The 144,179-nt window shown below is 43.7% G+C and overlaps 1 protein-coding gene across 2 annotated transcripts; it reads right to left on the reverse strand.

Annotated features, from left to right (window-relative positions):
* Positions 1-31,454: 31,454 nt before the first annotated feature.
* Positions 31,455-97,328, reverse strand: epha5 (EPH receptor A5). 2 transcript variants are annotated; one of them, XM_018754739.2, is made up of 17 exons: positions 96,852-97,328; positions 91,366-91,430; positions 80,899-81,562; positions 56,940-57,095; positions 56,350-56,685; positions 49,627-49,751; positions 48,130-48,289; positions 46,561-46,663; positions 43,132-43,199; positions 42,722-42,847; positions 39,972-40,157; positions 37,881-37,942; positions 36,948-37,157; positions 36,002-36,151; positions 33,775-33,968; positions 32,927-33,082; positions 31,455-32,007 (listed from the first exon to the last, which is right to left on the reverse strand). In XM_018754739.2, exons 1-17 carry the CDS (start codon positions 96,976-96,978, stop codon positions 31,902-31,904), a joined length of 2,994 nt encoding a protein of 997 aa, XP_018610255.2. In that variant the 5' UTR covers positions 96,979-97,328; the 3' UTR covers positions 31,455-31,901. The 2 variants fall into 2 exon arrangements, 1 of the variants encoding a protein (XP_018610255.2); XR_003797761.1 differs by lacking the exons at positions 31,455-32,007; positions 32,927-33,082; positions 33,775-33,968; ... (3 more) ...; positions 46,561-46,663; positions 48,130-48,289 and having other exon boundaries at positions 39,993-40,157.
* Positions 97,329-144,179: the final 46,851 nt, after the last annotated feature.

The following is a 144,179-nucleotide window of genomic DNA, read 5'->3' on the forward strand; positions in this document are numbered from 1 at the left end:
CATACAGATTACACACTCTTTGCATGGCCACCGCTTCACTTCCCCAATTCTCATTGCGGTGAGAGCTTCTTCATCTGTATCAAAGGGCATTCTTCAAATACATTTGATAAACAGTCTCTGTTTTCCCTCCAAAGCCATGTAATTACTCTCCGCCGTTCAAATGCATCATTTTCGTTTGATCGAATTCCACGCTTATCTTTAGCGGCACAGATCTCGGCTACAGAAAAGACGCAGATTGACCGAGCATTCGTGAAAGAGACCCACACAATATACCCTATTAAGATCTGCTACAAGTCATTTATTTTTGTAATTCTATTATTGGACGGGAAAAATTGACTCGGTCACATCGGATGGCTGCAGGTAGCTCGGTGGTTGAGGTCGCGTCCCAGCTGCTGTAGGGTTGCGCTGCGGAGCGATACCATCTTCTACCACGGCAAATCTGACTAATGAGATTCATCGTTCTCCATCGTGGCGTTGCGTTTGACTTATGAAATTAACTCGCAGTTTTGTCTAGAAAGGGAAGCCTGACTTCAAATGCGATTCAAATTGAGGTTTGCACGTGGTGGAAGCTACATGCCCTCCCGAGGCCCGTGTGTAAGTCCAGGAGATTCCATGTGCGGTTGTCATTTCTGAGACCAAGGCAGCAAAAAAAAAAAAAAATATGAACATCTTTCTTCGAGATTTATTCCACGTTTTTGCCACCTCGTAATTCCGAATTGCGATGGATGAAAGTAAACAACAAATGAGATGTCGTCCTTTGCAGTTTGTTACATTAGGTATTAAATGAGATTTCAGTGGCTGTCAAATATCCACTTAGTGAATAATGTAAATCCAGTACTTGCCAAATTATTGTGTCAAGTAGGGAAGGAAAAACAAACAGAATTTAGTCATGTCATTGCTTAACTTTTTTTTAGTGGAATTTGTTACTTTATACAAATATTGCACTGGGGGCAGCTGTCTTGACTTCTTTTGCCCAAACTCATTTTTAAATCTTCCTTTCACGCCCTTTCTCATGTGCACGGACAGCACGTTTCCCAAAGGGGCATCTGCAGGAAGGGTTCATAGCTGATGGTGTTGTTAACCCATGTGAAAAATGTGATGCGACCGAGATGTTCAGATGGTTCTGACACAACGAAGTGTTAATATGTAGCTTCTATGCGGGACCTAATAGGTGTAGTCAGTTTTGTAGAGCACCCTCTACTGGTGGGCAGCTCCACTGCACCATTAAAGGGTCACACCAGTATTTACATTTATTGAGCAGATGCTTTTCTCCAAAGAGACTTCCAATGAACCCTATGTAGTGTTATGAGCCCACACACCTTATTCACCGTGGTGACTTACACTGCTAGATACACTACTTCCACTGGGTCACTCATCCATACATCAGTAGAACACACTGTCTCTGTCACTCACACACTATGGGTGAACCTGAGCAGCATGTCAAGGTACTACAGACCGAGCTGGGATTTAAACCTGCAACCGTTGGATCCAAAGGTAGCAGCTCTAACCATTACGCTACCAGCTGTGGATTCAGTCTTAATTCTCCACTGCAAAGCATTTCAAGAGCAATTCATTTGTTTTGCTAATGAAAACCTACAGACAATTAGAAAGCCGATAAGAAAGAGCTGTAAACTTCGTTAATTTAACTGACATCCCATTTATATTCATGCAGTCAGGAGGTTGCCTTGGTTAATGCTTATATAAGAAGAAAATGAACTTATTAACAAAGTCAAAACCATTACCAGTGAAGCGTGTTTCTCCCACCCCCACCCACCCTACGAGTGACATGTATTTGAGCAATCTTTAATGTGGCAGTTGACATGTGAAATTAAAAGCAAAAGTGTTCAGTTGAGCGCGGTTCTCCTGACACGGGGCCCAAATGAAATGGCAAAACGGTTGCCGCCAATTCAGGCTCAGCAAAAGTGACCCCAATAATTCTTTTCTATCTGTCCCTTATTAGTTCTTCCGCTGTCTTCTCAAGTTATAATTATACCCTTAGTCCAAATTAATAATGTCAGCATCCTAATTGCTAAATATGAGCCTTTTTTGCTAATTTTGTATTCATGAGGCAGTATTAGAGATGCAAATGAGGGTGCCGACGCTAAAGGTGGATTAGGATTTCACACCTCCCATCACTTTCACTTGCTGTAGGACACCGTCTTTATTACCTTATTACCACACTTCCGACTGCAAGCTAAATCATCCTTGGATGGCAATGGGAAGAGACTGGACCGCTCAAGTCGGGTGAAGGCATGAAATGAAGGAGCAAGAGGGCACGTTGCGGAGACTGAGGATGCTTGGGGGGGGGCGCTCCGGTTCGTTGGGACAAAGTTACACGTTCATGGTCCCAAAGTTCATCATTCCTCAAGCTTTCTTCGACGGAAGTTCTACCATGGCCTGCATTGCCTTAGATTACTACAATTCCAGGGTGACATGCTGGTTCAGCAAGTAGCGCTGCCCCTTCGCAGCACTTGGGTGGTGAATGAGAACATGGGTTCCATCCCTGCTCAGTCTGTGTGGAGTTTATATGTCCTCATGTATGTCAGTTTTCTCCTACAGTGCAAAGGCATGTAGTTCAAGCGGATTGGTGACACTAAATTACGCTTCGTGTGTGAATGGATAAGTGTGCGTGTGGCTACCCTGCAATGGACTGGTGTCCCGCCTGGAGTGTACACCCTTCAGACCCGCACCCAGTTCTTCCAGGATAGGCTCTGGATCACTGCGACCCTGCTGAGGACAAGCGTTTATTGAAATTGGATGGATGCTCCAAAAAGTTAATCGACACCCCTCTGCATCCACATGAAAATCTGCCTCCTTCATACGTCTACATGAGTTTCCACCACAACTGGAGCCCCTTAGTCTCTGAAATCAGCTGAAATAATTTCCATAAATCACCACGTTCTGGATGTTAACTGAGCGAACATGACACATTATTACGCACACTATTCCGATTGCATGATTTATGATTATATTCAACGGGGATGGAAGTGGTCAGATCAAATACAGCTGGTGGTCAAAGATCTTTGCTGCACTAAAATAAAAGAAAACTGCGCGCTGTTAGTGTTTGGTTCACCAGTCCCTTTGGAAACGTACTACTTAAAGTCTCGATGCGATTCAAGGCTATTCTGCCTAATTAATTTCACCGTGAATGTAAAACTTACGAAGCTGGGGGAAGTACAAAGGAACTATTTGTCTTGCCACTGCAAGCTGTATGCCTCATATTATTTATAGATTCGATGGAGCTTCCAGCTGGCAGTCAAAACAAGTTCACTTCAATCTCGACAGAAGTCACATCAGCATCGTCTCTAGAGAGCGAGTTATGAACAAAACCGATTTTTTTTTCGAGTGCCGCACCGTATTTAGGGAATCTTGTCATAGTGATTGTTGAATGTCTTAATTCAAAGTCCTCAAATATCAGGATGTTGAATCGGTAGAAGCTGAAAGAAGTAACCACCACACATGGGGTTTTTTTCCCCTTAGTTGCTCTCTGCCATTTTCGGCAAAACAAATGAGCCGAAAGCTACCTTCCTTTAGTTGGTGTGGGCAGGACTGATGGCGTCAAGTGTTAGGGGTGCCAACGTGGTGCGAGAAAACACGAGTTTGATCCCTCATCAGCCTGTGTAAAGCTTGCATGTTCTCCCAATGTCAGTGTGGTTTTCCACTGGGTGCTCTGGTTTCCTCCCGCTGTCCAAAGACATTGTTTCAAGCAAGACCTGAGGAGCAGTCTTATACTTTTTATACTACCATTTTCTAAGATGTTCCACCCATCTGCATCGCCTGGTGGTACTGCTAAAGAATCATGCTTAACACCAGTTAAACACTCACATTTCCAGGAATGTAATGTTGGTTAATTGCAGGGGGTGCAGTGGCGCAGTGGGTTGGGCCACAGTCCTGCTCTCTGGTGGGTCTGGGGTTCGAGTCCCGCTTGGGGTGCCTTGCGACGGACTGGCGTCCCGTCCTGGGTGTGTCCCCTCCCCCTCCAGCCTTACGCCCTGTGTTGCCGGGTTGGGCGCCGGTTCCCCGTGACCCTGTATGGGACAAGCGGTTCTGAAAGTGTGTGTGTGTGTGTGTAATGTTGGTTGATAGAAGTTCACAGCCCTCACTTTTAATGGCCTGCTCCATTCACTCAGGTGGTTTTGCCATAGGGAAAATTTGGAAAGCTGTAACTGCTTAAACGGCATAGTTCTGTTATGATATGAGCATCATCACTCCCTGCTGCTGTGTTCATCATCATTACGTAACTTTCCTTGGCACATTAATAGTTAAAGTTGCATTGAGACATTGTGCTGCTTGCATAAACAGAACAGAAATCACACCCCTCCTGCAAACTCCCAAATCACTACGCTTAGCCTGTCTAAGAAGCGAGCATCCCTCAAAAGAAAAGAAAAGGAAAAGAAAAAAAAAAAAACTCCTCACATTCGCACTTTTCTGGCTGCCTTTGAAATTCAGAAGCTGATCGGTATCCACGGTGACACGGCGTAATGAAAAATTAATCGCCTCCATCTTCTCATTGTTGAGAGTGAAACAACTCATTTGCGGCCGTTCACCTCCCCACCTGCTCATCGCACAGCGCCAGCTGAGCCGCCACTAGACGCCCCCCCCCACTCCCCCACGCATGGCAATGAAGGGTCGGTGAAGACCCCCCCTCCCCCCCCTCGGAAAACTGAGATCTTCCATATCAGATCACGGAAACACAGCTTTAAACAAAAAACATTTCTGCAAAAAACAGATACCTGTAGACACACACACACACACACACACACACACACACACACGTTAATGAACACATACAACGTGTCAATACGCTCATTTCTTCTCATAGACTGAGATGAAGGCAAAAAAATGAAATGCATTTTCAGCACTACCTTCTAATGTCAACTGCAACAGACTGTCAGTGTTCAGTTTAATAAATTCACAGGTTTGTTCCACGGGTTCAATTTTTAATTGATACAAAAAGTTCATTAGAGCTCATGTCACCCCTACAAAATAAAAATGCAACTCTTCATCAAATTTAATCCATTTGTTTAACTCCAGGGGTCATCACGTTTCAGTGACAGGCACATACAGACGGTGCTCGAGAAACAGAAGCAACTTAGGACGGCCCGTACTTACGACCGCTCTTCCATCAACCCCATCATTTGAGTCCTGACATTTGGTCATAACGTCTAACCTGGACTGCTTGCTCCATCTGCCGTCTGCCACCGTGGGCTGGCGGCGCTGCCCCAACACAGCCGTATTTCTCATCACCCGACTCGGACTGCGACTGCATTTTACTTACAGAATGTTTTGGTTGCGATTACGATGGAGGAAAAGTGAAAACATGAGCACTCACCGTGGTGAAAGAAAAAGTGAAAGAAAAGATTTAGAAGCTAAAGTGACCATAGTACACACACAGTCTGAAACCGCTCATTCCGGGCAGGGGTCGCGGCAAATCGGAGCCTAATCCGACAACACAGGGCACAAGGCTGGAGGGGGAGGGGACACACCCAGGATGGGACGCCAGTCCATTACAAGGCAATCCAAGCAGAACTCAAACCCCAGACCCACCAGAGAGCGGGCACAGGCCAAACCCGTCGTGCCACCGTGCCCCCCAGTGACCATAATAGTGCAGTATAAAAATATAATATTGCATTTATTCATTTACCAGACACTTTTCTCCAAAGCAACTTAATGTTACAATTATTTACCCATTTTTTTCAGCTGGGTAAATTTACTGGAGCAATTTAGGGTAAGTAGCTTGCTCAAGTGTACCACAGCCAGAGGTGCAGATCGAACCTACAGCCTTTAGATCCGAAGGCAGCAACTCTAACTGCTATACTACCAGCTGTCCCAACTGGTTATATTGTTCCATTTTTAGATTATTCCCTGTCAATATTGTTTCAACAATGTGTAAAATTAGTGAAAAAATAACAAAAATACTACAATACAACCTGACACTCATATTAGTTGTTTCTATATCCCTACCTTTATAATACAGCACACAGGGTTTGTGACTTACAACAGGGTCATTGGAGCCAAATCCCATTGTAAGTTAAGCACTAGCTGCTCTTTGTGCATTTATTAATTTAGCTGATGCTTTTCTCCAAAGCAACTTACAATGTTAAGGATACAATTATTACAGTCACAAACTTGGAATTATTTACCCATTTATACCCCTGGGTCATTTTACTGGAGCAATTTAGTGTAAGTACCTTGCTCAAGGGTACTACAGGCAGACGTGGGATTTGTACCTGTGACCTTGGGGTCCAAAAGCAGTAACTCTAGCTGCTACACTACCAGCTGATTTATACTACTGTAAAGCCTTAGCTCTTTATTATTATGAAAATAAGCATTAAGTAGGAATATGCTATATCTGTACTGAGCCTCAGATGTATCTTCAAGCATTAGCACCAAAGAAAAAAAAAAAAAAAAGGCCGAAGCCCTCGTATTTGCGGGAGAAAAACACCGGTAAGAGCGGTCACTTGCTGCTTGGTTGTTGAACCACCACTCATCAACGTGCAGCGGTGGGGTGATCAAGGTGAACAATCCGGATGTGTTCTGAAGATCCCCAGAGACACCAAGTTAATTCGTTAACGACAGCAGAAACAAATGTGGATTTGCACACTAACTGTGTGCGGGGACCCTAACGTGGCAGGAAGAGAGGCGATGGAGCTCATGCTAATGAGGGGGCATGGAGTCCAGCACAGGCTCTTCAGACACCTCCAGTTCCTCCTAGATGGGTGAAATAAACAGTATTGCTCTTATTAAATTTTAGCCTTGCATTAAAAAAAGCGATAAACCTAATGTAGTGGGGCAGCTGGTAGGATAGTGGTTAGAGCTGCTCTCTTTAGACCCAAAGGTCACAGGTTTGAATCCCTTTCAGGTGTAACACCTTTGAGCAAGGTACTTACCCTAAATTACATCAGTTAAATTACCCTGCTGTGTAAAGAGGTAAATAACCATAACATTGTAAGTTGCTTTGTAGAAAAGTGTTAGTTGACTGAATAAATGCAAAAGATCCTGAGCAAATGCCCTAACTGTTCTGTCTAATATCCCTTTCCTGCTTTTTCTGCAGAGCAGTTATATATCAAGAGGCCAATGTGGAAAAAAAATGTGTTCGGGAAGGGAATTTTTCCACATCAATGAGTTATTTTTTGAAGGGGGGGTGGGGAGGGGGGGAAAGAAAAAAAAAAGATGTTGCTTTCTTCTGCGTAATGTTTATTGAACGCTACACTAATCTACTCCACCTCACAGTGCAATATGCGAGTGTCATGTTTCATTTACAGGTGTGTATTTTCCACCCTCTAATGCAGATGTGCCTTAAAAGCCCAGGAATCCAGTCTTATTGTTGCAGCAAGACTCCGCCTGTTCTGTTTTACCTTTGCGCTCTTCAAAATTTGCAATATAATCAGCTCGCCTGCCCGTCTTACATCACTCGAGAAAACAAATGTTGAAAATCAAAACTATTATTTGCCTTATCTCAAGCAGGAAGTGTAATCAGTTTTACATGGTTATGCAAATGAGCCATCTGCTTCCAACGGTACTTAAAATTAAACGTGATTACTTTGAGATCGTCAACTGTCAGTTCAGCCTTGTACTTGTCGCCTCGCCTTCAGCGCGGATGGATTTCTCAGAGTCGCGGTCCTCCTGGGCCCGTCCCCCCGTCACATCTCCATATCGCCATAGTCAGCTGAAATTAATAGTTCAACTGGAGACACCTCTGTTCCCCGTCCACCCAGTGAGATGGAGACAGTTTTTCCACTCATTCTTTTCTTCTAGGAAACTCACAATCTATTTATACAGTTGCATAATTTACTCGAGTAATTACCTTGCTCGAGCTGAGAATCAAACCAACAACCTTTGGATCCAAGGAAAGCAGCTCTAGCCATTACGGTACCAGCTGTCCCCTAACGGACATGCTTGCCGGCACGTGCTGTGTCGTTTGGTCCGAGTGGGAAAGTCATCGCGCGGCATCTCCGTACACAGCTGTCCACGATGAGGGAACGAGCAGCAGGAACGGACGCGACGTTGACCGAAACCCCAGGGACGGCGTCCCCCTCCTCTCCCCACATCAGTGTCTCGGAGTCTACTTTTGCGGATGAGCAGGATGTGCTGCCAGATGGCTGCCGCACTGCTGAGGTCTGCGTGCCAACTCAGTCGTCGCTGTCCGCGACTCGCATCCATATGTCATGGTGGGAAACGCAGGCGGCCTTACTTCAGGGGTACGAGACGGAGAACCGTACGAGTCCTGCCTGCTGTTCAATGCTCGACACAGACCAAAAAAAAAAGAAAGAAATAAATAAAATCACCTGCACTCAGTAGCCTCTCTAAACCACAGGTACTCATCCTCCTTTTGGGTGACCTGATGTTCCAGATTAATCTGGATGCACGTACCCGGGGGGGCAGGGTGTGGGAGCGCATGTCAATGAGCTATTCATATATTATATTACGTCATGTCACGGCACGGCAGCACAACGACTAGTGCTACCTTTTCACAGGGCCTGGTAATGCGAGAGGACATGGGTTTGATCCTCGCTCACTCTGTGTAAAGTTTAGTTTCCCCCACGTTAGCGCGGTTTTCGTTGAGGTACCCTGGTTTCCTCCCATTGACCACAAACACGATTTCAAGCAAACTGGTGAATAATTTGCCCATTCTGTGTGTGTATGAATGACTCAATGTCTAGCAGTCTAAGTCACCTTGGGTGAATAAGGTGTGGACTGATACCCCTGCTTAGTGTTCACTGGAAGTCGCTTTGAGGAAAAGAATCTGCTAAATGAAAAAATGCAAATGTCCTGAAATCAAACGCAGCAGGTCTGCTTTAACACGTCAAATACATTCAAACCGGAAGACGTTTGAAACCGTGCGAACGGTTCCAACGTCGCAGGTCTGCGCCAGTACACTAGGGGAGCTTTGCAATGTGGGAAAGCGAAATAGCCGCAAGTGTGCTGGTACCAAGGACTCGACATCACACACCCCTGGGAAGCTATTTATTAGCCAGACCTACACGCTTACTCCTTTCAATTCAAACGAATTCAGACGACCAAAAACCGACTTGAAACCATCCACTCGGGCGAGACTAGACCGGCAGAGCCGTGTCTGTCGAACGAAGCCGGTCGTTTTAATCATGCCACCGCTAGGTAAATGATTCCAAGAGAATAAAACGCTCAGCGGGAGTTGACAGGACATACAAAAACCTGGTTTGCATATCGCTTTGTAGCCCTTCTCCGCCATCACTTTGAAACTCAAAGCTCAGCAAGAAGAGCGGGAGCATTTTCAGCGCGCTCTAAATATTCATCGCCGTTCATTAGAGGGCCGCAGTCGCAGTTGGAGGAAGCTGAAGCAGAGGCGCTCCGACTCCTCTCCCGTGGCTAATTACGCGGCGCTGGATCCGCACGTACGGCGAGCAGTCCTCCGCGGGCGAGAGCGTCCCACGTTCGGCTCGACTCGAAGGCAAGCGCGAGCAGAACGAAGCCGTCCCCGCCTCCCGCCGACACTTCTTTCCACCTTCGAGACTTGATTCCGTGTCGGCGCACGGAGGTGTAAAAGTGCGTGGGGGTGGTCTTGGCGGGCCGGGATGGATCAATAATAGAGCTGTCAGGTGTTTGACAGGTAGTGCTGATTTCACTGTGAGGGCTCTAGCTCAGCCAGGCGACCGCCATGGGGCTCATCACGAGTGAGCAGGCGGTCAGGTGAGCTGACTGCGCCACCCCACCCACCCCCACCACCATCCCCATCCCCATCCCCGTCCCCCCCACCTACACCACCCCTCGCACAAATAGGCGAGTGCTGGCACTCTGCTGCTCTCAGCCAGGTCATTATCGCTCCAGCGGTCGGCATGATGGAGGGAGGCACGGAGAACGGAGTGAAAATGAGAGGAGTCAGGAAATGGTGTGTGTGTGTGTGTGTGTGTGTGTGTGTGTGGGGGGGGGGGGGGCTTTTGTATGGTGGATGGCAGCTGGATAATAGAAGGAGCACTTAACTGTTACCGACTGCGAGGGGATGGGGTAAGAGGTGGCAGTTAAAGCACCCCCGTCACACAAGTGGAGCTGGTAAGCATGTTTTCGGTGCTCGCACGCAACGTGTGCACGGCAAACACACAACATGAGGTCACTGTTGACTGACTTGATGGGGGAAGTCAAAAGTTCTTATTCACAGGTGAGACAGGCGACCAAAATAAAGGACAAGAACCCAGGGATTTTTGTTCCACATTGAGACGCAGCCCAACGTTCTGCACCAATAAGCACAACGAATCTGCGTGAGTCGTTAAGACATCATTCCCTCCATCGGTGAGAGCTGCTGCCTTTTTGGACCCAAAGGTTGCAGGCTTGAATCCCACCTCCAGCTGTAGTGCCCTTTTATTGAGGTACTTATCGTAAAATTGCTCCAGAAAAATCACACAGCTGTATAAATGAGTAAATTACTCTAAGTAGCTTAACATTGCAAGACGCTTTGGAGAAAAGTATCGGCTAATTTAACGAATGTAAATGTATCTGTTGCAACACCAGGTCACAGTGACACTAAACATGGAAACAGATTAAGAAATACATATACAATACAAAATACATATTAAAAACCACAACTAGAAAATACTACTTAGTTATCAGGAATAAATGGAAAAAAAAAAAGAAAAAAAAAAAAACTGGCACATGACTTTGAAAGATCTTAATAAAATTATGAATGGAATGATTTTTTTATTCATTTTATTTTGTATATTTCAGCATACTAAAGACCAACAACTCATACTTATTTTAACATACCAAATGTCAGTTTTAACTGGAAATTCATTTTTGCTTTACAAACCTCCTACCACAGAAAAATCATACTTATTCTTGTCATGGTTTCCAACCAATATTCCAAACTACTGCATCTTCCCAAATGAACACAAACACAAACAACCATATACAACCACTGACATATTTACATTTATTCATTTAGTTGACGCTTTTCTCCAAAGCAACTTACAGCATTAATCCACCTGCAGTTATTTACCCATTTCTGTAGCTGGGTAATTTTACTGGAGTAATTCAGAGTAATTACCTTGCTCAAGGGTACTACAGCTGGAGGTGAGATTGAAACCTGCAACCTTTGGATCCAAAGTGAGCAGTTCTAAGCACTACACTACCAGCTGCTCCCAACCTCATAGGAACAGAAAATGTTATATAATGAAGGTGTGAATGAGAACATAACACCAAAATACAACATGAAAGCTGGCTGCCAAACAAAGTGGAACATATTATGTAATCAAAGTTTCTGAGGAATCATCACCTGATCTCATTTATTCCCTCTTTGTAATTCTTCCCTGAAAATATATTTGCCTGTGGAGAAGCATCACATATGCAGCGTCTGCGCTGTTCACCTTTTGGAATGTATGACTTGTATAAATCAAAGGGAAGGGGAGCCTTTGGAGGCTGAACGCTCATCCATGTTTCATGAGATGCCAGAAGCAAGACTTGGATGACAAAACATAATATTGCTGACCTTTTACATTTCACTTTTAATGTCTCACACATTATGAAGGTCCCACGCAATCATACCTAGGGTCGCATTGCCGCTCATCAAAACAGTCTCCTGACAGACTTTGAGTCGCATCCTTAGTGATGAAGGTGAATTTATCTAATTTAATTTATAATGGCTTGAACAAAGAGAGGAATAATAAGAGAAATGAAGCTTGAGAGCTGCGCTGTCGGCGATTGCATTTGTATACAAAGCCTTTGCTCTTCATGGCCCGCGACTACTGAAAATAGGTATCGACTAGGTATGAAGAGTCATTATCGATCTGCACGGCGATCCATATCCATTTCAGTGGTATCGTTTAAACCGTGATGGAATGTGTTACAATAGACCCATCAAGAAAAAAACCATCAATAAAGCCTGAACTGTACAGTCAATCATTGCGTCTTTATTGCTTAGCTGAAAAAGGCCACCTGCTAACTTACAGCTTTATGGCTCGCAATTTTTTTCCCCCCCATTTATAGAACTGGATATTTACAGAAATCCAGCATTAGTTCACTGTCAAAGAATGGAACAACATTTTACTCTTACAGGACTTCATCTGTCGGGTCATAAATTCCAATCCCGTGACCAATATCCACCTGATTACCCCCTTTCCTTGCAATGTTTCAGCTCTTTCAAGAAACAAAGAGCTGATATTCAGAGGTGTGATGCAGTTTTTTTTTTTTTTTTTTTTTTAAATCATGGTATTTCTGGAGGAGACATTTAAGAGCTGTTAAGCAGCTGTAAGTTTGCCAGAACATCCACAAAGCAAGCACATGTATTGCTTTCCCCCCCTTAGTGGGCTTGGAGCAACACATCTGGGTGTTCACACATAGCTCTTCTGGGTTTATTTTAATGTCAAGGTGACCATGTCTTGCTGAACTACACAGACGTCTTGGTTTCCTTGCAGCGCAGAAGTGTGTCATACGTGTTTCAGAAATATTACATCATGTTAAAACACTGTGGCTTCTCATGGGTTTTGAACCAATGACCCTCTGATTATGTGTATAGTGGAACTGCTGACCCACCCACTGGTCTTCATCTATCAGCTGGTGGGATTGAAAGTTTCAAAATTTTTAAAAGGAGGATTTCTATTTGTTTTGTAGTATCAATATGCATTTACATAGCACACAGTGCTGCTTGAAAGTACGTGAACCCTATAGGGGTGGCCACTATTCCTGAATAAAATATAACAAACATAAAACCTACATCTTAAAATTAGGAAATGAATAAATGATGATCATTTACACACCCAGTTCTACTCACCTATTTGGTTTTACTTGTGTTTCTCTACTACACACATGATTTCCTCTAAAGCAACATATGGAATTGATCATTACACACCTATTATGTCACATGAGAAACACTGATTATTATTCAATAACCATTTCATGGTAAAACTAAGGGACATGGGGGGGGTCACATTCTTTCAAGCAGCACTGTATTTATCCAGTGTAACCTGCATAAGTCTTTTTTTTTTAAACACATATAATCTTTCTGGATAACTTTTTTAAAAAAAAAAAAAAGATTACACCCAAAGGTGCAGTTTGAGGGTCTTCTCCAGAGAAAAATGTACACCTTTCCCAGAAACACTATACAGTAGTTTCCCCTGTGTTGCCCATACTGGTGTTTTTCAGGAGGGCAGGTGGACTCAGCTGGTGAAAACACACATGAGGAACATGACCGAGGAGGTGTCTGGGATATGATCACCACATGGTCTCTGGTAGCGAGAAGAGGGGCGTTTAAGGAGTAAAGATTTTTAGTTTTTTTGAATATATAAAAGAAATGTGTTTATGCTCATTTTACGTTTCGTTTGTGCCAGTGGAGTAGGTGAAGAAGTTTCACTGCTACACTAACCTGTGACGGAGCAGCACACCCTGCAGGAAACCGACAGCGCAACGGAAGGGAACTTACGATTAAACGTCAGCTTAACTCTTGAGTCCGTTAGCTTAGTTCTCTGCTCTGCCGAGTGCGTTAACCTTGATTACGTGAGAAATGAGCAGAGCACGACACTCGCTGAGGCCGCGTTCATTAAACGCGCTCCCAAAATAACCCCAACCCCTCCAGCCTCAAGGAGCAGGGCTGTCAGAAGAACCGATGATGTGCCCAACCCCACGCCGTGCTCTGGCGGCTCCGGTTCCGGATCCTATCGGATCCCACCTCACCTCCTGCTCTCTCACAAAATTATCACCCCTTCAGGACCCCAAACCCGTTTCCCACTTCAACTCGTCATTAACGCGCCGCGTAATTACACCGTGGCACATTTTACATTTTCTGCTGAAATGAACAAATGACGGTCTGAGAGCTCGATTCCAAGTTTGCACATTGTTTCGCAGGCTGACGGTTACTTGGCTATTTTTAAAATTGCCGGAGGTCATTTGTTTCCTGGAGGAACAAAGAAGTGTTCATTTGCATTTTTGGAGGGTAATGAGTCTGGGGAAAATGATACCGCATGCGGTCGGTAATGGAAGAGAACGATCGCTGCGTATGAACCGTCTTGGAAACGTCGTCACTTCAATGCAAAGTCAGTAGAGCAAAGATGAAGCAGGTGGATGAAACACTATAAACGCCTCATAGGAAAACGGACTCGAACTTTTGAAGCAAGTCATATTAAGTTGAATATGAAATATCAATGTGAGAGATATTGCAGGTCTGATATGTACGTTAGACTTCTACAATGGAAGTCTCTAAAGCGATATATGACAACAGTGTTACAGAAAATAATAAACAGTTGGTGCCTGAATAACAGGTGCATTGCATCATGGAAACTGTAAAACTGATCGCAAGGGAGTGACCATCGAAAATCATACCATATGCCGAACGATGGAAAAACTAAGGAACAGCAGTAGTAGTATTAATAATAATAAACACACTTGGTAGGATAGTTGCTAGAGCTGCTGCTCATGGACCGGAAGGGCACAGGTTTGAACCCTACTTCCTGCTGTAGTACGCTTAAACAAGGTACTTACCTGAAATAACTCCATTAACATTACCTGGCTGTGTAAATGGGTAAATAATTGTAAGAAGCTTTGGAGAAAAGCATCAGGTAAATAAATACATGTAAGATGAAGAGTACAGAAAAGGAAAGAGGGACCCTTTAAGAGTAACTGACAGGACCTGAAAAAGAAAAGCAGTAACTTTTAGGAAAACAGCTGGTAGTGTAGTGTTTTGAGTTGCTGCCTTGGGACCCAAAGGTTGCAGGTTTGATTCCCACCTCCAGCTGTAGTATTCTTAAGCAAGGTACTTACCCTAAAATTGCTCCAGTAAAAAATAACCTGCTGTATAAAGGGGTAAATAATTGTAACCTTAACACTGTAAGTTGCTTTGGAAAAAAGCACCAGCTAATAAATGTAAAAATGACACCTTGCAGTAGGAACTGTACCTCGTGAGAAAGCTGGTGTTCTGGTATAGTTACCATTTGGGATTGCTGGTATTCAAGACCAATGTGCAAAAACAGGGACAGCTAGTAGCATGGTGATTAGAACTACCCCCTTTCGGGCAAAAGGTTGCAGGTTCAATCCCCACCTGTGGTGGTAGTACCCTTGAGCAAGGTACTTACCTTAGAATTGCTCCAGTAAAAATTACCCTGCTGTGTAAATGGGTGAATAATTGTAACCTTAACACTATAGGTTGCTTTGGAGAAAAGCATCAGTCACATGAATAAATGTAAAAAGACAAACTGGAATAGAGTGCACAAACCCTGGACCCATGAGTACTGATAAAAAGCTGGGGGGGTAGCTAGCACCATAATGGTAAGAACTATTGTCTTTGGACCTAAAGGTTGCAGGTTTCAATCTCACCTCCAGCTGTAGCACCCTTGAACAAGGTATTTACCCTAAATTGCTCCAGTAAAATGACCCAGGTCTATAAATAAGTAAATTAACACTATAAGTTGCTTTGGATAAAAATCTAAAGTAATGTAATAAAGCAAAGTAGTCACTTTCAGTGAGGAATTGGCAGTGGGAAAATCAAATTCCTTCACCTTGCTGTTACCAACTATGAGAAATAGTGGTGAATCTGTGGTGGTGTGTTGAGGTATCTCAGGAGTCACTGCACCTGATGATTGCTCTGGATTTTCATATGATGGCCATGGAATATGAAATCATTTTTTTGACAACCAGGTGCAGTCTGAAGTGTAAACACTATTTGCTCAGAGCATTCCCATAATCCAAGATGATAACTACACTACCTTCACCGCTAAATGGATTCAAGAGCAACGGAACACCTTTCATGACCTCCCCAATCATTGGATCCAAACACTGAATTTTTAAGGGAATGTCTAGAGTGCAGATTGCGATTTTGGGTTTCATCTTTAGTATGACAGAAAAGAGTGACTATACTGCCCATGTGAAGTGGGTAGCAATGGGTGACATTTACTCTTACTTATGAAATGTTCTGGAAAAACCGAACTTTTCAGAGTGTTTTTTTGGCAGCAGAACTTTTTACTTTTACTCGGGTATATTTGTCAGGAAAAATGTACTTTGTTGTATTTCTCACTTTCATTCATTTTCGTTTCGTTTTTTGTTAATGGGCAACACAACGAGTATGGCTGCTGTCTCACAGCGCCTGAGTGGTGCGAGAGGACAGGGGTTCGATCCCCGCTCAGTTTGTGTGGCGTTCCCAAGTTCTCTCCATGTCTGCGTGTGTTTCCTCTGGGTGCTCTGGTTTCCTCCCACAGCCCAAAGACATGCTGGTCCGGTTCACCCATAGTGAACGAGTGACAGAGAGAGTGTGCTCCGCTGATTTATGGATGAGTGACCCAGTGTAAGTAATGTATCTAGTAGTGTAAATCACCTTGGTGAATAAGGTGTGTGGGCTGGTAACACTACACAGGGTTCACTGAAAGTCGCTTTGGACAAAAGTGTCCACAAAATAAATAAATGTACATTTAGCATTTTTTTGTGTTTATTGCTTTAATCTCGGGGGCGCGGTGGCGCAGTGGGTTGGACCAGGTCCTCCTCTGGTGGGTCTGGGGTTCGGGTCCCGCTTGGGGTGCCTTGTGACAGACTGGTGTCCCGTCCTGGGTGTGTCCCCTCCCCCTCCGGCCTTACGCCCTGAGTTGCCGGGTTAGGCTCCGGTTCCCCGCGACCCCGTATGGGACAAGCGGTTCAGAAGATGTGTCTGTGATGTGTGCTTTAATCTCCTTATAATAAATCAATCTATTTTGACTGAACCATTAGTGACACTTTGAGGCTGTTAGCCGACCCCTTCAGTCAGTTTCATTGGCCGTTGTTAGCTCTCAGGCACTGCTTCCCCCTACGCTCAGAGCGCCTTGCTTCGGGATGGAAATCCATGGCCTCATATTCCATCTATGTTTATGAAGAAAATAATATTTGCCGTTCAGTTGGCATATAAACTGATGCCTTTATCCTTTACAACACTGTACATTCATATAGCAGGGGATTTATTCTGGAGCACTTCAGGGCAAACTCCTTATTCAAAGGCAATAAAGTACAAAACACTAAACTCTGGTTGGTCAACATTAAACTTACTGGTCTCATTGCTCATCGAAATATCAGCCCTTTATGGTATTAACACACTGTTCACACAGGACAATGTGAACACAATACTGTACACAACAGTCCAAAGGCAAGAACCATTGTCTTGCAATCAAAACGCGCAAGTTAGAAGGCTGTAGAACCCTTGATCAAGGTACTTATTCTCAATTACTACACAAAAAGTGACCTGAATGTACAAACAGGTGCAAAACTAAGTATGTAAACTTGACATTTAAGTCACCTCGGATAAAAGCATCAGATAGATAAACGAGAATATTAATAATAATACCTTGCAGACTGTGATTTGTCTTGTATTTAACTAGTCTCAAAGACAATATCTATTTCTACTGGCACATCAAATATAAATTATTAAAAATTAGATATTTTCCATGAGTTGAAACTTTATATTGAAGCTTTTAACATTGCTAGTGGTTCACAGAAACCCTAAAGTGGAAAAAAGTAACTTTAATTAATCTAGCCAAAAACTACTTTTTTTAAAAAAAGACTTTTACTCAAGTTTACTTTAGCAAAAGTACATTTGAGTTATTTTTAAAACTTTTTTTTTTTTTAAATAAAGTACTTATACTTGAGCATTTTTCACATTTCATTTTACCCAACTCTGCTGCTTATTATAATATTGTTTGTCATTTACAATAAGTCATCTACTGTATGTCTGAATGTTCCATTTCAAAAATCTTTCATGGCTGAATTTCACTCTAATTCAATATCCATACTGCACAACTCTTAGCATTTCCGTGTCAAGAAACTGAAGGAAACTGATCCGCACATCTTGAAAACATATTTCTGGCAGCTGTGCCCTCTTTTCACTCCACGAATCAAAAGGCTCGGTGTAGGAGGGATGCGGCCTAACAGGAACAATGCAACCTTCACTACTGACATCCAACAATTCGCAGGCACCTGACAGATCTATGGATAAATAATTCCCTCCTCAGCAAAAGAAAATAGTTTTTTGTAACTAGGGACACCCTATGGTGACAAAAAAAAAAGTAGTCCAAATTTGAAACTAGATCTAGTGACACCAAGCATCATAGCAGAGACTAAACAATTTCAGACTGAAATGTTTGAGAGGCTCAGATTTTTCTATTGAAAAAAAAAAAAAAACTATATATATATATATATATATATATATATATATATATACACACACACACACACACACACACACACACACACATACATACATACATACACATACATACACACACACTGTATGTGTATACACATACACATACATCATATAAATGTTGTTTTACACAAAGCTGTAGACTAAATTTGGGGGGGGGGGGGGGGGGGCTTATCCTCAAGCCTCAGCTTCATATCTGGTACAGGAATGATACCGATGATTGGTTTCTTACAAAACAGCCATAATATCCAGCAGCAAATCAAAATCATATACTCTTCCTCAGCAAGACATTATTACAAACAAAGAAAGAAAGAAAGAAAGAAACAAGCTACAACTTAATGAAAGATACAAAATGTGCTCCTTCAGCAGCCCAGTTAAATCTCTTTACACAGAAGTACAAAAATCATATCACTAGCAAGTAGAACATAAAGAAGAAAGCAATAATAATACTAACAAAAACACTACTAAAAGTAAACTATAAAAGAGGGTCACTCACCAAATCCTTGGCTTTAGCTGGGGATGGGGTTTCACCGACCAGAGGACAAACCCTTTTTCAGTCCTTATTAAGAAACAGTGCTTCTTTGAACTTAATCACCTGAATAAAAATGTTTCAGAAATAAGCTCAAAATTGTTTTGCTACACTTCATTCTCAACCACATAACAAAAATTTGGTAGGACACCATTCCACCAAACATTTGAATTTTCTCTTTTCCTGACCTCACTTCCTGTCTGCATCCTAATTGGGCATCTGGTTTCCTCCCACAATCCCAAGCTGTGTGGTGCACACGGATTGGTGACTGAAGTGTCTGGAATGTGTTAATGTGTGTGTGATTGTGTGTGGTTATCCTGCGATGGACTAGCATCCTGTCTGGGTTCTCCTCTCCTTTCTGGATAGGCTCCAGACCATAGTGACCCTACTTAGGATGTGTGGTTGGATGGATGGATGGATGATTGGTGAAACTTGTCCCAGAAATGAATGGCTTAAAGCAGTAATAATTATTTATGCCTTTAATCATAACAATAATCTTAACTCCACCTGTAAACTGAAATAACATTAGCAATGTGAAAGAGACATTTCCTTTTATTCTGCCAGGCATGATTTTTAACCTCTATCATGACCCCATGACCCCTCTATCATGCCCTTCAGCGAAATAATGCGCTACGCTCTGGGCGTCATGGAACTATTTACCTAGTAGACTGCGGTGGACCCTTTTTCATGTTGACTTTCATACAGATATGCTGCGAACAGCAAATTGGCAGCTCCAAAATTAAATATATGCAGGCGTCTGAAAAACAGTAGCACTTCTTCCCCTTTACCACTCCAAGAGCGAGGTTACTTGCAGAGTCTTTTATAGGAGTCTTGTTTTAGTCCCGGTTCTGGCAAACCGGCATCGATCGCCTCCCTGACTAATGCTGCTGTGTGGATTCGTGAAGCCGGATTCACCAACAGACCCTTGATGGGTCAAGCGGTCCCAGAACTTCACCTCAACGGCACCAGCACGTCGTGCTCCGTTACACCGCCCCGGGCTGGATGAGCACTTGGTTAAAGCGGCAGGGGATTAGCGACTGAACACGCAAGCGCTTGGTTTCTTCCACTTCAGTCACGGTGAGGTAAGTGTACCCCAAACCTGCTGATATTTCTCCTACTTTCTCTGCTCTAAACCTTTTTTTGCGAGTCATATGTCTTGGTCTGTTTTTAAGCCTAGTGGGGCTCATTAAGAGGCCATTACAGACCCGGTTTGGGGATTTTCCAGTAGGAAAGAGACTCAATTAATATATATGTTTTTTATGAGGTGTGAAAATGTGTCCCCTCACCCTGTTGATAGATTGCAGTCATTACGGGCACCTCTGTAGAACAGCGAGTACACAAGGAGCGATGAAAGGTTACCTTTCCAGTACAGGGCTACAGGGCCGAGCCACATTCTTCACTGTCAGGCCGTTCAAGGTGAGCTGGGGAGATGCTCGTGGCTAACGGATGTGCCCTACAATCCCACCGCCCCCCTGCCCCCAACCACTGGCGCACACACACACACGCACGCACACACCAACCATCTATACACTGCCTCCAAATGTCACATGCAGACACTTTTTTTTTTTTTTTAAATGCGGGCACTCATCTTTTACAGCACTATACGCACACATGGAGCTTATACCTCATTTTAACGTTAATTACCACTGAAAATAATCTGAAAAGTGGCTCTTTCACGGGGATAATGGAGCAGCGGTGGAACCTTGAGAGCGGAGCACCAGCGCGACCTTCAAGAGACCTTGAGTCTCGTATGGGCTGCAAGTTTCAGCATCTGTGTGTTGTGCACAGTGTGTACTATATATTTAACACACATTAAATACCATGCACTACACTAGTATTTCCTTGCTTGAAAACTGCTGTAAAATATTGTGAATTAAACATTAGGCAGTATTGTTATGGGGGCACGGTGGTGCAGTGGGTTTGACCAGGTCCTTTTCTCTGGGGGGTCTGGGGTTCGAGTCCTGCTCGGGGTGCTCTGCTACGGACTGGCATCCCGTCCTGGGTGTGTCCCCTCCCTCTCCAGCCTTGCGCCCTGTGTTGCCGGGTTAGGCTCTGGTTCACCGCGACCCCACTTGGAACAAGTGGTTTCAGACTCTGTGTGTTTGTGTTTGTGCAGTATTGTTATCAACAATTTCCTTAGCAGCTATTCACATTCAAAGAGTGGTTTGACTCTTTTATACAGCAGGGTATTTTTCCTGGACCAGTTCAATGTAAATAACTCAATGAAGGGCATTATGAGAGCAGCATGGAGGGAGGGCTTCACCAGCAACTTTCACAAGTCGATGTTCTTAAACACTAATTGTGTGCTTCTCGAGCACAGCCAGACAACATACTCTGCACGGAGTATTATTAAACAAAAGTATGAATAAGGCAGACTGAGAACCTGGCTTTACACAGTTAAACTGTTCCTTTCATTGTTACAATTAACACACACACACACATTTCCTGAACCGCTTGTCCCACACGGGGTCGTGGGGAGCCAGAGCCTACCCAGCAACACAGGGCGTAAGGGACACACCTAGGACGGGATGCCAGTCCGTCGCAAGGCACCCCAAGCGGGACTCGAACCCCAGACCCACCAGAGAGCAGGACTGTGGTCCAACCCACCGCACCCCCTACAATAAAAAAAAACAATATTTTATAAAGTACATTGGAAAACTTTTGGAAACCGAAAGAAATAGTGAAGAAAGCTCAGGAATGCTTGGTCTGCCATGTCATTTCCCCTTTCGGTTCAAGGTGCCTAGGCCACATCCTAAAGATCTGGCCCTTGCTGAAGGTACCTGTGTTGAAGGTTCCAGAATGTAGCTTAGGGGCCCCCATAGACCCTGGTCACCCTGGAGACCACCCAGCACAGGCAAAGTTTTTCCCGCCCATTGTGCCACTGCCATTTTCCCTCCCATGAATAATTAAGGTGGAAAGGTTTGCTTTTTCCTCCCAGATAATTACGTCTCCAAACACCCTGTCGGATTTGCGACAGTAATTATGGGCATTAATGAGTCCTAATGCAGCAATGATCTCTCCATTATGCTGAGCTTGTGACAGGCTCCTCTGAGCGTTTGGGGACGGCAGCTGGGGATGCCCTCTCGCCTTTGGCACCCAGAACACCCATCTCTCTCTCTACAGTCTTCAAAGAGGTGATGGGTTGCACAGTAACATACTACCATGCTAATATTGTGGCAATACTCATTAGGATGTACAAACTGGCAGCAGGTACCACAGTGGTTCGATCCACTCCCTTGTACTGAAAGGATCCAGGTATGAACCCATTTCCTACCATAGCAACCTTGTGCAGGGTACTTACCCTAAACTGATCGAGTGAAAATGATCCAACTGTACATCAAAATATACAGTGTGTATAAAAACGACTAGACACTCACCCACAAAAAACCTGAAGCTGTAACTGCTGCCAAAGGTGCTTGTACCAAATATTGAACTCAAGGATTTGAAAACATACCCAAACAACATATTTCAGTTTTTCTTTCAGTTGCAAAACTCATGTTGGTTTAAAATAATTCATTGTGAGCAGTATTATTTTGAATCAAAAGATCACATGGAAAGAAACATTGAAGCATCATTTTGTTATCCAGTAAAATGTGATTTTCTCAAGGGTCTGAATATTTTTGCAAGGAACCGCATCTACATTAGTGCCACCTTGAGTGCAGCTTAAATAAAATAGAAAATTGTTATCGTGAAGTGCTGAAATGTACAGTGCTCCGTATCTGCGCCGTCTGCTGATGTTCATCTGGTTGATTCCAGTGTCACTAAGGCTTTGGGGGTTGAGTGTAGAAGAAGATGGGAGGGTCTGTGTTCAGTTCAAGGTGTTTGTAACCTCCACTCCCCATGTGTGTGGTCCAGGGTGACTCTTGTTTTATGACAAATGGTGCCCCCTCTCCATTACACCCCCATATCTCCTTGTTAAAGAGGACAAAGCCGTGTCCTCCATCAAATATGTGTTGGATCTCAGGGTTTTCCTTCCCCTCCTTTTTCAGAGTCACTTTGCTGGAGCAGCTTCCTTACACACTGCAGAGTGGCCATAATTGTGGGATGATTGCAGTTTGGCTGGACTCCACTCTATTATCCCTTTTACTGTGCTGTACCTCACTTACTGAAGTCAAAACATAACATCACAGATAAATCCCACAAACCAGCGGTTCATTCTGAACAGCCATAAAACTCAGCGCTTGTTCAGGAGTGTGACACCCTCATGTAGATTGCCACTGAAATCGATTCCATAAAAAGGAAACGTTTGCATTAAACATAATGGTGTGTTTCATTTTACTCCAGCCGAAGCTGTGCTGCGTAAGCAGGTGCGGCTGTTGAATCTTTTACCGTGCAGTCACAGGGCCCAGCGGAAACCTGTCCCTTCGCGAACAGCTCTGACACGCTGATTGCTGGGGGACGGGGGCGTGGCGAGGGCAGGGTAAACACAGTCGCTGCGGCCTCTTAAGACAACGACAGACCTCCTTAGATAGAAATAATGGAACCAGGGAGTGAAGTGGCTGTTATTAATAGGCCTTTGCTTTGGGGATCAGAGGTTAACTACCATTTCATTTCACCTCTTGTGACCCCAGGAGGAGCTGCTTAATGGTGCTGCCGGCTCTCCTGCTGACAAAACTCGTTTTTGCCTCCCCCCCTTATAAAGGGGCTGGTTGGCAGAGACCTTGGCAGAGTGTCTCTTAAGCATCTGAAGGAGACCCGGACATGCTCATCTGACTGCCTGTTTAAGGTGTTGGTATTCTATTGTGGTTTTTTAAAAATTGTATCAGCTTGTACCAAACCCCCCCACCTACCTCCAAATAAGATTATAACTGGCCTGCTTGGTGGCCTGTTCTTGTTTCCATCACCCTTCTGTGTTCTCTCTTTGCTTTGGATTGGAAGTGAGATGACCACACTATTCGGAGATCGTATCGGAGATCCTTCTTGTAGTTTAAAAATAAACACAGCTTATTAGCAAGACTTTCAAATTCATTTGTGGTTCAATTATGACTTCAATATAATTTCCAATGGGGAAAAATGCCAGAAGGTTTTGAATACGTTTTGAATACGTTTTTGAATACAGAAGGGCAGAAATTGGTTTCATGTAGGAGCACTGATGAAATATTAAATTTCTACTGTTCATGAAGGCTTATCTGGACTGCTCACCTCTGTCAGCTTCTCAGGTTCACACACCAGGATGCTCACTAGTAATGGACAAGCTCGTGTTGCTGTTTCCAAAAAGAGAAGGAAGCAGGATTCGAAAAAAAATTGAAATTCAGACCACATGTTCAAATGTTCACTCAGTACCAGACAAAGAAGGCCATTGAAAACTCACAATCGTACTGTTGAACAGCTATGTTCTTAAGGGGTGAGAAAGGCACTTCTGTACCCATAGCCCAAACAGACCAGTACTGCTAGCTATGTAGAGCCCGCGAGAGGGTTTTCGATGAAGGTCAGACGCAATGATTAAAATCACACTGCCTTGGTTTCTTTATGACCCGTGGGAGCGCGGGTCCAATCGGCACCTCTCGAAAAGGAAAATTGTATTACTAGTCCATACCATTGCCATGGGACCAGCTTGACTCAAGTAGCCAGACATTCTCAGCCTGGAGCGAACAGCCTTCAATAGACCAATCAAGCAGCACCCTCGGAGAATGCAGGCCAGAAGTGTGAAGTGGTCTGGATTTTTCATTATTATTACTGCTGATATGAAATCTTTGGAAACAGGAATTAATTTTGCCCCAGGGTTCGAAAAGAACTCAGGTTGATCCTAATTAATGCTCGAAGCGACACTGGGAGGGACCAACCGCTGAGATAACGACACAGTAGATTATATTTTGTATTGAACCAAAGGTTCCTCAATAGACAGGAGGTCTCCTGTACGAGATATGTGGTCTTGATATGCTTTTTAATAGATGAATTTATTTTTCTGACTACTGTCTTTTACAATGGTAGGGTCAAATAACAGTGAGCTGTGAAGATGTAGGATCTGTAGAGAAAATTAAAATGGAAATTAAATGGTCAGTAAATAAAGATTTATAGGGGGGTGCGGTGGCGCAGTGGGTTGGACCACAGTCCTGCTCTCCGGTGGGTCTGGGGTTCGAGTCCCGCTTGGGGTGCCTTGCGACGGACTGGCTTCCCGTCCTGGGTGTGTCCCCTCCCCCTCCGGCCTTACACCCTGTGTTACCGGGTAGGGTCTGGTTCCCCGCGACCCTGTATGGGACAAGCGGTTCTGAAAATGTGTGTGTGTGTGTGTGTGTGTGTGTAAAGATTTATAGTGTTAGTTCTGTTACAGTTTTAGTTATAAGGTGGAGCTTAAAACAAGATCCACAGCAGCTCTGCCAACATTCTAAGGTTAATATAGTTAATTGTCTCCTTTTAAAAATTAGCTGGAGGAGAATGAGGTTTCGTTAAAAATTCGGTCCCAGAATAAAAGAAAAAGCGTATAACACACCATATGAATGTCACGAACGAAGACAGGAGACTGGAACGTTTGGACCCAAATGCGGGTTTGTTTAGCTCGGGACAGGACACGGGAACAGATAGGGATCGTGGTCTTCCGAGGTGCGGACGTCTTTCCGAGGGACGAGGCTACAATCAAAACGAGCGGACGTGCAGAAAGTCAAAAGCCAGTAAATCGAGGGACAAGGAATGCGGGAGTGGGGAGAAGCTGTGCTGAATCACCGGCCAAGCAGGTTGATCTTTGTAAGATTCCGCAACACGGTGAATTGATGTTACTCCTTTTATACCTGGCCGGTCTGATTTGTGGCAGGTGCGGTCACTTGGCTCGATGGCGTGGGCGTCACAATGAAACAGTTTCTGAGAATTCCTTATAAGGCCATTTGTTCAATCAACACTCATGCCCAACTGATCTTAACTTTAGCGCAGGAGATCAAGAGATTTGTTTGTGTATAAGCAATCATAACACATTTAGATGCAACTTTTTTAAAATAGAAAACCAATCCTAAAAAGACAACAACAAGCTTTGCTGACAATGAAAAATCTGACCTTTCACTATGGGTCACTGAGTATATTCTCATAATTTGTTCCATCAGTGTTGAATAACTGGCAGCATAATGGAGATGAGTAGCATTGGGTGTTGGAAAACACAACCCTCACACACGGTCATTTATGAATGACATTTCTCCACCATGTTTCCCATAGTCACAAATCAGATAATTTCCAGTGTTTTTTTCATGAGTATATTTTACATGTCATTCGTAATGAAAACAAACACACCAAACGTGCAATAGTAAAAGATAATTCCATAACATTTAATACTGTTTATTATAAATCTGACATTCTGTTTAGTTACAATTTATCACTGTAACACACATATACTTTTTTTTTTTAAGCTTGTGATAATGTTTCTGTTAACTTTCCTTTGCAAAATAATTTAATTCCCCTGAGAATGAAAGCTAATTATGCTTGATGTCATTAAATGGAGACACATTGTGCTATTAGGACTAGTTACTCATTCTAAGGGAGCTGCAGTTACGCATAGATAAATAACTGCACAAAATCTTGTAGCTCTGAAATAATTTGCGGGCAATTTATTCCTCCGAGATTTTATTTAATAAATATGGATATTAGCAGCACGTCGAAAACCATCCCGGTCATTTCCATAAAGATTAGCGAGGTATGAAGTTTAGACTGGCAGGGCCTGAGAGGGGCTCCCTGACACCAGCTGTGCTGAAATGTTGGTCTAAATGCTCAGAGAGCATGATTTAATCTGTGCCGGCTGCCTTCACTCCGAGACGGGGCCCTGCACCCATCGCTGGCACACTCCCGGACCTGCAATTATGCGGAACAGCAGACCTGCATATTAATTAGTCCCTCTGTGTTTTCACCCTACGAACAGTGTCTACCGCACCCGCATGCTCAGTAATTATTATTACAGCACAAGATCTTAACATTCTTCGCTGCTTTTTTTTTTTTCCCTTGAAATTGACAAAATTACCCACCCCTAAAAATAGAGATCCCAGGCGTTATTTTGTGAGGGTCAGACCCAACGGTGTTTGCTTGATTCCAATCTGGAACGTTTGAAGATTCCATAAATCTTCATTTCCAAGCGAGCACAAGGGTTCTTCCGGATTACAAAAGATACCGATACGTATCAGACGGAGATGCTACTGGTATACTGATTGTGATGCTAATGTAACTAAGAGGACGTCAACACTGCACTCCGAAGCAGGACGCACAAGTTATCTGAACTTCTTCATGGAAACACTGCAGCAGAATGCTGTCGGTAGTTCCCGATGAAAACTCGGCTCAAAAACAGAGGCAGTAGTAGTACTGTGGTCGTGCAGAACGGTGACATATATTTGCGGATAACCATGGATCTACAACTTTTTATTACAAGAACGTATAAAAATGGTGGTGAAAAAAATCTTGTGTATATGGGGCAGCTGGTAGTGTAGTAGCTAGAACTGCTGCCACTGGACCCAAAGCTGCAGGTTCACTTCCCACCTCTAGTTGTAGTACCCTAGAACAGAGTTCTTACTATAAATTGATCCATTAAAAATTACCCAGCTGTTTAAATTGGTAAATAGTTGTAAAGACCTTAACATTGTAAGTCACTTTAGTGAAAAGCATCACCTAAATGGATAAATGTATATATCAATGAGCTGGTTCAACAACTTTACACATATGGTGCCTTGAAAAGAAATTCAGACTTAACCAGTTCTCTCACCTGAATCACAACACTGAAATGTGGTACTCTGGTATTTTATTTCAAAATACTGAAAATCTAAATTATTATTTCAAGGAGAAATTGTTTTTATGTTGGAAAACACTAAGAAAAAAATGCACTCTTCATGTAAGTATTAAGACCCCACATGTTAGTGCTTTATAGAGCCACACTTTGCACCAATAACAGTTTCAAATCTTTTGGTCATGTATGTACCAGCTGGCACAGAGTTTAGGAGTGATTTTGGCCGATTTGTCTAGGCAGATTTGCTCCAGATTGTTCAAGTTTGTTCGATGATGTTTGTGGACCACAGATTTCAAATTTGTGCCATAAACTCTCCGTAGATCTGAAACCAGGACTTTAACAGGGACACTGGAGGATATTCACCTTTTTTGTAGAAGGGGGATTATAATATTGCTTTTGCCTTGTGATTGGGATTGTTGTGCTGCTTAAATCTGAACTTTCAAGTTTTAGTTTTTGGAAGCCTGGAGCAACTCCTCTTGTAGTATTTCCCTGTATTTTGATACAGCGAATCTTCCATCCATTTTAACAAGCTGTCTAGTCCTTATTGACAGAAAGTAGCCCCAAAGCCATGATGCTGCCACCACCATACTTCAGGGATGGGGTTTTTGCGAGGGACTGAGTTTTTTCCCTATTTTTCTTTAAAATATTAAAACACGTAACTACAGGGAGATGACTACAAAATTCAGTAAGGACGTTTGTACACTAACAATGCTAACAATGTATGCTAATTTAAACCAAAGAAAGTATCAATAACCAGAAATTGTGTAATTTTATTTTTTATTTTTATGAAAAAATAGAAAATCTCATATCTTACACTACAAAAACATGAACACAACCTCAAATACACAAACAGTTGAAGCAGACAAACAAATACCACAGCTATTCATATTCTATACTTTTATATTTCACTTTATGGTAAGAAGTTGTATTTTAAAAAGACAGATGTGGCCAATAAGGAGTGAATTGATTCTGCAAGTGAAACGGAACTTAGCACAGTTTCTGACAATCATTTCTGACAATTTTTGAGACACTGCCAGTCTGTGAATATGATTTTAAGCAAAGTTTGAGCCATGTTTGTCTGAATACTGCAATTTCTCACACTCCGCATAGGTGCTGCTCAGAGAAAAGAAAACCCATTTCATCTGACTTTACCATGACACTAACTGCATACATAATTACAATTACTTGCATTTAGTGTTTAACACATTTCAGAACATTCAGTGCAACTGTAGATAAACATTTTGGAGAAAGATTACAAGTACGGCATATGTGGGCTTAGTTATTGCCAGAAAAAAATGGCAAGATACAACATGCTATATGTGCAACAGAGATTTTATTAAACAATAATGCTGTATAACTTTATCATTTAAGTTGAATGAACATATCAGCACTAAAGGGGCAATTTGGCTTTACAGCCAGTCAGTGGATATGTCTCAATTTTTAACATATGTTGTGTTTAAAGTCAAACTTATTCAGTGTCCCTGTATTGATATTCAGTCATGAACTGATTTGTAATAAATATATAAATATATATATATAGCTGAATACATAAGCTGTTCTGTAGAATTGGGTGTGGAAGTCTCAGCCAGTTGAATGTGACTCTGGGTGACCACTTGCATGGATTTCTATGCAAAGAAGGAACAGAAGTGGGTTGCCTGTGCCTTCTTTCGTGTACGTCTGAAGGGTGCAAACAGAGGAAAAAGATGCAAACTCCACATACCCTGAGTTGGAATCAGACCCATGCCTACCAAGCAACTCAGGAGCTGTGAGACACTGGCTTTACCCAACTGTGCTGCTAAGTCCCACAAAAAGAAAATAAGCCTCGTTTTAAGCCATTTTAAACCACCTTAGAGACATTATACTCTCGATTTTCAATTTTAATAAAAAATTAAAATTCAAGTACATCAGAGTGACTTTTTTATGAAGGCATTAAACACAACAGATTGCTTGACGTAGTTTTCACTACACAAATCTGTACGTCATATGTAGCTTAAAGCCTGTCTTTATACACTGTTTGGATGCAATACCTTTCATTCAAATACTAAGATGAATTTTATACATGGGCTCATTTACTATAAAAAAACAAATACCACATATTTAACTCAAAAGACCAAACTGTATTAGGTATCTTTTTCAGTTAATTGGCAAATCTGAGAAACCATTATATGACTTTGAAATTCTAAGGATAGGGTAGTATAATGAATGACAAACCTTTGAAGAAAGAATAGCAAAAACTGGGTCAAGAGTACTTAGCAACTAATACAATTTATATTTGGTTTAAAAAAGAAAAAAGTTTTACACTTTAATAAATAATTTAAAGAAAGGGGTGGCTTTATGGGCAACTGAAATGTTACGTAATACTTAAATCCAATCATTTCAGCATATAACAACTTGTGTTAGACTATGAGTTACATCCTTTTGCATACCCATTGCTAAGAAGCTAGTGGGCTTTTGAAAACATTTCTAGTTTTACTGAGTAGACTGTTTTCTCATATGGAAATAATCGATTTAAAACACGAAACAGATTAAACAAGGAGCCTTCAGTTCAAAACACATAGTTTCAACCCAACTCTTCAGTCACAAAAGGTCAAAGTTTAAACTTGTGTTTCGGGCTGAAAAAATGGAGGCACTTAAAAACGGATGTATGTAAGCAAAACAGAAGTATTTTCCATTGGGAAAACTGTTAACTATGAGTTTGGCTACAAACTATTCCACCTTTCATCAGAATTATGAAAATTAAAAGACTAGTTAGTAAACAGAAAGGAGAATAATCACACAAAGAAAGATTATTACAATCATCATCATTATCATAATAATTACTATTATATAACAACCAAAATATTTCAAACATCGTCTTATAAACACTGGAGGCTATTCAATCTAAAGGTCAGAGTAAACTGTACAGGATGTCCTCAGATTGTACCAGAGTGTCTCAGCAAGGATTTATTTTGTAATTAACACCAAACTTTTATTTCTATGAGCACCAACCTCATTTTGTTTGGTAACAGAAAAAGAAAGTGTAACTTACTTAATCTATCTGATATACAAAATCCAGGATTTTTAGATTGGGCAATCTCTAATTTTCTCAGATTTGGAGTGAAATGGATTTAATTAAGTGGATAATACAAAGGAAGATATTTTTCTCCAATCTGTAATCTTAACAATACGTCAGCATGGTAGGAAATAATATCTGCTGAGTTTTGTGCTGACCATTCGGTCACTTAAGCTCACTAAATCTCTGTAGCCGAACAACAAAAAACTGACGTAGTAAGTACCATTTAAAACATCTACTGTATCTCAGAGGTCCATGGTAGACCGCTTCTCACTTCTTGTGCAGAACTGTGTCATCTAGTATTAAAGAGACATATGTGCAAACACATTCTTCTTCAGTCAATAAATTAATTCCAGATACACAAAATAAATGTTGTCCAGAAAATAGTTCAAGGTCGTCTTAAAGACGCTTATTTCCACAATAATGCTGTTAGTACAGGTCACTCTGGTAAATCATTTTGAAACAAGACAGACTGGTGTGTGAAATTCTTCTAAAGGTTCTTTGCATGGCCAGAAAGTAAACCCCGTCCTTTCAAAACTGGGAAACGAGTTCCAAGTACCTGCCTAATTTTACAAAGAGTGAAATTAATTTGAAAAATACTGCAAATATACAATATATAGCCAACAATTACAATACAGTAAAAATAATCAGCAACAGAGAATAAATTATCAACCTAATTTAAAAGTATAGTACCAATTAGAATTTACACATTACGCTCAAAATGCAAATTGAAAAATTCTAATTGATCAAGAAGTAAGCTACACACCTATTTCCCAAACCATACTTTACACAGCCGGTTAGCCTCAACTTCCCAGTATGATATTTCAGTGTACAAAGCGCAGATCCCCTTCAAAAACAAGAGGGAAGGAAGTTTTTATCAAATTGTACATTATTTACAGCTGAAATCATTTTAAGACCTGTAAGAAAGCTAAGTAATTTTTGATTGATTTTTGATCTTTTCTCAACAACGGAATAGTTTTAAGTAACATTTCATTGCTTCTTCCTGTTTAGAATCAGAAGAACAGGCTTAAAATCATATATTGCTTTTTGATACAGAGTTGTTGCTTATTTTAATGAATGATATTGAATATATCTTCCTGCAGGAGCTCAGATTTTTAGTGGACTTTCAAAGATATATCCAGGAGCAACAGATGACTGGTGGTTTGGTTCGGTAACCGGAGGTAACCCCATCCTTAGATGACTTGGACCATCAGGCAGGAATTCTCCATATTTGTCCCAGAGTCCGGAATGGGCCTAGCTAGGCATTTACTTTTCAGAAATGTGACACATCTTTTGGAACATCATGCTGATTATCACCCCTTTGTTGCCTTAGCGAAAGACAGGTTGGCCTTTCTCCAGAGCAGTTCCATTTGTCGGTTTCAAAAATGTTCCTTCCCTTTTTTGTTTTTCTTTGTTTTTTTTTTTTTTTTTTTTTTTTTTTACATTCCCGGAAAACAAGTAAAAGTTTGCATTTATAAAAAGTGCTATTTTTTGTGCCATAGGTGTGACTGGCAGCTCAGAATGTTAAACTGCTGTTCATCATCCTCACCCTCATCTCCTGAATGCTGTTGATGATCTTCTTTTGGTGTCCGGCAAGATTCACCCCAACCCTTCTCAGATCACTGTCAATAAACACATAGTTCAGATGTCAAACCCAAGAATGGTCATCATAGTAATAACATGTCCTTTCCTGCTGGACGCACACTGCTAGTCTTAGTCACTTGAAATGCTGACATATAATTAAAAGGCTCAATTTGCACAACATCGAAATTCACTTGTGTATTAATTCGAACACACATCGAAAAACTCTTTGTTGCCTCATTGAGCCAATACTGAAAAGTCACAAGTTAGTCTAGTCTGTACACTCCCATTTAGCTGCTTTTTGTTTGATTTTAACCAAGGCAACTTTAAACACTAGACAAGCAACTTTACCTTTTTACTTCTACACAGCAGGGTATTCTAACTAGAGTAAATCAGGGTAAAGCACCATGATGGCATACTGGTGCCTCACGGTGCCTGAGCTGCATGTTCCAACAGAATCTCAAATTTGGTTCAACGCGTGAGGAGTTTGCATGTTTTTCTTGTGTCCGAAATCAAAGGACACATGAGGAAGAAGATAATAGTAAACCATTTCTGTACCCTCCCTTACCATGAAAAGCACGTGAGTGGTTGCCCTGAGTCGAATTTGACTTCAACAGCACTTAAGCTACAGTAAGTTCCTTCCTTCAGGACACTACAGCAGGAGCAGGATTAAAAAGTGTGGATCTTCAGAAGGTAGGGCAACAGCCCTCACCAGTCGCTTCTTCATACTCCATGCAAAAATGACCCATTCAATGAGACACACATTTTAAATAACAGTTTTAACAAAGAGAGAATCCATAAGAGTGTCTTGCTTTTTTAATCATTTCCCTCATCCATGTATTCATTTATTTCCACAGCCTTCACCTACAGTTTCTGTTTACTTACTGCTAACAAGGTTTGATTGCTTATTTAACTGTTAATTAAATTCAAAATTTAACAAGTCTCTAGCTGAGGACTTACTCCAGGGTCATTTGCGTCACCACCTCCAGCGAGGTGTAGCCGCTCTCCACGAAGAGCTGGGTGTATCGACCCATTTTGATGGCCTCCAGCCATTCCTCCACTGATTGATAGACACCGCATTCCGTCAGCCCTGGCTCCACTAACAGATTGGACCCCCTGTGGGTGAAAGTGGTGGGGGGAGAATGGGTGAACAACCACTGGTGTTGGCCAAACAACAGGAAATCGTTGTCTACAGTATGTTTGGTATATATACAGGCATAATTCTCGCCTGCACTGAACATACTTTCTTAATCCTTAGTACATTAATTCTGAAAAGAAGTGAAAGTTTCCCTCCAAAACGATTGTTGTTGAACCTCTGACTATAAACTTTTGCAATAACCCTTTGCTTACTCCTAGGTCTATGTTAACAAAATTGAATTAAAACCAAAATTGTTCTCACTGTATTTAAAACTATTTGGAGTTTATGTTTGATGGATGCATCCAAATAGTTTTTTTTTTTTTTTTTTTTTTTTTTTTTTATTTTATGTGTTGTATTAAGGTGGTGCAGTGGGTTGGACCGGGTCCTGCTCTCCAGTGGGTCTGGGGTTCGAGTCCCGCTTAGGGTGCCTTGCGATGGACTGGCGTCCCGTCCTGGGTGTGTCCCCTCCCCCTCTGGCCTTACGCCCTGTGTTGCCGGGTGGGCTCCGGTTCCCCGCGACCCCGTATGGGACAAGCGGTTGAGAAGGTGTGTGTGTGTTGTATTAAACAGGTTGTTAGTATGTAATTGAATTTTATTCTTAGCCTTGGCTCTAAATCATGAAATTATGGGAACAGGAATGGCACCACTGACTTGGCTGTTTGCAACCCACCTGTCAGAGGAATTCACAAGGGTCTTCAGGCTACTGGGGTTGCGGATAAGCTTATCCAGCAGGCCTACGATCTCCTCAAACTTGGGCCGGCTGTTGCGGTCCTTCTGCCAGCAGTCCATCATGAGTTGGTAGAGTGCTGCAGGGCAGTCCATGGGGCCTGGGAGGCGGTAATTCTCCTCTACGGCCTTGATCACCTGTGGGGGATGTGCATATGTGTGGATTGTCAGCGAGGAAGACATATCAAAATCCAACCATTCTAGGTCCCTTCATCCAGACACAATTATGCATGACACAACAACATTGGTCCAAGACTGCCTCCTCCAGCCTTGCCTGGGACCGAACACTTGCGACTTTAGAAAATAGCTCTCAGTTGCCATGACAACACATCATGCAATATTATTTCCCTGTTCACACATTTAAACCAACAGGAGACCCTGTTTTGTTTTGAAGTCAAAGGTGTTCTTGATCACGTCACCCTGAAAACTTTATTTTCCCTTCTTAACCTGGTTTACCAAGTCTATGTAGAGATGTATTTGTGTTGTTTCGTTCCAAAAATAAATGCCGAAAAGCATCACTATAATTCATGGGATCTTGTCTGAGACACCAGCACACCACTACACCACTGTAGCCCTGGAGGCTGAAATGAGGGGTTCATCAGGAGCATCAAAATCAGGGTGGCAGAGGGCCTCTGCAATTGGCCTGGTACACACTGCCCCCTCCCCAACCTACGGCCTGCCAGAAAGCACGGCACATAGACACAGCGTTCTGAAAGGAGCGCAGGCACGGGGGGTGAGCCCCGCCAGCAAGTCCCGGAGGAGAGTCTGCACCTCCCACACAGAGGAGATCAGAGGGATCCACACGACGGGCCTAAATAAAACATCAGACGGCCCCCCTTCCCACCCGCGCCGGAGAGGATTAATGATGTAGCAGAATTAATGATCAGACGCTCAGATGAAGCCATCAGGAGCAGGCCAAGGGGAGAAAGGAGGTGAGTCTGTTTGATATAGATATGACTGGAGATTGTACCTCCTTCAGGGACACATTTCCAAACGTGTACAGGGTTTACAGAGCTCTCCTGACACCCCAGCGCCCTTGCCACAATTTCGTTGCTGTATACACAAAAGGGCAAAGTACACCAAGGACAGGCGCTGAACTTCAGCAGATATAACGTGCAATCCATCATAAGAAACAATTTTAGTAAATTAAATTTGACATTCTGCAGTAGGTCAGGTTTTGAATTTCTGTCCAGTGTTTGGGCAATCTGGGGATCAACAGCTTCTCTCGTTTTTTTTTTTTTCTTTTTTCTTTTAAACAACTATTACTGAAAGTGGGACCCCTACAAACCCCCCTCCCTACCCTGCAATAGCGTGTTCAACGGCATTGATGTGACCGACCAACGCTTTAGTCCCTTTTTTCTATTTATAGTGATCCGCCAACCTCCTGCATTGATTAGCCTGATGGCAATCCAGACATCACAAGATGAGTTCAAGCTTCAGCGGAAAAGCTAAGAGTGTTATCGACAGCTCAGTGGCATGGAAAAGTCAAGTTTAGGGTACGCTGTGGGTGGAACTCACAATGCACGGGTCTACTGCTTGTGCACCTTGACCCAAAAATAACGGTCCTACTGAAAATGATAATCATTACCATGTTATTATTAATAGCTAGTCAATGGAATGCAGTATAAACAGAGGATGCAATATATATCCAACCGTGCCGCCCCGCGAGTAGCGCTGCTGTCTCACAGTGCCTGGGTGGTGCAAAAAAACATGGATTTGAAGCCCCCTCAGTCTGAGTGGAGTTTGCATGGACTCCCCGTGTCTCCATGGGTTTCCTCCCACAGTCCAAAGACATGCTGTTCAGGTTCCCCCATAGTGTGTGAGTGACAGAGTGAGTGTGTTGCACTGATTTATGGATGAGTGACCCAGTGTAAGTAGTGTATCTAGCAGTGTAAGTCACCATGGTGAATAAGGTGTGTGGGCTCATAACACTACATATAGTTGCTTTGGAAGTCGCTTTGGAGAAAAGCATCTGCTAAATAAATAAATGTAAACATATGAATTGTGGCAGCAACGAACCTTTCAGAACACTTCTAAGCCAGACCAGTCCAGCTCTTATGAGTATGAGAGAAACTGCAATAAATCTAAGAAGGAGAAACTCAGACTTCATTCCAGAATGTGGAATATGTGAAAGGAAAAAAAAAAAGAAAAGAAAAAAACTTGCGACTTACATCTTGATTGCTCATTTCCCAGTAGGGCCTCTCACCATAGGACATCACCTCCCACATGACGATGCCGTAGCTCCACACATCGCTGGCAGAGGTGAACTTGCGGAACGCGATCGCCTCGGGGGCCGTCCAGCGAATTGGAATTTTCCCACCCTTAAAAGCAAGAGTAGTGTTCTTATTTGTTTTGGCGACACAGTTTGTTTGTGACTCCTGCCACACTTCCCTCTTCAAAGCTGTCAGACAGGGATGTGGAATGGAGCACAGTGTGAATGTCAAGAGGTGGGAGGAAGGACCCAGGTTTGGGTGGGAGCGCGGCTAATTGGATGTCCGGAAGGTTCTGCTTTGAAGCGCTGACAGAGGTCCGCTCTACCTCTCAGCAGCACATCTTAATTTAGAGGCTCAGAAGTCGAGCCTGGGACTTGCCGGGGAAGGAGGAAGAAATACAAGCACAGCGCTGTCGTGCGCACTTTCTTGAGCTTGGGGGGCTTTGAGGAGCAGTGGGGGTGTGATGTCGCAGAAAATAAACACAGAGTGAATCACGCAGCAAATGAGCAGCAATTATCCAGCTTTCAGAGAAGGATGGCACGAACCTTTGCAGCCTCCGTTTCTCATATTGCATTAATATCACATTCTCACTCCCTATTGATATAGATGAATAGGGCAAGCTGGCAAGGAAAACATTTGTGAATAGCGGCCGTGTTTGGGAATCTGCAATTATGTCATGAATAATCATCAGACGTAACGGCGGCGTCACGTGGCTGGTAGCGACTGCGTCGAATCGGTATTGCGGGGTGGAGGTTAAATGTGTACGTAAACACACACTGGAGCGCTGCTCGAAATGCTGAAGACACGGTCTTCTTAAGAAAGGAGGAGGGAGGGTAAGCCGACGCTGCGGAGCGGGAGCAACGTTAAAGGAAAAAGGAACGTGATCGTTGTCTTGATAGCGTACCCTCGTGGTGTAGGCTGCCTCGGGGTCGTCCTCCAGGACCCTGGACAGGCCGAAGTCGGACACCTTGCACACCAGGTTGCTGTTGACCAGGATGTTGCGGGCGGCCAGGTCACGGTGCACGTAGCCCATGTCAGACAGGTACCGCATGCCTGACGCAATGCCCCTCAGCATTCCCACGAGCTGGATCACCGTGAACTGACCGTCATTTTTCTGTGCAAAGCCCACCCCAAATAGAAAGAGTGTTGTCAGCAAACACTTTTAATTACTTATTTCATATGTGCTTGTTTGTAGTGATTTACTGGACACATTGCTGTTGGGAGTGGTGGTGGTGGTGGTGCGGCGGGTCTGGGGTTCGAGCCCTGCTTGGGGTGCCTTGCGACGGACTGGCGTCCTGTCCAGGGTGTCTCCCCTCCCGCTTCGGCCTTGCGCCCTGTGTTGCCGGGTTAGGCTCCGGCTCATTGTGACCCCGCTTGGGACAAGCGGTTGTTGACAATGGATGGATTGCCTTTGGTCCATTGTTGGGGTTACTGATCTGGGTGGTTTCAGATATGCTCTGATCACCTCAAACATTTTAATCTTGCTTTTCGGCTAAATTAGTAAGAGCATCTGGCAGAAATATTGTGCAGAATCTAAAGAACACAATTTCAGATAATATTTTCATATGGAAAAAAATGGGCCTGTCCTGGAAAGGCTTGAAATGGAGGGAAACGGAGAGTTTCGCTTTTGTCTCGGCACGAATAAAAGACGGCCTGGAGTTTTCTCGGTCAAGTGGACCACCATTTTTCTTTAGAGCTCTCCTTGAATAAAAGCTCCAGGAGTATGTTAATTCATAGAGTGTCGCTAAATGCATCCATGTTCATTTCCTTGGTGTTCTTGTTCCTGAGCCACGCACGCGATGTAAAAGGAACACACCGTTCTGACAGCGAAACGCACCTTTAGAAATGTGTCAAGGGATCCGTTTTCCATGTACTCCGTCACTATCATCACCGGTTTACCTTGAGAGTGAAGGAGACAACGACACAATTCAATAGCAGATGCATTCCACACTTTTCTTCACTACATATTATTTTACAGTGATTTAGCATATACCTTACATTACACACTGACAAACATATTCACTTATCACCTCTCCGGCTTAATTATCGCCCACAAGCACGAGCAAATTTCATGCGAGCTACACACCGACAGAAGAATTTTCATACTTCATTTTCCACTGGCTCGCCACTGTGGCATAAGATTAATTAACAGCAAAATCTCTAAAGATTTGTCCCTTTTTTATTTCAATATTAATGCTCTAAAGAACTGTGTAATTGTATTACGAATCAATGCGGGTTATTTGTATGGAGATAATGGAATTTACGAACGATGCTAACAGAGCAATATGACATTATAGCAGGGTCTTATTAGTTTCACATCAAAGGAAAGCAAATCAAATTAATGAAAATTAGGGTAGGGGAAAAAAAAACAAAAAAAAAACACAATTTGAAATGTAATGGAGTCCTGTTGTGAATCCTGCTTCACAGACACGCAAAACTTCCAAGTTTGCAGACAGAATGATGATCTGAGCAGGCCACGAAATATAGTACATCGGTCGGTTGTTAAAATCAAATCTTACCAGAAACACAGGAGACTCATATGTAGGACTAAAAGGCCCATGATAATTTAGAGCTGAAATATCTCCAGCATAATTATTACAGCTGTGAGGGTGCCAATTACTGGCGGTTCTCCAATTCCATCAATCGCCTCAGTGACAGTTTAGTTGCATGATTAAGACGAATTAGCAGGCCACTCCACACCTCCAGAAACAGGTGATTCGGGATGATATATGGGGTAGCCTGGATACGGGGCCCGTGCCCATGGCACGCTCATTCATTTCTGGAACTGTGCTAGCCGCGGTCACCCCGCATGTCCTCCTCCGCCGCTAACAGCGGAACCGCGCTCGTCCCCTCTCAGCCAGCACGAGCCTCAAGTACCCTGTTCCTGCTGACTGGTGTGATAATGGAAGATGGAAATGGCCCAAACAATCTATCATCCCCCCAGTCTCGTGGGACCCCTGCTGTTTTTGCCACAGGAGTGTCACAAGCTATTCCCAAGGGAACACAGGTATGCTGTTTTCTTTCAAACCCAAACTTTACTGCCCTCCTCTCAAGGTTACAGAGGCACACGCTCGAGCGCGCGCACACACATCAGATGCGCATTGCACATCTCTGCAAGAAACTTTCAGTGTATGTAAATCTACAGATGGTCCGCTCTTTGCGAAACCCGTGCTGGACATGAAGCGTTCGTTACCCAGATGCGGCTCTTCATTGAGATTTTTCCCTTTTGTACTCAACGTAATTAATGCCTCATTTTCATTTACAGAAGTGTTTTTTTAAGTAATGATCAAATGAGATTTCCAGCATTATCTGCAGTCTTTGTATTATATACTTTCTTTACGAGAAATCTGTGAATAAAACTGACATGGAATGCATAGAGTAACTCACTGTTTCATTATTCCCATCACTACGGTAGAACTGCAGAGCTTTATTGATCTTGTGACTATTAGTTCCTGCAATCTGCAGTCAATATTAGATAACTGCCAAATAAAATATCAAATATGTGTATTGAACAAGCACACAACAGGTGCATTCTTCTAAGCCTGCCTGCTGCTCTGTCTTCGATCTCAGAACAAAGCACTGATGCATCTGTGTTGTACCATCATCCCCCTTCAGATCTGCATCCTCTCTTCACCGGCCTTCTTTAATCATGTGCTATAAGAACAGTTGTGCAACCAAAGTGCATGAATTTTGCACAGGAAACTGAAAACTTTTCATGCGCTAAGCTGCATCCAACTTTCCAAACAGATTTCCTTTATATTTAAATTTCGATCATTTTTCCAGACTTCAGAATTTTAATTCCCCCCCCGACATTGATGCTCTCAGGTTGAGATTAATTTTCCAACAATTATTGGAGAGAAGATGCAAAAATTGTCACCGCTGCCTCAACCAGTGCGTAATGGTGTTGTGTGGTATTTCTATTGCTTACTTTTTGTGACCACGCCTTCCAGGTGGATGATGTTGGGGTGGTCAAACTGGCCCATGATGCTCGCCTCGGCCAGGAAGTCCCGCCTCTGTTTCTCTGTGTAGCCGGCTTTGAGCGTCTTGATGGCCACGGTGATCTCCCGCTTGCCAGGCAGCCGCAGCGGGCCACTGCACACCTCCCCAAACTCACCTGCACCAAGGGGAAAAAGTGGGAAACGTAACAGCCCAACGTAAACTCCATTCTGCTCATTTTTAAAACAACATTTACCTTAACGTTTTGACCAAACATAGTGTTATTATACTTCTAAAACTGATTGCTGCTTGCTCTTTAGTTTAGACACACCAGGGTTTGGACACACTGGAAAAGGACAGGCTACTTATGTTAAAAGGCACAATAATGATGCCTTTAACCTTCCTATGGATTTATTAATTACAGACATGCGTCGCTTAAAGACGGGGATACGTTCTGACAAATTTGTCGTTAGGTGATTCGTCGTTGTGCGAACATCATAAAGTGTACTTATACAAACCTAGATGGTATAGCCTCGATGCAGTCAAGTGGCGAGGTAAACACGAGATTTACGATGCTGCTGCCGGCATAAGACAGCATACTGTTTTACAGTAACCTTTTTTATACGTAGAAAGACTACGCTGTAAAAACGATTAAAAAGTACAGTATAGTAAATTCGGGGGGCACGGTGGTGCAGTGGATTGGACCGGGTCCTGCTCTCCGGTGGGTCTGGGGTTCGAGTCCCGCTTGGGGTGCCTTGCGGCAGACTGGCGTCCTGTCCTGGGTGTGTCCCCTCCCCCTCCAGCCTTACGCTCTGTGTTGCCGGGTTAGGCTCTGGCTCCCCGCGACCCCGAATGGGACAAGCTTCTTAGAAAATGTGTGTGTGTATAGTAAATACATAAATCAGTAACATAGGTACTGTACATAATTGTATGTGCTATACTTTTATACGACTGGCAGCGCAGTAGGTTTGTTTACACCAGCACCACCAAGAACATGTGAGTAACACGCTGTGTTACGACGACTACGACGTCGCTAGTCGATAAGAATTTTGTTGCTCCATTATAATCTTATGGGACCACCGTTGTATATGTGGTCAGTCGCTAAGTGAAACTTCGCTAAGCGGCGCAAGACTAAACTTGACTAGACTACATTCTGTGACTGTTATCTAATAGTGTAACACACACACACACATTTTCAGAACCGCTCGTCCCATACGGGGTCACGGGGAACCAGAGCCTACCCGGCAACACAGGGCGTAAGGCCGGAGGGGGAGGGGACACACCCAGGACGGGACGCCAGTCCGTCGCAAGGCACCCCAAGCGGGACTCGAACCCCAGACCCACCAGACAGCAGGACCGTGGTCCAACCCACTGCGCCACCGCACCCCATAGTGTAACACACCAGTATGTTTTCTGGCTGACATTTATATCCAAGGCAAACTCATCCAACAGCCTTCAGGTTACACAGCCATAGTATTAACCACTATAGCACTTGGTAGTTCTGAAAAACATTTTTGTTTTTACCATATTCTCCAGCCACAGGGGACACAACTTGGTTTCTTCTGAAATCCTGGACAGGTTATTTCTCCCTAAACTCAAACTGATTTGTACCACAGCAATTTGGAATCACAATCCTCCGCAGAGGAGGGGAGTACCAGAAGGACTGCACAACCCGAGAACCAGACTCTGGGGTTCTTCATTGTGGCTTCACTATTTACCACAACAGATGATGATGTCAAACCCTAGACTGCTAGACCAAAAGGGTTGCAGTTTAAAAAAAAAAAAAAAAAACAGCAGTATTGAGGTTTAGAAGGTACAAAGTACCTAACTGTGCAGCCCAAATATGGCTGTCTGTACAGCCAATAATGATCATAATCAGAATAAAGTGTTGCTAAGAGGAAGGCTATCTGTATGCGAGTGGAATCTGATCCAATGCATTAAACATGACTAATCTCAGCACGGCCCAACACAAGTGCAGCCAATCTAGCTCGCCCGCTTCAATCTGCATGTCATTAGCACCGGCAAGCTCAGGAGCAGGGCACGCTGGCGGCTCGAGATTTCTGCTACAGCAACATGTCGTTTCCAGCATAAAAAAAAAAAAATAAAAATGTATTCACAAGAAGCAGAAACCGTTTCCAGCCCTGATGAAAACGACGCCTCTTAAGTCAGTTCCGAATATCATTATACCCCAAACTTCATAGTTTGCTAGGAATCTTATTAGAACCTTCCACCAAATTAAACGCTGGTGGATCAAAATATTTGGTGCCTCGCATTAAGCATGGACGGACCAGAACCAGGTCAAAAACTGGATCAGGGCGATAACTCGTGTTCATGGATATACTTATTCTCTTGACTATTTTTAACTTTGTGGGTTTTACGCCTACATTATATCCAAATTGAACTTGTCTGCAGGTATGTAAGGATGCATGATACACTTTGAATCTTAGATAACTGTTTGTCAGAATCCACCTGTGCTGTAAGAACCAAAAACGTGCTCTTATTTTTTGCTTAGGGAAGATGAAGAGCTGCTACTTGCTTTGAGCTCCTTCACTAAGAAATTCGTGCTGTACGTTGAATATTCTGCTTAGGCTGGATTTGTCTTATGGATGTCTTCTCTAAATGAAAAAAAAAAAAAAATTAATGACGCCCTTTTCTCTGTCCTCCTCACCTCACATGAAGCCACTGGCCAGTACAAAATTATTCCAAGAGAAAGAGAGAAAGAAGATGTCCTTCTTTACTCACCAGCCCCTATAACTCTCTCAATCGTGATGCAGGAGGCATCGATTTCCTTCGCAAACTCGTGCACGGCTTGATTGGGGTCCTCATACGTGTGCGGGTCAATGTATGTGCGTACGCCGGGGAACTGCACTGCAAAGGGGAGAGACGGCACACACGTTACACCCTACACACCCCATTTATGTGCGGCACCCAAAGCCTATGGTTGAAGTACAATTTTTGCATTCAAACAAGAGCAGAAGTTCCCCAACAACCTCACTTAGTCATTCTCTTCTTGAAGAGTGAACACGGAAATGCCGATCTCTTGCTGCCACGTATTTGTTTAGCGAAGCAATGAATACGATCTGAGAGATGGTGAGAAGGTTTCACCATGAACGTGGTCTGAGCCTGTGGGGCTGCCATTCCGTGTGACTTACGGAGGCCGTTGTGGAAGTGCATCTTTTCCTCGTCAGGGTCCTGCTTCGCCTTGCTGTATCCACAGCGCCTGCGAGGAACACGCACCACATCACGTCCTCTGCCCCCGTTCAGCCCCATCCCCAAACCCGGCACTAGATTCATAATGGTAGCGCCCCCCCCACCCCGTGTAAAATCCAGGCCTACTGTATTTTCAGACCAGGAATGATCTGTCCCCCCTCTCTCCTCCAGCTATATGTCACTGCAGCCGGGCTAATTGAATTCGCCCAACAGATAAAGTGTTCATTTCTAAACACAGCGGAGAGACAGACGAATAATGGATTTATCTCTGCACACAAAGAGGCACGCGCTGTCCCTGAGATCGTTATCTGGCAGCAGCCAGCAAGATCTCATAAACACGAAAAAGTCCGGGAACAGACTAGAGTCTCACTCTTTCGCACAACCACGTAAGAGCCCTCTGTGAAAATGAAGCGTGTCTGAGACCTTAAACTAATGTCTCGGTGGCAATTTCATGACACAGCTCTATTATTCAAGGACGAGCTGAAGTCGTGAAGTCAGTCTTAATCCATGACTTTCCCTGCGTGTCAAGAAGACAACCACTGAAAAAGATCCTGTTGACTTTATGGAAGAGTAGCACTGAATACATGACTGGGAGAGAGAGAGGGAGTTTCCAGGAAAATTTCTGTTGACACACAGAAGGGTTTTGATCATGGATCAATGATAAAAAGTTTTGATAGATAAAGTGGACATATGTCTGAGACCCTGAAACCCATGATTATGTGTCTCTCCATGGGAACCAACCCCATAATGGCTGCTGTTGGATGTCCCAACTTGCCAGGACCTCACCGTCCTCCGTCAGTGTCCGGGGGTCCTGATTATAACTTGATCGACATGCACTGCTGCCTAACCTCCCAACCCAATCGGGGTTTCAGCAGAGTAGCTGCCCCTCAGATGACTGCATGGATGGTGACCCTACGGTGTAAGAGCATCGTGCCCAACGGTGTCCTCTTACACCCACTCAGCTAATCAGCACTAAATTAGTCAGAAGCTCAGCCAATCAAAGATGACAGACAGCGATACCCCTCTGCAGTATCTGCATATATATGTGTCTCATCTCTCTGGCCATAATGTGTTTGTGCTAATGTGTCTTTAGCTGGCCTGACATCACCCGCAGTCACAAAGGATTTTTGTAACTGGACACTCTGTGTCCATTACAGTGTAAACATTTTAATATCATATAACACAAATCTGTCTTTCTAGTGATGGTCTAGATTTTCTGTTATTAATAACATGATAATGCATCATTCCAGTTAGTTTGATTCTGAGATTATTTACAGAAATTTGCGTAGTGAGGCGGATATTAAAAATGTTTCGCGACACGGGTTACAGAGGCTCAAAGCAAAGGGGTCAGAATTATCTCAAGTACGGGGATACTTCTTTCACAGTTTAAACGTATAATTAAAAACAACATTGATAACAAGAAGCACAAGCTTTGAGGATCATCCAGAGTAAACATCATAACACAGAATCCCACTGTGTTTGAAAATATAGATAGCACATGGCACTTGGCCCTGGAGGAACAGCAGATTTCTTTGCAGAACATGCTGCCCCCTAAGTTGATGCCGGGAGAAGCTGTGGGAAATTCTGGAAAGGTGGAATTTCTTCCACTTTCATTTAAAAAACATAACCCTTTTTTACTCATATTGATCAAAAACATAGCCTGCCCTGTTGATGACAACCGCGCTTCTGTATCATAATTTACCTCCATGTCACACTCTTAGATCTTGAAGGAATTTTAATATACTATAACTCAGTTAATTCCTGACCCTTAAAATTGGCCTGGTTTATAAACAACTTGTTCTGCCGAAATGCCTACAATACCTACGGAACGGTATTCTGGTTTGGTGGACTGATCGAAATTTACATAGAAGTTAGGAATGGAATCCATCCCAGTGATCCTACCTCCTGATGACTGCTAACAATGAGAAAAGGATGTGACACAGACACTGGATTCCTGCCTTTGCGTTTCTGCCACCAAGTAGAGCGCCTTGTGCTAAAACAGGATATAGTTACAGGGCTGCCTTCTTGAGCAGCCATTGTACAAGATGCACATTTGTAAAGTCCACACCTGCACGGCTTTCTCTGGGAGGAAACTTTTTTTAATAATTCCTATACTCCATGTACAACGCATCATAATGCTTCATTTGATGAGAAAATGCCAAATACGGGTGGTCCCCGTACGTTCCGCAAAACCCATCGTAAATCAAAAATATCCTAAGTCGAAAATGTATTTAATACACCTAATACACACCTCTGCGACACAGACTGGGAGATGTGGATCGCAGCCGCTGCCCAGCATCGCGAGAGACTATCGCTCTGCATATCGCTAGACCGGAAAAAAAAAAAAAAAAATCTAAATTCCAAAATTCAAAGTACGGTTTCTACTGAATGTCTAGCGCCAGCTCACCACTGTAAAGTCGAAATAATCGTTAAGTCGAACCATCGTAAATCGGGGACCACCTGTATTCATTTTGGGGTTCCTTTGTTCAATTTCACGATTCCATCATCAGAATGGCCATCGAACATGAATATACGCCCTGGGTGGTAAAATTACCGGAAAAAGATAACTGCGATCGCCACGTGTGTGACGTGACACGAAATGCTTGAAACACACTCACTTCACAGTCATCAATACCTCACTGTGTCTTTGCTTGACCTCAATAATGACTCAAATTGCTGTGTGAAGCCAGTCACTCTGAATTACTTCAGTGACAAAAAGGCAGAGTCCATTTATAAAGTCAATGTGAAAAGGGACGTATTGACAGGGTCTCGGCATGTGGTAATCAAACAAACCAAAGATTTAACTAACAAATTCAACGGTGACATTGACTAGGAATCGGGTGAAAGCACACAGACACACAAAGGAATCCGCACCGAGCTTTTTATAATGAATGGGCTATAGTGACATTATTATCAGTTTTACCATTAACAAAGGTCATGAATCTCAGACTCCCTTTGTTTTTTTATTTCAGTACTAACTTCTTACGGGCCAAACATTTTTCCTTGAGGAGAACATGAGGGAACATTTCAATCTTTTTTTTTTTTTTTTCGCCCCCCCAGATAATGTATTTTCTCCTCTCTGGCAAGGTCTGTTCTTTTCTAAAATCCATTGGCAAATGAATGACAGCCAATCACATTTCAGGAGTGTGTGCACCAGGCCCAGAAGCTTGCGGTGAATTAATAAGAGCCGATCAATTATGCACAGAGTGTAAAGCAGGCCTGAAGGCCTGTGCTAACCGGGAGCTATGCAACGCATGCAGTCGGGGTGATGCAGCACTTGTGGAAGCTGACATGCTAGGTTACGGCAGGCTAATGATCCGCGGCGTCCCCGACCTCCTGCAAATGGCCGGCAGGGGTCCGAGGTGTCCTACCTTCCACTGAGCAGGAACCCGGTGACCAAGGCCAGCAGGACGACACCCACAATGACGGCGACGGCCACGATGGGCACCTGGCTTTGGTCCTTCGATGCAGCTACTGCTGGGGCAGCGAGAAGAAACGGCTGTGAGCGAGAAGCTGGAAGCGTTATTCACGCCGTCACGTCCACGTTCTCGTCCCAATACGTTTTCCTCCCTCCCACTACCAAATCAAATGCGCACACTCAAGAACGCGTTTAACGTGCTGCTTTTTGCATTCGGGTTTTACGTGCACCCACTCATTTAAGCGAAAAGATATCTGGTATGCTCTTTTACGTTATTTAAATTGAGTGCAACATTCTGTCATAACCGCTGATAGCCAGAAGCCCTGTGGCCCAGATGCTGGGAGAACCTTTTGCCTCTGTTTGGCAGGCAGCTGTTCGGAGGTGGACAGGGCTGACTGGCTGGTGAGCATGTGACAGACCCGCTCTCCTCTGGGGATGTGTTTCTATGGCAACGAGCATTACTAGCATCCTCCAAAGCAGCGATAAGACCTGACCTCAGACGCCTCACAGACTTCAACTTTGTTATTACTCAACCCCGGTGCTGGAGGTTTTCTTTCTGCGTCCTGGCGGAACCAGCTCGTTCGTCAGTTTCAGCACAACACAAGCCAGCTGAAGAAAAGGGGGCCACTGCGGACACTTGGCATCGTGGCCTTAAAAAAATAATTGTGCTTCACTCTTTCGTCAAGGTGTATGTAATTACCTCTGTATTCTTAGGGGAGTACTCGTAGGCGATTATGAAGCGATTGGAAAACATAAAGCAGATGCATTAAATACACCTAAGGGGTTTATAGTATTGGAAATAGATATCACACATTTTTGCCCTCTGACTATAATTACAGACAGACGGCTACAGTATGTATATAATGGGTGGACGGTGCTTTCTTTTAATTTTCCATTAACTCTCAAAAGGTGCGAGAAGCAGACGAAAGTCAGCGCGAGTCACGATTCGAGCGCTCAAAACCTTCCGTCAGAACCGCTTGTCCCATACAGGGTCACGGGGAACCGGAGCCTACCCGGCAACACAGGGCGTAAGGCCGGAGGGGGAGGGGACACACCCAGGACGGGATGCCGGTCTGTCGCAAGGCACCCCAAGCAGGACTCGAACCCCAGACCCACCGGACAGCAGGACCGTGGTCCAACCCACTGCGCCACCGCACCCCCATCGCGCTCAAAACCATTCGCTCAATTCAAAGCTTGGACATGGCCGCTATAAATGTCACGTTCGCCAAAACAAGCGACGCAAAGTGCGGAGTTCGCCGCTCGCAACAGGAGTCAGCTTTCATAACCAAATACTCCCATACGGACACACACATTCAGCTCACGGTAGGGGCTGCTTTTGACAGATGAGCACACAGCTGGAGACTGTTTTGACAGATAAACATGGAACTGTAGTGTAGGTGCTGGTTTTGATTGACATACAGATACATACATGCCATACAAAGAGCTGGGCTTTGGCGGACGGATGCACGCACAGTATGGGCTACGTTTGACGCACACACACACCGATACGCGCCGTACTCACTGTAGGGACTGGTTTCAAATTCAAAACGGCGGCTAAAGCCGCCGTATCCAGCTGCGGTACGAGCCCGGACCTGGAACACGTAGACGGAGGAGGGTCTCAGGCCTTCGGCAACCACCTCCGTCTCCTTCGACTTGATGATGGTATAGCTGGTCTCCTGATCCTGTCACCCGCACCAATCCCGCCCCCCCGACCCCCACACAGAAAGAGAGCGTGACCAAACTGCCTGAAACGCTGCCCTCTCCAGGGAATCCCTAAAAGCCTGAGAAAGTCTATAGATACGATCAGTTCTGCGCTTCAACCAACTCTGATGCCGTGGCTTTTAAGCACTGAGTTAAATGGTCCAGGCATTAGTCCAGACATGAGGAGCTTTCCTCGTGCTTTTTAAACACTTATATTCAGTGCACACACAGAAGTGAAAAATGACATCATTATGGGCTTATCGCCCAGTCCAACCTGCCTATTCTTTGACAGCCGGAGTATTTAGGACCGTACAGTACAGCAGGTCAGTGCTTTGGGATGATAACCAATCACCATAGGGAGGAACGTAGGCTCAATTTCGGACGGAAACGGTTTCCTTTCCTTTAATCTCCCATTCCGAGCAGACCTATTTACCTGCATTCATTACCCAAAACACACCTCGGGGCCATAATGGAAATGTAAAAAACCGATAACATCAAAAGCAGGAATAGTATTCTGCTCAAAAATGTACCGAGAAGAAGTTTAAAGTAACAATCTAAGGGTTCGTACAATAATTCCACACGAGTGAAAAAAAGCATATACGCGGATCAACATTAACGACGCCGCTCCGTAATATAATAAAAAGGTTTTTTTTTTTTTTTTTTTTTTTTACTGATTTTGAACAGAAGTAAAACGCTATTATTGTTTAAGGTTATTACTCCACACGCAAGCACGTAACCGTGTAACCGTGCACGAGAAAGGTAACTAGTTCTAAGCAGAATGTGCTCGGAGCTCTGGAATGATAATGGAGTTACAGCAGGTGGGGTTTTGCCGGAGGAGCTGCGCTTATTACTCAAATCCCTAACGGGGGCACTTAGCTTGAATACTTGAACACCATATTTTAACTGTTAACAAGTAAAGAAGCAAACCCCTGTAAATGTGTTCCAGCAGAAGAGCATTGCGCTATTATACTGACAACATCTCCACTCCATCACCAATATTAGTACTTTTATACCTATCACTATTATTACTGGTACTACCACAACCAACTGCTATAATAATAATAATAATAATAATAATAATAATAATAATACTGCTACACTACCACTATTATTTCTGGTACTACAACAACTAACTGTTATAACAACAACAACAACAATAATAATAATAATAATAATAATAATAATAATAATACCACCAATATTAGTACTATTACAACAACCACTATTACTGGTACTACCACAACTAACTATTTTTTATTATTATTATTGATGATGATAAGTTAACAACAATAATATCATACATGACAGAGTTAATTACCTTTTCAAAGTACTTGATCTCGTACTCAAGGATGATGCCGTTGGGCCTGTCGGGCTCCTGCCATGAAACGGCGATGCTGTTTTTTGCAGTCTTCCCCTTCTTCACAACGCTGACAGGTGACGGCGCTGGACAGAAAAAAAATGCTAACGTGAAGTCAGAGTGGTTTGTGAAGTCTGAAGGTTTCCGAGCGAGCCCTCGCATCGCTGGATGATGTGCGGGGAGAGTGAATCATGAGCGTGACGACCGCAGAGTCTTTTCCTCCAGCACAATAAAGGCAAGAGAGCCTCTGTGAGAATAAAAGTGTGAAATGAACTAATGGCTATCAGTGTCATTTTTTTTTTTTTTTATTTTTAAACAAAGAGGAGTCATTTCACATTTAACAATAAAATTAAAACTAACATATTGTTTAGATAAAAATATAAATTCTGCTTACATTTTAATTGCGCTCAACTATAGGCTAACAAAAAGCTGACCACGATTATTCATTTTGTTTTTTTCTTTTTCTGACAGTCACTAGTGCAGAACCACTAAATTCCTTATTAATTTAAGACCTATGGCAGCGCGACTTGAATTATTACGGGGGGGGATTTCTGAATTTTCCCAGCGACTACATTCACTTTCCGATATCTGTCAGCTCGGAGCACGGCTGATCCTAAAAGGTTGTGATGCACAAAGAGAGTGTTTGAAATACACACATCTGCTAGCTCCGACTACAATGAAATTTGGAATGTGGAAAGGGGATCCCGTTCTGTGTATCTCAAAGGAAGTGTCAGACTGTAACCGTGAGATAAAGAGCATTTAAGTGCATTCAAGTGATCCCAGAGGTGCGGACTGGATACCTCCTGAACCGCTCGCCGGGCCTCGTGTTACTGTATACCGGACAGAGCAGCTGCAGGGGTGGGGGAGGGGAGTTTCAGAATTTAACCCCCCCCCCCCCCCCCCAACAAAGCGCAACTTTATCCGCCGACCCAGAAAAACAACAATTCCTACTATCTTAAAAGCCTGAAAGGTGATATGGCACAAAAGGATATGGAGAAGAGGGAGATGAACTGGGAAAGCTCCTTTATCAAGGGTACAGGGTTATGGGGGCACTTAACATTTCACAACCTGCTGCTTTTACTTTCTTACTGGACCATTATGCACGGCTCCCGAGCTATTGATTCTCAGTGGCCTCTAAGACAGGCAGCCCAATTCTGATCTAATCCTGTGGGATTCTAGGCAGGTAAACATGCAGGCTTTCTGCCAGCTGCTAACTTTCCAGACAAGGCACCGGCTTTTTAGACTTTGTAAGAACAGAGAGGTTTCTCCATAAAGAAATCTGCCTCTAATCTGCTACAGAATCAAATAAAACTTCTAATTTCTGTACATTTTTTTCTTCCTTTTTTCCCCACTTAGCACCTTTTCCCGCTGTTCAAACACACTGTAAAGCGTACAGATATCTGTTCCGGTGCTAATTAACAAATCGAACACTCGGGCACAACAGGAAACCTGCCATGGGAAGGTCGACAACATGAGAATGCACTAATTAAGGCCTCCGATGAGGAGCGTGGTGTCACTGCGGTAAAACGGAAAGATCCTCTTGCTGGGCCCGAATGTGAATCTCTTCAGTTCTTGGCAAGCACAGCGGTAAGTGCAAAACCGAGACAACTACATGTTTGGCTGCGGGATTTGTGACAGCCATGAAGAAATTTTGACACGGGACGAAGAAAAATTCTCAGGGAGGAATACATCGCTGAACCCATGACGAATCGCAACTGATACTTTCTATACTACGGGTGGCATAGCGATTAGTGCTGCTGTTTCACAGCACCTGGGTGGTGCGAGAGGATGTGGGTTTGATCCCTGCTCAGTCTGTGTGGAGTTTGCATCTTCTCTCCGTATCTGTGTGGGATTCCTCCTGGTGCTCTGGTTTCCTCCCACACTCCAAAGACATGCTGTTCATGTTCACCCATAGTATGTGAGTGACAGAGAGAGAGTGTGTGTGTGTTCCACTGATGTATGGATGAGTGACCCATTGTAAGTAGTGTATCTAGCAGTGTAAGTCTTCTGGGTGCTCTGGTTTCCTCCCACACTCCAAAGACATGCCGTTCAGGTTCCCCATAGTTTGTGTGAGCGACAGAGAGAGTGTGTGTGTTCCACTGATGTATGGATGAGTGACCCAGTGTAAATAGTGTATCTAGCAGGGTAAGTCACCACAGTGAATAAGGGGTGTGGGCTGATAACACTACATAGAGCTCACCGGAAGTCACTTTGGACAAAAGTGTCTGCTAAATGAATTAATATAAACTACACTGCTAGCACAGGACACTACAGTCCAACACTTTTCTCCTTTCTATGTCACCCTGCATGCTGTTGATACCTCTGCGCCTTATAGCCATATTCTGGGCGCTTTTCAGGTTCTGACTGACATTCAGGGGTGGAAACTGTCTTATGACTCCACCACCTACACACATGTACACACTAGTGGACTCACACACACAGGAGAGCTCAGAAAAATCACCAACTCTCAGTTAATTCCCAAGGGCACACAGGATAGAAGTTAAAATGTGATGCATAGACAAAATACACTAAAGCAGGTAAACACCCAAGTCACAAGCTGTTGTTTTCTATGTAAACAAGGAGACGTCTTTAGCTCTTTTTAGTTGTCTTTGTAGGAACATTTTGGACTGAATCCCTTGTGGCTAAAAAGGAAATATCTGCCAATATCTGTATAGCCTCTACAGGGTAGCAGCACATAATTTCCAATAAGCTATAAACGTATTTATTTTATTTTTAGGTTTGCCTGCACACGGGCCATGATTGCAATTTGCTTGTTGTGGAGAACATGAGCTGGAGTGGAGAGAACCTCACGGTGGCGTGTCCCATAAACTGGCAATCAGAAGGCATGGAAACACCCCATAATGAAGCGGGATGGGTGCATGAGCAAGGATACGATAGTTTAGGAGTGATTTATTGAAATCACTCACAGGGCCACCATCTGGAGTCCCCCCTTCCACCCCCATCCGCTCCCATTTTGCTCCATTTCTGAAATTTGAAATCCGATGGGCTCGCCGCGCATCTTCGCAAACAAGCACATTAAAAAACTAGAGCACCGCGAGAAGGCAAACAAGGCCAATTAGCCGACAAGTAATTAAGGATATTGACTACAGGGAAACTGACACGGTCGAGGCGCTTGCTGGAGAAACGGTTGGGAACGAGGAACACCAGGGAGGCCAATCAATGATGCGGCGAATGTAGCCCGTCGAACATGCTGTTTGTCCCTCGTATGTAAAGCTTCCCAGCAGTTGGGGGGGGGGGGAATTGAATAAAATAAATAAATAAATAAAATAAAGAAAAAATAGAGCAATTACTTGCACCTGCAGCTCATTGAATTAACGCTGCAATCTAGTTCGGAGAAAAAAGTGTTGGGGAAAAAAAAAAGAAAAAAGCTCTTGCTCTTTCAGCAAAAATAATATAAAAAAAAAGATGTTAATTATGAGCAACACGGCAGGAAGTGCCCTTTTCGAAGTAAACAAGCTTTATGTCGTCCCGCGTAAAAGGATGCTGCGGGTCGGCTTCCATACATCCCGGCTGTCCGCAAGTCAAAACGCGTAATAATGCGACATTTACGATTTAGTGTGAAATGCGGTGATCGACGCAGCTGATTAAAAAGTGTGACTGAATAAGTGGCCATGACAGCCCTTTCATTCAGGAAGGAGGAGATGCGACATGAAAGAAAAGGCCATGTAGTACTATTTAAAATTTCATTCATGAACTCTAGGTGCCTTGTAAGCGGACTGTAGCAATAGAGAGGGATGCGTGCTGGTTCTCAATAAATCTGAGGGCTTTCATGAGCTCTTGAGCACTGCCTGCTACCGAACTCTTAGTGTTTGGGGACAGCTGGTAGCGTAATAGCTGGAGCTGCTGCCTTTGGATCTAAAAGTCACAGGTTTGATCTCCATCGCTGGCTGTAGTGGCTTTGAGCAAGGTACTTACCCTAAAAATTGCTCCAGTAAAATTGCCCAGCTGTACAAATGGGTAACTAATTGTTCACATGTGATAATTGTAAGTTGCTTTGGAGAAGAGCGTCAGCTAAATGAATGAATGTGTTTGCCAAAAAAACCCCAAGCGACATATATTAATTATAGACCCACGTTTAGGCTTTCGAAAAGTTTGACTGCTATCCATTCCTCTGCATGTCTTCGGCTGTAGTTTCAACGATGGCCATTCTTGGGACCATGGGGACATTTTTGCCACTCTCAAACATTTACTACAGCGAACACCTCCGGTGACCTCAATTTGTCCAGGTCCCTTTCGAAGATCACCGAGTTGAAAGTATGCCATAGAGCTGCTGTGAGGTCAGCACAAAACAACTAGAGTTGAGAAATAAATGGAAAACAGTTTGGGACCAGTGTGTTCAGTCGGAATTTCACCGACTAGATGAGCCACTTGTTACCTTTAAAACGTGGGCATTTAAATATGCCACTTATTACTGGCATGACGTTGCAGATGGATTATACGAGGAGCTCCGTTTGCTTCCTGAAGGGACGTTAATAACATCTGATCAGGGCTGCGGAGTCAGTCCACAAAACCTTCGACTCCGACTCCAGTAACCCAACTCTTTCCGACTCCCACTCCACGACTCCGACTCGGACCCCACAGCACTACCCAAAAGTTGCACTTTTGCATTTTGGGGATCGACTTATCCGGCGAATATAGGTCTAAACCTATATTACACCTCTAATTGTTGGGGGTCGACTTATACGCCGGTATATACAGTACGGTTAGTTGGAGTCGGTACATTTTTTGCCGACTCCGGCAACCCAATAATTGCTGCCGACTCCACAGTACTGCATCCGATGCTCATTTTCTCCACGTTACAAATAGATCCATTTAAAGCCCTTATTTTTTTCTTTGCACAAAGCTTGCTTTGCTAGTTATTCTCTCTTATGGTCTATTTCACAACAGTGATTTACCTGCTCAATATGTGTGTTTGGCAGTCACCGCAGGCTGGAAAACGGAAGCACACGCTGGATAACGTTTAAGAAGCGATTGCCAAAAACCACGGTCAAGTTACTTAGATTAGTCATCACATTTAACGCAATGGAAGATTGTTACAAATTGTATTTTTTCCTTCGTTCTTCTTTCCGTTGAGGTGGTTGACAAAAGTATTGTAAACTCTACGAGATGATGAGTAAGTGCCAGAAAAAAATAAGTGTGAAAAGAGGATTTTATGTAAAATTGCTGTTCTGGACTTCGTGGTGAAAGAATAAAGTGTGATGTAATTGATTATTCCTGCTTTGAAAGGAATGCGGTGAAGCCCTTCCTTTGGAGAACACCTCATCTGGCTGAAACACTTCACACATGACGGTGTGTAACAGGTGGGCTGGGCGCCTAATTACAGTAATAGCTCCGATAAAGCGGATCGCTCGACGGGCTGCGTTCGGGTCGTCCTCGCTCTAATGAGAAGTCGATAGATGCTCCCTCCGTGTTTGTGGGTTTACCGGCAACATGTGGGCTACCATTATGGGATGCGCACCGAGTTACGACCGTTTGGTCTCTTTACCAGTTAGAGAAGATGGGGCCCTCGGGGTAGAAGAGGCTGCGACTCAATGTGGGCACAGTCTTCAAAATGAATGTAAAGCATAAAATTCTACTCTTTGGGGATTTTCTTTCTGCGGTCTCTACTCAATGGGTTTACTGATAGAACTATTTTTAATCGTCCCCCCAATCCAGCACCTTGGCCCCGCCCCTTTGCCACCTTGCACAATGCCCCGCGGGATGCTTTCTGAGAAATGACTGACCACCGTGAACTGATCATTATTTGCGACCGCTTCCTTTTATAAAATAACAAAAACACAGCGCTCCGGATTCACGCTTTTGAGGCGGATAGTGGGAAGGCTGTTTTCAGCAGCGAGAAACACTGGATTATAGATCCGCACAGCACAACAGACTCATCCCTACTGCGCCGGGCAACAGTGTCGACATCACAGGGGGCGCACTTTCCATTCATTCACGGGCAAATGCTCAGAGCTCGTGTGCAGATGGGTGCGAAACAAAGACCAGGAACCCTCCGCTGATATGATCGGCCTGGTCCAACGACAGAAGCAGAGAACTCGACGCAGCAACGGAAACACTAAACTGAACAAATCAAAGCTGCCATCTGCATCCTGTATGTCCTGTACCTGAGGTCGTGCCACCGGTCAGGTCCAAATTTTTCTTTTCGGCAATCAGTGCGAGGACAGGAACCCCGTGTCTCAGGGTAATCTTCACTGCAATTAAATGTTCCAGAAAAAAAAAAGTTCTGCTTCACTGTTTTGACTGGTGATCTTATCCAACAAACCTTCCTGTAGGTAAATCAGCAACTAACAGGTGTGACTTGGTAATGGATTAAGTCATTTATGTAATGCTTCCGAAAGTGCATGTCAATCTACGGGATCACCAGTGGGATCGCTTTGATTCCTGATCGTGTTCTTCAGAAAACACCTTTCCTGGCCGCAAGAATAATTATTGCTACATCACTTTAAACTTGTAGTGCATTGTAAAGAATTTGCAGACGAGGCACATCTGTTTCCATGACGAAGCTTTTAAAAAAACAGACTTCAGCACATTTAGACAGCAAACCAAGATGTCTGGGGAGATGCCCTCATGCGCATCTGCATCCCGGAAAGGTAGCAAACCGCTTTTGACCTGGAGCCCAACGTACCGCTGATTAGGGAAAAGGGGAATCGAGGTGCGGCTCACCTGCTTGGTTGGTGGTGACATTTAGTGTGACGAACTGTCGGCTGTCGCCGCCGAAATGAGAGACGCCATTTATGGCCTCCACCTCAAATGTGTAGTTGGTGTGCGCCAGGAGGTCGGCAACCATGACCGAGCAGTTGCGCAGGCTAGTCCGCCGCGGGAGGTAGCGTACGTGGCCACCGCACTCCTCAAAGCGCCACGGCTCGGCCGCGACCTTCCGGCACACCACGTTGTAGGTGACGTCCTTCCGGCCACCCGTGTCCTCTGGAGGCGACCACTCCAGAAACACGCTGGTCTCGTTCACGTTGGAAATGGCATTGCGGGGAGCCGTGGGGGGCTCTGGGTGTGGATAAGTCAGACAAGAAAGCGCAATGAGCCCCTCGCAAGCTGACTGCCACTTCCAGGCTGGCCATTGCTTACGTTTGTAATGATTCCTTTTGGAGATTCAGTGGCGAAAACTTTAATTGTGCATTAAATTGTAAAACGAGAAACTGCTTAGTGACTAAATTTCACGGGCCCTGTATGACGAAAAGAAGAAAAGCTCGTGCTAATTGAATAAATGTAAATGTGTGGGTGAAAACAGTAAAAGTTACTGGTGCACGCCATGTTGTCAGGGTCCGAGTCTCGGCGGTAGAAGCCCTCGTCGCACTGGCAGGAGGGGGAGGCCTCCGTCTTGGTGTAGCTGTGGGGAGGGCACTTGGCGCAGTTCGGAGTCTGGGCGGAAGCCTTGAAGAACCCGGGTCTGCACGCTGCGGAGACAGAAAGATGGCGTGATGAGTAGGGAGGAGGAGCAAGAAGCACATGAGGAGAACAAGAAGGTTGGTGCGTCGGCTCGACGATATCGCTGCGCTGTTAGGCGAGACTCCCTCCGAAGGGAAAAAGAGCCAGCTAGGAGTTATCGACCACGGGCTCATCAGCTTACAAAACCTTGTGTTACGATCGAGACAGGAGACAGTCAGTCCAGGCTGGAAACAGGTGAGGAATAAAGAGGCAGAGCATGTGTATCAATTCCCTCCTTAGATGACAATGACATTGTGTAACCTAGACGAAATGCTTGCGGACAGCGGGGAATAAATAATATGCACATTTATTCATTTAGCAGATGCTTTTCTCCAAAGCAACGCATGTCTCAGAGAACAATGCAAATTGGGTGTTACATCAACAGGAGTTACACGTGATTCTTGAGTGCGGTCCATTTGTCACAAACCACCATATGAATCAGTGTACATTACACAAGTACCTGCATATGGCTTTTTCATTATTAAATTAATTGTTATTAAAACATCTTTAAGCATAACAAAGATGTACGTGTTTATCCAGCGCTAGAGGTCGGGAAGAAGCAAGTCTGAAAGAGCTGAGTTTTTAGACCCTTCTTAAAGCATTGAGCAGATTCAGAGATTCAGCAGTTCTGAGTGAGGGGGGAGGTCATGTCACCACATCGGAGCCAGAACTGAAAACCTTTTTGCTTTTGATTTTGGACGTCTTGTATATGGGACTGCCAAGCGAGCAGACGTGGAGGAGCGTAGCAGTGTGGTTGGGGTGCACTGAGTGATCAGGTCTTGTCAGTATTGGGGAGCAGATCTGTTGGTTATTACACATAAATTGCAAACGGAATACAGAAACAGACACACACACACACACACACACACACACACACACACACACACACACTGGTTGAAACCACTTGTCCCGAGCGGGGCTGCGGCGAGCCGGAGCCTAACCCGGCAACACAGGGCGCAAGGCTGGAGGGGGAGGAGAGACACCCAGGACGGGACGCCAGTCCATCGCATGGCAGTGGCAAGCAAGGACATTCGCCGACACATTCACACAATAGAGGCAAAATCAAAAAAACAACACAACTGGGCTGTTAACATCAGCAGTTTGATGACTAGGACCGGCACAATTATTTAAATGTTATTAATGCGAGTACCTTGAGGGACTTGTTTGAATCAATGAGCATTTTTCGTTACCCTCGGCAACTCAGTCCCCTGGCGCCCTGCCAGCTAAACTGCAGCAGGTTGAAAAATTTTCCAAAACTACTGTAACCGATTCCCTCTCTCGCCACTTGTCCTTCGCTCTCAAGAGAGTCTTAAAATATAAAGTAATCGGGTATTAAGCATCATTCACAGCTGTTCCTGGCAACAGGGAGACAAGACGCAGGTTCTGTAATCTAATTTCCACCAGCGTTTAAACGGCACATTGAATGCAGACACTAGATGCTTCTGCATTCTACGCTTTCTAGACAAGCCGAAATAAATTTAGATCATTTATTGCCATAAAGGAAGATAGATTACCTGTGCGCTCTGTGCCAAGAGGTGCAGAGAAAAGCATTAACGAAATGTCCGCTAGCGCACATAAGGGAGGAGACGGGGGCTCTGCGGTGGGACTTTGATCGGCTCGTGCTTCACCGTGAAGGAAAAAATGGAAATCAGCTGGATAATGACTGTATACACTGCATGATGGGAATTTGTTTTCCTAGTCCACACATGAGCATGCCTTACCACTATGCTGAATCCAGCAAATACATTTTTATAATCAAAATGCTGCCTCATTATTAAGAAATGTGTTGTTCGAAACGTCCAAGTTTTCCTTCTTCTTTTTTAAAGAAATGTCTGTTTCCAGTGCGGCAAAAACCTCCTCCTTAACAAAAACGAAAACTAAGAAAACTTGCTGACTATGGGAATTGGGGGTGTAAAAAAAAAAATAAAAAGAAAAACCAAAAACTCATTTCATTAACACCATGAAACTGAGCTATTTTGGGTGTAAAAAAGAATTATGCATATCCATGCGCATGCTAGTTACAGTAGCTGGATACCGAATTATAAAACACGCAGCGGAGGATTATTCCTTCTTAAAGTACATAATAACTAGATGCTTCCACAGCGCACCTTGACTTGTACTTTTCAATCAGCTCCGTCACATCCATCTCCAACAGACCGATGGTCCGGCGAATGGGACGCCCAAGGACCTGCACGCCGGGTGATGGATTTACGGCACGATCCGGACGACCGTGCCCGGCCGGTCTCGCGGTCCAGGGTTAACCTGTCTCGTTGATAAAGGTGTCCCTTCGTCATTTGTCACGAGACGAATCGCCCGGCCGAGCGGCGTGCTGGAAAATTGGATTACCGAAGGGCAAATTCATTCACGTTCGCGTTACGGACGTTCCGACGGTACTCAAACATACACGCAAAGTTTTTCAAACAGCCTTAATGCTCCAGCGGTGAGAAGATCTCAAGCTTTTTTGATTGCTCCATTAACGCGCAGCCCCGAGGGCCTGACTGAATCGCACTTGTCCTTGGCTCGACATCCGCGCCCTTGACACAAAAACGCAGATGCACGAAATTTGTTAGACCGCCGTTCCTCAGACATGATAGAAGCCCCAGCTTCCCCAGGAGAGTCAATGACACTGTGTACATTTACGCGTCTCGTAATTGAACTGTCAAACACGAGCCAGATGATGACCGTGTCGCTGTTTGTATAACTTGGACCGGGCTTTAACGAGACATCCTGTCACACAATGTATGCAGATCGCAAGCAGTTTCTGATAATACGCGGTATCGGAGGACCGGTTTTACCACGGCCTGTGAGACAGCGCTGCTGTTTGGCAGCCGACCCGCGCAATATAACCAAGCGGAGATTTACCAGACATGCTTTGTCCCCCTAGTGCCAGGCTGTTTGGAGTTTATGTCTTATAAAACACACGGTTGTGCGGCGTGATCTGATAAAAAGGGCAGCATGATGCAGCCCAGGCCTCGACGCCGCGCTCCGGAGGAAACACCCGTTTCCCAGCAGGCTTGTCTATCCCATCTGCGCACGAGGAGGAGAAGGGCAGGAGCGTGACCGCGAAGCAGGTGGCGTAGCGGTGTGGGAGCTGGGCTGGAAACTGAGAGGTCACAGGTTCGAAACTAAAGGGACAAGCTACCGCTACCCACCTCGGCGAGACACTCGAGTCTTTCGGTAACAAAGCCAAGTTGCATAAATGAGTAAAATGTAGCATCGGTCACGTACGCAAATTGTTTGTAATGAAAGCATCTACTGCAACAAGCTGAAATTCATAAGGCGGCACAAGAGAAATGTTGTTTCAAGACCAAATTGACTTCATTTCTCAAGATGTATATTCATTCAGCAGCATCATGTCGCGTTAAATCCGTTGCCATGTTAAATGAACAATTTCTGTAAAACCTACTATCCATCAATAGAGAATAAAAATAACTTCTCCCCGCGTGTTGCAAAATCAATGTCTCATTGTGCTCAACTGTAATTGGTGCAGCCGGAGTCGGACAGGCACTTCGCAATTCTGCGAGGAATTTCCAGTCTCCCATCGCCTTTGAAATCCACACCGCTGCAAGTCTGGCCTCTGCTCAGTCGGATGAGCGGGGATTTGGGGCTGAACTTTGACGTGCTTCCATCTCTATCAAGTCGGATCCATTATTTTCCAGACATGGTTGGAGGGCAGGCTGTCGAAGTTCTCTCTCTCTCTTTCCCTCTCCACGTCTTTGAGGCTCACGCTGGGATTAACCCCCGAGTCCTGGTTCGCTCCTGCGTATGATGGTAAGAATCCTCGAGCCAAGCTGGTGCAGGAGCGTCAGGTGTGATGCCTACAGCGGAGGTCACAGAGGGGGCACCTGTGAGGGGCCTCACTGTCACACCAAAATCAATGCGGTTCGAACCCAACGACCCACGTCTGGCCTCCAAAAATAGCGAGCGGCTCATGGATAACGAGAAATGTACTTTTCTGCGCTCGGCACTTTATATCTGGAAATATTCAGCAATTTCTTTCTCGCGCCCGGCTCAGCCTTGTAATGCTAGACTGATGAGCGACTTCTTGAGAGGCATTCCTCCAAGTTCCGTCCCTTAACGTTCGTTAACATCACGACAATCACGGCCACGGCGTGGAAGAGGAAATATTCTAATTTGCGAATGCTAGTGGCCATTTGAACAGCGCGTCCCTTTCCTCCTTCCTTATCGCCACCATTCTGCCATTCGTTAATGGGCTGTCAGGAGCTCCACTTCATAACAGGAATCCACTTCAAATCACCGGGTGCTCACGGCGACCTTGCAATTACTATTACCCTCCCTCCCGCTGGGTCACCTGACAAATGATGATTCGGATAGACCCCCCGCAGTCCCTTGTTAATGGAAAAGCAGTTTATTTCTGAGCGGGTGCCGGGGTGTGTGAAGTACAGCGACACAGCGCCAAGGGGGCCTGAGCCCGGCGAGATAGGGATGTATATCACCGGCACCCAGAAGAAAATAGGATGCAAGCTTAAGAACAACAATCGGATGATAAATTCATACCTCCGCCCCTGTCCCGTGGTGCATAATCACTGTGGAAACCCGTTTAGAGGTCTCTGCAACTCCGCCGCATCCCTTTACATTTACCCATTCAGCAGACGCTTTTCTCCAAAGCGACGTATACCTCGAGAGAGCAATACGACGATGGCATTGCATCAACAGGCAACCTGAATGAGAGTTTGCTTTTTTTTTTTTTTCTTTGGTCCACACTGATGCCATATTTTGTTCATTTTGTGCCCTATCCAAACTGGCCACGTCCTTACCCTGCCTTCTTGGCAGGTAGGCTATACGTAGCCCAGACCCCTCCCAGAGAGACACACCACTTGGTGCCGAGAACATATTCTACTAGGTTTCATACAAATACCCGAATTTAACAATTTTTTTTTATTTTATTGTACTCCTATTCAGTTGCAGGAATTAGGCAAAAGGCAAAAAAGCTATGGGCAACCGCCTGGTGAGATCCTAATCCGTCTCATAAAAATTGCCTAGAAATTATTTTTTAAATAAATTGCCACCGTAACATGACACATCCAGAGCCTGTTATGCTCGACAACCTGCATCACAAAACAGCAGAGGACATTTTTCCACCTTTCGGTCAAAGCGACCGGCCCTCTGCTACACCAGACAAGCTGCGATATGATAGAAGAGTCCAGCCTAACAGAAACAAGCTGACCTCAAATTAAATAACGTGCTGCGTTAGAGCACGGTAATACAGTTTGCAGTCGGCCGCTTGGATTGCGCTGGGGCGAGCGTGGAATGGACCCTTCTCCGCTCGACCACTGATTAAGCACAAACGTACTTCAAGGAATGAATTGCTGATATTTAATCGCCGTCCCTTTAACTCATTCCCAAAATTCGTATTCGTTCTGACTCTCATTCTTCACCAGGACTTTCTTCTTTACAGTGACGTGTGGGTCTGAGAGCTGTACAAGAATGTGTTATTTATCATCTCCCATTACAAGGCGGGTGAGATTGTTGGATGCGCTGCCCTTTCTGCCCCCCTCCCCTTCCATGCGCGGTAAAGCAGCGGGAAGCAAATGTGATTCTCAGAAACTCTTTACCAGAATGCCCTTGTTACTGTGGGGGCGACAGGAGAGGGGTTGTGGGAAAGCTCTTAGAGAGAACGGGTAAGTGATTCACCTTAACAGACCCCTTGCTTCCTGTCATACGGCATGAACCACAGGACACACGCGTGCTCGCACGCTCGCGTGGAGAATCCAAGCCGAGCTCGCGTCCCCGAAGGACCGCGAACTCCCACCGAGATGATTCTGCGAGATTTTGCTGTACACTGGCTCACATATATAGCCAAAACATTTGACGCCGAATCAACGATGAGTATGATGTGACAGTCTTGTCTGCTGGCACAATCCCGGTTAACGTAGCTCAGATGGTGTAAAATACCACGGCAAACCTGCTCTGTCACCAGCCAAAGTCACCGTGTTTTTCTGTGATGTATGAAAATAAAAAGAATTTTAAAAAAGATTAAAATGTGAGGAATTTCTCCTCTAGTTTCTGTCGTTCTTTGTGCTTGTTTGTTTCAGCATGTACAGGTGATCCCCGATTTATGATGGGGTTATGTTCCATAAAACCCATCACAAGTCGAAAATGAACTTAATACACACCCCTGTGTGACAGACTGGGAGATGCGGATCACAGAGTATTGCTCTATGTATTGCTTGCTCGGGAAAAAAAATCAAAATTCAAAGTACAGTTTCTACTGAATGTCTATCGCCAGCTCACCCTCACACACACACACACACACACAATCTGAAACTGCTTGTCCCATATGGGGTCGTGCGGAGCCGGAGCCTAACTCGGCAACACAGAGCGAAAGGGACGCACCCAGGACGGGATGCCAGTCCATCACAAGGCATCCCAAGTGGGACTTGAACCCCAGACCCCCCAGAGAGCAGGACCCGGTCCAACCCACTGCACCATCGAGCCCCTGCCCACCCCCAGCTCACCATTGTAAAGTCGAAAAATCGTAAGCCAAACCATCGTAAATCGGGGTCCACCTGTATAAGAAAAGCCTGTCTTCCATCACACTTCACAGCAAAACCATGAGCCATGATGGCACCGAACAAATTCAAGTCCCAAAATCAGTCCCCTGTCACCATGTTTGCCCTACTTGTCTTTAGAAAAGAAAACATCTTTTTCACTCCACCATTGCTACTTCATGGTTATACGTAGTTTATGGTAATGAGTTAAGATGTCTAAAACGGGAAACTCTCCATGCAACCATTTGTTTTCATGAACCGCTGGAAGCAGTCTCTTGAAACATAAAGAGTAAGGCAGAGTACAGCCTGCTTGGGACACAATCATACACTCACTCACACACTAATGTAGAGCCAGTACCTTGCAAAGTGTGATCAACACACACACACACACATTTTCAGAACCACTTGTCCCATATGGGGTCACGGAGCCTACCCGGCAACACAGAGCATAAGGCCGGAGGGGGAGGGGACACACCCAGGACAGGACGCCAGTCCGCCGCAAGGCACCCCAAGTGGGACTCGAACCCCAGACCCCACCGGAGAGGAGGGCCCGGTCCAATCCACTGCGCCACCCCGCCCCCGATAGTGTGATCAACACATTTTGAAAATTTGTTCTAATGTAATGTTCTCATGTCTTTCAGAGTCAAGACAAAGGTGTCATGGTAAAAATCTGTGATTCACCCTATCAATCCAGCAGGGATAACCCACACTGGGGGTTCTGAGTTGGATGTGATAAATACCGTGTTTAATACGTATCTGGGTCTCATTGGTTTTTAGTTCTTTTCCAATAACTTGGCAACGTGCTTGCATTCGACAGCTGGAATGTCACGCAAAAGACTCAGCCGGAGGCAGGCTACCTGAGAAGATTCATTAAGATTAAACATGAAAATTTGCCTAAATTGGTGACCACATTTTTCTTTGGTGTTTACCATTTTCTGCACACCGTAAACCTCAATTATGAAATTTATTAATCATTCAAGGGGTAGACTACATGTCAAAACGTATAATGCTCAATTTCCTTTTATCGTTGTTTACATAAGGTGCTAAATGGGAAAATAATTCCGTAAACCATTCTTTTCCAACCAGTCAGTCTATTTAGAGAGTTTATTTAAAGTAATTGCTTATGGATGGCAGCCAACAGTGACTGTCCTGCTGATGTCTAGGCTTTAAACAAAGGTCAATTTCTCAGGTTCAACAGAACACATTCGGAATTTAAGCAAAAAAATTAATGCAGTTCAACACTGTTTCACAATGTACAAGTGAGGAATTTGAATTTTCTCCAAACCACATAAAACTAAAATAACTGACTCTCATTGCATTGCCAAACATCTGCAGACCAACTTTATTTTTGAAAAAGCCTATCGGTTCATTATCACCCCTCTCTCATTAAGCCTCAGCATGAATAACTATGATCAAATACAACAGGTTTGGCGAGGAAACAGGAAAGAAATAGAATGGGTAAATTAGATTTACGGAGATATGGAGCAAGTTATGAGCAGTTATGAAGTGGCGTCACTAGGGTTGGTGTCACCCAGCGCGGTAACTCATGGTGTCACACCCCCCCATGGACCTCCTCCTGTACCAGACCATACAGAATCCTTAGTAATATTTCTTGTACTAATGTTACTAATGGTAAATTGTAATTCCCCTATATCACTGAATGTAATGGCAAAAGTAGTGACATAAACAACTAGCAACATTAAAATCACACCTTAAATCACAATATCATACACACAGCCAAAATGTATTTGCATTTACATGTGGTTAAAGTGAAAATTCGGTAAGAAAACCATAGGATTCAACGTAAAAACATTTAAGAACTACATTAAAATTCGTTATTTTAATGTTATACTAATTACCACAACATTTTAGCCAAAACACAAGAGAATTTGAGAAAATCAGCGACTACGAAAACAGCAGCAGCGACGAAAACCCGAGCGCGAGCTCGTAGCGCGTGGAGACGAAATCACGTGATCCGAAGCGTCGCTGTAATTGGGTAACAATGAGAGCTCTGAGCGGAGAGCATTAAAAAGTTCAAAAAGTAAATTAGCTTCGAGTTTTACTCTTGTAGGTATATTGATACATGTCAGCTGGGCTTTATAACGAAAAATGTTTCTCTTCTTATAACTACCTGCAGGGATACTTGTATAAAAAATAATACATTTCTGCTGAAACGCTGCTCACAAATTTTAGACAGTCATTTTGACGTCACCCCCTCCGACGGTGTCACCCAGTGCGGTCCGCACCCCCCCGCATCTCCCTAGCGAGGCCAGTCCAGTTATGGACTTGATAGAGTAGGACAGCTGGAGTAAAGGTGGCAATATAGACCATGGTTAGGAGAAGCAGCAGAGATGATCTAGACTGAGTTGGGCAGTGTAACGCTGATGACACAGACTTTCACATCTGGAATAAAAGAGATGATCTAAATTGGCTCAGTTGAGCTAATGGAGGTGATAGAGGCTGAATTAGACAAGGTTACAGAAGCTACGCAGACAGGGTTAGGTGAGTTTACAGGGAAGCTGTAGACACTATTAGGTAGAAGAGCAGAAATGATACTGACTGGACTAATGGATACGGTAGAGACTTGTGTTCCGTGGGGTAATACGGATGATGCAGACTGGGTTAGCTGAGGTAACAGAGATGATACAGACTGGGTTAGATGGGCTAATGGAGATAATACAGACTGGGTTAGGTGGGGTCATGAAGATGATAAGGACTGGGATAATGGGCATGATGTAGGGTGGGTTAGGTGGTCTGATGATCACCGACAGACACCTGATCCCCAGCCACTCTGCTCGTCGACATCCTCTTCTAAAGCCCTGAGACAACCTGCACACAGAGCCATTAGTCAACGTCACCCCCACCCCAACACCCGCTGAAAAAAAAAAAAAGGGAGTGGGGAAAAGGGTATTGTGTGTTGCAACACCTTCATAGCAACCCTCTCTTTTTATCAGTCTGGTTTTGGGTGGCAGTTCAATCACAGCCTCTATCAGACACACCGGGAAAGACGAATGAAACAGAATTCCCATCACCACTCTTTGGAGGCCTGTCTACTCTCTCCCGCAATCCATAATGCAGCAGAGACATGTTCACCAAACCTGCATCTCTTATCCGCTCTATGTACTACATGATTGGTATCTCCAAATTTTAATAAACGGGAGGGTCCCCTGAAACATTTTTTTTATTTCTCAGTTCATTCTTACCTTCCAAAGCCGGAGCATGCCTGCCCTTCCGCAAATGACTAATAGATAATTACCAAAACTTTCCGGAGCTACATTCGGTAACGAACGTGGCTAAACGTCGGCTCCCAGGGAATTCTTTACACTCAGAGAAAGGACAAAAATGGCTGCTGTCAAATGCTCACCTCTTCATTTCCTACCTCTGCATGAATGATTCAGTTCTCCCCTCCGGCCCTGAAAATGCAACCCTTCCTCGGTCTCTTATTAAGTGAACCAAAGGAAAGGATTCCAGAGGAGTCTCATCTCTCCGAGACTGCGAAGAAAACAGCCGAGTATATCCATGCATTGACGTTCGAGGATTAGGGCTGGAATATGACACATCATGGGGTGTGGTGGCGCAGCGGTTTTGGCTGGGTCCTGCTCTCTGACGAGTCTGGGGTTCGGGTTTTGCTTGGGGTGCCTTGCGATGGACTGGCGTCCCATCCTGGGTGCGTCCCCTCCCCCTCCAGCCTTGCATCCTGTGTTGCCGGGTTAGGCTCCGGTTCACCGCCACCCCGCTCGGGACAAGCAGTTTCAGACTGTGTGCGTGCGTGCGTGCGTGCGTGTATGAGACACGCCACAGAAAACACCAAAGCAGCAGTACCACCATGGATTTTTTTGTTTTGCTGTTGCCATTGAGGGGGGGGGGTGCGGTAGCGCAGTGGGTTGGACCGGATCCTGCTCTCCAGTGGGTCTGGGGTTTGAGTCTCGCTTGGGGTGCCTTGTGACGGACTGGTGTCCCATCCTAGGTGCGTCCCCTCCCCCTCCAGCCTTACACCCCGTGCTGCCGGGTTAGGCTCCGGCTCCCCGCGACACCGTATGGGACAGGCGGGTCAGAAAGTGTGTGTGTATGTGTGTGTGTGTGTGTTGCCGTTGAATAGGTGAATTAGATTTTTTTTTTTTTTCCTGCAGAAATTGACATTTACAAACCAACCAATTTCAACAACTGCTTGTCCTGAGTGGGGTCGCAGTGAGCCGGAGCCTATCCCGGAGACATTGGGAGCAAGGCTGAAGAGCTGGGAGGGACACGCCCAGGAGGGGATGCCAGTCCAGCGCAGTACCACAACTACATACGCAGACACACACTTGGGCGAAGGTACTGGAGCAATGGCAAGGCAAGCACCTTGCTCAAGGGCATTACAGCCGGAGGCGGGGACTGAACCGGCAAACTCCAGAGCCAAAAGCAGCCGCTCCAAGCACGATTCCACTAGCCGCCCACATCTACAAAATCACATCCCCAATTTAATTCAACATTCTCCACCCCAAACACAAAAACAGAACAAGCGCATCAACAGGTCCTTCATTACTTTGTGACCCCCAGTCCCCTGATCCTCAATAGATCCAACATCCAAACCGCTGAATTCATTCTTCCAGCTTTTCGACCACGTTAAGCGACTTTCCCGAAAGATAATGGAGCTCAAATTCAGCGACAATTTTGATTTTACTCTTGCGTTCAAATTCCTGCATGATGAGCAACATGGGGACGGGATGCCCTCGTCCTGAGCTTCACCCCTTGAGCAACATGGGGACGAGATGGCCTCGTCCTGAGCTTCACCCCTTTCTCTTTTGTGGAAAAGGAGTCCAGCGAAGCATGGAACACCTTCCCCAAGGAGGTGACAGTTTACATTGCCCGTAGTGGGACAGGGTGGATCCGCACCATCGCATCCCCCCAGCTGCCCCCACCTACCCTCTTGTCAGTTCACACCGCACGGCCCTCACAGAGGAGCACCGAGCGCTGCCCCCAAACATTCTCAGTAAAACGGAGGGCGTGAAATCATCCAATCAGATCATTTTATGGTCCAGCTTGTGCTTTGTTGGAACAGGATTAGATTTTGTTGCTCTGGAGATGGGGGGGCTCATCTGTGATGGAGGCTGGGGATCTGGCCATGACCTCCCCATACCCACCCCACCCCCCCCAACCCTGAAGTTGGAGGCACGATGTCTTTCCGATGACAAGGCAGAAAGGGACATTCTAAATGTGCTGCCCAAAGGCTAATGGGTAATTCATCTGTCCTGCAGAAAGAAAGGCCATGCAATTAAAGAGCCAGATGAGATAGATCCTGGTTTCAGATTCTCTCTCTCAACTAAAGCACATTTCAGTAAGTATTCATTTCATGCATTTATACAAGGAGTGAAACACTTCTTTTATATACATATATAATACTTCATTTTAACTGTGGCATTTGGGTCAAATGGAGAAGCCATAATTAACATATATAGTAATTCTCACCACTAAAGAACAGGCCCACTGTACATCTTACTGATCTGGAAATAGATGTGGATACTGGTTTACATTAGAGGAGAAACATGGACACTGTACAAGGCTCATACATAGAAAAAAGGGCGGTTTGAATATGAACAGATGCTGAATCAATATATGCCCACTTACAAGCCACTCATTCAGTAATAATGGACACATATGGTTATTCTAAGGTCAATGTGTCCTTTTCAGACTCTTTTTCAGGATTTCCTGACCATTTTTTTTTTTTTTTTTTATTTTCAAGCAAACATATGGAATAGATTGCATTTCTGCACAAGGGCCAACGAAAGGAATAGGCCAGCTCAGACACGCCAAAGAAACGGATAAACTTCCTCTTCCTGACCTGCGATTCCTGTAACGGAGCGCTCCAAAGCAAACAGAACGCAGAGCGACTGAAGTTCTACCGAATTTCTACCTTCGGCTTTTTTTCAGCGTCGGGTTTTGAGGCTGGCTCCCCCGCTGAAAGGAAGGGTGACACGAAATTGGAGCTTCGACTCCACGCGACGTATCGCTGAGCGGAGTATTCTAGCAGCTGGATTTGGTGTGCAAAAGCAGAACGAAAAGGCAGCTGATCTCCGTGTTTAACAAACAGATTTAAATCCAGGGCTGTTACCCCTCCCCTTCCCAGCAGGAGCAAAGCAGACTGCCTTTGCCTTCAGGGGATACAAGATGGAGCACTTTGCATGTAATAGGCTGCTGCCCCCACAGTACGCAGCTCCAGCCCTTAGCCAAGATCACAGGAGCAAGTCCAAATAAAACAGCAATCACTCTGTACACATGGACCTTCATCAGCTGAGATCAAGCAATCCACAGAGGTAATTAATATTAATATCCTTGGCCTTTGAGTCAAGGAAGAGGTCCTGCTGCTAAATTATGCTCAATCTAATCTGAGCAAGAGTTTCATTAAACAGCCCCCCCCCCCCACATTCTCTTTGCAGTTTGAAGACTTGCACAATTTCCATACAAACATTACAAGCTGTATGTAATTTCTTCACTTTTGATAACCGCATAACCGACATAAAATGCAATATTTGTATTCTGATGTATAACCATTCAAAATACGTATCTCAGAACAGATGTGACTAGTATGTCAATAAAACAGCTGGAACAGCTGGGAGTGCAGTGTTAAGAGCTGCTGCCTTTGCACCCAAAGGTAGCAAGTTTGAATCCCACCTCCAGCTGTCAGACCCTTGAGCATGGAATTTACTCTAATTGCTCCAGTAAGAATTACCCAACTGTAAAAATGGGTAAATAACTGTAAACAGCTTAACGTTGTCAGCAATTTTGTAGAAAAATGTCAGCTAAATGAATGGAAAACTATACTATAGAATACAGTACATTTACATGTATTCATTTAGCAGACACTTTTCTCCAAAGACATTTAAATCTCATATAAAATACAATGTTTTCATTACATTAGGAGAGAGATATTTACATTACATTACATTTATTCATTTAGCAGATGCTTTTGTCTAAAATGGCATACATCTCAGCAAAAGTACAATTTATGCATTACATTAAGAGTAGACATAGCTGCAGACATATAAGTCTCAAGTAAAAGATATCGATGCAGATGTGTGATTCTTAAGTACAGTTAGTTAGTTACTTTCCACCATATGAACCAATGTTCATCACACAAGTAGCTGCATAAAACTTCATCAGAATATCCACAATTCCTGATTACCGTCCAAGTTTTTTTTTTTTTTTTAATATAAGATACATATACATATTTACATTACATTACAGGAGTAGCTGCGTAAAGGTTTATCCAGGTATGATCTTAAAGTTATAGTGCATGAACATTTACGCCTTACATGAACTCAAGAGATCATGAGTGAAATGAGTCTGCATAACAAACTTTGAAAATATTTATGACACATTTAATCCCTAACCTAAAAGAGAAAAGGGGTGCGGTGGCGCGGTGGGTTGAACCACAGTCCTGTTCTCCGGTGGGTCTGGGGTTCGAGTCCCGCTTGGGGTGCCTTGCGAAGGACTGGTGTCCCGTCCTGGGTGTGTCCCCTCCCCCTCTGGCCTTATGCCCTGTGTTACTGGGTAGGCTCCGTGACCCTGTATGGGACAAGCGGTTCTGAAGGTGTGTGTGTAAAAGACAATGTGTATAATGCATTTTGTTCCTATAGATACGTCACATTTTGGCTAAATTAAATCAAGACGCATTGGTCACATGATGACAATAACTGCGCAAGAGCAACGACACAAATAAGATGGGCACAGATTGTTCCGACCGTGACAACGAAGCTAAGGAAACCGCCCGCCTGCACAGAAAGCGCCGGGCGCTTTAATAAAAGCAAAATATTAAATATTTTACAAACAACGGGGTAGGATAAAAAGGGAAAGCACTTCTTTAAGATGCTGCTGCTTCTTCATCCCGGGTCCACGAAGCCTACAGAAAGCACTTAAGTTGTCATGATGGAGGAGGAAAACGAAAATGGCTGTAAACGCTGTACATCCGTACCGTAGTCTGGATCTCCAGCTGTGTGCAGGAGAGGAACCAGTACGCCCTTTCAAAACACACACACACACACGCCGGCAGATACGCTCTCCGTCCCACACACGCTCTGATTTTCACCAGTACAGCAACACACAGTGCCCAATAAATTCTCAAACAAATATGAACTGACGGGTTTTGTTCTACACTTCCTCAAAGTGTCCCTTGGAATACGGTGTTTGAATATGTTTTACTTAAGCGGAAGAGCATTTCGGACAACAAGAAATCACCTTTTTTTTTTTACCCTGAAGATTTTATTGCCAAATCTATGTGCTCGAACCTCAAAGTGTCATTTCATGTGTAGCTGAAGAAGCATTTTATTGCTGTAATAAACATTTTATGTCTGTGGAGCTATCGCAATAAAAACACGAGACCTGCAATGATCGAAAAACATTATTAACTCATTGATATGACTTAATATATTATGAATAGGCAAGTTGCTTAAAATAGCGTAATACTTTTGAAACATTTAATGCAGCATCGCGGCACAGGAGAGTAAGGATGGTGGCTGATATTCCCAGGAGTTGTCATACTTTATTGCAGCTTTCCAGCTCAAGGCTCTTCTTAGGAAATGATTTAGTGACGGCATTAAACTGTTGCCGGAGCAGCAGCGTTCCATGTAAATAAAGCGGCACTTTCCGCACTTTGTCACGGAGCGCGATGGGAGGTGACAGGGCAGACGAATGCAAACAATGCTCGCAGCCATACAAGCCCGCTGAAATTTACGGCGCTGGCATTTCCTGTCCAATTCGGTTACGTCACTTTGTTAACGGTGATCTGACGTCGGACGCACGGGCAAAATCTGAACGAAAAGCCAAAATAACCCGCTGCTGTTATTCTGGAATGTTAACAGCCCTGACACTGATCCCCCCCAAAACCTGTAGCTGCTCTACAACGTTTTATAAGGTTGTGTCACCATTATGGAAAATTCCAGAAACGTTCGCTCATGTATTGGCTTGGAATTTTCCCCACAGTCCCTCAGCATGATGCCGCTGTTCTCACATCGTCGTGCCTTTTTAATGATGGTCCCAATTCCCTTCCACCAGACTGAGTTTTGCATTACCTGCCATAACGGGTGACAAGAATGAAAACGGGGGGGGGGGGGGGGGTGATCACGGGAGATCAAGAGCTTTCAGGAAACGTTCAACAAAGCCTTCGGCCTGATATCGGCACGGACTGGAGCAGGAGCCCACTTTACACGCTTCCACAGCCGCCAGCTTAAGAATTTTAACCAGTGCATCCCCAGCGTTTCCAGCGCAAGCTTTAAACTCCCGCGTGCGGCACTACCTGTGAGGGCGTTTGCGCTGTTAATCCTTGACAAACGAGATCTTACAGCTGTGCCGAAATTCTAGACAGCCCACGGAAGGAAATAAAGTTTATAATAAAAACGGTCACGCTGCAGCGCATTTATAATGGGAGAACTGGTAAGCAGCCTTCTTGGAAACTAATTAACACTTAATCCACACTGATTTCAATTAGCTGTCAAGAAGAGTGGGACATATCTCTTGCATGCTAATAGCTATAAATTAAACATGACTTTTGATGAGTGTCAAGTGACAGAAGGAAAGTAAACGCATCAAGCATCTCATACTAGGCGAGATGCGAAAGGGAGCATTAAGCGGTGCGCTGGTCAGGGAAGGCTTGGCTTGTTTTTACACGGATGATATATTGGTGTTTCGAATCAGGACTCTGGTCTTTACACAGCGGGGCTTTATTTAATCACAGGCTCTGATAACGTGGGGCTTTAAGGTGCAGATCTTGATGGCGGAAGCATGCTGGAGGCCAGTCCAAAGTGAGTCCCTGTGATCCCGTTAAGAGTCTCCAGCACGCAGCTGGAGTTGGGTCTCTTGGAAAGAGCGAGCGCTGACCGCTCAGCAGAGATTTGGCCTACATTTACGAGACGCGCATGAAAGACTCCGTCCAAGAGCCAGCGCGACTTCGAGAAAACAAATGGCCGAAAAAAAAAAAAAAAAAAAAGAAGACTTTGCAAGACTATAAAAATAGCACAGTGCAGAAACCGTTATTTCGTGAAACCCTGAATTTACATATTACAAAGCAGGCTATTACTGCCACACCCAGCATCGCACCCCAGGCACCTGATCCCACTCAGCCCGACCAGGTGTAAAGGGAGCCGCTCCACCGCCGCCCCTTGTCGGAATCTCAGTCAAGAGAACCGTTCCCTCTGCGCCAACGACACCCACCGCATTCCATGTCCTGTACCCCTTCGCCCTCGTCTCCTGTCCTCCGTTTTCTGGCTCCCGACCACTCGCCTCGTCTCCCGACTTCGATTTCGGACCTTCGCTCTCACCTTGAGCGCCGATCTCCTGACCATTCGCCCACCTCCGACTACGAGTACCAGCCTTGCCCTTCAGATTCCAATAAACAGTCCGCACTTGGGTCCGGCCTCCCTCGTGTCCTCCGTTCAGCCTGACAATTATAACGTGAACTGATAACGGTGCACTGATCGTTACACAAGGCGATGACTTTAAAACTCTCACCTGCAGCTCACTTGGTTTGAAGCATTGTCTTTCCTTCCCTCGCCGTGTCTTTAAGTGGCCATTTCATTCGGCTCTTGTGACAAAAGAGCCATTTGTTCCAGGGAAAAATCATTTGGGAGCCAAATTCTGTTGGGAGTCACAATTTTTTTTTTTCGGGGGGGGGAAGCTGCGCGATGAATTACTCAAACACTCGGGGTACTATCTAAATGGTATCCTGTCTCACTGAGAAATTGGGGAAGACGATTTCAAACTTTTCAAGAGAACAGAGAACTAAAAGTACACGCAGTCCAAGACTTTTACGCCAGCATTCCGAAAAGGAATGAAGCCGTTCCGAAGACAAAAGGTGGCTGTGATCCTCTGCCTTGATATTAATATTTCGTTGCGTTTCCATCATTTTGCCCACCCACTGAAAACAGAGATAACACGTTCTGTGTGTGTTCTTAAAATGTAAGGAAATTACCACAAAGAAAGGAAACATAGACATCGCTGTGCCACATACAGGTGGGCCCCGATTTACGATGGTTCGACTTAGGATTTTTTCGACTTTACGGTGGTGAGCTGGAGATAGACATTCAGTAGAAACTGTACTTTGAATTTGGAATTTCGTTTTTTTTCCCGGACAACCGATATGCGGCATGATACTTTCTCGCAATGGCTGGCGGTGGCAGCGATCCGCATCTCCCAGTCTGTCTTGCAGAGGTCCGTATTAGGTGTATTAAATGCATTTTTGATTTATGATGGGTTTCGCGGAACGTAACCCCGTCGCAAATCAGGGACCACCTGTATTTTGAAAACTGACTCCAAAAAGCTTAAAATACTGGGATTTTAAGAAACGTACCACACGGCTTCTTTTAGCCTAAACACTTTTGCCAGTATGACCGTAGTATGATTTTCCTTCATCAATGAATCTCAGACAACCGACCTCAAAGAAGGGCTCCCTAAGACGGCCCAGCTTCTAAACAATTACAACGGTCTTCGAAACGCAAACTTGTCTAGCGGCACGAAGTCCATTGGGCCTGAGAGACAGCTCTCACTCCCCCTTCATCCACAAAGCCAGACTACTGGGCACATTAAATTAAAAATGTCTCTCAAAAGACCATGGAAATTTGCATCTTTTAATGAATCAAGCACATGCAAAAGGTCACAACACATGAAAGTGCCAATGACTGGTAATTTAACAGCAACTGTCCCCTAGAACTCAAGAGAGCGCAGCATACAGCAGTTAGTCCTTCACATAATGGAAACCTCACCACCGTCTGTAGTGCTATAGACACGATTTGGTCTTCTAGACTGTGTATCAGTGCAATATGTACGAAGGCAAGGAAAGCGCTCCAAAAATAAATACTATCTGCAATCCATAGTATCTAGAAACACAGTACATGGGGTGTACAAGACAGTATAGGGCGGCACAGCGGCACAGCAAGTAGCGCTGCAGTCTCACAGCACCCAGGTGGTGTGAGAGGATGTGGGTTCAATCCCTGTTCAGTCTGTGTGGAGTTTGCATGTTCTCCCTGTGTCTGTGTGGGTTTCCTCCGGGTGCTCTGGTTTCCTCCCACACTCCAAAGACATGCTGTTTAGGTTCCCCCAAAGTGTGCAAGTGACAGAGAGAATGTGTGTGTTCCACTGATGTATGGATGAGTGACCCAGTGTAAGTAGCGTATCTAGCAGTGTAAGTCACCGTGGTGAATAAGGTGTGTGGGCTCTATGTGTGTTAACACTACATAGAGCTCACTGGAAGCTGCTTTGGAGAAAAGCTTCTGCTAAATAAAAAATGTACATGTACATCATGTTTAGAGAAGCTTAACACAATGCTGACCAAGAAAAAAAAAAAAAAAAAAACACATTTCTACATTTCATGTTCAAAGTTCAACACACATACCCCATGAACACAACAGCTAATGTTACCATCATGATATGATGTTAAAATGTGATTTCTCATGTCACGCTCACTTAGTAAAAAAAAGTGATGCTGTTCACTGTGAAGGTGCAGCCCTGCCGGCGTGACGCCCAGTGATTCTGGGATAGGATCCGGACTGTCGCAACCCTGACAACAATTAAATTTTTTCATTTAGCTGACGCTTTCTCCAAAGCAGCTTACAATAATAATCGACTTATAATAATTTACCAGTTTGAACAGCTGGGTAATTTTTACTGGAGCAACTGAGGGTAAGTACCTTGCTCAAGGGAACAACAGCCAGAGGTGAGATTCAAACCTGTGATCTTTTGGGTCCAAAGGCAGCAGGTCTGACCACTACACTACCAGCTCTCCTCACAAGCTGGTACAAGGCTGGTACAAACTGGACAAGAAGAAACAGTTAACGAAAGTGGGCGAGCGAGAGAGCGAGCGAGAGCGCGAGCGAAACAGTTCTGCGGTCTGATGGACGACAGACCGGCTTCATTCACAGACCTTGGCTTTTCTGCGAACGTTGCGTGAGCGCAGGCGGCAAGTGTGCAGAAATGGTAAATGTGAAATGCGACACGCTCCGGGTTCTCTTCTGGACCGCGGCTTGAGGCCACATGTAACACTGCGTCTTGTGCAACACTTGCTTTTCTGCCAGACGAGCGTCTGAAAGAGCCAGTAGCTTTGTCAGTTGGCACAGTCGGCGGAGCCGGCAGCTGCTCTCGTCCAGACCGCGCCCCTGGCTGACGTCTCATAGGAGCGCACCCCCACCCACGAGTCCTTGAGCCACGTACGGAATCCAAGCGGAGACACGACACAGACAAGGGGGCTGCAGGGGAACTCTCGGGCAGCAAGTGGCATAGCTATTAAGGCTGGCTGAATGCCAACAGGAGTGCTGCTACTGTACCCTTGAGCAAGGCATGTAACATAAATCACATAAAATAGGTGTTATAGCACGTATGTGAAATAACACACTATATACAATAAAGTGGCTTAATTACCGTTTTTTGCCAAAATCAATAATGGGACATTTTAATACAGAAATCTGGATTAAGTGCTTACGGAAGGGGTCAAAAGAGGCTGGAACTCACCACCTACACGACCACAGGTCTGTGTCTTTAACCATAGTGGTGCTACAATAATTACACACGTGAAGTGATAGGAACTGATATAAAATGCCTTCCTTAATCAGCATGCATGCACTTTCCTTCCTGTCCACCCTCACACCTCGCACCGCTATGATCATCGGCGTGGAATAGGTTACGATCGGAGGTGCAAGTTTCCGCAGAAGGGCTCGATGTGATGCTACGCCGCAGTGTAACGGACAGAGCGCCAGTGGGATCTCCACTGAGCCTGTTCTGCCTCTGCAAAGCTCCAGAGCGTGACAGACTGGGCTAAATTGTTGGGGTCCGTCATCCTACGCCACATTGAGTAACCAATGACACAAATCCGTCAGCTGGGCTTTGAGTTGTCTGGCTGATAAAAGAAGAAGAAAGATTCATATATGAAAATAAACAGAGGCCTCCACGTGCCGCATTTATATGAATAAGACGGTCAAAAGCCGAAGGACTTTGTTTGTTTCAGCCGTGCGATGTCAAATCTGAATATTTGATGCCTTGTTGAAAATGTTGCCGAACAAAATTCTCACCACAAACAAAAACAGCATTAAAAAATCAGCTGCACTTGTATTCGTCTGCACTGTGACCAGCTAACTGGAGTGAAATTTAAAATTTAATCTCTCTGAATGTCAAAGACTGAATTGAGGTCTCGGGTTACCATGGAAACTGGCATAAAGATCTATTTACTGTAGGCTATAGACACAAACATGGGAAAACAGAAACTTCGGCTCGGTGTTAAAAACACCCCCTGAAAACCAGCCTGCTTCCAGCGAGCGGCTCGCGAGGGGACCTGCCGGCTGCACCGAGAGCCAGCAAAGACAACAAAACACGGGCGTTAAAGGCTACAAAAAGAAGCCTCTAGGATGAGGAGAAACAGACATTTTTTTGTTTCAGATGGAAGGTCGCCTTCATTCAATATTTAACGTGAACTCTCACTCAACCAACTTCATGTCAAACAATGTCTTGATTATTGTTTGTTTCTTCTTTCTTGACAGAGCCAAGGGAACATGAGCAATGGGATACTCCCAAACAGTTCCACTCATTCATGCTGCCAATAAATCACTGTCACTGAAAGGTCAGACTTCATCCATTTATCAGGCTGCATTTGGGCAATTAGAATAAGAACGTTCGGGCAGTCTTTTGGATCACGGCGTTTACATTCAGCCAGTGGCTTCTGCGGCTGGGGTACGGCAGCGCGACCGTCTCACAGTGTCTTATTCCAAGTCTCTAAGAACCAAGCTGTGCCTAGCGACAGGTCCTGTCGACGTTTTTTTTCCCCTTGTCTAATTAATCAGCATCGCACACCCAGTCTCCCAGCCCCCTGGAGACCAGCTGTTGCTTTGTCAGATCCTTCCCATCATGCCTCTGACTTATGACGGACGTGCGGGGAAGGCATATTGATGGACCCGGCCCATTGTCCTCGGCGCAGTCTCGCAGCAGGTCCTGGCGCTGCCACAATATCGGCACACAACCGTCAGGCAGCAAACGTTCCGAGAAAGTTCGGGGAGCTCCCTGGCATAGATACCGGGTGGCTCCGAGAGATAATCAAGGTCTCAATCATTACAAATCCTCTCTGCTTTAGGAACGCTGTAAAAGCTCAGAGCATGGGACCAGATTGTTAAAAATGCTGACATGAAACAACGAGGAGAGAGACCCTGGGCTAAATACTACAGAGTTACTGGTTTTACACTTAGAAGGTGGAAGCTCACTGCTGAAGGAGGAAAGTTACATTTAGATGTACAGGTGGCCCCCGATTCACGATGGGGTTACATTCCGCGAAACCCACCGTAAGTCAAAAATATCGTAATTCGGTAATGCTTTTAATACACCTAATACACACCTCTGTGTAACAGACTGAGAGATGTGGATCGCTGCCGCTGCCCAGCATCGCGAGAGAGTATCGCTCCACATATCGCTCGCCCGGGAAAAAAAATCAAAATTCGAGGTTCGGTTTCTACTGTGTCTATCGCCAGCTCAACATCGTGAAGTTGAAAAAATCATAAGGCGAACCATCGGAAATCGGGGACCACCTGTACATCTCATAGGAAAGACAGATGCAGACGAGTGATTCTGAAGTACCTTTCTTCAGCTGTGATTCTTAATATTGTTTCTTTCCACCATATGAACCAATGCACATCACACAAGTAGCTACAGAAAACTTCAACCGAATACTGATGATTCCAAATAACCTTCCTAGAATTTTTTTTTTTTTAAAATATAGAAACATTTACGTTACATTACACACACACACATTTTCAGAACCGCTTGTCCTATAGGGGGTCACGGGGAACCGGAGCCTACCCGGTAACACAGGGCATAAGGCCGGAGGGGGAGGGGACAGATCCAGGACGGGACGCCAGGCCGTCGCAAGGCACCCCAAGCGGGACTCGAACCCCAGACCCACCGGAGAGCAGAACTGTGGTCCAACCCACTGCGCCACCGCACCCCTTACGTTACATTAATATAACGTAAATGTTTATATATTAAAAAATAAATTAAAAAAATTAACATCGGATTGTACATTGCGGTTACAGTTGGTATAGCGTACTTCATGCTGCTTTTTTAACCACAGCTGATTGCTTAGAAACATGTATGCAAGCAAACCATGGCCTAATCAATCCTCAGAAACCATGGCCAACATTTGCATAATGTACAGCTATTACTTTTTAGCGCTCAGTGTGTGGCCAATACTATTCGGAAGGTAATCCTGTTTAATAAACTTCTGTAATATGCACTTAAACAACACAAATTAATTGTAGCTGGGACAAGTCTCATGATGCTTTTCATGTTCACTAATGTGCCACTATCATATGGATGCGATAAATTAGCTGATTTATGAAAATTGCTTCACTGTAAATGTGTCGGCTAATATTCATATGCCTTTAAAAATAATACGCTGCTTTAAAGCAACATTTCTTCAAATGCAATTTGTTATATACTTGTGCATGAAACGAACTTATCTGCTAGTACAAAAAGAGGAAAAGCTAAGCAATTAAAACCGCTGATTTAGAAATTTTCTGCTTGCTTTGTAAAACAAAAAAATAAATGAACTATTGTAGCACTAAAAAATGACATGGAAGGATGTATGACAACAGAATCACTAAAACGCTAATTTCAATTCCTATAATAAAGGGAATCTCGTAACTCTGTCTCTGAAGAAGCAAATAAAACGGGGGATACAGTGTACGGTTACCACAACGAATTCGCTGTTATTAGCGTTAGATAAGACCAGATGTGTTTGTTAATCAAAAAAAAATAAGTAGGGGGGATGCGGTGGCGCAGCAGGTTTGGCTGAGGGCCTGCTGTGTTATAGGTCTGGGGTTCGAGTCCCGCTTGTGGTGCCTGGTGGCGAACTGGCATCCCGTCCAGGGTATGCCTCCTCCCGCTCGCCATGGCCCCGCCCAAGACAGGCGACTGTAGACCTTGTGCGTGTGCAACCCAGTATATGTGTTACGTGTGAGGTCTAGCATTTCATTCCATTTAGTAAATCATAACCTTATCCCAGCTGTAATAACACAGTAACAGACATACGGAAAAAAAACCACACTATATTGCTAACAAGTGTTTACTTAGTCATGCAGAGCTACAACATTTTTTTAAAACTGTTAATGTGTTTGGCAATAGGAAGAAAATTAATTGTAAAAATGTCAGAAAGAAACAGCTTACATGTGAAGTTTTCATAAGTTGTTCAAATTATTCATCAGATTTCCTTCTGACAGGAAATTAATCCATGTGGCAGGACAAAGAGCAACGGACTAACCTTGGCAGGTACCGTTCTTTTCTTCGTAGCCAGGCTGGCACATGCACTTCCCAATGGGAACCAGCCATTCCCCTTCGGCGCTGCAGTGCATTTTGGGAGGTTCATCTGCCATCGACTTGTTGACACAGGTGCCCGAGACCTCCAGCAGCTGGGAAGAGTCGGCCCCAGTTATGGTGTCCGGGAACAAGGCTAGGTTCTTGACCACTGCAGGGCACTTCTTGTAGAAGACTCGCACAGAAACCAGGGCGATGCAGGCCCCCACATCCTGGAAGGCCAGGTAGAAGCCCTTCTTGGTCAAGGGTCCCACATCCCGGACCTCCGTGTTGAGCTTCATGACCCGGTCCCCAAGGTCCAGTTCTGTGAAGCTCTCGTCAGCGGCGATGGTGTCAATCTTCACATACTCACTCTCACGGATGTTCCTGCCCTCCTCATCGTTGGATTCATAGTAAAACATGTTGAAGGTCTCCTTGCAGGTGCCCAGCCCTCCGGGCAGGCTGTTGCAGTCCCGCAGTGTGAACTTGAGCTCTACGAAGACCCTCTGGGCACCTTCGTTCAGAATCCAGTTTGTCTGCAGCCAGTTGTTCTGATTGTTCTCCATCACTCTACACACCTGATATGTATGAATCGGAGCATAGTTTTCATCCACCTCCCCAATCTCTTCCCACTGTCAGGAGGAGGAAAAAAAAAAAAAAAAAAACAGACAGGAATTCAGCATGAACTGAATTAATCAAAAAGCTTTTAATTGACACTTCTGTCTGTCAACAAAAAAACCGACGTGATTACGCCAACTCCTGAGCTGAAAGACAAACAAGATCACAAGGAACGAAAACTACCATCTCAAGCCTGGCAGGTTTAAAATTTCTCTCACAGCTCATGGAAAAACATTAAACGCAGCTTTCATCAAATTCTACAATAATATATCGGCCTTCCAATGATGTCACAGCAAACAAAGCCCCTGTAGTTGATAAATGAATGCTTTTGGAAAAAAAAGAACAGTCTAGATATGTGAACAGACTGATGAGATTAGAAAAAAAAAGCCCAAATTGTCCCCTGGGCAAAATTTCTAGCCGCACTGTGACTTTTTGGACAGACGAGAGACTAACGGTTACAAGCCGTTACAGTATAAGGAGTTATGAGTGCCCCCCAGGGACAGACGCTCTTCTCGATGACTGGGCTCCCACGGAAGATGAGGAGCTCCGGGACCCTCCCAGGTGTAGATTTTCAGCAATAACAGAACCAGACGGGTGCCTTCAATTTAACCTGTCTGTTGGAGAATGAATGATACTCCGGCGATGACTATCACAGTGATGGCTATCCTCGCCCTTTTTTGTGAGCACCTGCATTTCAAGCAGCGATATGCATCCCAGGTTTTGTAAACCTCAGCACGGCACTTTTTTGTCCCTTCTGGCACAACCCCACAGTGTTAACCTCCATCCTTTGTTCATGATGTAGCCCAGCGCAGCAGGTAGGCCTGGGTGTAAAGGCCCTTTCAACGGCACTATGCAAAGGTACGTCGTGCGGTGGCAGCCTACTTTGCCAGAAAGCACCAGACGAAACTAATCCCTCATTGGCAGTGCATTATTGCCATCGGAATGAAGATGGGAAATGCTAAAAATTTTTGCAGTTGATATTCTTAATTTGCTTACTTATTCAGTTAAGCTACAAGAGGCACAAATCTATTTTCACACCTTAAATTATATAAATTTACAAGCAGTATTTGATTTGTAATCATACGGCTTGATTAGACGATATACGTATACGAACACTAGCAGATAACTGAGGTGCAAAAACAATTTTCAGTATTAAAAAATAATGACTGTGGCCTGCAACGAAAAACGATTTCAAACGTCATTGTTATCCCTGTTTTTCACGACAAGGTAGGACAGTACAGACTGATCTGCATCTACATTTATCTATGGCTCGATGATATTTCACACATCGTATGTCTGAAACCGGTTGTCCCATACGGGGTCAAGGGAAGCCGGAGCCTAAGCCGGTAACACAGGGCGTAAGGCTGGAGGGGGAGGGGACACACCCAGGACGGGACGCCAGTCCATCGCAAGGCACCCCAAGCGGGAGTCGAACCCCAGACCCACCCGAGAGCAGGACCCGGTCCAACCCACTGTGCCACCACACCCCCCTCGATGATATTTAAAAAATAAAAAATTCTGATATCGTACACAAAGGAAAAGAGATCTCGACAAACAGCACTGTGGATCAAGAAGCAACCTGAGTATCGGGGGGATGTACGTGGGTTTTCCTGCACTTGTTTCTACCGACAATGTATCCCAGAAACTGGTATCGTTAACCAACCCCCCCACCTCTCAGTTTCATCTGCAAGTATTCATAGAACATACCAATTTTATTGTAGGCAGCCAACCTGTCACGTCAGGCCAGTGATGCTAATTCAGGCTTAAATGATTATTTTCCCCCTAATAAACATTGGCATCTTTTCAGCTGGCTGTTGTATGGAGCATCAATGCATCACGTTAAAGGGGACAGAATTTAATCTAAATTCCTCTGAAGCACCACAGATAGGTTCCTCGTGCATTTGCATAATGCGTTTTACACAAGGCGCCTGTGATGTGGTAAATTGCATGTGCTTGGCGGGTTGCTCACATCACCATTACCAGGCCAGCCCATCCCCCCCCCCAGGTTAGAACGCTGTAAATACGTAGGGCTTACTGTAAGTGACCTGACAAAACATCCACATTTTCTTCCAAGCAATGCATGAGGGCGTCGAAGTACGGCGTGATACACACGGGTGGAGAAGCGGGTCTATCGGTCGGTGCGCTCTACAAAAACATTTGTTTTGCCATTCAGAAGATGTGGGGAATGTCTAACCTCAGTAGCTCGAGCTGCAAAAGCGACACAAAAGGCTAGACCTTGAAAAATCACCTTTTAAAGTTCCATGCCTTGTTTTGTAGTCAAAGTAATTGGCAATCATATTGTTACACACCATTTCCCACAGGTCAAGCAGACAGGTGAAGTATTCCAAATGATTGTTTCCTTTACTTGCATGCCATTGACTTCTGACACCCATTGTATTTCGTAGAAAAACATTTCTTCAAGCACAGAAGGATGAGAGGGAAGAAAAAAAAAAACGCTATAAGCGTGACTTCAGACAAAAATAATTCAGCCAAAGTATAAAACAGCTTTGGAAGTGATTAATTCAAAACTATTTTGCCCTAGAGCCAGACAAATTTAGAACAGATGGGGTGAGGACACTGCTCGGCAATTGCCCGGTATCTTAAATCTTCGAGACAAATAGACGCTCATGAAGTAATTAGTACATTTTCGTCCTCTTGTAGAGTGCGGAATTTTAAATATCCATATCTCCATATCTCCTATCTATCCATCTGCTGCATCAATCTATGCAAAGGGATATATGACGTTTGCCAACCTATCACTGGCGGTAATGCCCTTCACCCAGATAATATTTCATTAGAGGTGCTAAAAATAGCAGGTTAACGTTAATAACTAGTACAGCAGAAAACACCCCTCACTTGTGTTTCATTGCAACAGAGGCAGAGGATAAACATCGACATCACACTCTGCACCTGCCCTGTTAATTGCAGCTAGTACACGAATGTGACAAAATAAAATGTGTTTGTGCATAATGCAATCTGCAATTACTTCTGCATGCAGACATATAAACTGTAAACAGACTTTACATTAAATGGCATTTTTAAGCATCGGTACAAGCTGTGTTGATGAAGAGGAAGAAAAAAAACCACAATGATAAATAGCACATCACAAGTTTGCAAGTAATAAATGATCCCTTAATTTCAAGATGCTGCTGTAGCGCTACAGCAGGATTCTTTATAATAAAAAAATAAAATAACCAGCTTATGAATGGAAAAATTGTTTGAGACTCTTGCAAGGAACTGTTTTGCTACTGTATTTATAGTTAGACCTTTATAAATAAAACAGAAATGTCCTAAGGAGCACTGAGCATCATGGATTTGGTACCCAGCACATCCCCCTGATATCCAGGTTGCTTTAGAGTCTTGAGCAAATGCAAAGTGTCAGCAAATATTTGCCACGAAGCCACTGCTTCAAGTTTAAAGTTTAGAAAGATCTGCCACCCAGGGTCAGTGCAAGGGCTGAGGAGAATAATCCTATTAGCAACGAAAAATCATTAAGGAAGTAACAGATTGGTTTGTTTTTCAGACAGCTTATATCCACCAAATGGTTCAACACATGCAAATCTTTGGTTCAAAGCACTTAAGTGAAGACGGTCAGTGCCCCCCCGTTTTACTGTAAATGGTAGAAATTGCAGGTAGCTAAAAAAAAAAAAAAAAAAAAGCCTTCTTGAGGCTCGTATGTATGCTCTTATTTCAAATCAGCAATTATTCTTTCCTTTTGGCATATATACAGGTAAGTGCCCCATTAGTATAGAACCCATTAGTCTTGAAGGAATACATTTTTCTCCTCAGACAATTAACCACGATCCCTGTGAGCTATTACTGCAGTTGACATCTAGTGGGAAATGAAATGCTAAGAGAAGAGCTTGGTTAAAGAACTGCAGCCGAACTTATTATCATGCAATAAGGCTACATGCAAAGAAGATGAATGAGAAACAATGGATTGTGGGACAAACCTACGTTATTAGAGCTACTGCATCAAAACTGCAAACGTTAAACTCTGTCCTTGACTTTGTAGTTGTTAAAATCGAATGCAAAATACAATAATTGAAAAAACATTCCATACGGCAAAAACACAGCTATAACAGAGTCCTTGTCAGTACAATCTTTGTGCAATTTATCAAGGTAATTCCTCAAAAAACCTTCAAAACGTGAATTCTCATTAACTCTGAGACATAATCACCATTAGTTTCAATGGCAAAACTTTTAACGTGTTTCTGAACCCCCAGACTGACACCCGTTTATGCTAAAAAGTAAGCTCACAACTTTCAAGTTTGAGGCTGTTATTGAGACTGGGTCAAAGAAGTGGTCGTTCAATTTTGTGGTAATTTCTGAATCTGGACTTCTGGGGCATAGAGAAAGTATCTTGTGAAGCGTCCATCTATCCCTGACAGTGAGCCTGGACATCCTCTTTGTCCATGCAGTTTGTCCATATTTAGCATCTGCAAGCATTAGTTTGAAACTCTTCCCCTTATTATTAATTAATTAATATATTAAATAATTTGAGTGAATAATCTCAGTTTTTGTGACTGGTGCGGGGAGCGTGGTGGCGCAGCGGGCTTGGCTGGGTCCTGCTCTCTGGCAGGTCTGGGGTTCGAGTCCTGCTTGGGGTGCCTTATGACGGACTGGCGTCCCATCCTGGATGCATCCCCTCCCCCTCGAGCCTTGCGTCCTGTGTTGCCGGGTTAGGCTCTGGCTCCATGGGACCAGTGGGTTCAGCCAGTGTGTGTGTGACTGGTGCACATGATGCACCAACTATCTGGCCCTTTGCTCTTGCTTCGAAAATTCACATATCAAATTATCAGACCTTTTTAACAGCCGACACATACAGCTAATCGGCAACCAACCTAATATGACTTACCTTTGTACCTGCATTTCTAATTTATTGTGATTTAATTACCTTTTGAAGTTATATTCCTTTTTCATGCAGTTATTCCGTCCTCCTCCTCTACGTATGTGTCATTCTGCTCTGCTGATAAATAGGTGGAGGGAGTTGAGTGAATCATATCTAGCATGTTAAGTGACCTTAGGTAAGAGTGCCAGTTAAACACCACTTAATAATCATTGTATGTCACTTTGGAAAAAGCTAAGTGAATTAATGAAAATGTACATGTCACACAGCATGCAGCTGTTGGGAGCCGTGTAAAATCCAAATCTGGTCTTTGTAAAGGCAAGAAAATGCCTTGTAAGCTGAAGTCGAAAGCTAAATTCCTAATATTGGAATGGGTGTATCTTAAGGTATGACCCTATTAATTTTAATTATTCATTGCTAAATATAATTATACAGTACACTCATTTACCTGGAAGCTGTCAGCTGAAATCCTCCCTCACCATAATGTTTTTTCTCTTTGCAGTCTTAAACAGGGATACCCAAAACACCCGTATTCTGCTTGGCTTTTCTAAGCAACTCTTTATCTCGGTCTCCTTGTGCTTCCACATAGACCTCTAATCTGTACATGTCTGCGAGTTTACCATGCCAACTGACCCGACTGACCCTGCAGTTCACCGGACCGGCTGACCTATCTAATCCTGAAGTTCACCAGGCCGACTGACTCAAGCGACCCTACAGTTCACGATCCCAACAGATCCAAATGATCCTGCAGCGTGCGAGGTACAGAAAAGAGAAAGAAAGGAAGACGCAGCGGCATGTTTAAAGCAGCCCACTTTTTCCAAATTCCAAGCTTCCACTTCCCAGCTTCAGCCTGGGGGATAGTGGGTGGGGGTCTGCCTTTGTGTGTGTGTGTGTGTGTGTGTGTGTGCGCACATAGGGAGACAGAAGGATCGGGTACCGAGACCGAGGGTCAGATGTGGGCTGAGCTTTTCTTCTCCAGAAAAAAGGAAAGATCCGTGGCGCCCGAGGCCAGTCGAAAGCTAGGACTGAACCGAGCCCCTGTAAATCGCACGGCCGATTTATAAAAGCTGGGTTTAGTCCAAAGGCTTGCTCAGCTCACGCTGGATTCAGGGAGGTAAGGAATACCCTCCGCGCCGGTGCGGCACAGAACCCCAAAGGCCTTTCGGCTGTTGTTGTTGCTGTTGCTTGCCGCTGCTGCAGTTGTCTTGTCGAGTGCCAAGAGTGCTACTCCCAAATGTCGCACATGTGCAGCAGCAAATAAGAGTCCTCACAGCTTGTGGACAGACATATCCTGTCATTTGTGCAAACATCTGATAAGGGCACTTCAGAACTAAAGTAAAACAGGCACTTCCTGCTAAGCATTCTTCATCTCGTTCAGGGCGCTTCAAGCACGCTGACTTTTGTACTGCAAACTTCTGCTTATCCGTTTATTTAACAGTAAGAGTCAATTGTTGGTATAGGCAATCAGCGTGAATTTTTACTTGCTGATATTTTTTTTTTTTTCCTCCAACAAATGCATCTCTGAAACATAACGGACTATCGATCTGTGTCCGATTCCCAAGCTGTGATTACCGAAATGCAGTCAAGAAATTTTAGGGCTCAGAGGTCAGTTACCAAACGATCTGTGACTTATGTCATGATTTAGGTGGCCTGCGCCTTGAAAGCGCACCAGAAGTGTGGTACAACATGGCAAATTACCAGCCATATATCCATCCATCCATCCATCCATCCATCCATCCATCCATCCATCGCCAACAACCGCTTGTCTCGAGCGGGGTTGCGGCGAGCCGGAGCCGTACCCGACCAGCCATATAGATCTCTTTAAATGTCCGTTCATCTAAACTGGTTGAAATTCTTTAAACTCTTCCCGACCGTGTCAGAAGACAGAACACGACATCACCGAAACCAGCAGTGTCTCCAGTCTCAAGATCACGCTAAGTGGATCGTGTGAATTCATTGCGATTTACAGTGGCAGTGACAACGGGGTTACGAGAGAAGAAACACATACAATGGCAACAGAGCACAAGGAAAAGCGTTCAGGTGAGGTCATGTGACTGAGGGATGATGAGGTCACACATATCTGGAACGCTCAGGCTGGGAAAATGCACTCCGCCGACTAGCGGGAGCAGGATGCGTATATAACACAGAGACTAAGTAATGGTTTATAGGAATAGTAGCTGCGGGGTCCTTTTCTTATCTCTGTTCGCCACTTTCACTTGCAGCTGCATAAAATGGATCTTTGTGGCCCAGCTACTCTTCTCAGTATGGCTTTGCAAAGCCGTAAAGATTCACTTGGCGCGTGTGTACGCATACGACAGCTATACATTCTCGCGACTGTCATACCTGTTGATTTCACGCTGATTTTACAATATCTTTGCATCGAAAAGTGCGTACTTGCATAAACCAAACCCACACTGTACAATAAATCGTAGCTTAGAGATAAAAGAACTGAACAAAAAATTCAAAGCATTTATTATTTTCTCTCCATTGCTCATGTTTACTTATTTACTTAGCAAACATTTTTCTCCAAAGAGACTTCCAATGAACCCTATGTAGTGTTATCAGCCCACACACCATATTCACCATGGTGACTTACACTGCTAAATACACCACCACTTACACTGGGTCACTCATCCATAAATCAGTGCAACACACTCTCTCTGTCACTCACACACTATGGGTGAACTTGAACAGCATGTCTTTGGACTGTGGGAGGAAACCTATGTAGACATGGGGAGAAGACACAAACTCCACACACACTGAGCGGGGATCGAACCCATGTCCTTTCACACCACCCAGACGATGTGAGACAGCAGCGCCACTTGCTGTGCCACCTTGCTGCCCAGATCAAATGAAGATTCTCATAGTCGACTCTGCGTGCTATCCCTTCCGCGCTCTCTCTCTGTCCCTCCCAGGCTGGTGCTTTTGGGTTGTATGAATCAAGCACATGACTGACTGCGTGACCAGCGGATGATGAGCGCTAGGCAACACTGGACTCTTTCAAAGAAATTTGTTCCAGCTGAAATAGGCGGCGCGTTGCAGGCACTAGCCAAGACAGACCGACAGCGGCTGGAAATTGCAGCAGGCCGACAATTAAAAGCAGGAAACGAATGACAAATGAGAAACCTATGATAAATGTTTAACACTGAGATTCAGGGAACATCGCATGTCTCTATGCTCCAGGGCCACCTCCATTCCAGACTTAGCGCTCTGGGCTATAGCAGATTTAGGGATGAGCGAAGCCATGGGGGGTCTGTGAAGGGCACAGTTCTATATAGTGTGTTATAGTGTGTGAGTGACAAAGAGAGTGTGTGTGTTCCACTGATGTATGGATGAGTGACCCAGTGTAAGTAGTGTATCTAGCAGTGTGAGTCACCGCGGTGAATAAGGTGCGTGAGCTGATAACACTACATAGAGTTCATTGGAAACTGCTTTGGAGAAAAATATCTGCTAAATAAATAGATGTTATGTTCTAACACATGAGACCTGAAATAGCAAACTTTCCAGCAGCAATTGCCAGATGCATGTCTAATGCAGCATGTTAATTAAAAAACCTATCACTAAACATGCTGTCCACCCAAGGGCCTGCGCTGGCTGACAGATGAGCCCTGGTCAGCTGCAGCGAGGAGGAAACTCTGCAGTCTCCATCGCAGGTGCTCGACAATGTGGCGTCCGATCCCATCCTGTGGAGAACGCGGTTCGGAACATCGCGGCGGGGCTTCCGTTTGCACGGCAGAAAATAGCCACGACGCAGCGCGGGTGCTTAACCGGGGGCCTGTCGGGGCGCAAACGCTGGTGCGTGGCACGGCCCCCGGTGTTTATTGGCACCTGCTCCTCACTCGAACAATGGCTCGCAGGTGCGCACGCCTCACAACAGGAAGTGGAGAGAATGGTGCCGCGACAGCGGCCTGTCAGTGACGGCGACCGCCCACTCTTCCCATGGAGACAGTGGGAAAACAATGCAGTCTTTATATCAATCCAGGAGTAAAGTCGATAAATTCGATAAATAAAAGTACAAAAATTAAAATAACGCAATGATATTAATAAAATCATCACGTTATCAAAATGGATAAAGACACAGACCCGCTGATTTCTATCTCGGCTTTATAATTGAGGTATAAATCAGTGCGTTTTAAAGATATAATCTCAGAGGTGAATGGAACAGATGGAGTCCTGTAGCGACTACAGTGATTGATTTCAGAGCAAATCTTTCAAGTTCTCCCATATGCGGACATATAAATGCATTTCACACGTACAGCTGAGCCACTAGAGAGCCGCCCTTCTAGGGCAGATTCATTCATTCATTCTGTGTCTGCAGGGCTACACTCCTAGCGTACTAAGATCCCCGTGAATAAACGAAGGGAAAGGAGAAACGGACACCTACCGGATCTCACCGAGAAACCTGTTTAAAACCCGTTTTAAGCCTCCAGCCCCTTCGCAAATTGTGGGGCCTCTATGTCACCCCTTCCCAGCTCAGTTATGGCTCACTCTTTAAAGAGGTTGTTTACTTAAGGGTCAACGGGTTCACCCCCTGAGCCAACAAGACGCCGGACCCCCACTGCGTCCCCTTTGAGCACAACGCCAACCACAGCGGTTCTGTTCACAGACAGCTCACCGGAAAAAAAGTACACACGGGCCTTTGGAGACAACTCTCCTCATCCGTCTGCAGCCCAGTTATGGCAAAGACTATTTTCTCTCTAAGGTACTATGAAATTACTCTGATTAGGCATGAGGATGGGTGAATTCTCCATGTAATTTAAACACAGGACTCTTTACCCCGACACGTGTCTTATAGATAAATGAGTAACTAAGCCTTTAAGACCGGTCCTATTTTTTTTTGTTTCGTTTTTTGTTTTTCTGGTTAAAGCCTTGGTTTTCCTTACCCCTGGGGGGCCATCGACCTTGAGACATCACCTCTGCGGCGGCAGCTAATGCACCCTGTGGCTGGATGAGAGCAGCAAAACTTACTCCGTTCTTTGGATAGGCTATCCATCCCAGGTCGTCCACCACAGATCTGGAGTCCAGGAGGTTCACTACAAGAAGGGCAGAGGGAAGGCAGCCAGTCAGTGAGTCGCCAGAGAAGCTCCCCATGCAAAGGATTCAAAGATGATGCTGGTGACAGCAGGGTGGTTTCGCTGCAGAGCCGGGGCTAATACACCAAAAAGCCAACGTGCCACTAACCACATGTCTGTGGGCCTAAAGTGAATATCTCAATAGGGAACCGTACTTGCAAACTGTAATATTTAATACAATTAATATCTTCAGTGAGATTTTAAAAAAAAAAAAAAAAAAAAAAATGCATGTATGCCACATCCCCAAGGAAAAAAGATAAAACACAGACAATTTTAGCTTTAATCGAATGCATGTACTTATTACAATCCCCACAGTCTTTAGAGACCGCTGTGTCGCCGTAAAGTTAAAGCACTCATTTTGCGCGATAGCTTTGCTCCAGATACTCGCATGTGATATGACAGCTCCAAATTACGTAATCGTAATCCATCTAAATGTTGCGAAGTGCTTGTGTTATGGCCACTGCACATGTTGTGACATTTTTCAAGCCACTTGTCCCCAGACATTGTGACAACCTTAACCGCGGAACTTTTGGACTGCGATCACGACATGGCGAATCACTGTCGGTGGGGCTCTTATCACATAAATGTAGTAACTTTTACGTTCCCCAACACTACGGCGACGACACGCCAGCGTACTGCGAGGGTAGCGAATAGCCTACATACATCATCCATATAAAGTCTGGAAAATGATTATATTTCACAGACAAATCAAAAAAATGCATCTTAGAATTCTTGCTGATAGATGATAACCACATTCCGTTTTATCCAAACTACATGATTTAAATGTCACTGAACACCACGTCAATAAAAACAAAAGCACAATATTCAGTTGTGTTTTACCGCTGCATTCACGATCCCTGGAGTTGGGGGAAAAAAAAAAAAAAATTGCAAAAAAATATCTGCTGAATCTTGAATTATTATTTCTATATAATGTATATAATATACTGTATATAATAGGGTTTTGTTAGACAATAGGTAATCCAAAAGAGGGCTTCCATCAGTGAAGTTGACCAAACTGCCTGCCTGAGAGCTTCACTCTTCCACCGCCGTTTGAAAACAAGAGTCCTGCTCAATGTCACCTTTGAAAACCACGACACGGTGGGTACGTCCTCTGACCAGCAACGGTTCCAACTTGGGATAAATCTTATTCCACAGCCGCTGGCCTCTGAGGTTACTGACCATGAAAAGGACCGATTCGAGAGCACGCAAACACGGAATTCACTTCGGCCGTACTGAACACAAGGCACAAGAACAACATGAATCATACTACGCGTTTCTCCCCGAGAAGAGTCGCAAAACAACAGGGAACAAATTAATTCAGACAGCCCATTTTAAATGGTATATTTTAAAAGTAGGAATAGTGTACTGAAGAAGCAGGCAAGGCTGTGGTATTTTGGACACAGAAGCCTTTTTATACTATATTATTCAAAACAAACTTTCTTTTTGAGTCCCCAGCAAATACAGCAAAATGGACAATAATACATTCGCTGGAAAAAACTGTCATTTACATGTTTTCTTTCGGACGTTTCATTCATTAACGACAGAACTGCACGATTCCACAGCATACTGATCATATCGAGTCAGGACTGGGGCAGATGGCGAGCCACAGAATGCGCATTGTCCATGTTATTATCACACTACTTGCCCGTCATCAATCAAGCTGTAGAAAAGCCATCATCCATTACCATGACTTTTAATGTGACGGTAGCCACAGCCCGGGAAGGTTACAGCGGTCGAGAGGGACGCACAACCCCCCACCACGTATTGAAAATGCAGCTGCCATAACACATTTACATTTATTTATTTATATCATGTTTTTCTCCAAAGCATCATATACAGTGTTAAGCTGCTTAAGTGATTTATCCATTTATACAGCTGAGTAATTTTTGCTGGAGAAATTTCATGGTAAGTACCTTGCTGAAGGGTACTAAAGCACAAGGTTGGATTCAAAGCTGTGTCAAACCTACGTCATTCAAGTGTAAGGTGGCAGCACGAAGCACTAGTCTACCTGCCACCCACTCCGCAGCCTCTCTGTCTGACATCAGCAAATGCCAAATATACATACATCCCAATTAGCCAAATGCCAATATAGAGCATTTTGGAGGTCTTCACCATGAAGCCTCTATTAAATGGAAATAGAGACATTTTGGATTCTTTCTAATGCTTGGAAAAAAAAATAATAATAAAGTGTGTATACCAACTGAATATGGAGGAAACTAGTAATTATGAATAGTATGACTAGTAGAAATGATGTGGGATCTTTTCACCACTGAGTGACTGTTGACTGCCTGGTTTACAATTAGCCAGAATAAATTCTGAGAACTTCATTTTTGTGTCAGAGTAAAATCTCTCAAAAGTGAGAAAAAGTAAGCATATTCGCCAACTCTTTAAATCAAGTTAAAGAGAAGCTTTCATACAAAAATAGCAGCACACTTTTTTGTAGATGTTTAGGCTCGATCTTTACATTTAACCGTTTATGAACAGTAAAACAATCTGTTGCTTGAATTTAAAGAATATCAGAATCCCACTCTTTTAGAAATCAAATCCAATGTTATTTATAGTGTGAAAAACTACAAAAACATGTAACTGGACATAAAAAAACACACTCATTCCATGATAGTGTCAGTCATTCCTTGCATAAAAATCTAATAAAATTATATATTTAGAAAAGAGTTTCTGGAAATTTTGTTAAAATTTGTTATAACAGATTTATTTATTTTTTAGCACATTTAAAAATAAATAAGGGAAGCCAATGCAAAGTATGGGAGTAGCTGAACACATCAATTACATCAGTCCAGTGTTCACCTGAGCTGTGATTATAAATCAAAGCATCCACAAAAACCGGATGAGGTACAAAAATCCTGATTAAACCCTTACAACTCTTTTCAGACAGAGGGAAAAACGGATAAGCAATAATGTCTGCTGTCCGAGACAATTTCATCCTATGTTAATAAATCTCTTTCATCTGCTGGGAACCGTTGGCACTATGAGGCAGGAGTCGAAATGACTGGGCCTTGCGTACAGGTACAATAATAGCACAGACACAGCAGTAGGGGTAAATAGTAGAGGCAGAAACGGAACTGGAATTCTCGCAAGAATATAAAGTCAAAAGCAAGCGGACTTTCAAAGGTTGCAAATAATTCCAAAAATCTCACTCATTCAACTGTTTCTTGACATGGCATGGTAATATTTTATCAACTTTTTGATTGTATCGGGGTGTTAAGAACTTCTCAGTTGGAAGAGACCAAAAATATTAGGAACAGTACACAATGCTGAGGGGGGGAGACACTAGGTACACAAGTAATACAAAAATATTGAGGGGGGGAGACACTAGGATTGCTTTAACAATGGAAAAAAAACAACGCCACTGTGTGTTATATCTGTGGATGTCATGCTAATTTACAATTACATTTATTCATTTAGCACACACTTCCCCCAAAGCAACTTCAATATAATAATAATAATAATAATAATAATAATAATAATAATACCATGTGGTGTGTACTATTTAGCCCACATCTTCTGGTTTATATACTTTATGGCCTTTTTATAACTTCTTGGTAATACCCTGATCTGTAGTGTATAAGAGTAGAATAGTACAGGGCACAGATTTCCATTTTTCCAAAATATATTTGATACTTTTAAATCAATTAATAAAAGCTTATTACAGTACGAAGAAAGGTAATATAGACATTGTGGAAACAATGCTCTCAAATAACTCTCCCACAATCACAAAATAGGTTCTCGTCAAGCAAGCGTAACAGGGAAAACTTTGGCAAGACATGTTTGCCTCCTTTCATTATTTTCGACTGGAATTAACTGTATTTTAACTGAATTCGGCTAGATTCAGTGGAAGAGAAATACAGTTAAAATAACATTATTAACAAGTTTATGTCACACATATGCACAATACTGAAGTCATAAGTTGAGGCCTTATCAACTAGGTCACTGTTGGGGAAACTGGAAAAAAAAACTGCAGTTGAGTTGTGCAGAAAAGATACTGTATATAGTACTGGGGGTACATTTCAATGTTGCCTGAAGAGTGGGAGGACAAAACTCTACGTCCCCTCCTTTTTATTATCCCTCTCTAAATGATGATGATGACGCTATAAGAATAACACTTGCCCAGTTCAGATTGCCGACATGAGTTACCCACTGCACTGACTGTCAGGCTTTGAGACGCGCGTGCCTATACCAGGTGTGCAGTACAGTACAGTACCACACGTTACCACAGTATCCTTTGATCGCAGCACTGTGCCGTGTCTGGGTGCGGGGGCTCTTGGGCTTATATAACACCGACTACGTGGTCTTCACAGCCCGGACAGCCGCCGATCTGCAATGCCGAACCTGGGTTTCCAGACAGACTCACCGACGCCGGACGGGCTGAAACGAAAGCGTCTTTACGCACTGACTGACGCGCTCACGTGCCTAGTGATGTGACGGGCTCCTTCTGGACGTCGGGAGCGCTCGATCGGGCGCGTGTGTGTCTGTGTGCGCCTTTTGTTTTGCCCCGTGCAACTTTGGTGAGAAATAAAAACGACGCGCGCAACTGTTTCGATATCCGCAGTAACGCGCACGGAACGGGAACACTGTGGCCGCGGTTCTGCTGAGCTAATTTGCATATCGCCCCACGGCTGCTCGCGGACGGGGAATATTCAGCGGCACCGTTACATATTCTGCAAATCAAATGTGTCCATTTTTACAGGGAATCCCGTAAACCCCGTTACTTCTATACACTTCGGAGCCAAAGCAAACTAAGTGCCTGAGAGCGAGCGCGGTCGCCCACACCCCCCACGGCGCTTCCCGGATAAACAAACACTCCTTCACACTCTCATCTTCCGTATGTGATATATCTACACAACCACGTCGTGGACGTGGGAACATTTTCACCAGCAAGAAGACGCATGACGTTTAAACTGGTCTTGAAAAACGTTTTAACTACATGAGCCGTAATGCGATTAATGCGGAAAAAGTTTATCCGACAATTAATAAGACTGTTGCGGAACGGGCAAAATATATTATATAAATGATCGGCCAAGTTGAGACGTCAGTTTGAACGGCGGTCTCGTCCCTAAGCGATCGGCTACATTTCCGTGAAAAGCACGTTTTTTTTTTAAATTGTTTTCTTTTATTTTTATTGCTTTACTGCACCCATGATTGTAAAGAAGAGCACTTGGATTCTTGCAGAAGAACGCGTTTGGCGCAGAACGCCTGCCGTGTGTGTGCGTGCGTCTCACGCGGGCAATTCCCCAGGTTCGAGGCTCCCTAATTAAGATGATCGCCGCGCCGTGCCGTTCGAATGCGGCGCGGGTTCCAGACGCACAGGCGCAACATTTTCACTTAAAAAAAAAAAAAAAAAAAGATATTCACTTCTCATCTTACCTTCGTTGCTCGGAATCGCGGAGCTCCCGAGTGCCGCCAGGGTGACGAAGCAGCCCCACACTTTGGCGCACAAGAAGCGCCGTCTCGCACAACTCCACCGCGAAGACATCATCATGCTGATGCTCATCCCGTTCAGCTGGAAGAAAAAATGTGTATTTTGAAGAAGAGGAAGGGGGGGAAAAAAAATACCGTCACAGCAGCGCGAACGTCCGCCGTGTTTTCAGCTCAGCAGCGGCGCGTTCCTGCGCGTGGCACGCGGGGACATGAGTGTGGCCGCCCGCTGCGCTCGTGGACTCGTCGCTCGCGCTGCCTCAGCCCGAGGTTTTGCAGTGATGCGCTGTGGACGGAGGAGCGCGCGCGGGGGTTCGCGGGAGCGAGCGAGCGAACGAGCGAGCGAACGAACGAACGAGCGAGCGGCGGCGGTGGGGGCGGAGTGAGCCTCGTGCGCCCACTCGAGCTGGCACGCCGGAGCGCCGATTCCCGTGGCCGCGGAGTGTCTGCGGCGCGCGCGCGCGCGCACACTTCACACGGCTCTAGCGGATACGCGGAACCGAGGGTTTCTGATGCCACGTCACGTACCGGAGCAGAAGGATAAAACTGTGAAATATCACTTAGGAACACCCGCCCCACGAGACGGAGACGTCATGTTACATTTAGCGAGAACATACATGATCATGTAAAGCAGAACGCACGAGTGAGGCTCAAGCGAAGGTGCGCGCCTTCTTAACAGAGAAGCAAGTGTGGGCAAATTCTGCTTCTTTTTTTTTTTTTACTGTATGTAAAACGTATGGATAACACTGATTTTATGATAACGGTACAGCAGCAGGGCAAACATCCTCCTGCACACCTCGACTAATTTGAAGTCAGATCATTAATTTCGACCTTAGTCTCTTCCTAAGTTTTAACAGCCCCGGCCTAAACTTTAGGTGAAACAGAAAAAAAACATGTAGAGATGCACTTCTCCGGAATATTAGCAACCAAATTTCTACCTTGAAATTATTTTCAATGACAATGCCCCCCTAAATTTCAGTGTCAAATTCTAACAGAAAAAGTCATTTTTTTGCATTACAGAATATGTCAGCATGCAGTGCGCACAATATATGGATGGCCAGGAAAAATGATAGGAGGGTAAAATTGGGAAGTCTGTCAAAGGAAATATTCTAGGATTTACAAAGCTGATCAAATTTAAGGTCGCAATGATTTCAGTGGCAGAAAGCGAATATTGTATAGATAGAAAGTGGCAACTGAGTGATAAATTTCAGTAAGACCTGTGATGATCTTGACAAAGAGTTATAGGATGGATGGAAGTACCATAGAGCCGAGTCCGACTCACAGTGACCACTCGCTTCGTTTCCAAGGCAAGGGAGGAGCAGAAGACACAAATCGGGGGGGGGGGGGAATCTCATTTGGTGTGTTATAAAGTGTCATCTGAAGGGCTGGTCAGTGAATACAAGAGCCACACTGTCACACTGATGCCACAGACGGGAAGCTGAAGACATTGATCCTCTGATCAATCAGAATGGATTCCATTGTTCTCCCTGGAGGAATCATTGCTTTTAGATGTTGAGTTAGGCCATCCAAGTCAGAGTTCACACCCACTACTTTCCCACTGCTAAAGAAGACAGGCCAGGCAGCAGCACACAATCTCTCCAGTAGTGGGGGTAATGATTAGGGAACAGGGATCATGGCCTTTGCGCCATTGCCGTTGTATTCATAAGTAAAATGCTGAAATTCTAAACATATAAAAATAGAAACCTGTTTAACTTTGTAAAGTAGTAATTACTCTAATTTTTAAGCCTTGAAAGACACACATATGTTGAAGCTGCCTGTCCCAAGCAGAGTCAGAGGAAGGCAGAGCCTAACCCGGCAGCACAGGGCGTAGGGCTGGAGGGAGAGGGGATACACCCAGGACGGGACACCAGTCCGTTGCAAGGCACCCCAGTCCGTCGCAAGGCACCCCAAGCTGGACTCGAACCCTAGACCTGCCAGAGAGCAGGGCCCGGCCAAACCTGCTGCACCACCGCACCCTCTGCCTTGAAAGACCCCTTTGCAAAATTAAATGGATAAATTTGATGATTATTGCTCATACTACTGACACTGGTATGAATGAACTTAGGAGGACTGACATTATCTTTTCTCAGCTGTTTCGAGTAGAATATTGTAACAAAAACTATGTAAAGTAAAAAAAAAAAGTAATCTGTAAACCGTCAGTGATGGCCGCAGTGTTTTTCTTTTCTTTTCTTTTCTTTTCTTTTCTTTTCTTTTCTAATTTTCATCATAATTTATCCTATGCATTATTCAGCATAATTGGAACATTCACAATATTGCGCTTCCAGTTTTACATATCCATGGCATGTGAAATCTATTTTTACATATCCGTAATAATGCATGTGTTGAAACTGTGAATAAATCCAGTGTGACACATTTACCACAGTGGAGAGCTCAAGTGCTCTGTAGTTGAAGGCACTGGTCATCTTCCACTCTGATAATAGCTTAAGGGGAAGCTGAATTATAAGTTTGACGGTGCCTTCCTTGTTGTCTTCCCAATCTCTTTTTGGATCATATTGTACATCAGGGCTCTTCAATTGTGTTCCTGGGATGCCCTGTCTGGTAGGTTTTACTGCTCTTATAGCGCCTCTATAAACCCAGAAAACTGAATGGTTTCAGTCAAGAGGATTTATTGAACTGTGCAACTGAGTGTCCGTGTAATGAAACCATTTTTTCTATGTTTGAATTATGGCAAGTTGCATTCTGTGCTGGCAAAGTAATTTCTGACTCACCTGGAAGAATCAATTCAGTAATAAAATGATATGGAAAATTAATTAAACCGTCCAGTATAAATAGACTCGAGTCTTCAGAGAGCTTAATGATGGCACTGACAGCGCATCACTCCCATACCCTACAGTTTAATAAATTCTTAAAATGCATTTGCAGATGATGACAAGACCAAAACAAATACTGAATGTGCTGTGCTGGTCTGGAAGTGAGTGGGGCTACACAATGTAATCAGTGCAGCTATAACCAGACTGCATAAACCCATTTTAGAGCTGAGATTAACTTGTCCTGATGCTATTGCCCATTCAATAAGACTCAGCACTTGTTAGAACCAGTGAGTTGTAAACAACGGCTCTTAACATCTGCCATTTTCACAGCAACATCATTAAAGAGCGGACACAAAGCAGGTGACCAGTGCCTCTTTTTGACTACCCTGTGAGGAAAATCTGCTTTTGTTCATCCCTGTGTTGTCAATTTTGCTGTTGACTGGCCATTCTTTCTTTTTTTTTTTTTGGTCTTTTCTCTGTTCTTCTCTGGATGCCTCCCACGTTCTTTAGGAAAGCACAAAACACAAAACAATGCTTCTTCATAGAACACTATTATTTGTAATTATTCATTATGAACCTTTGGGGTTTAGATCTCAGAATCTGATATAATGATAGTAAAAAAGAATCAAGTTCATGCACACACAGTCTGAAATCGCTTGTCCTAAGCGGGGTTGCATCAAACCGGAGCCTAGCTCAGCAACACAGGGTGCAAGGCTGGAGGGGGAGAGGACACACCTAGGATGGTACACCAGTCCATCGCAAGGCACCCCAAGCAGGAATCAAACCCCAGACCCCCCCAGAGAGCGGGCACAGGCCAAACCCACTGCACCACCACACCCCCTCATGAAGTTCATCCAAGGCTATATATATGAACATGTGTGTTAAAAACATTATGCATGTCACATTTGAAACTTTTATTCAAAGATGTCTCAGTAGCTTAAAGATTTGTGTGTGTATTTGTTTTGTATTGAAATACCCATTCAAACAAACTGATATTCAGTTCAGCCTATTTACTCTAATTACAAAGATACAACAGAAGTGACCCACACACTGTCTGAAACTGCTCGTCCCAAGCAGCATTGTGGCAAACCGGAGCCTAACCCAGCAACACAGGGTGCAGGGCTGGAGGGGGAAGGGACACACCCAAGATGGGACGCCAGTCCACGACAAGGTACTTGAACCAGGGCCTGAACCACAAACCCACCAGAGGGCAGGCCCTGGCCAAACCCGTTGCACCACCATGCCACCGCACCCTAATCAGTAGTGACCCTCTGTTGCTAAATATAACAAACACATAAACATTTATCAATCACTTACGAGATCAGGGAAGAAGTGAATCCAAAAGAGGTGAGTTTTGACACCTGAGTGAATCCAAAAGAGGTGAGTTTTGATCATCAGTTTTGTGTGAGAGGGGGAGGTCATTCCACTACACTGGAGCCATAACCAGAAACCTATGTGCTTTTGATTTTGGACCTCTTGTGTATTGCATCACCAAGCAGAAAGAAGTGGAAAAACGTAGCAGTCTGGATGCAGTGTAAAGAGTGATCAGGTCAAGTGATCAGGTCTTGTAGGCATTGGGGAGCAAATCTAGTGATGATTTTGTAGGCTGTAACTAGACTTTTGAACACTGATCTGGGCAGCAACAGGAAGTCAATGCAGAGAGATGGGGGTGGGGATATGGGAATGCATCAGCAGGTCAAACACAACTCATTCTGCAGCATTCTGTATCAAGTGGAGAGGTCTGATGGTAGAGGCCACAAGCCAGACAGGATAGCGTTGCAGTAGTCCAAATGGTGGACCAGAAGTTGCATAGAGCTTGTTGCGATATAAGGGTGGATCCTATGGATGTTAGCCAAAGAGGCAGGCAAAATCAGTGTGTTATCCAGTTTGATAGAGAGTTCAAGAAGGGAAGACGGCCAAGCTGGTGAAGGATCTCTTTTTTTGGAGAGGCCAAACTGTAGGTGTTGATCAAAAATGCAGGCAGAGATGCGCAAAGAAATGTCTGTAGCTCAACATGAGCTGGGTATCATTGGCATAGGAATGAGAATCTATGGGAGGCAATAACAGGGTTGAGGGAAGAGGTGTGGATTGAGAAAAGCAGGGGCTCAGTACCAAGCCCTGTGGAACACCACTTTAGATAAGCAGAGAGGATGATTGGGAACCCCACCAGACCACTTACAGTTATTCAATCCATTGACACTTTTCTCCAAAGCAACTTACAATTATTCACCATTTATACAACTAGGTGATTCTTCCTGAAGCAGCTTAAGTACCTTGTTCAAGGGTACTATAGCTGGAGATGAGATGTGAACCTGTAACCTTTGGGCCCAAAAACAGCAGCTCTGACCACTACGCTGACTCCTACACACCTGGTAGAAGCTACCTGATAGGTAGGACTCAAACCATTTAACTGCAGTCCCACTGATGCCAAACAGTCCATCCGAATGCTGCAGACAGGTCGAGGAGGATGAGGACCGAGGTGAGGGAGGCTGCTCCAGCTGACTGCAGAGAATCTGATACTGTAAGGAGAGCTGTCTCGGTGCAACGTCCAGCTTTAAATTCAGACTGATATTCATCAAGCAGATCATTCTGGGTGAGGAATGCAGTCGATTGATCACAGGTTGCCCATCCCAGAGCTTTTGACATAAAAAGGAAGAGGGAAACTAGCCTGTAGTTATGGAATAAGTCAGGATCCAGAGAGGGTTTCTTTAACACCAGTGAAATGAGGGCAGATTTGAAGGTGGATGAGAAGAAACCAGAGGAGAGGGAGAAGATTATGATCTTGGCGAAAAAGGAGATAAGTTGCAGGGAAATGTCCTGGAGGAGAGGTGAAGGGATCAAGGGAGCAGGTGGTGGCTCTATGTGAGAGCAGGAGGTCAGGGTTGAAATGCAGAGAGTGTGACTTTGCAGGGAGATCCAGCATGACTTGGGCATGTGAATGCCTAGAACTTCTTAGTGATTGAGTAGACTTCATCTCAGAAGAACAAGGCAAAATTGTCAGTGGTGAGAGAGGACTGATGAGGAGGAAGAGGAGGGCAGAGTAGGGATGAGAAGGTGGAGAAGAGTCTGTTTGGATTGTTAACTGCTTGTTGAAGTAGGTGGTTTTAGTTATTCAGCCACCACCGTACATCTACTGCTCAACACCCTGCTGGTATCAGTGCTTCAAACTTGTGATGGGAGGGAATTATCTTTGAATTATAAGTGTTTTAGACTTGATCAGCTCACGTACTCCCCTCTAGTTTTTGTAACCCTAGTGAGCTCTTGGAGGCCATGAGAGATGGGCCCTTATTTGACCCCTTGCAGGGGAGGATGGAAGGGAAGCAGGTTAGCAGAGTAGTCAAGGTGAAGAAGGGATAAAAATGTTTTTGCAGGATTGACTGATGGATGGACAACTTTCTGCAGCAGACCATCCTCCAAAGTCATCCAACATGACAGAAAGGGAGTGAGCAGCTGCAGAACACATGATGCTAAACTCATTGGAGGTAGAGGTGCCTGGAGACTGGTGGTAACTTGGTTGGTCAAACTGAACTGTCATATCAAGTGGTCAAAGGGGGGTTTTCAGGCATACTGATTGCAGTTTGATGGTCTGTTTATAATATTTACTGCTTAAGGATTGCAAACTTTTTGGTTAAAAGTCTGTTTCTTTGATTGGTTTTGCCATTGCTGTTGGGTTTCCTGGCTATAGCCATGACTGCAAGTCAGGGAAGGAGATCTCAACAGATACAAAACGAGATGACTCAAGATCACTGAACATACCTATAACAAGGACTGGGGAGAGGGAAGTTTACTATATCATTTTATCGAATCACAACAGTCACTGGTGACAAAAAATAACTCACCAATGCTGCAAAAGTATTGTGCTATTAATAAGTTGCTTTATTACTGTGATTTTGCTGGAAAAAATTGTTTCCCAGGCAAAAAAAAAATCTCTGAAAATCAAATGCCTATTTTAAAGTTATTTCAATTCTTTTAACTATTACATTTAATTAACTAATTAATGATTAGCTAATTATGATTTTAAGTATATTTCCAGCTCTTTCATCCTTCAAACAAACAGAGGAATTTTTTTTTTTTTTCGAGTAATGGTGCTATACCCCACTACGCACAATTTAGGACTTGCATGATGGGATTCCAAGAAGGTCTAAAGGTGTTCTGAAGGCAAAGGGTGGTTCTGCTCCCTATGCTAAATGAAGTAATAATAACAATTCTGAATCTGCAATTTCAGCTGTGATATTAGATCTGCTTTAGTCGACGGTTATGAATGGTTGAGATTGTCAGTATGATAGCAGGAAGCATATAATTGGTTTTGTTATAAAATAAGTGTGAGCATATTAACAAACTGGAAAATAGAAGGAATGACACCGATAAGACATCAAGCACATGTTCTCTTCTAAAATGAGATTCAAACATCCTATAGATGCACTGGTACAGAAGAAAATACTGGTTTTGAAAGTAAAATGTCTGCTTAACTGTTGATATACTGAGTGGGTGGCACGGTGGCACAGCGAGTAATGCCTGGGTACTACGATAGGATGTGGGCTTGATCCCTGTTCAGCCTGTGTGGAGTTTGCATGTTTTCCCTGTGTCTGCACAAGTTTCCTCTGGGTGCTCTGGTTTCCACCCACAGTCCAAAGACATGCTGTTCAGATTCACCCAGAGAGTGTGAGTGACAGAGAGAGTGTGACCCAGTGTAAGTAGTGTATCTAGCAGTGTAAGTCACTGCGGTGAATAAGCTGTGTGGGCTGATAACAATACATAGAGTCCATTGGAAGTCGTTTTGGAGAAAAGCATCTGCAAAATAAATAAATGTAAATATAGTAAAAAAAAAAAAACCTGTTGTATGAAGAAAAGGGTATGCATTTTCATAACCCATTATTATTGAGCGGGACCCTGTTATATGAGGATTGAGTGTCTACATTTGAACGCACCTTAAAGTTAATGTTGTTAAAATGACCCCCCTCCAGCATTCAGGTAATTCATGACATGTTTGCCATTTCAACATCAACTCACATTCATCCTCACAAGAAAACCGAAGCGCAAATTCAGCAAGTCCCGCACCAGCGGTACACTCAAATTGAGCCTTCCGCACCTGAGGCGGAGGATCGTACAGTAAATCTCACCCAGAGACGTCTTAGCAGATTTAGGAGGAAGTGAGTAGAAAGTTGCTAAGCTCTTTATCCCGCTAAAACAAATGCAGCGAGTCAGAGGTCGCGGCAAGGGCCGTTAATTAGAATGGAGCGTAGCAGCGATGCCCTTTCCAGCAATAAATATTTATAATGCATTGTTTTCAGACTTGTCAACAAGAGTCCTGGGTATAAGGTTTGGGAAGCACAGCGCAGCCTGAATTTGAATTAGGGTGAGCTGCTACCATGGAGATAAGGTCAAATATTGTTCCAGTTTTGCAACCGGTAGAGACAAAACACCGGAGGAGGAAATTAAACAGTGTGAAACAATGAGCTGTCGATAAAAAAAAAAAAGCACTCACATTTTAAGCAAATATTTATGGGTCAGTTCACAATTTGAGATTCAAAACCAGGTTCAAGTTCAACACAAATATTTTAAAACAAAACGCAGGAAGGCAGAAGAGAACATGCCCCTTAAACAGCGTGCATTCTATTTATAGCTCACGCTCTAGTGTACGTGTCGAGTGATGCAAAATTTGGTGATGCAAAAAAATGAAAAATTAAATGTATTTCAATCAAACTGGATTTTAAGACTGAGATGAACAAGGAGCGCAAGCACCAGACCATAGACACGGTGACACTGTATAACTCCCCAAGACCAGAGAATCCCAAATGTTGTTAATCTAATCTTCCCAAATCATTAATCTAAAGGTTAAGGGGTGGTACGGTGGCACAGCAAGTGGCGCTGCTGTCTCACAGTCCCTGGGTGGTGCGAGAGGATGTGGGTTCGATCCCTGCTCAGTCTGTGTGGGTTTACTCTGGGTGCTCTGGTTTCCTCCCACAGTCCAAAGACATGCTGTTGAGGTTCACCCATAGTGTGTGAGTGACAGAGAGAGTGTGTGTGTTCCACTGATGTGTGGATGAGTGACCCAGTGTAAGTAGTGTATCTAGCAGTGTAAGTCACCGCGGTGAATAAGGTGTGTGGGCTCATAACACTACATAGAGTTCATTGGAAGTCGCTTTGGAGAAAAGCATCTGCTAAACAAATAAATGTAAATGTAATCTGACATGGACCAAGGCAAGAAGAAGCAAAATGGTTAAGATCATGGACTGTCAACCTGATGGCTGCTATATGAATTCTCAGTAGAAGTATCACTTGTTCCCATGGGAAAGGATGCCAAGCTAATGATCAGAATAACACCAATGGGTGAAACGTGGGCGTTGGCTTGGAGTTCTCGCACAGAAAACTCAAATCAGCCCTTCATGGGTGTACAAGTTGTCCTCTGCACACATGGCAGGGGCTGCAACTTCCCTGGACAACCCCACCACAGATCATAATGAAAAATGGCCTTCAGCCCCAACCTTCTACCAGTACTTTGAGGGGATCCACACAGGTTGTGGTGGAGTAGCACACAGAGCTAATTACTGCAGTTAATCTCCACATGTTCTCATTTTTATGCAAATGACAAATTTAATCTCCAAAGCACATAAAAAAAAAAAAAACAAATGTGAGAATTAACATTAAAATATCAAACTATTGCCTTTGTAAACATTACACATAAATCAATTTAAATGTGTATAAATGGAAAAGAGGCATCGGACAGTGCACTTGATTAAAATAAAAACCATTTTGTGCATGGCTTTTTGTAATCATTCACTCTGCACATCTTCTTATGAAACTTGAGCATTATTAATCACGTTACAGTGTGGGACAAGCGTGCGAAAAAGGGTGTTCGGCAAAGGAAGTATAAATACACTGATGACAAAGGTTTCGTTCAATATCTATCCTGTCTTACGGTGCATAAAAAGTCTGATTTAAGGAATGGCAGCTGTGATCATGTGGCACACAAACATGAAATTAAAATATAAGGAAGCTGAGATTTGAGGGGGGGTTCAAACGTTGGCTGGATGAGCTGCGCAGCAGCAGGGCTGGACTGATATCAGATCAGATTGAGCTGTGCCTTTATCACACATTAAAAAAGACAGGTTCAGTCATCCTTTGTCAAGCCCATCTGTCCACAGCACAAATCTTCTTAACAAAGAGGGAGGGGTGGGACTGTTAAAATGGAGGGACCGTCTGTTGCCAGAGGCCTTTGGAGTGCAATATTGCCTCCGCTTTCTCTACCGCACATTCCGGCATACTCATATGAAGGGATCCTTAATTCTTATTCTCCCCAGGAATAACTGCTACGCCTGTCCAACAGTACGGGAAAAGGAGCGGGCAAATTTATTCGCTTTCAAAAGAGTTTTATATAAATGCTACTGAGAACGTATGGGGCCGTGGCTTTGAGCCAACAGGGAAATCGCCGTCTCAAGGTAGGCGCTAGCATCGTGCCTTACAGTGGAGCTAGGTGCAACCGGAGCATTATCGGAGTCACATTAGCAGAAAATGAAAAAGTATGGGTCGAATCAGGCCGGATTACGGCGGACAATTGGCTGGAGAAAATCTAGATCTTCTCGAAAGTGTGAACACCTCAAAATAAATCGGATACCCTTGTCTTTTCGGGAAAATGGAACACGTAGAAATGGCACCAGGAACAACGTTTTTCTTTTCTTCTTATACGAATATGTTTAAATGATCACACTGCACATTTTTTATACATATATATATATATATATATATAGTATATATATATAGCCTCCACCTCTATATACAGTATATATTAGTAGTGTATCTAGCAGTGTAAGTCAGCATGGTGAATAAGGTGTGTGGGCTGATAACACTACACAGAGTTCATCGGAAGTCGCTTTGGAGAAAAGCGTTTGCTAAATAAATAAACGTAAATGTATATATTTTAAAAAAAAAATACTAGTAAGGAATTGTCGATATTCGTATAAAATTTTACACAGCTACTCCTGTGATGAACATCAATTCATATGGTGGTAAGAAACTAACTGTACTTAAGAATCACATGTCTGCATCTAAGTGTCTCTGCTAATGTAATTAACACAGTGTATTTTCTATGAAATGTACGTCACTTTGGAGAAAAGCTTCTGCTAAATGAATAAATGTAAATGCAAATAAATATATTGTAAGCAAATATTTTGTATACAGCTGGGTAATTCGTACTGGAGCTATTCAAAATAGGCCCCTTTCTCATGGTACTACAGCAGGGGCTGGGATGCATCTTTTCATTTTAAGGTAAATGTTCTGATTGCTTATACTACCTTCTGCCCCCTAAACTTCAAAAAGCTCAAAATATACAAAGAAAAATAAAGTATATGGTATTTCTTTGGTAATTTTTGGTCCGTCAGGCTACGGTCAGCTGAAAAACCCTCAGTCCATGGGTTCGTCTTTTTTTCTTTTTTTTTTTTTTTGCTAGGAGGCGAAAAGGACCCCATTAAAGGGCTGTCCTTTTGACCAAGAAAAAAAGAGGCGAGCGCCTGCAAAGGGATTCCGCACTCATAGAGCTGTTGATAAGAGTTGCCTAGGTGAACATCCACACTGAAGCTCTGCCTGGTGCAGATGTTAATTTATGAATTTTGCTGAATACATTTCCTTGACACAGCAGCTGGGTGATTTGCACAATGCAGAGTAAAACCTTCGGCAATAAAGGGTTCACTCTGTGTGCAACATGTGCAGCCTTGTAGAAAAGTATGAATTATGCAAACATCTCAGGATATATATATAACCATAGCTGTTAGGAAAAACAGAATGTAAAGGAACTGAAATAAATCGCCAGTGTCAAAATAGATACATTCAATAATTTAATTCTGTTTGTAGATGTTGAGAGAACAGGTTGAGTCCTGGAGCAGTTGAGGATAATTAGACACTATGGCCATCATTCTATATATAGAAAGTACCATAGTGGTTGGGGCTGTTACCCTACAGTCTGAAGATACTGGGGGTTTCAGACTCTGCTGAAATCCTCTCTCCTTGATCAAGGTACATACCCTAAACTGATACAGTAAGAATTTAGAGCAGATGATTTTTAATGAACAGTAGGCTAACAATCTGAATATAGAGATATGTTATGTAACACTGGTGAATTCTAACTATGAATTAACATTTGCACGCACACACATGGACATGTGAGGTACAGTGCCTGGGTGGTGTGAGGGAACATGGGCTCCATCCCTCCTCAGTCTATGTAGGGTTTGCCTGTTCTCTCGATATTTGCTCTGGTTTCCTCCCACAGCCCAAAGGCATGCAGTTTAGGTGAACTGGTGATGCTGAATTGTTGTTAAAGTGTGGATGGTTGAGTAACTGCGCGTGTGTGGTTACCCTACGATGGATTGGCATCCCTTCCGGGTGTACCACCCTCAGCCTTGCACCCAATGCTTCCGGGATAGGCTCCGACCACCACAACCCTGATCAGGATAAACAGTTAGACAGATGGATGAAACAAAGAAAGAAATTCAAACTCGGTTTTTCTTCTATTCCCATGGACTTCACTGGAGCATTCATACCGCATTCACACGTAGCAACACAACAAATCGCCACGGACAGATTTCGGCGCACAGCGGGAGCGCGCGGCGCGCGTTCTCCAGACCGGCGCGATATCCGTCTTGCATCCCGAGGCGACGGTCCGCCTCCCCGTGAATATTACACGTGGTTAGGCTCCCAGCCTGCCGACATTAAAAAAATAAACAAATAAAATAAATAAATACAAAATAAAAAATAAATTAAAAAAAAAAAACAGCGGCTGACCGAACGAGCACGCAAGTTTGGATCATAAACGTCTCATTTTATCAGGTGGGTGGCGGTCGCTCTCGCGCTGTCGCTAGTTTTAATACCGAGACAAAGATACTAAAATCTGAACAACCTTTTAACAGGTGTTCGGCTTTTTAATACGGGGGTTGCGGTGCGCACGCGCAGAACTGTTGGTCTGCGAAGCTGCGCAGTCACACCGTGCGTCTGAGCGTGCCGAAGGAAACGGCGACGGGGCTCATTTAAACAGGGTAAAAATGGGTCTACGGAGATTTTATAAATCAATCAAATAAATAAATAAATAAATAAATAAATAAAGACACCATTTTGATGGCGTTCGTGTCCGGGGGAAATTAGATGGAGCAGGTGGAACCTGATCGATGGCTCATCTCCTGTGCTCGGGTGGGGATGGGGGTGACTCTCTTCGACGCCTCCTGAATGCTGAAATACCTGCGGCTTCCCGGTGACGCGCCCACCGACGGGAACGCGCATGCGGGAGCGTGGAAGTGCCGCTCTCAGCCGGTGTCAACGGTGGATTGGAGTGTAAACCTGTCTGTTTGATCTGTTTGGGAGTTCTTAGAAGTCAAAAGAGGAAACGTGTTTCATTTCTAACGTGACGCTGCATTGCATTAGTGTCTTTCTCACAAGAGTCGTACAGTTTTGGATTTATAACAGTCATGTAGTGCGAAATTTCCATTTAAAATGTTTCGTTACATAGTTGACACACTGAGTGGTGCAGCAGGGAGGTAGCAATACCGAATACCATCTCTTGGACTGTGGGTTCAAATGTAATTCAGTTCCTGCAGAGTTTCTATGTTTCCTCCACCTGCTCTGGTTTCCTCCCAAAGACGTGTGCTTTGTGATTTTTCGTGGTGATTCTAATTTTCCTGCGGTGTATATACAGTATGTATGAGTAAAGGAACACGTGACTGCCTCACACACTATATCTCCGAGATAGGTGCTGGACCACCATGTCCCTGCATTGATAATGGATGAATAATCATTTGCAAAAAATCCCTTATGTTCTAAAATGACACAAACTCCTCTTCTTTATTGCCTATGTTTGACATTGGAAATAATAATAATAATTAAAAAAAAATTACTCACTTGTACCTCTTTAAAGGTGCTCATTTAAACTTACACATCTACTACCACTTTAATATGTCACAGCACACAGTAACAGCTCAGATGGAAACTGTGCTTTGATAGGGTCAAATCTAGTTGTGTGTACCAAGGAAATGGGACAATCAATCAATCAATCAATCAATCAGTCTACATGTAAATGGTACCCAAAGCTCACCTTTTGTGGCACTCTGTGTTTCTTACATTGTAACACACTATGGTCAGGATTTGGTGTTGAGACTGACCCCCCCCCCAGTCCAGAACAGGCCTCAGAAACAGTATGTGTCTTTGCAACCACGTTAGTCCATAAAATAGTATATTCCCTGTGACCATTGATCCGATGAAATGTTAAAGGAAGACATTTTCGCAGACTCTTTTCAGTTGATTTTCCTGCCCAGCAGTTTGCACTTAACAGAGCACTTAATGTAAAATACTGAAAAACTGTCTACAACCGACATGCTGAGGTCCAAAACATCTCAAACAGCTTACAAACAATTTTTGTTCGCAACTGAAACAAATTCGAGATAGCTTTCTTGATTCGCCAAACATATTTTCTAGATGCAATTCCAGATGAGGCCAGAAATAAAATTTAAATAGAACGTTCAAGGGGAAAATGGGAGACGTGAACTTTGTTTCTTAATTCCACGTTTGATTGGGTTCGACTCCTGGCTATTAGCTGTCCGTAATCTTTCACATATAATCAGCACGAACATTAAGACTGTGACATCGAGAAAATCGGTGGCTTTTTTCCCTCTTCAAAGTGAAACACATTTGCAGCTTGTCACTGACTCATTGTCTCCTGCTTTGAATCACTTTACAGTTTTTTACAAGGGAATAATGTCATCAGCATAATTTCAAGGTTCATTGGCAAAGTATCGAATGATGTAAATCAAGTTATGTAACTAGGTAATTAGAGTCATCTTACTCCCAATATAACAGATCTTAGAGCAGAGAGAAATTGTTGCTGAAGTGGTTTCGTCCCTTGAAGAACATGTTTTGTCTTATTAAATAAAATGGAAAAAGGAACAATAAAAAAAATAAAATAAATAAAAATGCAGCTGTGTATTTTCTGTTGTGATAAATATCAAAGCAAACACTTGTTCCTTTGTATAGCCTTTTTTTGCAGATGTGAAATATCCTTCATGCTTAAGGCAAGAAATGTGAATGCTGAAAATGAAAAGAAATGTTTCACTTAATTTGTCCAACTACTTTGCAACAGTATGTTTCTTTGCAACCATGTTAGTCCATAAAATACTATATTCCCTGTGATCAGAGAGAGCATACTGTACCAAAATTTAATTATTTCTTGGGAATCACAAGAATGTATTTCTTTATTCTGGCGGTAATCATAGTGTGCCAACTATTGCGACTTCCCAGCAATGGACTTGTTGAATTAATTTTCCCCCGAATGATACTGCGTTTAAGCACAAGTGTAGTTCAGCTGATGGGATTAATCGTAAATCAAATTTTTTTAGCCCTTCATGATGATTCAGTTCCACAAAGGACACTTTGTTGGTAGACCTACGGTACAGTGTGGAGGAGACAGGGTTGAATTGAACCTCAGAAGACACCAAAAAAATCTCTCTGTCTGCCAAAGATTGCCGCGTTCAGTTCGTGGTGCTGCCAAATAGCTGTGTCTGGTGTTTGTCCCACAGGGATGGATCATGACAGTGGACCTTTAGAGGCCCAAGAGCACTGCAAACCGTTCACTTTGTAAAGACAGTTTTCCCCAGTGACACAATACAGCGCTTCATCTGCCTAAACCCAACTGTCCAGCTGGAAGGAGCCCATTGGACATACACACAAGCGCACACACAAACTCGCATGTCACCGCTGACAGCCGTATTGAGCAAAAAACGCTCCAATTGCCCCCCTCATGCCAGGTTTCCCTTCGGGATCCTTTGGAGGTGTGGAGAAAGGAAACTAGGGTCCTACTGACCCTATTGGAAACCAGATGGACCAAAGCCAACCACTTAATCCAGCCAGAATGTGGCATGCAAGGGAAGTAGCTTTGCGGTGAAGACACACACAGTGAGAGACAAATCTGCTGCATGTCCCAGTCATGCGGTGCCTTGCATAAATGCAAGGCATGTTCTGTAAGCTTTTCACATGTGCTACAAGCATGCCGTGTCAACTGGAATTTGTTTATTGAAAGTAGTTTCAGGGTTTCCAACCAACAAATTTCAATAATCGCTTGTCCCGAGTGGGGTTGCCATGAGACATTAGGCACAAGGCAAAGGGGTGGGGGTATACCCTGGACGGGACGCCAGTCCGTTGCAGGGCCACAACTATTTACACAGCTGTGTGCCGGTACTGGAGCAATTGCAGGGCAAGCACCTTGCTCAAGGGCACTACAACCAGAGACAGGGATTGAACCAGCAACCTTCAGAACCAAAGGCAGCTGCTCCAGCCACGACACCACCAGCATGCCCTAAAAAATACAAAAATATAATTTTTCTGCACTCCAGTGTTATTATTGTTCTCTGCTGGACTGTCCAATGTGAACCCAAGATGATCTTAAACCAGTCTAATTGAAAGCACCAGTCAAAAGTTTGAGTACAGCCAAGCAACTTGGGCAATACTTGGATGGGATAAAAGGAATGGAAAGTGAAAGCAAAGCAATCCATGAGTGTCCTGTATTTCAACTTTCCCCTCAAACTTGTTAACAAAGTGCTTCATTTCCAGCAAGTGCATTCAGACTTGTGCCTGAAAATGTGCTTTCATATTTAAAATTGTCCTTTACATTATATATTATCATAGTAATTAAAATGGTGGTTAGAGCAACCGCCTTTGGATAAAGAGGATGCGGGTTCGAATCTCGCCTGCTGCTGTAGTCATAGTTGTAGGTATCTTACCATTGTAAGTTTCTTTGGAGAAAAGCATCAGCTTAATGATTCAAGGTAAATGTAACAAAACTGTGATCAGAAAGGAAATATTAATTTGTTTGCTCATAACGTGTATTCCTAGAAGACAGTTTTCCTTTTCAAAATGAAAAAAGTTATTTTCACTCAATCGTTCCTATTGCACTTCCATCACGTCCTTCATACTTTCTTGCTCAGCAGTGAATAAACAGTATGGTTACATTTCTATTCCATTAAAATCTAAAAGGAAAATATGTTTTATAATAACATTCAAAGGTCGTAATAATCGTTTCTAGGCTTATGGGCTGTGGCTTTCTACAGCAGGACAGAGAACAAGGTCAGACTGCATTCCCTGACATGGCCCATCACTGCGGGTATACCCAACTCGACACACTCCAGTGCTTTACATATTTACCCAGCATTCCTACTAATGAGCTCAGGGAAGCTCTTATCTTACATTTCCGTGAGCAGAATATCTTAACATTGCCCAGTATGATCCTGATCTAAAATAACCCTAACCCAAAATTATATGGGTCTTAAAAAGGAATGTTTTCTTTTCATGACCTTTGTCTTTTAGGTGGTGAAATAAGAGCAATGAAGAAAAGAGAGTTAAATATTGACTTTTACCTGTCCTTGGTCTTGATAAGTAAAAATCCATCAAGATCCGGTTATGACTTAGTGCATAACAGGGATGTGTGGAAAAATGAAATAACATGACTGCCATAAAGCTGATATGTATCAATCTACAGAGCACAACAGGGCAAAAAAAAATTGCATTGTTAATTCGTGTAATAACAAATCTCCTTTGTAAAAGTGTTTTCTTCTTAGTGAAGAAGGGAATCAGAACAAATAACCAGTAGAAAGGTTCACACGTTTAGCGATGTTTGGCATTTCAACGACAATCTTAATATCATAACAGGTGCTTAAGCATCACAAATACTGACTTTCTGAACCTTGTGTTCTGATTTCAGTTAGAAGGTGTCAAGGGCATGAAGACTTTAAAATCTAAATCGCAGTGGCTCATACAGTGATAGAGCAGAGTCATTCAATAATAAAGACATTAATTCAGTGCACAACTGAGAAGCCACCTTACTATTAATTATTGATCTGGATTGAATCCATCTGAAGCCATTAGCATTGCATTGCTTGATACACCAGTACAAAAGGGAGCATAGTGGTTAGAGCTGTTGCCTTGCAATCAAAAGGAGCTCATTGTAAATCCCTGCCCCTGCCATAGTGTCCTTGAGCAGGGAGTTTAGCCCTAAACTGATACAGTAAAAATTTATTTGTACCGTATACCCAAAGTAAATCATTTGGCTTAGACAAAGATGTCAGTTAAATGAATAAATGTAAATTTTACAGTATATCACCATGCTTTGTTTAACAAAGCATTCTCAGTTAGTGGCATGGCAGTTAAAGAACTGCCTCTGAGGCTTTAAGATTGTGGAGTGAAAACTCAGGTCTGTTTGTCTTTACAGCTGGAAAACGTAGAATTTTGTTCTTCTGCAGTGAAATATCTACATTTAATCTTGAGCAAAAATGGTAATCTAACATCAGACTGTAAAATTATTTCACAGGTTTACTCATTCTCCGAAGGAGCTTTCATAGCATCTTCCAAAGCTATACAAATGCTTATGTACTGCTCACAAAGTCCTGATACTCAGCTTATGAAAGCTTTTTGAAGCTGCAATGTAAGGCCTTAAGTTAGTTCCCAGTCAATCCAAAGCAGATTTAAATATTTGCTCCATAAATGACTCATAAAGGCATTCAGGAATTGTTTTGCAAATAGTTATGCCGTGAATGTTTTCCTTACATTCTCTAAATGCTGAAAATGAAGGTAAACTTCATTACTCATGATATCACAAAGATTATGAGTGCACCCTGCTATCCGGTAATGCAGTGGATGTTTGGGAAGGAACTGTTATCAGTTTTGAACAGCAATGAGAGTAACTCAATCAAGACAAACTAATGCCCGGGCCTGTCGTCTCACAGCGATCATTTTCAGTTTGGAATCCAAAGTACCTCTTTTCGACACTACGCCCATAATCCAGCAATTCAAATGACACTGAGTGAAAGGGCCTGCAAGAAAATAGCCGTGTCGCCTTGCAAATGACTGCCGAGTTCTCTGTAAGAGAGAAACCTGGGTGAAATTTAACCTGCTCCAGCTATGAGGTAAGGAATGTAAAAAAAGACATTTTAATGAATTTGTCTGCATATGGATTAATAATATTGTACACCTTATCATGTGATTTACTAAATGGGAACTTTCCTAGTGAGTATTTTTCCTAGAATAACATCAACAGGGTACCATTTCTAATTTAGCGAATTTATACAGCAGAATATTTACTAAACAAATCAAGGCTTACTGAAGGCCCTGCCTCAAGGTTGCAGCAGCAGGGTATTTGCAGGGACTTTATTTTTGGTAAGAAGTCAAGAAAAGATTTTGACTGAAAAGGATCGAAAAGAAAAATTCTGCAGTGAAAGTACCTCTTGTAAACACTTGGAGGCCAAGTCAAAGTAGGATCCAAGTGCAGAGTTTTACTTCTAGGGAAACAGCTGAGCAGTTTCTGGGAAGCTGCTAAGGACTGATGCTGCTGGGACCTGGGAAAGGTCAGGGACAGTGGTCAGGGACCGTGGACGGGGACAGAACTGGGTAGAAGGCAAGGTAGCTGTTGTGGTTGAAGGCTTGATCATGGTTGAGGATGGAACTGGGTTGAGGCTGTGATTGAGTTATTGGGACTGGACAAAAAAATGGGGCAAAAAATGGTTTGAAACCAAGATTGTGGTCATGGAAAATTCTCAAAGAGCATTTTGGAACGGTATGTATTCTCTTGCAAGATTCTGCAACTTTCCTGTGATGGCCCTCTTATTTTAGTATGTTCAGGAGAGCTAGGCTGAGCGTCCGGCAGTGTTCGTGGGGGGTGTGACACTACATTATATTGCTCAATGTTAAGAGCTGACCAGGGGGCGCGGTGGCGCAGTGGGTTGGACCGCAGTCCTGCTGTCCGGTGGGTCTGGGGTTCAAGTCCCACTTGGGGTGCCTTGCGGCGGACTGGCGTCCCGTCCTGGGTGTGTCCCCTTCCCCCTCTGGCCTTACGCCCTGTGTTGCCGGGTAGGCTCCGGTTCCCCGTGACCCCGTAGGGGACAAGCGGTTCTGAAAATGTGTGTGTGTGTTAAGGGCTGTGAACTGATCCATTTCTGATACTCAGTTCAAAATTTTGCCCCATACCAGGTTTTACCACAAGTCACTTCTCTTCTAAAACAAGCATACAACCTGTTTAAAGGTTAAAAGGAAAGGTGCGGTATTAGGCAAAGGCAATGGCTGTTGTCAGTCAGCATTTTGCTTGACGCATTGAAAAAGCTGTCATGTGGCGGGAAAAATGAAGGCATGTGGCTGAGGACGCGACTGTACATTCTAGGAATTTAGTTCCGGATGAGAACCTGAAGAGTGCCATTAGTACAAGAATAGAAAGCGCTCGCACCTCTGAGGGCACCTGTCGACTGAGGTGTGGGAATTTTTTTTATTCCCAAAATACAAACAGAGTTATTCTTGGTGTTTCCCACCTGAGAAAAAAGCCCCCCATGGCTGCGAGGCCACTCCTTTTGGTGTCCCTCCCCCCAACCCAGAACTGGATGGATACTTCTGGAGCTGAGTGACATTTCCATAGAAAGACAGGATGGAACAGGCTCCCCTCGGAAGTTACGCTGTGTCCTATCATGTCTCCTGGGATATTGTAGGTCACCCTGCTCTTTGGGAACTCAGCGAATTTCAATATTTTTTTCGAAGGGAGAGAGGGCCATGTGTAATGTGGCCCTTGTGGGTTCTGTTCTTCCCACAAACTTCCTGATGCCTCATTGACTCTAGTGATAAATACAGAGGGGTTGATTATAGAAGGTAGAGACTTGCTTATGAATTGAGATAAAACACTGTTGAAAGGTGATACAAACGAACGAGCAACTGAATGAACAAACGAGCGCACGAACAAACGAACAAACAAACAAAACGGTTAATCCCAGGGAGAAATTCAAGAAATAAGTTGGATAGAGCCACTTAACATAGTGACCACTTGGCATGAGCAAAAAAATAATAAAGTTTGCTCTACTTCATGAGGTGGGAAAAGTAATAAATTGCTCCATAAACATCTGATCTGCAATGACAATACCTGCTGATTTGCCCCTTTTATGGTTGAAAATAAGCTTCTGCTTTGACCGACTAATAACAACAAGACTCACAATGGACTCACAAGACAGTTCATGGGACACGATGGCACAGTGGCAGGTAACGAACTAATATCCCCGTTCCCTGAGAGGGGTAAACACATTTATTTAGAACAGATACTGTGTCAAAATGTAAGGCTTTAAAGAGGCAAATTTCTCAAGCAAACAGTCAAGCCCAGCAGTATGTATTGCCACTGAGCTTGAATGAACTAGATGTACTAACCAGGATCCTAAAAATACTTTCCATGAAATTTTAATTTATAATGTTCTACCACCTGCATAATATCCATCTATTCTTACGAATCTGCCTTTACTTGGTTACTTAAGAGTGACCGAATAATTTTGCCTTGACACTTCATGTACTGTTTATGAGAAAAAAGAAAATCATAAAACATCATTGGGGCCTCGCTTGGAAAGAAAAGATGTATTATTTTTTAATGGGTCCAGGTGTCAGTTCACTAAAGTTTGCAAAATATGTCCGATTCCTTCTATTCTTCATTTGATTAAAAGGAGCCGTCCGAACGAGGGGCCGCCGGAGGTGACAGTTTGTCTCTGTGGGGACAGATAAGGGTCATTATTCAAGTCCCGCTAAACAACGGCAAAGTTGAGAGTGGGAACAATCGTGGTTATTGGTCAGGAAAGCTAATTAACAAAAATACAGAGAACCAGTGTTAAAAGAATCATTTATTTCACTTTGCCACAGCAATCTTGCACCATGATGAAAACAAAACACCTCAGTGGTATTTTATTAATTTTTCTGGATAGGGTCCAGGACGTTTTGTACCGGATGGAGAAGTGAATGGACAGGACAGTGAAGGATAAACCCGCAAAAAGGACAGCAGAAAAGCAGAGGGGCCCAGTATTGACTTCTTGGCATAATTGTCCTTACCAACACATCTCAGCATCCCTTCCAACCCTAATTTTTCTACTTCATTTTTTTGCCATAATATTTCAGAGACTGAAATATCATTTTGCCAAGCAATGTGGAGTATATTTTGAACCCCTCAATGTGTAATCTGGAACCAAATCGGTCTCATCAGAAATGTTAAGACAAATCAGCGCTGATTTGTTATGCAAAAATATGAGTGGCAGGATAACAGAAAATTGAACTTAAAAAGAAGAAAATATTATAGATGTGTTAATGTACCGTGACAAGCTATAATAACACAATGACAATGTGGTTTTTTCATGAGGACAATTTGCACCCACACTAATTATACCGGCATGCCAACTTCGGCTGTGTGGAGAAGCGTGAGACGCCACACAAAAAAAGGGGTGGGCGAGACTTGCAAAAGCACAACAAAACATTTTTTAAGAGTACAGGTAAAAGATAAATATAAATCTTTCATACAGGGAAAATCAGCTCTGTACTGAACGAAATAAGTACGTGAAAATTGTATGAATCACCCCAGAAAGCAACCTTCCCATAATGACAAAAACTCCTGGCGAGTGAAGTACACATACATTCTTATGCTTGTCATAGAAGACAGATGTGAAACATCGTGAAATAATCTTTTAATTGGTAACAGGTAACACCAAATATGAAGGTCATGGGGGGCCGAGAGAACCGGGACGGCAGGACCCAAGCGTGGAGTCGTTCGTCTAGATTCAGGGGATCAGGCATATTCTCGGTGTCAGGGGAAGGCGGATGGTCGGTCGATCGGCGGTTGGGGTCAGAGCGGGGATCCATGGGCGAGGTCAGGAGACGAAGAGAAGAGTCGGTCAATCGGTGGTCGGCGTTGAAACAAAGATCCGTGGACGTGGTCGGGAGACAAAGCGAAGGGACGAAAACTGGAGGACGAGAACCGAGGACAAGGGTTGCGTGTGAACTGGACGTCACGAAGGAGGGCGGTTGTCTCTGATGAGATTCCGCAAAGGTATGGGAGCTGAGGAGGGTCTTTTAAAGGGTGAGCAGTTAGTCAGGTGCTGGACCAGAGTCAGGTGCTGTCGGTTGAGTCGTGGGCGTGGACGTGACAATGATGTGGACAAACTGTTTTCATGCAGGAGGGATCGTTTTGGGGGTTCTTTGCAGTGATTCCCAGTCTATAACTGCAGACGAGACAATTATGCAGTTTTTAAATGTATTTGAAAGCCACACTGATTTTTAAAAAATTTAAATTTTAAATGTTTAGAGTGGTATCAACCGATTTCATGCCATACGCACACACTGGCTGAAACCGCTTGTCCCGAGCGGGGTCGCAGTGAACCGTAGCCTAACCCGGCAACACAGGGCGCAAGGCCGGGACACACCCACACACACATACCCAGGGCGGGATGCCAGCCTGTCGCAAGGCACTCCAAGCAGGACTCAAACCCCTGAGCAGCCAGAGAGCGGGATCCGGCCAAACCTGCTGCGCCACCCCGTCCCCGACTCACGCAATACACACACACACACACACACACACACACACACACACACATTTTCAGAACCGCTTGTCCCTTACGGGGTCACGGGGAACCGGAGCCTACCCGGCAACACAGGGCGTAAGGCCGGAGGGGGAAGGGGACACACCCAGGACGGGACGCCAGTCCGCCACAAGGCACCCCAAGCAGGACTCGAACCCCAGACCCACCGGAGAGTAGGACTGCGGTCCAACCCACTGCGCCACCGCACCCCCTCACGCAATACAGAAGAGCCATAATAAAGCTATAATATTGTTATTGCCATTTTACCGATTTCTATTTCCATTTATGGGCCTAATAGTTTAGTGCAAACGCTAAAGGTGATTTTTTTTTTGACAAAATCTATACACTCACAGCAGCTGCAACTCATTGGTACACTTGTGAGGCATTTAAGATAACAGTTGTGTCACACAGCATTCGTTAAGTGACAGCCAGGTTGACAGCCGCATGGCTCTGTCGGCATCATGAGGATTAAATGAAAGCTCAGTAAAGCAAAGTGTAAAAAGACTCTGCCCTCATTATAAAACATCAGTATCTCAGAGTTTAAGAAAAAAGACAAAATGTTATGGACTTCATCTTGCATTATTCCCGCGCAGCTTTTTAATTAACAATTCCTCTTTTCCCACATCGAAGCTACAGTCATGGCCTGTGCCAGCCTTGCAGAGACAGATGGTTTCTGACAATGCCTAATGCCTGCAGACATCACATCACGTATCCTTCTCTCTCTCTCTCACACACACACACACACACACACACACACAGAGCTTCTGTCTAGCTCCGTGTCCGCCCACCGCACTTTTGCGAGCTGTTACCTCAACGAAAATATTTTGCCCTTGAGCTCCAAACGGCAACGGAAAAGCAACTGCAGAGTGCTCGTCTCTCGCGGCGTACATCTCAATTACGGAGCACATCCTCGTGCTCCTCTCCTCCCAAACGAAAACTGGGCCATCGCCACGCGCCCAAGCCCAATACCTTCCATTTAAAGACATTTAAAAACTACACCAAAAAGCATCAGTGCATAAATTCATTTAGCCGTCTGTCAAATCCCCCCTTAGTTCTCCCCCTCGGTTCTTCACAATCGGCAACACGCACGAGCACACACTTTTTTGTCGACAAGTTTTCAGGAGTGTTGGAGGCACTGCTGTTGCAGCCTCCTGCTGTATATATACGTGGCCTACTTTTCACAGACCATCATGAATAATGTGGAGCAAGTCTCATGAATGAATCATTTTGGACGATGAATTATTGATCCGACAGAGGAATGTAAGTGTAGGTTACAAAGTGTGTTTACCCACAGAAAGTTAATCGCTCTGGTTTATTAATTCCTGCTGCTTAAACAGGGACTTTGAAGGACTGTGATCCATTATAACTGCCTGCTGCTTAAAAGGGGAACCTGCGCTCTCAAAAATAAAATGCATACGCTGCCGTGCAGTAAATGCGAAGTGCCAGTAACACTTTAATTATCAATAATAACAATAATAATAAAGTGTCATATAATAGTGTTCACATTCCCCATTTTTTTCAGCATAGTGTGCTTGTTCTGTACCTGTATGAGGTATTTTGTTCTGTGTAGTAAAGTTGGTGAGTCCTGAAGGTCTGAAGATCATTTATCCCTGTGATGGAAATAGATAAAGTGCTCCTCTGGTTATCTGAGAACAGATGTGTGTCCATTTGTGTGTGTGTTTGTGTTTTAATTATTGTTTTTTGTTCCATCCAGGGTGTACCCCTCTGCAGCCTCGCTCCCAGTAATTCCAGGATAGTCTCTGGACACCACAACCCTAACCATGACAAGATTTTAATGAGAATGGACGGATGGATGGATGTTGCTGTTAATATCTTTGTGAAAAGGTCATCAAGTGTTGACACATACTATGCTACCTGCTACATATACACATCTGTTTCTGTATTTGTAAACTCTAGATTCTAAGACGAACAACCATGTCAAAGGAAAATTCAATTTTATTGCAATATAAAAGAGGGACAAATGGATTTGAGGCTTAACTTTCATGTACGGAGTAATTATTTTGTTTTAAAAATTTCCTCTTGCTGAATAATCTATTAGATCTGCTCAGAAGAACTGTACAATAATTTGTTTTTAGATTAAAAAAAAATGTAATTCATTCAATAAAAATATATACATTGAGCTTTTTCTGAACCGCTTGTCTCAGACGGGGTTGCGGGGAACCGGAGCCTACCCGGAAACACAGGATGTAAGGCCGGAGGGAGAGGGGACACACCCAGGACGGGACGCCAGTCCATCGCAAAGCACCCCAAGCGAGACTCGAACCCCAGACCCACCAGAGAGCAGGACCTGGTCCAACCCACTGCGCCACCAAGCCCCCCTACATTGAGCTTTTTTCGGTCAAAAGATTTCTTGTTTCCCAACCTTATTACGCTATAATTTGTAGATATCTTACTTTAACTGTTTAGGTCATCTAAATTTTTGAAGGATACAGGAGCAGGAACCTTGCAGAGATTTCAGCTGAGAAAATTCTGGTCATCAGTTTAGGACCAGTTATATAAATGTACTGCTGATAAACGTAATAAACAGGTAAGTTTAGCAGAGACGTACTTTGCTGGCTTGCAGAATGCGGTAAAATGAATGTGAAAATGACTAACTTACTTCTCATGGCTACTCACTTGTGCGTCAAGCTGCTTCACAAACTTAAGTGCCAGTAGCACAAGATGACAAATTCCACTGTGGTTCAGTGCACTTTCGGTAGCGACAAACTGCGGTCCGGTCCTGCCAAAAAAACGCCAAAGTAACTTTGATAGTCATTGTGAAAAGTTTCCAGATACATAAAATACCAGCAGCACTGAAATTCACAGTGAAGTTAGTCTTCTTTGATAGAGCTTGTATTTTGGACAAATATAACTACAGTTAGGCTCCACTAACACTTTTCTTTTTTTTTCTTCTTAGAATAAGTGTGACATGTAGTGCTTCCAGCTCTGAGCAGAGTGTTAAAAGATGGGTTCTCAGACTGAATCCTGGCAGAATCTCGCATTAAGCTGCCAAGATCTCTGTAGGAATCCTCCTCTCAGCTCATGTGTTTAGCCGCGATTCCCATCTGTGAGGTCCGCTCCGTGCCTTAAATTCCAAGCGAGCATAAAAATAAAACATGTGAAAACGAGTCCGCATGACCGCTTTGAACAAGACCAGTAAATGGTGGAGCCTCGAACTGGCCAAATGTGCGATGGCAGCCTTGAGGAGAAAGTTCACGTCTTGTGTCCGTTGAACAGGTGACGGGGACACCCAAATTAGGTGGCATCGAAGAAAATCTTATTGTGGCCATTCAGATGTGCGTCTCATATGATGGTTTTAAAGAAGTTACAATCATCGGAAACAACCCTTGGGAGAAAGTGGGGTAAATTAAGGTCAACAGTCCAGGATTATAACAAAGCTGAAGAACGACTGTTGCTATTTTGGTTTTGTTAGAGGATGCAGCCATCTGATTGCAACCCAAAAACAGCAAACTAGGAATATCATCCATTGTCAACAACCCCTTGTCCAAGCAGGGTTGCAGAGAGCCAGACCTAGCAATACAGGGCACAAGGTTGAGGACACACCCAGGACAGGACGCCAGTCCATCGTAAGGCACCCCAAGCAAGACTTGAACCCTAGAGCCACCACACAGCAGGCACTGGCTGAACCTGCCACGCCATGCCACCCCACGCCACTAGGAATATCAGTGTAAGTAATAATTACCAGTATTATTCATACTCTTAGAAACCGAGTTCTGATAAAACAACACTTTCATCCCGATTTTTCTGATTTTTAATTCTTCCGAACGTTTGTAAGCCTAACGAAACGGTTTCTCTCAATAGAACCACACAGTTATTTCCTGTCCTCGTTCAATGCAGACGCTTCTTGATTGAGCTGTCAGGACTATTCATTGGCAAGCGGACCCCTGAGCACTGTCCTACATTTTGTTATGTCTAAACACTGATCGGGGGGTGGATGTGCTTGTCTTTGCTGCTACTGCAGCGTGCCAGGATATCGAGCCGCATGCAGCATTCGCGTGCGCGTCATATAGGAATCACCGTTAAAATGCTGCAGACTAACCTGGTTCATTTCAGAGATTATACATACAACACAGCACATTAATTGACCTTTCTTGGTTGAAGTGCCTATACAGAAAGCTGGAGAACCTGGGTCATAACCAGCAACAATATCCATCTGTATGCTAGATGATGTGGGGGGAAGGGATACCAAAAAATTGTCATCTGCTTCTGGTCCTTATTTTTTTAAGATTTTTTTTTTTTCTTTCGAGGGAGCAATACCCTTCAGTCCACACTTGCTGAGTATATTTGCATATAAATGTCTTTGTTTGTATTCTTGCATATGCTGCAGGATCCAGAAAACTGTCCATAGTTATGAAAATACATTACCATAGAAGACTCCCAGCTTTTCTCTTTTAGACAGGAAGTATTTAGCCCCGTGACCTCATCATGCTAATTGGTGGGGCATTCTGGGATTTGCGAATCATCTCTCTTTTTTGAATGTCCTGTTCCACTAATTATGCAATAAATAAGAAAGAAGCACACATTCTATCTGTCTTTTCTACAGTGCTGAAGGAGATAAAAGATGAGACAATTTTGACAAGCTATGGTCTATTAAAATTATAACAATAATGAGAAGAGTGGTTGATGCAGAATTCATGCACAAAGCATGATCACAGGATACAATCTGTGTGCAGAAAGTGTAAATTAAAGTGAAAGAGTTACAAATGACATATTTTCTTGAAGATTTCTTGTCATATACAGATTTCAGTAGATTTTAAGAGGCGTGACCAGCAATCTCAGGCTGTGAGAATCGGACTTTAATGAGTAGGGACATTTTCTGAAAAACTGATGACTAAAATTGCAGGTTGAGGACTCCATTTCCACACATAAAAGCCACAATTAAAGTTAAACATGTATCAAATGAGTAACCAGATGCTGATAAAGCATCTAATGGACCCAATTTGAAGCAATGACGGCATCATGTGCAGCTGACTGACAATAATCAATCATCATGGGTTATAGCACATTCTCTCGATATGTTGAGATGCTGATAATTAGTTCACCGTAAGATTCATGGACATTTGAATAGGATGTGCAGTGAATCTTGGATGCGGTTTGCCCAACTCCTGTTAGAAGGGAATCTTCATTGATATTTATGTGGTTTATTAGCTGATGCTTTCTCCATTGCAACATTTGTATGACAGTTTTACATTTATAACACCTTTTTTCAGTTTCAGTTGCTGCTTTAAGTTTGGCCACTGTTCCTGGTGAGAGTTGTGCTTATGGTAGTAGGTTGAACAAGCAGGCCTACACCCTCCTTTTCCAGCAACAGTCTCCAACTCCTTGGGGAACCCCTGGGGTTCCCAGGCCAGCTGAGAGATACAATCTTTCTAAAATGTCCTGGGTCTGCCCTAGGCTCTCCTCCCAGTGGAACATGTCTAGTATAGCTCCAGTGGGAACCAACCAGGAGGCCTTCTCACGACATATCCAAACCACCTCAACTGACTCCTCTTAATACAGAGAACGAACAACTCAACTCTGTTAGAGAGAGTTAGTATACCACCCTGTGGAGAAACGTCTTCTCGGCTGCTTGCATTCAAAATTTTGTTTAACTGGTCATAACCCAATGCTCAAAACGATATTGTGAGGATGGGGACATCAACTGAGTGGTAAATTGAGAGTTTTGTCTGGACTCAGCCCCACTTCACCACCACAGATCGATATGGTGCCCACATAATTGCTGACACTGCCCCAATCAACCTATCAATTTTCCATTCCCCTTTTCCATTACTCATGAACAAGAGACAGCGATACTTGAACTCTTCCATTAGGGGCAGATTTTCTCCCCTCACCTGGAGAGTACAATGCACTCTTTTCCAGGAGAGGACCATGACCTCAGACTTAGAGGTGCTGATTTTCATCCCAGCTGCTTCGCACTTGGCAGCGAACAGCTTGAGCGCACATCGAAGGTCACAGCTGAATGAGACAAAAAGGACAACATCATCTGCAAACAGGAGAGATGCCACCCTTAGTCCAACCAGCTGGACAAGGAACAAAAGTGGAGGCAAAACACCTGTTGAAGCACAGAACACCAGGATAAAGTTGGCCTTTCAGGCAAAACCCCCAGCGCAGTCGGATCAGTGCCACATTTTTCTGTACCCGCTGGGAACTTCCATGAACCTTCTTTCCCTTTGAAGGAAAGAAAGACGAGATAACTATTTTCTAGGAAGTGAGTGACAGGTGCTCTTCTGTGGTGGTGTCCCCATTGCTCAGCTCCATTAGAAGAAGATAGAAATCCACCATCAAGAGTGGCTAAAGGTGTTGTTAGCGACTGAGAGCACAGGACAGACACACTGCTAATTGTCCTACTGAACAGACTGTTCCCAGAATGCTGTGCCTTCAAATTCACCCAAAATTTCAGTGGCTGGAGGTTTTATTAAAAATTCTAGTTTTTTGCCCTTACAAAACATAGAAAAATGATATTATTGTGATGTGATTTGGTTGGTGACTCTGTCCAAAGTGAGTTAGAATGTCACTTTTCCACAACAAATAACTCTTAAAATGATTTACCCATTAAAACAGTAGGGTATTCTTGCTGCATTGATTCAGGTTAAGTATCTCGATCAAGGGTAGTACAGCAGAAATGAGATTTGAACCCGGGAGCTTCCAACTGCAACACAACAGCTCTGACCAGTACACCATCTGCTGTGTCAGCTTTCTTTACTTTCATTAAAAATCTACAAATGATTGCTCTGTGACGGATTGGTATCCTGTCCAGTGTGTACCCTGCCTCACACCGTGCTTCTGGGATTGGATTAAAAAAATACTGTATATTGGACAAGTTGTTGTTGATAATGAATCTCCAAATTTTATATGTATATACACACACACACACACACACACACACACACACACACACACACACACACTGCCCAAACCGTTTGACCCATATGGGGTCTCAGGGAACCAGAGCCTAACCTGGCAATGCTGTAGGGGGAGGGGACACACCCAGGACGGGACGCCAGTCCATCACAAGGCACCCCAAGCGGGACTTGAACCCCAGACCCACCGGAGAGCAGGACCCAGTCCAACCCGCCACTGCGCCCCCCTCTCTCTCTATATATATATATGTACTACTACTGTATATATATATATATATATATATATATATATATAATACCAGAACTGCATGATGTGAAGTGATGACACTGTATATAAATAACTGTTCTTCAAATACAGATGTAAAAATACATTAAACATGATGCGCTTCAAACTGAAATAACAGGTCACAGAATAAGGTTTTCACAACTGAACTTAAAGCAGACATTACTTTGACCAGCACTAGTATTGAGTTACAGCTGATAATGCACCAGCTTGCATCTGAAAGGCAGCAGCTACACAAGTGGATGCTGTTTGGCGCATTTTCTGTTATTCGAAACGGCATGAAGGCTCTATCAGCTGGCTGCTGCAAAGTTTAGTTCCTGTCCCCCCTTGGTCAGTCTCTGTGGGATTCTCTACCCATACAATGGTAGAAAAGAGAAGACTTTATAGAGATAAATGTCATTAAGCCTTATCTAGTCTGACAGTTGGCTTTGAGCATCTGGACTGAAAGTGAAATGAACGCCCTCTGTGCCTCCAAAATAGCTTCCATTCAGTAAGCACATTTGTTGAGCTCATTATCAGCATAAGTGTTCTTGAAATGAAGTACCAAGTTAAAAAGGAGCATGGTAACGTTAAAATCTACGCCATCATGTCACATTTACGTTCATTAACATTTACGTGTATTCATTTAGCAGACGCTTTTCTCCAAAGTGGCATACATCTCAGAGAGCCTGAATTAATGTTTTAAATTTAATTACAATTAACGTACGTTACATGTAATGTAAATGGAAAAATTCCATTATTTCATAAATGACACACATCAATTTTTTCTACAGAATGGAATCCCGTTGTGTTTTAAAAAGTGTTGGAAAGAACAAGCTTAAGTTGACATGCAAAAAATTATATGAATATAAAGTGCAGTTTTTCTGAATTTAAGGTCTGTTGTTATTATAGGTCGTTATCCTCGTTAAGCATTTTAGCACATTGACCCAGTAGCATGGAAATCGTTAAAAGTAATGTATATAAAAGAAGTAAGGACATCGCACCCTCCCCTCGAGCAGTTTAGCTGTGTCCCATTCGGTCAGTTATTCCAGTGGGACCACATGCTGTTGCTGAGTATTCAGCATTTTCCTTGCTTTCCAGTATGGGTTGGATTATAAGACTTTTCATCCATTAATGTCACCTTGTAGAACTCCAAAATTTTCTTTTCTTTTTTTTTTTTTTTTAAACTAAACACATATTGCACATCAGCAAAAATAAAAAAGCTGTATGCAGAGACAAGGAACCTACAAGCCATTTATTCAGAATTTATTTTTATACGTACTGAGTTCCTTTGAGAGATACTTAAAATGCTGGCATTTTGGGACACTAAAATTACACAACGGAAAAAAATGTGTCCTTCTAGAACGATATATTCTGGAAAGGGGATAACTTTCCAGAAATCTTTTTCTAAACCCATTCTTTGAAGGCAAAGACAACAAAAAATGGATAACAGAAAATCACAAAACCATCCTCTTTTTCTTGGTTATGAACTAACTTTGTGATTTCTTAATAGTATGTAGCACATGCAAAATTTATTCCTACAGAGGCTAATATATTGTGGCTCAGTAGCATTACATATGTAAGACTTTGATTCTTCATATGCATTGCATGCTTTTCAAAGATGTGTACTTACACCTGCTATTTCATAATTGTACTTTCAGCAGGTATGGGAACTGCAGACAACTTTCCAGCAAAAACAAACATTTATAAGTAATGCAATGCTTTGTATGCATAACTTGAAAAAGGTAAAAATTTAAAAATGGATGACAATGTGTATTTTCTACTTTCCAAGCTGACCATGGCAGCATCACACATTTCGCCTGCGGTCGAAAAACCAGCCATACTCATTCTCCTCTGCAAGGCTGTTTATACCCCAAACTGGAGAATCTCTTTAAAGTTTCATAGGATTTGAAGCGATAACTTTGGTCTAAATATTTCATTGTCGTACTTATATGGTGCACCGGCTATGAGACCAGTATAAAGACCAGATACTACCTCAGGCTGCCGTTCTCCCTCAGCAGAACTCCGTTAGATGAAAACAGGCCTTTTCAGCCTTCAGCATGTAGTACTTTGTTATTTTTATCCTTCACTTTCCACAAAATCGCATTTCAGACGCTTCAGTTGAACCTAGAATTTCTTTGCTAAATCAACCAACAAGTTGAAAATGAATTTAGGTAAATGAAATGCGACACTTTGTTGTCAGATTTCTCTGAAATTTGTTTTGCAGCTCTGACCTTGAGGACAATGACATGTTTTACGAAACAGGGAAATGCTCGAGGATGTTAAAGATGAGAAAAAAAAAGAAAGTAAGAAAATTATAAAAAGCACAAGTAAGTAGATGGATGAATAGATAAGTAAATAAATTATGCTGTGATTTTGTAAAGAAAACACAACATGGAGCGTGAAGACTTTACAATGTCAGCACATACTTTTTTTGTTTGATAAGTTCAACATCTATAAAAAAACATGTGATCACACATCCATCAGTCTTAACTTCAATGTAAGAATAATTTTCTTTTGTGCTGCAGGATACAAATTTTCTGTCCTTGACCGCGCTTGTTTATTCCAAGCCCTCATATTCACACATCCCTCTGAAATCAACGTGCTATTATACTGTGACTCTTTATCCATCATAAAAATATGTAATAGCTTCCAGAAATAAAGTGACAGTCACACATTAACTGCAGCATTGTCACACGCCAGATTTTTTCCAGCCAGTAAAATTTTATATCCATACGTTCTATGTTCACAACATTGACAGCAGAAAATTTTATATTTTCTATATTTTTTTTATATTTTGTGTCCGTTGGTCATTAATAAACAGATTGATTGCTCCGTGAGGACTTTCAGAGTACGTGTGTAACAAACTGAATTTATTGTGCATTTATTATTGGAATATTTGGCAATATTGTAAAATTCATGCATTTGTATGGTAAATGTTTTTCTACCACTTGTTCCGCAGTTCTTCTTAATTAGTGGGACATTGTGATACATTTTAATGAAGGCTCATTGTAGATTTATGCAAGACATGCAACTATGATTGTGTTGAAACAAAGGGTTGGACGTGTGAAATATGCTGCTTTATGGAAATGATAACGTGTACAACAGATCATCACACATCTAATTAAAGTGGATGAAGAGCTTCAGGTTTTGGCCATGTTACGTTCCCCATATTTCCTCACTTAAAAGACTGGAATTATGAACAGCAGCTGTCTGTCAAATATTTTTACAGTTTTATTTTTTGAAATTCATATAAGACTGTCCAGAAGGGGTGGGGCAGGTCTGTATTTCAACCTCCTGCTTGCTCAGTGGCATCTCTTGTTGCCAAACACTGATTGGCATGTGTGAGCAAGGCTTCACCTGGAGATGCACCTAGCCTTTTTTTTTTCTTTACATTTATTAACTGAGCTGAGGCTGAGATAGGGGACAAAACACAGTACAGAGCACTAAATCCTCACATTTCTGAGAAGCACAGCAGTCATTCATATACATTTATTCACTTACCTGACACTTTTCTCCAAAGCACCTCAAGGGCATTGAGCTGGAGGGGGATTCAAACTTATAACCTTCGCAGCCAAAGGCAAGCGTTCCAACCACTACTCTACCAGTCATCCCCCACCCTGAACCTAATCACACTTGAGGGTAGAGGGAAGTCAGATGGCCAACTCCGGGCACCTTGAAAAGCTTCAGGAAACAGGAGCGATTCCTGGGGAATTAATTAATCACCCCTTTCTTGGCCCCTCCACCCCTCCCAACCCCACCTCTCCCTCTGCATCGTCGGCAGGATTTCCCAGACCCCTGTCATGCATGGAAATTAAAACATTCATTTGCAATGAAGCCCCATTAATGAACACCTGTCAAAGGCGTCTGACGCAATTACATCTTTCCCAGTTGTTCTGCCGCACGCCCCGGGAGCAGTTTAATAAACAAATGGGCTGCACGTCCTTTTTGCGGTGACCTCACTGTATTTGGCAGAATTACAACATCCGAGTTACAACCTATACGTTTTTTCTCGCATTTGCTTCATCGTAGAAATGGTGAAATGCCCCGCGCTTTCGGAAATGTTTGATGCCTATGGTACCTATGGTTCCTATAACAGCACCGAAGCAGTTTTATTTATTTAACTGACTATCTATGGATTTTATGTTGGATGTTTTCCCCTCTCATATTTGCAGCACATCAACAGAGTCCTATGAGATGGAGAGTTTATTCGGAATTATTTGTGAAGAACAAATGTGGAGAGCAACAATCGGCAATGCAAAGAAATTCTAGTCCTTCAACCGCAAGTACAGCTCTTTGGTCTTTGCAGCACTTGCTGTCTCCGAAGTGACTGAACAGAGTGATAAGAACTTGTGTATTTTCTATCCTTTCCTACGTGACACGATTTCTTCATTGATAACGTCACGACTGTTGGCCCGCATTCTCATCCCGTTAGATTTCCATTCCCTATCACGTTCTCTGCTGGTGGTGTCTGTCCATTGTGTTATTCCTGGGATAAGAGTTGTCAGTCACAACACTTGCTCTAGGCCAGTGACCAGCACTGAAATGGTCATATCAGAAGCTCCACTGTCAGATACCTCAAGATATAAGCTTTGCTACACAGACTGAGATCTGATGTGAAGATATAGATGCATTACATGGCTTTTCCCCCCTACTGAAAACAGCTATTTTTTCCCCCGTGTAAAACGCTTCGATTCAAGTAGACTCACAAGGATATTTTCCACCTCAATATGTTGAGGTGAGGAGAAGAATCTTTGTTTTACCAGCAAGAAATTAAAAAAGAAAGCAAAACTGGATACTGCATGTCTCTCCCTCCTTTTATGTGCATTCAAGTGATATATGCAGTAAAAGAAGAAAAGACCGAGACTGTGGAATGACCTGCCCTCTTCAACCCCCTAGGCTGTTGGAACATCGATGGCATAACTCAATTAACATGCATTCATTATTAAAATTAGGCTTTAAAAATCCCTCCATCGGGCCACCCACATAAGGCGTTTGATGAACAGTTGCTGCGTTTGACTGCACCATAAACATCTGCAGGAAAATACTCCTGTTCACAGGAAAAGAACAAATACATTTAAGACACATGTTTCTTGATAACAACAGATAATCTAGATAATAATAAAAAAATTCTATACAGTTGAATTTAATGCCTTTAAATGGGAGTTTTCAAATATTCTTTTGTTCCAGCATCACTCCAGCATTTTGTGACATGAGTGATTTGCAAATGCAATTATGCACCTTGAACTGAAGGGCTGCAAAAGTACGTAATACATCAAAAACGATTAGCTGATAAATCACATGCGCGGAAATGATTGGCAGTAATTCACCATCAGCACTACCACAAAACCATTATGAAAGCATTATGAAGACAGCTCCTGGTGAAAAACCAGGGAATGTCGACAATAAGCATAAAGGGCCACTGAAATGTTCTGACACTTACACCATTCTGCTGAGCCTGGCAAAACAACAGGCAAATCTCATTTCTGTGCATTTGCCGATTTTATCTACCAAAGGCACCAAGAGTCGTCTCGTTTTGGGTTAATTTGAATGGAGCCAGTCGTTACAGACCTGCCATTAAAGCACCTTCGGAAAAACACGAAAAGACACTTTGAGAGGCGGGGTAAACAGAGATTAAAATCATACGGTGCAAGCACAACGGAATGAATCAAAATCAGATTAATTAAACAAAACGTAAATGGATGAGATAAGTGCCAGCTATCGGTTTTTCGAAAGAGACATCCACGAGGCTAGGAGTACGCCTGCTATTAGTTGGGTCTGCTTTTCATTTTTTTATTCGGCATTTCAGTTGGATAACATCTGAATTTTACTGCTGCTTTGTATACGATATAACTGTTTTCCGATGATTTTCGTATTTATAACATATTTAAAATCGTACTTTGTACAAGGGTTTGTTAAAGGGTCACATCAGGCTGATATCTTCGAGCTGCTGGTTCCCCAATAACTCGGCCTGATTCTTGTCTTTTTGCTTGAGGTTTTATTATTGGAAAGATGCTGAGATATTTGAGGAGCACTTTTTGAGAATCCAGTCTGTGCAGAAGTTGAACGCAGAGGCCCTTCCGAAGATACACTTTATACATTACCCAAGGGGCAAGGGAAGCAACTGGGGAAAAAAAACGTCAATGCACTGCATCCACTTGTGGACACTGTCGGTCACGGGAATGCCATCATCGTACGCTTTCATGGCCCATGTCTCTCATACGCGGCACTCAGGTTTCAGTCAAAAAAAGCATCATTTTAAAGGCGTTGCTGCTCTTTGTATTTTCACGTCACCGAAAAACAATCTGTAAATTTTATTTCTATTTACGGTTTTACTTACGTTGACATTCATTTAGTGTACGCCTTTCTCCAAAGCGACATACATCTCTGAGAAATATACAATGAGCACGTTACATCAGCTCAGGAAGAGACTTGGATGCAGACACATGATTCTGAAGTACAATTAATTTGTCACATTCCACCATATGAACCATTGTACATCACATGAGTAGCTGCATAAAGGTTTATCCATTATTCTACAATTCTAAATACAGAATTGTTAAATATAAACATTTACATCACACAAATTGCTGCATAAAGGTTTATCCATGGTGCAGCATTTTCTAAACACAAAATTATTTCACAAAATTGCAATTGTAAAATTATCATTTACACATTTATCACGCCCATTTACTCATCTAATTTCGCTGATAGATTGATGAGATATCCCCCTCAAAAAAACTTTCACATTGTTATGCAGCTGCAAATTTTCAAGACACAAAATCTATTAAATTTAATCTTTTGAAGTAGACTTTCTAAGGGTGAAGTATGACAACCCAAAAATCTCCAGTAGTTTAGCAGTGGTTTAAATATTGTATTCATTATTACATGCTAGACATGTTTTAAGGGTAACAGGTTACAACCTTCCTTCACATAACCCATAAAAGTCATGGTAATACCTGAAAGAAGGCTATTTTATGCATGTTAAGCACCTCAACATTTTTTCGTATTAGTAACAAAATCATTTTTTTTTTGCTTATTGTTTATTTTAAGATTTTCATCCATTCATTAATGATCAAAAACCACTTTCCTGGGGTAGACTTGCTGGTGTTTGGACAGTCTTCTGGAATAGGGTGTGAGGCAGAGTAAACCCTGGACAGGGGCAGCAGCCCACTGCATGGCATAATGTAATGTTTTTTCTTTACAATTAATCTTTAACAGCCTTTACAGCCTTTCCCAGTGCCTTTGCATTTTTTTTCCTCAAGCTTTTCCAGAAAGATGCTGAAGTTTATAATATTCCCAGCATATAAGTAATAGGAAACTGTAATGGGAAAAACGTTGCTCTAGAGAATAAAGAGCCCATTGGAAAAGGGTGTATATTTTCATAAGCTCCTATAACAGTTTTTTCTTCTAGAGAAACATGATACATAGGGGTTGAGTGTGTGTTATAATTTTAGTATTTTTGTAAATAAAGGCCCACGTGCGATACTGTGAAAATAAGAGTGTAGGTTGAAATGCAGTTTTAAATAATGTGAATTTAAAATAAAGATACACAAGCATCCTTCTTGGTGTTTTATTAATTCACTGAGGCACAATTCATATGTTTATTATTAAATATATTTCCATGTATCCATTTTTCGTAACCCCTTGTCCTTTTCAAGGTTGCAGCGGTCCGGACCCAATCCTGGATTCAGTGGGAGAAAGGCTGAAGGGGCGGTACACACCGGATGGGACTTTTAAATGTAAATATATAATTTATATGTAAAACTATGATCTTTACAGATTTTTCGCAATTTTTTTTTTTTTCTTTTTAATGTTTTAATGTAGCTTGAAAAAATGTTGAGGACACAAAAACACACCTTTAAACCATGAAATGTCTAATGTTTCCTTTCCGGAGTGTGAAGAATCATACTATAAACCCTTACTGGGAGGTCTGAAAGGACTCCAGCGGTACGCAGTATTTGAGTAATCTGCAGAACGCTGGAACGCTGCGTTGCGACGAGGAGAGCGGGTCCTACTTTTGGAGTACTGCTAAAAGAGGGGACCGACCGTCCTCTCTGCTGGAGGTTTGCGGGTTAAGGGACGCTAACCACGGAGGCCGGGTTTGCGTGCCTCCTGAATTTCACAAACGTCCAACCGTTTAAGGACGACGTTTGTTTTCATCGCGTGTTTCTCCAACAGAGCCCTCGCCACGCACGTCTCCCGCTCGTTCCCCTTCAGCGAAAGTGACAGGCGCACCCGCTGAGGGGACGAGAGGGGAGGGGAGGGGGGCGAAGGACTCTCTCCCCTCATTAAAAAAACATGCCCGGCCATCCAATGGGATCTCGCCCCGGCCTCCCGGGACTTGGCGTAATGTTTAATTCGGTCGATGATGGAGGCCCTCCAGCCCGAGGTGACTCCTGAGGAGGCCATGTTTGCGTGCAAACCTTCACTTAAAGCTCCGGCGACGAGACCAGCTGATGTTCACACGAGTGTAAACTCGGAGAGAGAGGCCCGGCTCACGCGGGTCGGCGAGGGTGGCTCCAGCCAGTCAGCGCCGGCCGCCGTGCCATGTTTTATTGAAGCCTGCTCCTCGGAGGGAGGGGATCTAAAAATTCACTCAGCGCCTCCGAATCTGTCTGTTTTGGCTGCCGCGAATGGCTTCCAATCACGGACAGATAAAAACATCAAAATAAGCTGGCAGAGATCTGACGTGAAGTTTCCGCCCGAGCGGGCAGGCCGGCGTCGGTGGGGGCTTGCACCGTGCAGGCTCGGACGGTTGCTGTCTTGCACGCACACCCTAGCACGGGCCTCGGTGCTTGGGAAAGGCTTGTTTTTGCAGGGCGGGCATCGCACCCTAAGAGAGCTACATGTTCACCCTCGGTAACTGGACTTCTCTGTCATATCTTCCATCCACAAATCCAGGGAATTTCTATATCTATATGCTGTAAGTCGCTTTGGAGAAAAGTATCTGCTGCATGAATAAATATAAAAATAAATGTATATTGATGATAATGCATTTCTTTCCAAACCCTCAGAGAAGCCCATCATGTATATCATGTAATTCACAATGCATGATGAAAAAAATAATGGCAGAGGTTATACAGTCACACAGCTGATTGTGTGTGTGTAAAACAGTTTCAGAACCGCTTGTCCCATACGGGGTCAGGGGGAACCGGAGCCTACCCGGCAACACAGGGCGTAGGGCCAGAGGGGGAGGGGACACACCCAGGACGGGACGCCAGTCCGTCGCAAGGCACCCCAAGCGGGACTCGAACCCCAGACCCACCGGAGAGCAGGACCCGGTCCAACCCACTGCGCCACCGCACCCCCCTGATTGTTTTAAACAGGTAATAATATTTACAGGGGAAACTCTGGTACTCATTGGACGGGCGATTCTGCTAGCAAAATTCCGATCCTGAACGTGAAAAGGCTGATGATGCCATTTCAGCCACAAACATTTGTACAGGAAAAAAGGTTGAAAAGCATTCTGCAAAGCAGTACATGGAAATATACATTTAAATGAATGGTACCATGCGAGGAAGACTGGAGTGCATTTAGTTTCATTAGAAGAATGAGATGTCGATTTATAAAACGTCTGATTTGCTACTAAACACAGAGGCAGACTGACTAGCTATTCCTACATACACTGTAAATCTCCGAGTAGAAGTACAACGCAGGTGGCAATCATGGTATAGGTACTCCAACAGGGTTTAGGCACACAGTACAGCAGTATAGCAAAAATACTTAATTTTTTTTTCCATTGTTTTGGTATCATCATGCATCCACTGTACTAGACTAACACTGAAATTAAAAATCCACCATTATCCCTAATAATGTGGTTCTTAGCTGATGCTTCCATCCAAATCATGCTACAGCACTCAACCACTCTATAATAGTTGTCCTTTTGACTGGAACTTCTTGAGGTAAGAGCCTTGATCAAGGGTCTTACGGTAGTTGCAGTCAGTGGGGCTGGAAGCAGCAACTTTCTGAAGGTTCTCACTGCTGTTACAGAAACCTTCACTGGACCCAGTCCAGAATTACAGGCCAGCCTCGCTTCTCAGCTCTCTTTACAAAACTCTCAAATATGCAGCTTACAAGCCATGATCTGCATTCCTTCCCTAGAACAATCTCCTTGACAGTTATCATTCTGGATTCAAGATCGGCCGCTCCACCGAGACCACCCTCCTTGCAGTGTCAGCTAGAGCTGTCGCCCTTTCCTCAATCCTCATCCTTCCTGACCTCCCTACAGGATTAGACGTTGTCAACCACCGGATCCTACTTTCTTCTCTAGAACAGCTTGGAATGAAAGAAAAGTCTCAAAACAGACATCTTTCAGTCTTCGCTTCTCTCTTCCTCCCCTTAAAGTCCCATAAATTTGCATCACAAACATCTATTAAAAGTTCCATAAATTGTCTCAGTCACTCGTGCAGTGCGTACTGGAAGAAGTTGGAATAGCTGAATAACTAACCAAACTTTCAATAGCATCTACATTTATTTATTTAGCAGATGCTTTTTCTCCAAAACAACTTCCAATGAACTCTATATAGTGCTATCAGCCCACACACTGTATTCACCAAGGTGATTTACACTGCTAGACACACTACTTACACTAGGTTACTCATCCAGACATCAGTGGAACACACACACTCTCTCTGTCACTCACACAATATGGGGGAACCTGAACAGCATGTCTTTGGACTGTGGGAGGAAACCAGAGCACCCAAAGGAAACCCAGACAGACATGGGGAGAACATGCGAACTCCACACAGGCTAAGCAGGGATTGAACCCATGTGGTTTAACAACCTCACAGTGCTGCGAGACACCAGCGCTACTCGTTGTGCCACCCATCAGTGGGAACCCATATCTACAATTAAATTTCTTTGATGACTATGAAATTCACTTTTCTTTACTCTTAGTTCTATTTTGCTTTGGATAAAAACATCTGATAAACATACAAATGTAGATGTAAGTTAATTATAAGTGCTTTGGTGTCAAGATACCAAAACGGCATGAACAGTAACTCTGGAGTGTTTTCATACATAACATTCGGGTTATATTATTGTGTTGCTTAGACTATGTTTTACGTCCAGTTTTAACAGAAAATAATTACTATTCTTACTAAGGAAATTTAAAAGTACCTTAATCAAGAGTACAAGAGCACCTTCCTGACTGGGGCTTGAACCACCGGTTTCAAGGTTATGCATATTTGCCCTTAATCCCCACACCTGCCTTATCACAAGTCATTAAGAACACTAACCATCTTCAAATTGTACTGTGTGTCAGAACGATAAACCATATTGACTGAATCTCATCACTTTGACTGGGTGTCTATGTGACACCAATTTAGAATTGCTTTTAGGAAAACACGAACGAGTGTGCCCCTCCCAACCCCATTGTTCTCTAAGGCCTTTCGTTGGAGAAGAGCATCATCAGGAAGGCCAAGATAATGAAAATGAACCGAAAACCACACAGTTATGCTCAACTGAGACATCAGATTAACCGACTGGCAAAAGAAAGTTGACGGAGAGCACGTTGCGGTCACTCAATTAGACAGCCGAAAGGAGCGCTTATAAAAGCATTAAGCTTGATTAAGAGTGTCGCCGTCCCCTCGAAATCTCCTTCCAGATTTCGTAGCCAAATGAGTGCAAAGACAGGCATTCACACTCTTCTGATGGTGTCGCTGCTCATTCAAATGTCTCGTTCTTGGCTCTCGTGGCTATTCACTAAAAAAATGTTTTTAAGTAGAAAATGTGTATTATGGCTCAGTAACTTTCGCAAAGGTCACTGTATATTTCAATTATTGTTGTTATATCCATCCATCGTCAAGAGCCGCTTGTCCTGAACAGGGTCATGGTGAGCCAGGGCCTATCTGGCAACACAGGGTACAGGGTCAGGGATACACCCAAGTTGGGATGCTGGTCCATCATAGGACACCCCAAGTGGGGCTTGAGCCCCTGACCTACTGCACAGCAGGCACTGGCTGAACCTCCTAAGCCACCCACCCCAACCCTGACCCTAACCCTAACCCTAACCCCCCACTGTCTGAAGCTGCTTGTTACAGACAGGGTCACAGCAAGCTGGAGCCTAACCCAGCAACACAGGGCGAAAAGCTGGAGGGGGAGGGGACACACCCAGGACGGGACGCCAGTCCACCACAAAGCACCCCAAGCGGGATTCAAACCCCAGACCCACTGGAGAGCAGACCCCAGCCAAACCCACTGTGCTACCATGCCTTCCAATAATACAATAAAAATATACAATAAATTTTATGATAATGTTATTATAGGGGGCGCGGTGGCACAGTGGGTTGGACCGCAGTCCTGCTCTCCGGTGGGTCTGGGGTTCGAGTCCCGCTTGGGGTGCCTTGCGACGGACTGGCGTCCCGTCCTGGGTGTGTCCTCTCCCCCTCCGGCCTTACGCCCTGTGTTGCCGGGTAGGCTCCGGTTCCCCGTGACCCCGTAAGGGACTAGCGGTTCTGAAAATGTGTGTGTGTGTTATTATAAAAAACAAAATAACAACAATAATAATAAGAATATATATTATTATTATGGCCCCAAAATTTTTGCCTGTTACTCTCCTTTTTAAAGAATAGGTAACTAAAAACAGTAGAATAGTGAAACACTTTCTGTAAGGGAATAAGAAAAAAATGTCTTTCTTGTTTTGGTGGCCTTTTTATTTTATTGAACAGTAAAGCAGAGATAATCCCCGGAGTTCAAATTGCCTTCTTAATCTTTCAAACACCCTTCAATAATTCTCAGTCTTACAGTCAGTGTGTTACTGGGAGGGGGTCGGGGAGGGAGGGGGGGGGGGGGGCACTGCAATCCATCAACCTGATGTTTGTTCAGTGGAATTCATTAGTCTCCTTAGTGTGTTCCCTCTGTGATCTGACCAAAAAAGAGAATAAAGCAAAAGGCAGCATGCTCACTGCAAGATTAAATAGTACAGATTTTCAGTTTTAACAGAAACATGGAACACACACACACATTGACTGAAACCACTTGTCCCAAGATGGGTTGCGGTGAGCCAGAGCCTAACCCGGTAACACAAGGTGTAGGGCTGAGGGGGAGGGGACGCACCCAGGACAGGACACCAGTCCATCCCAAGGCACCCCAAGGGGGACTTGAACCCCAGACCCACCAGAGAGTGGAACCTGGGCAAACCCATTGCATCGCTGCACCCCCGCACCCCCAAACATGGAAAAATCAGGGTGAAATATAACCACCTGCTCATCATTAATGCCATTTTTGTTTATAAAAAAAAGAAACATTAACTGTAGTTTGAAATGAGAAAAAAAGTTTTAGTCAATCAAACATACTTTGTCCAAGGTGATTTGCAGCGCTAGACATGCAGCACTAAACTCGCTGCAATTGCTCACTTGTTACCATGTAACACACTCACTCATGGGCATTTTTTTAGATTCCCTAGCTTTTCTCAAACATGTGCCGTTAGACTATGGAGGGAAACAAGAGCTCCCAGAAGAAACCCATCTGAAAACATATGGTGAACATGGAAATTCGACAGACTGCACCAGATCCGAACTCCCATTCAGTGGCACATCCCGGTCACCTGAGGAACCAGTAGTACCTGCAACACCACATACACCCTTATTTCCCTAAAAATTAAAATTAATAAATACAAAAAAAGTTTTCTATTCTTTTAAAAAGCACCCATAAGAATGTACTTTGTAAGCATCGCTTGTGCGGGGTTAATAGAAACCCTCTTTTTTCTTCTGCTTCCTCCAGGGTCACAGTCATTTCCTAGGGACCCTGCAGTCCATCATGCTCGCCTGTCACATATAGGGCTTTGTTACTGTGCTTTACCCTGGTACGCTTGACCGTCACGGCACTGACCAATGGCCTCTTTAATCAAACTCATTGGGAAAAATGAGCACAATCCACCCACCTCCACTATGCCTGCCACCCTGAGCACCATGTACTTTTTACTCTGTACTAATCTATGCCCAGGAGACCCAGGCTGACAGCTCCAGAGCCAAACTAGTAGCGGTAGTGATCCTGGTCATTATATGGTGGAGACAGCTTCCCAGGTGGCATGACAAGGGAGGGAACAGGAGGAAGACCAGGGCTTCATATTTGTCCAACAGGGCCCTGCTAATTAGCTCTGTGCTCACAGAACACCTCCTGTTTTCGTGTTACTGGTTGATTAACAAAATATCACAACGGAGCCTGGCATACAGCACATCGTACATCTGTAAAAGCAGCACTCATGTTACCATCCCTCCATTGTCATTAACTGCTTGCCCTGGCTAGGGACGTCCACAGCCTATCCTGGGGGGGGGCGCAACACCACGGATGTGACGCCAGTCCATCACAGGGTGGCCAGTCACACTCTTTCATGCACTAAGGGCAATTTAGCGTCACTCATCCATCTAAACGGGACATCTTTCAATAAATATATACATTTAGAAAGTAAAAATAAGATAATTACAAGTGCTGTGGTGCCATGATACCAAAACGGCATGAACAGCAATTCTGGAGTGTCTTCATAAATGGAATATATTGGACTGCGGGAGGAAACCAGAGCACCCACACAAACTCCACACGGATCGAGTCAGATTCGAACCTATACTCAAAAAGTTCAGGCGCTATGAGGTGCTACCGCTACTTGCTGCATCACTGTACCGTCTACCAGGGTACCATAGTCCTAAAATGATAAACTTAAACTCTGATGGCATGAAGTAATTCCAAGAAACTGCACCATCAGTGGTATTCTTACGCACCTGCCCCATGTCATCTAGCACAATCCAAAGGAGACACCCAGCCCATCACCTTACCGTACCTTAGTTTAAATACGAGAGGAAATCAGGAAACATTAACTAATTTACTTGTGCTAACAACTCACACGCACACATTTTCAGAACTGCTTGTCCCAGACAGGGTCACGGGGAACCGGAGCCTACCCGGCAACACAGGGCGTAAGGCCAGAGGGGGAGGGGACACACCCAGGACGGGACGCCAGTCCGCCGCAAGGCACCCCAAGCGGAACTCGAACCCCAAACCCACTGGAGAGCAGGACCTGGTCCAACCCACTGCGCCACCGCGCCCCCCTTGTGCTAACAACTCTCCTATAAAAGTGAAGGCTTACCTGTGTGCTTTTTTCTTCTTGGTCATTTCAATGTCACACCGAGACTCACAATAAAGTGTCCCGATGGAGCGAAGGGGAAAAAATGAACCTGTCTGACTGCAGTTGGATATATTTCAGTGACAGAAGTCAATAACTGTAATAGACCATGAAAGCGCTAGAGTGCTCCTTTTGTTAAAAAAAGAAAAAGTGGATCAATGGCAGAAAAGTATTTACACTGCATTGTACAGACAAAACAAAAATCGCTGTTCAGATCACATGCAATTTGCTACAGTAACAAGTATGAAATAGTCCTAGAACCAGAAGGGAATTCCAAACAAATGCAGGTTTTCAGTTACTTACAGCCGAGGTTATGGAAAAGTCATAATGAAAAACAAAAATGTTGGTAACAGGTTCTTTCCAGACTGATACATTTAATCATTTAACATTTATTCACTTTAACACTTTTCTCAAAAACGTGGTAAATCTCCAAGGAGCGCGTTACATCGACCTGACAGCATGTGATGTTCACAAAACATTTACATTTATTCGCTTAGCAGACGCTTTTCTGCAAAGCAACTTCCAATGAACTCTACGTAGTGTTATCAGCCCACACACCTTACTCACTGCAGTGACTTACACTGCTAGATACACTACTTACACTGGGTCACTCATCCATACATCAGTGGAACACACACACACTCTCTCTCTGTCACTCACACACTGTGGGTGAACCTGAACAGCATGTCTTTGGAGTGTGGGAGGAAACCAGAGCACCCTGAAGACTTACACTGCTAGATACACTACTTACACTGGGTCACTCATCCATACATCAGTGGAACGAACACACACACACACACACACACACACACACACTCTCTGTCACTCACACACAAACAGTAAGTATAACATTCCAGACTTTGTGCCAATACCAGCCCTGTTACAGAAAACATTTTCACTTTCTCTTTTGGCAAATCATTGCGGGAACAGCGAACGACCCGCCATCCACCATACATCCAAGGGGCAAGAGAGCCCTGCTCCTCAAGTCCCTGTCCCCTGATGGTGCAAACTATCTCAACTGTAAAAATCATTCAAGCAAAATGAAAGTGAGACATAGTGAGTGAGCAAAGCATCATGGGACAAATTCATATATAAAAATGCTCATATTCTGTCTGGCTTATGTTATGTTACGACACGGTGACACAGCGAGTAGTGCTGCTGTCTCACAGCGCCCACGTGGTGCGAGAGGACGTGGGTTTGATTCCTGCTCAGTCTGTGTGGAGTCTGCATGTTCTCCCCGTGTCTGCGTGGGTTTTCTCCGGGTGCTCTGGTTTCCTGCCACAGTCCAAAGACATGCTGTTCGGGTTCCCCCATAGTGTGTGAGTGACAGAGAGAGTGTGTGTGTTCCACTGATGTATGGATGAGTGACCCATTGTAAATAGTGTAAGTAAATGTAAACGTTAAAACACTGGACAAAAAGATCATGATCAAAGATGTGATTTTGTTTTCCTTTCTGTACCCTACAAATACTGTCATTATTCATGTATGAAATATCAAAATAAACAAATTTAAAGCTTAAATGTTAAAATAAACTTATAAAATTAATAAATGATGATCATTTACATCCCCGATTCTACTCACCTACTTGGTTTAATCGATACAACTTGGGCTTCGCTTATTTTTACACCTGCACTACTTGTGTGTTTCTACTACACACACGATTTCCTCTAAAGCAACATACGGAATTGGTCATTACACACTTATTATGTCACACGAGGAACACTGATCCTTATTCAATAAGCATTTCGTGGTAAAACTAAGGGACACAAGGGACTCACGTACTGCTAAGGAGCACTGTACATGTATCTGTGCAAGGATACCCAGGTCCCGGAATGAAAGAAATCTGTATTTTCCAACACGA

Source organism: Scleropages formosus, chromosome 6, assembly GCF_900964775.1.
Source record: "Scleropages formosus chromosome 6, fSclFor1.1, whole genome shotgun sequence".
NCBI classification, from domain to species: Eukaryota; Metazoa; Chordata; class Actinopteri; order Osteoglossiformes; family Osteoglossidae; genus Scleropages; species Scleropages formosus.

Bases quoted from the DNA above. Each gene is read 5' to 3' on its own strand.
- epha5 (XM_018754739.2), bottom strand. From the start codon at position 96,978: ATGAGCATCAGCATGATGATGTCTTCGCGGTGGAGTTGTGCGAGACGG. The intron at 57,096-80,898 runs GTTAGTCCGTTG...CTGTCTCCGCAG, and splicing joins AAAGAACGGTACCTGCCAAG to CGTGCAGACCCGGGTTCTTC. The intron at 37,943-39,971 runs GTAAGCAATAGA...TTCACTCTCAAG, and splicing joins GGAAGGCGTGGTCACAAAAA to GTAAACCGGTGATGATAGTG.